At 39.7% G+C, this 144,179-nt stretch overlaps 5 protein-coding genes across 5 annotated transcripts; 4 read left to right on the top strand and 1 right to left on the bottom strand.

The window, feature by feature from the left end:
• Positions 1-52,650: 52,650 nt before the first annotated feature.
• Positions 52,651-57,599, top strand: LOC134853081 (large ribosomal subunit protein mL37-like). Its single transcript, XM_063869015.1, has 2 exons — positions 52,651-53,256; positions 56,936-57,599. Exons 1-2 carry the CDS (start codon positions 52,679-52,681, stop codon positions 57,585-57,587), a joined length of 1,230 nt encoding a protein of 409 aa, XP_063725085.1. The 5' UTR covers positions 52,651-52,678; the 3' UTR covers positions 57,588-57,599.
• A 2,204-nt stretch (positions 57,600-59,803) lies between these two features.
• LOC134853429 (gametogenetin-binding protein 2-like) lies at positions 59,804-62,151 on the top strand. The gene has a single exon (XM_063869426.1). It carries the CDS (start codon positions 59,869-59,871, stop codon positions 62,149-62,151), a length of 2,283 nt encoding a protein of 760 aa, XP_063725496.1. The 5' UTR covers positions 59,804-59,868.
• A 5,870-nt stretch (positions 62,152-68,021) lies between these two features.
• LOC134853424 (dipeptidyl peptidase 9-like) lies at positions 68,022-99,866 on the top strand. Its single transcript, XM_063869422.1, has 19 exons — positions 68,022-69,558; positions 77,016-77,269; positions 78,103-78,310; positions 80,589-80,794; positions 81,548-81,812; positions 82,127-82,378; positions 85,775-85,907; positions 87,322-87,482; positions 87,895-88,041; positions 88,600-88,676; positions 88,984-89,294; positions 90,291-90,492; positions 92,394-92,536; positions 92,829-93,057; positions 93,493-93,696; positions 96,173-96,353; positions 97,305-97,482; positions 98,338-98,441; positions 99,389-99,866. The coding sequence occupies exons 1-19, from the start codon at positions 69,472-69,474 to the stop codon at positions 99,761-99,763; spliced, it is 3,717 nt and encodes a 1,238-aa protein (XP_063725492.1). The 5' UTR covers positions 68,022-69,471; the 3' UTR covers positions 99,764-99,866.
• Positions 99,867-102,222: 2,356 nt separating this feature from the next.
• Positions 102,223-103,478, top strand: LOC134853041 (U6 snRNA phosphodiesterase 1-like). Its single transcript, XM_063868968.1, has one exon. The coding sequence runs from the start codon at positions 102,250-102,252 to the stop codon at positions 103,411-103,413; it is 1,164 nt and encodes a 387-aa protein (XP_063725038.1). The 5' UTR covers positions 102,223-102,249; the 3' UTR covers positions 103,414-103,478.
• Positions 103,479-112,298: 8,820 nt separating this feature from the next.
• LOC134853430 (perivitellin-2 67 kDa subunit-like) lies at positions 112,299-113,939 on the bottom strand. Its single transcript, XM_063869428.1, has one exon. The coding sequence runs from the start codon at positions 113,937-113,939 to the stop codon at positions 112,299-112,301; it is 1,641 nt and encodes a 546-aa protein (XP_063725498.1).
• Between the last annotated feature and the right edge of the window lie 30,240 nt (positions 113,940-144,179).

The raw sequence follows: 144,179 nt of genomic DNA on the forward strand, positions 1-144,179 counted from the left end.
CGGACTGCCCGAGCTAGACCTACTAAAATCCTCAGGGCAGTCACTTTTCCCAAAAACGTATTATGTTACAATCCACACCAAAGAATCACGCTCTTTTTAATTTAGACTTAGTGTCGCGAATATCCGAGTTCGGACCTGTTTTGTTTTGGTCTGGTTCTTATTGAAAGGCAAGTTACCAGTGCAGTCACTGATACCTAACCTGTGTGCTAATAACCTAATACCTCTCACTTTTTAGTCTTTCTTTCGTCTACCTAAGTCCTTTAATAAAATAATACCCCTCCGGATTGGCACAAATAGGACCCTTCCGGACTGGCAGAATGTAGACCCCTCCGGATTGGGACCCCTCTGAGTTAGTTAATATAAGACCCCTTCGGATTTGGACCCCTCCGAATTAGCAACTATAAGACCCCTCCGGATTCGGACCCCTCCTAACTTGAAAAATCTTTGACCCCTCCGGATTGGGAGCCCTCCGGTTTTGTAAAAGTAGCTTTTCGGAGTTTACCTTCTTTCAACCTATACCCCTCCGGATACGTTCTCCGATGCAATTTTGCTCTTTCAATTAACTAGGAAGGGTATGTGCTACTTTCCTAGACCCTTCCGGATTGAAGTTAAGCCTCTTATTTGACAATTCACACTAACGGTGAAGGGTCTTATCGCTCGCCTAACTTCGGCTCGATTAAGGTTTTGCTGTGCCTTTAGCCTTCCCTTTTCGTCTAGAACAGCCTAAAGTTACTTTATTCAACCGCTATCACCTTTTAGTAGGGGTATAAGGGCTTTTCTAAAAGAAATTTATAAAACGTGAAGGGTCTACCCTTCCTAATTGGTGAATTTGCTAAAAATAATCTCAAAAAATTTTCACGCTTAATTTTCCGAAAAACTTTGTCCCTATCAGTAAGCTCCTCAGCTAATTTCTGAGCTATTGGTACCAAGATAAACTCGATATGCCCAGTAGTTCCAAAGTTATTAACCAAAACGTCTTTCTTCTAAACTCAAAAATTTTCTCTCTTATAGGTTCCGCCTAACTTTTTCCGCAAATCCGGTCCTTTCGTCCTAAAAATTATTGACCCGAGCTCAGAAGGCCTATACTCTTCTAGTTCAATGCAAAAGACCCGATCTAAAACGCTTTTGTAGAAGAAATTTGCGAAAAACTATGCTACCTGTACCCCTCCGGATTGATGAATCCACCAAATCAAACACGTTAAGTTCGATTTCTCTGCAAGCCGGAAGGCTTTCGGGTAGCGGGTTTTAAAACTTGTAGATTCACTAGTGGACGTTGTCCGAACAACTATTTTTACTGTCGTAACTCAAAAATTTCGAAAAATTTTTTAAATTTATAGTGTTTCGTTTTCTCAAAAATCACGAAATTTCGGTTTTCGGTACCAAAATAGTTCCAACCACTTTCGAACTTAACTTAACCGGTTCTATCTATTGTGGTAGTGCAGTTACGATGTAGCACACTAACTTAGCGCTTTTTTCCGTTTCAAAAAAATATCGATATCTCAAAAATCGCGACTTGTGGGGGATCAGAATATCGCTCTTTTGACCCTAAAAACCGGTATGTTTTCGTTGTTTTTGACTGAAAAACGATATAAGACTATTAATATAGGCTATATAATTAATAATATTAGTAATACTATACCCCTCGGGGTTTGTTTAATATCCGAATTAAGGTGCTTAACTCGGATATTCGCAGTTCGGTGAAGGGTCACTACAGTGCAGCACTGTCGAGCCCCCCACAGAATACTATCTTAATTTTTGTACCAAAAGGGATACAAAACTTGTTAACGATACCCAACAGTCGATTGTTGTTGTCGTTGAGCCTCTTCTTGTTGCTCCTTGTACTGCTTGCCGGATCAGTCTTCTCCCAAGACCCTTCCGAATTGAGCGCAAATCAGCTGACCCTTCCGGATTGAGCGCAACTTATCATTAACGTGCTTAAATGCTCAAATTACCCTACAGTACAAGCCTCACAAACGGGCTACAAAACTGATCGTAACGATCCTGACTGATATAAATGCCTGTAACAACAATATATCTATCAACAACAAACGGGGGGTTCGGATCACATCTTGTATGGGGGGATGATTTCTACTGATTTTTTAAACTTTTTTACTGTTTTTGGTTTTTTCGGTTTTTTTTAAGTTTTTTGTTTTTCTTGGGTACTATACTACGTTTTGTTTCGTTTTATATATATCTTTAAGTGTTTTTGGTCACAAACCTCTCATGGAACGAGGGAATGGCCGATCCCCCCACCCTTCCTGATTCGTGAATTTTCGGTCTTAACTAAGTTAAAAAGCTATTCACGGTAATCCGGAAGGCTTCCGCGTTCCAAACTACCCTTCCGCCCCGGCGGTTTAGGCCTATTAAGGGCGTTAATGTGAGCATCCGCTCGGCGCGGAGTGCTCGTTAACGGTTCTGCCGGTCATGATGTTAAAAAAGAATAACACCCAGGAGCGCCATAAAAACATCTATGTAACATTCGCCCGGAAGATACATATCGACGGAAAACAAAACTAAGTCATAAGACGACTGGCTAACGTCTAAACAGAGCTTTGCATGCTTTTCACCGTCTCTACCAAGACAGTACTTTTCGGTGGTCTTTTCCAACATCGGGTCGACAAAAAACGTTACTGCTTTCGGCTTCGGTCAAAACACCCAAATTAACTAGATTACATGCAGAAATAGTGAGCTCATGGCTGGGTCTCAGTATCCCCAGACCACGAGGTCACTCCTAAAAACAGGGCTACTACTATTTATTATATTACTATTGTTTTTGTTCAGTGGATAAAAATCATCATCTCCATCGAAGATGGATCAACTCTTTCCCCCAACTCCTAGCTTCTCATCCTTATCAAAATGAATCTAGATGTTAATTAAATTCAAATCAGGACATGACAAGAAGCTAAAAGTCTATATAACAGGCTAAAAGTTTCAGTCCCGAAACCCTTCCGGATTCTTGAATCCACTGAATCAAGCTCGCTAATCTTGACTTCTTCTTAATCCGGAAGGCTGTCCTCCACCCTTCACCGTTGTCTGCAATGGCCTTGCAATTATTGTAGCGACACAATAGTTGCAACTCGGAGTGTTCACTGCTATTCCTGCAATCTGCTATTGTTTTTTCTCACAATTTTTGTACTTATCGTCCGCGCAACTAATGTTGTTGTGTTGTCTTCTAGCTTTTTCTGCCAAAATGGCCGCTTCTGACGTTTCTCAGAAATATGACGTCATAATTCGAATTTTTAGAATTTTAATATTGTAACATTCGTCTACTGTAGTCACACATAAGGCTTAAGAAAAATAGGCCCTATAACCATTGGCTCAAGAGTCAGGGACACTATCTCTTGTGTTTTTCTACCTCAAATCAGTCGGAGCCAATTCGGTTCGCTTGTGACATGAGACTACGACCCGTTACAGCTTAAGGGCTACTACCAAAATATCCCCCCACTCTAGAAATAAGAACCTCCCCATACTTAGGTCTCTAGATACCCAAAATACATGAACGCCGTTAAAAACCGGGTCAGAACAATCCGTTGATTTACTTTTTATCAGACAGTGGAACTTTGATCCATTTCAGATGGATCAACCTAGAACTCGGCTTTACCTCAACATAACAATCATAAAACACACTCTAGAAATTTAAATTGAGTACTCACATTGTAGCACGCTCAAGAACTGGGAATAATTAAGTCGGTAATCAACTCGAGAATTAAATAATGTAACTAAATGAGTTTAATGTTTATCAGTTTCAATAACTGGACCAAGTTTGAACTCTAGAGTATAGTTTCTCGTGAAGCATTGGGACACTCAAGCTGTCCACCTTTCCATCGAAGGTTCACTCTAGTCCAGTTTGAATAATAATCCAGTCGAGCAATAATAGTCCAGTTCTCGGGAATACGCTTCCTTCTGTTTCAGATAGGACAGCTCTACTCTAGTAGTTTTATTGTGACGGAAATTGCGAATGGCAATTTCCTACTGCTTTATCTGACATTTTTCCCGCGATTGTTACTCGATCGTTCTGATTTCTCTTTTTCGGTTTTCAGTTATCGCGAGAAAATCGAACATGACAGGCTCCATTCGAATTTTTGAAAAATCAAATTTCACTCCAAAATTAAGCGTTCTTGTTTTTCTCAAGGTCAAACTTCCAAATATGACCGACTGGCACATACTCCCCGGACTCAAGATCGATGTCCTCATCGCGTGCTGTCGTCTGCCAGTGAGTCCCAGAAAACCGAGTGTTGCTCAAGATACAGTGCCAGTGGTCATTTACAGAAGTTTGCAGCAGACTTAAGCTTATCTACACCCCAAAATTCACGGCCATGTAGAGTTTTCCCACTATCGCTAAACAGCAATCAAAATCTGCACACACCTGCACCCTTGAATTCTCGCTTTTCAAGCCAATTATTTAAAATTTCTTTTGTCCCATTCAATCAGGAAATTGTCAGGCAGCATTTTGATTTTTATAGTAAATATAGCATATTAATAACAATATCTGATTCGTTAAAATTTCTTTTTCGTGAGCCCAGGTTTCATCCGGATTCACACTCAAGCCCCCCTTCCCTCTCAAGACTCAAGATCTCTTCGAACCATCCGCTCATTTCGCATTCTTCGCCTTGGAGGTGCCGTACCCTGAGGTACTAGATACGGCAAACTGTTTCAACAGTTCTTCTTCATCATCGGAGCTAATCACGATCTCCTCCCAAGCCTTCAGCTGTTCATAGGATCGCATCCATTCCCTTTGCTCCTGCAACCTCTTTGCCTGGTTGGGTAGTGCCTTCACCCTAGATTCCCGGTTCAAACAAAAGGAGTTGTGCAGGCTCTGGCTCACGTTCTTCGCCAAGTCCTCCTCTAGTATCGATTCCCTAGCTTTGGTATTGTCTCTAGACATTTTACCCACTCTTTTCCATCCTGTCGTGATCGCATTTCGATGGGTTAACAGGGGTCTCTTGAAAGCTTCTGGCCCAATCTCGGCCTGGAACTCTCGATACTCCTTTTGATGATTTCTCATGTGATCTTTCGTTGTCATGTATAACCAAGACGTCAGTGTCGCTCGAAACCATGGAACGTACCTCAAGCGGATCCATACGTGTCTGACTTCCATTGGTATGGCGAATACTTTGCATGCAGTCTCAAACAACTCGAGTCTCCTGCTGTAGTCTATCGCATATATTGACTCAGCCGTTGGCGTCTTCGCTTCCCGATACTTCGTTATATTCCCTTCTATCCATCTCAGAGCCAGCATCGTACTCACTACTAAAAGCGTCACCTTCTGCCGGTGATCCGGTAATCCGATCGACCGAATTTCTTCCACATCCCACACCAGGCAGAGGTTCTTGTGATCTGGATACCACACCGTTTGTGCCAAACAGTGGCATGGGCATTCTCCATGGGTGATCTCAATGCTCCTGAGGTTACGCTCCCCCGAAGCTTCCAAGAGAGGCTCAAACTCCATCATTTTCTCATGCATCGTGTCGTTCTCTCCCATGTTTGGAGCACCCCCCACAGGTTTTCCGATCACGTTTTGTCTCTCGTGATCGCTTGTGTTCTCACTTTCCAATTTCAAAAGCTCTTCTCCCCAGATTTCACTCAAGTCATCTCTCAACTCTTTCGGTACTGTCCCTCTGATTTTCCTCAACAACTTGTGCGAGTGATGCGACACCCGAGCCAACCTCACGCACTTGGGCACTGAGAAGGCCTTGTCCACCAATATTCTCTGGCTGGATGCTTCCACCATCGCCATGTGCAGTGGGTAGTGGCTTCCGCACAAATTGGCCATCATTGACCCTATCAGGGATTTTGCGTTCAATGGCAGGCCATAAGCTTCGCTCATGGGAAACCCCATTTCCGCCTCGAGACCAACCTTCCAGCTCCGGATATGTTTTTGAGTCACCTGCAACACCCCATGCTCAACGCAGTCACTAAATGGTGTTCAGACTCTAGCCTCTCCAGTGACTGCAGACTACACATTCTCGAGAAGAATCCGAGAGCTGTCGCTATGTTCACCGTAGTTCTCACGTAACACTCCGCCACTATCTGTACTTCACTTTTCTCCCTTTCCGTGATGTCTTCAAACCAAGTAACCAGATCTTCTTTTTGAAAGGACAGTATCCTGACACATGATCGTCCATCGCAGGTGTGCTCTCCACTCCCACACGTAGAATCCAGACAGCTACCCGGCTCCATCTTCTTTGCTGACTCGAGATTGTTCGTCTTTTCGCCTGACTCCTTCATCTGAGGTGAGATCAGTTTGTGCACCACACTCAACTTTGCCAAATCTTCATCTTCCGTTGGTGCTAACCTCACCCGCTCGGTGGTCTCCTCGATCAGACTCACGTGGGGATGTGGGCACCAGGAGGGTCTTAGTAACTTCCATACCACTCCCAAGTTCGTGATCAACAAGCCATTGCCATCACCCATGTTCACTTCAACTCTCTTGTTCGAGCGCGGTATGCTCACCACCTCCGGTGTTTTCTCAAGAATCAGGCCCAGGCTCGGCCTCTCTTTCTCCACCGCGTCTATTTCCACAATTTTTTCTGGCCAAAACTTCAGCAGCTCCGCTACCTCGTGGTTCCTGTGAGCGCCTCCAGTTTCTGAGACTAAGAAGGGGTTGTAGGCTATCCCCATCACTCCCGACACGTATTGGTATTCCCCCTTCTCACTGAGTCTTGAGTACTGCTCTGGCGAGGCCAGGTTACGGTGAACATCATGTTCTTCTTCGAACTTCTTATTGTAAAACCTCCGTACCTCGTCCAGCTTTCTGTGGTTCTCTAGGGATAGTCTGGAACCATCTTCCTTTTCTATTCCAGTACTCTGATATACGTTTAAGATGATCGTTGAGACTCTCTTTTCCACGGTTCTACTTCCGCTTGCTTTTTGGTAGCACGCCAAGATGGTGCTATCAGACATCATTGACATTATCCATCTCAAGAAACATGTGGCATCCTTCCTCCTAGCCAGGCTCAAGCCTGAATTATCCCTGTCCACGTGCTTCATCAGTGCTTGATACACTTCTAGCTTCTTGCTTCCCAACTTCAACCTGTCATACGAGGTCAGTGTCTCCAACTCTATTCCCACCAGACTCCAGGTGAACATCAATTTTCCTGCGGTTCTAACGAAGGGATTCGCCATCAATGGCGGTGCTGATGAGGGTGTCCTCATTGCCTCTTCAAAATGATCCTTCAATAAGTTCTGCCAGGACCTCTTCATCTGGTTCGCCAATTCTATCTTGTTAACCTCAGCCTTTTGCTGGGTGGCCCAATTGCGTCGTTTGCGAGCTACTCCACTGTCCAACTTCTTCAAGCAGTCTTCCATTTCCTTCAATGTCTCGAGGGCCACCCACCATGGCCGGGAGGTGTTCCTCGTCTTGCTCCTCTCCAGTGGATCACTCGTCACTTGCTTCCCCGGGGCCTGGTGTCCCTTCGAGACCCATTCCTTGCCGACATCCACTTCCCATGTCTGTCCGTCCGTTGAACCTCTCTTCACGTTTATCTTCTGGGGCTTGAAGTCTTCCTCCGATGTCGAACTGGTGGAAGCCTCTATTTCCCTCTCTACTTCGAGTGGTCTTCTGAGCTCCGTGTTGCTCGTGTATGCCGCCGTCTTGCATCGCGCCAAAACCATGGGCGCCGTCTCTCTCAAGTTTCCTTCCGAGACAGCATCCACTGAAGGACTACTCAATCCCTCTACTTCTCTCTTCCTCTTGCGAGTCTTCACATCTCTGCTTGAGGGTGTTGTGGTCATCATCACTGATTCGACCTCTCTGTCTACCTCCAACCCTTCCAACTCTTGCCTCCCCCCTGCTCGAGCCTTAAGGATATTAGTACTTTTAATCATATTACTAGTCCCAACCTTATCCCCTTTTATATCATCAACTATTTTATCTACAGTTTTTTGTTTCAGAGTAGAGCTGTCTTCACATTTTTCTTCTCTAGTCTTTGATCGTGAATTCCTCAGCTCTATCAGCTTGTTCAGCAGCTCCTTTCTCGCCTTCTCATCCAGGCCCGTCCCAATCAGAAGCGGTTCTCCAAACTTCACGACTGTGTCCCACAGTTCATCCTTGAATTTGTCCAGCGTCGTCTCGCTGCCCACTTCTTGATTGAATTCCTTCAAGAAATTTTGCCAAGCGTCGTCCTCCAGAGTCCCCAGGAACATGTCCTTATTTCCTTCGAATGTATTCTTTTCCCTTTCCTCCGAACTCAAGAGTATCATCCCCATATTGGAGGTCTCGCTCGCCAATGGCAATTCCAGATTCTTCCGGGGAGACGGGGTCAGAGGTGGAGTGGCAGTATCTGACCAATTCTCCTCACTCAAGTCTTTCAACAGCTCTTGAGTGGTGAGCTCCTCCCCTGATGGTCTTGGTTCAGGCGTATTCACCACTTCCATGTCCTCGCCGGCTTCGCTGAGAGTTTCATCCATACTCTCTTCTTCTGACTCAGCTCTTCTTCTCTCGAGAATTCTTTTGAACCGGTCTTCCACGGGTCCACTCCTCTTGTCTCCAGGTGTATCTACTGACAGTGGTGATGGTGTCGCCGGGTCCAATCTCTTGTACTCCATCAGGGCCACATACAGTTGACCTGCTGCATCCAGTTCTTTTCCCTCCTGTCTCATTTCCACCTGTTCTAAGCCATAGGGTGCCCTATACTTTCGTGTCGCGAATTTCATGTCGTCCACCAATGCAACATGCCCCTCCATCATGATCATCCTACCGTCATCCCATATTGGTAGCATGTTCTCAAGTCCCTCCTGCTCAAGAGCTCTCAAGACCTTTCGCACCTCATATTCGGGGGGCTGCGAGCCTCTCATCTTTTTTGCTTGCGTCGTCCACGAATTTACCTTCGCCTCGCTAGTGTGGAAATAAACCGCCGCCGTATAGCCGACGAACAGGGGGTCCCAGCCATCAGTGAAGTCTTTCTGCATTTCCTCCGTTGTCATCCTCGCAATTATGGATGGAACTACTAAGGGACTGTTCATTCCCAAGGTCATCCTCCTGACTATCGGGAACTCAGGCATGGTGGCTGGCAGTATTTCTTTCTCCATTATGGCCTCCAGCTCCCTCTTAAACAGTGCAAAGCTGTCCTTCCAAGCAGGAATCCTCAAGATCTCCCGTCCGTCTGCTGTCAGTGGGTTCAAGTTCCAGAACTTGGGATATGTCTCGATGGGGCCCTCACGTTTGCCTCCCATTCTACATTGCAGCTGTCCCCTGAAGTTGTACACTATCAACTCGGCATCTTTCACTTTTCCAAAGAGTACCGTATTGCTCATTTGTGCCCTGAGCACCTCCTGCTGACACCAATTGAGCGCCGTCCCATCCAGTACGCTGATAAGACTCAAGTGCGTTACAGAGTAACGATACGTTGTCACCAGGGGATCTGGAAATGCGTACGTCACTGCTGGACCGTAAATGCAGGTTACCACCTCCTCTAGACCCCGGATTATCCCCATCGGGTCCGACCTCATTGCCAGGCACAGGTCCGTCAACAGAGGCATACCTCCATTCATCTTCTTCCACTCTTCTCTCGATTTTGGGTTCTTCTCTTCACCCGTCATGTGCCGATTCTGCACCATGAGGTATTGCACTAAAAGCGTCTTCAACCCCGCGGCACACTTGTAGGAATAGGTGTCGATACTCGAGTGTACCTTCCCCATTGACAGGGGCTCCCCATACTTCATCAATCGATGAAATGACACCAGTTCCCCATGGGTTAAGAGCACTAGTGCCAGATACCCATCAACCCGAAGTGTCTCCACTCCTCGACTAAACATGTATGCTGGGTCCATGTTGAACAAGTATCTGGGGTAGACCAGATATAAAGCCAAGAGCAGGCTGATGGGCATGCCCAGTATCTCCTGCACGAAGGCTCCAAAGATAGTCGCTTTGGTGCCGAACATTCCCGCCATGAATTCTTTCCCCCAGCAAGGACTCAAGAACTTAAGAATCTCATGATCCCTTCTAGTCCTCAGCTCACCGTCTGCGTGCTCTCTCCAGAACCCTCCAATCGTCACTTCATTGGCTGCCGAGACAAATCTAGCCACCGTCATCTCTCTTCTTCGGCCAGCTCCAGTTGTTTCTCCAGAAAACTCCAGACTTGTTTCACGAGGGGTGGTGCTTCCTCCCTCGTCTTATTCGTGGCGTTCTCCAGCCTTGGTGTCAAAAATGGCCACCAGCCATTCTCTTGCGTCAGACGATATGCCATCGACTCTAATTTTTTCTCCGTGTCGGCCACATTTTTTCTCTCGTTGCTCGGACCTCTAGACTTGCCGGTGGAACCTGTGATCTTCACCTCCATGCTCCGAAACCACAAGCTGGCCGTCAATTGGTTTATCGCCAGGTGATCATCCCCGATGACTGGGCTGAACTTGAGTTGCCTGGCAAAGTTCGATATTTCTAGCAAGAGCACCTCGTCCAATACGATCAGGATGTCGGCTAATCCATAAAAGCCCCTCAGTGCATGAGATATGTCCGCCCATGCCGCTGCCAATTCTGACTTGCGGAGCCTCAGGTTCGATGGCTCCAATTCCCGATTGGGGGCTGCCATTAGAATTCGCCATTCGTTTCCCTCTGCTATCAGGATCAAGACCGCGTACACGAATTGTAGGGCGGGTGGCATATTCGCGTATCCAGGGGATGTAGTGAACACCACCTTCGTCTTGGAGCCGAATCTCGAGACAACATTCTCTTGCACCTCATTCATCGCCGCAAACAACGTCTGAATGGCTTCCCATATCTTCCTCGGTGTTGGTTCATTGCCCTTCAGCTGCTCAAGAAGTCCCGCCGCGTGCAGATGATCATTCATTCCTGCAAAACAATAGCAGCCCAGGCTCACAGGGCATCTCCGACTTTATTGCCACCACTAGAGTTAACATCTGGTTTAGTTCGGCTCCTGGCAAAAAGTATACCAGAGTCTCCGGCCAAAACAGCTTAGGAGACGTTCCTTCGAAGTCTGATCCCGCCACAATGACTACCCTTGCAGCAGCTGGATCTGCTCTATCGTAAACTGCCAAAGTCTTGGCCAGCTGGGTGCTCCCACAGGGCTTCCCGTACCTGGGATCTTCCGCCAATTTCGAGCCTTCGTACGCGGCATCTGGCAATTCCATTTCCCCCGGATTCAGCAGCTTGTCCACCACCCTCAATTGTGCCGGGGTCCCCAATCTGATCCTGGCGATGCTCGTTCGGTGTTTGGGGGGTTCTGCTATGAGTCCAGGACTCCCCAGCAGCTTGAGAGGTCTATAGTTGATGGGTCCCCAGATCGCTTTCGTGGGAATTCCGGTCAGGTCCGCGGTCTCCATCAGTTTTGCTCTCGAGAAGTGCGTCTCATGAGCCTTCAACCAGTCCACGCAATGGTGTCTGCTCAAGTCTTCGTGCGACACTCGTTCAATACCCAGAGTCTCCGCCAATTCTCGCCTGCATTCCAAACCTTCTAGGTCCAGCCCTTTCACCTTCTCTGGATATCTCAAGCGAGCGGTCTCCATAGGCCTCTCCACCCGCTTGCTCTCTGCCACTACCACTGAGGATATTGCCGAACCTGGAGGCGTTGATGACGTCACCTCCTCAGACTCCATTGGCGTGGCACTCGGCAATCTGGCCTGGTTGCTCCTTGAGCTGTCTCTAGTGTCGACCCTCGGTCCCAAACGACTAGACAAGGCCCTCGAGGCAAGGAATGGTGGGTTCGGAGGTGGCCCCAATGTGAATTGGGCCGTCTCTAGCAGATCCGCCTCTAGCGCATTTATGTGTCCTTGAAAGACGTCATTCAGCCACTCTGGTCCCCTCGGTCTGTCGAAGTGGATTCCATCGCTGGAGGTGTCTTCAGGGAATCCCGCTTGCTCCATGCGCTCCGCCACGTCCAACAATCTGATGGGGAGCACACTCTTCCGGTGGATTTCTCGGATCACCCCGTTTAGGTTCCGCACCTTCTCGTTCATTTCCAAGGCGTGCTGATCGAACTTCATGTTATAAGGGACAGTACATACTGTCAACAGGATGGGATCCATCTGGATCCTCAGTTCCTCAAGAAGGCAGCTCATCTTGTCGTGCAGCCTCGTTACTTTCCTCACTTCTCCCCCTGATACATCATTCGTTCCGATCATCAGGGTCACCGTCTATACTTTTGTCATTCCTAGCATCTCAAGCGTTGCCAATATCTGTGGCGTGGCAGCTCCAGCGAAACTCAAGATTCCTGTCTGCCAGTGCGATTGGATCCGGGTCAACACCCGCACTAGGCTGTCCCCTATAATCAGGTGGACCGCGCCTTCTGGCACACGGGGTGGCGCAAGATATTCCACCCAGGCTGCATCATGAAAGCAATCCCTCCTGGCCTTCTGTTCCGCATTCCAATCCAGCCGATTGTGCCTGTGGTACCTTTTTTCGGTGTTCTTCTTATAAATCGAGATCATGACGCTCCTGACCGGCTGTTCCCTCCACGTTGGAGGAAGCTCCGCCCTTGCCGAACTTTCACGACTTCTCTGCCGCAATCTCTCGCTCAGCTCCTTCAGACGCGATGAGCAGCCGCTCACCTGACTGCCGCTCGAGGTCGAGGTTGGGGTATATCCCGGCAGTACCACATCCATCAGCGGGCGTATGGGTTGCGTTTCTAAGCTACGCAAGGAGGACGTTGCTTCATTCGGTATCCAGACTTCCAACCCTTCACTCATGTGTTCTCGAGCCTCGCGGTCAAGGTTGAACCGTCCTTTTGCCCTGGGGGCTTCATCCACTTCCATGCGTGATTCTGGCCTCGAGCTGGTAACCACTCGCTCCTTTGGCCTGGCTCCCTTCTGTGCATCAAGTTCACGTTGTCGTTGTTCTATTCTCTCCATCTCCCATTTCAGTTGCTTACAATTTGCGGCATTCTCCCGCACCCTTAATTCCTGCTGATGTTCAGCCCGCAGCATCTCAAGCAACCTCAGAGTCTGATCTCGTTCGTTGACCGCCTGGTCCCTTTCCAGCTGAGCCTTTTCCCGATCCAGCTTTGCCTGATCCAGAGCGAGGTTGGCCTTGTTCCTTTCCCTCTGCGTCTTCTCGAGCTCTTTCTTTAGAACACCAAGATCCGGATATGCCTCAGTCGTCTGTTGCGCTCGCGTCTTCGATGGCACCTTACTCGAGCTCTGGCCTGTCGATCCTGCTGATGGCCTAGTTGGTAGTGGGAATTCTCCTGCGCCATATTCGGTATTGTTACTCAGGCCAGGATTCCTTGCCAAGTCAAAGCCCCTTACTCCTCCATCCACATTCCAAGACAACCATCTGGTCTGTTCCTGATTTGATATTCCCGCGGTGGTGTAGCCGACCATCAAGACAGCCTCCGTCGCAGACTTCCTGCACTCACCCTGTTCTTCCAACTGGAGGATGGCATTCAGCATTACCGCCATTCTCTCGTCTATCTGGGTATAATCCAGGTCCCTCAGGCGTCTGTACAGCTCATCGAGAGTAGGCTTCTTCAGGGCCGCGCGCATGGATTTCCAGAACCTGTCTGCCATTCTCTGTGACTTCGGGATGTATTCAAGTATTAACCAGCTCAAGAGTTACCTTACCGACTCAAGAATTACCCAACTCAAGAATTCTCTAGAAATGTTCCCTTGCAAATACTTGCTGCAGGTGTCGATTATCGCGAGTTAATCAAGATTTCCCTTTCTGTCTCTCGCTTGAGTATAGTTGGATTTTCAACTTTGTTTATCAAACTTGATCTGAAAACAGAAACCATATTAAGACTTAATATGTCATGTTCCTAACCTAGAAACCCCCCTTTTACCAGTATGGTTAAAATCTTATCATTTTCATTCCATTTAAAACAATTCAATTGGAATTTCCTTAAAAGCATGCAGATTCATTTTATGTTTTAGCACCGTTAATCCTTCTAAAATTCAGTTGTCAAGCCAATCGCGTCTTAAGATCCCTTTACCTGTGCCGTACCCCAGTACCCAACTCGAGACCCCCGTGTACCCAACTCAGGCGATGCTCAAGTAGTATTTCTTGTGAAGATACACCATTATCTCAGTTTCCGCGAAGACTACGTGTAGGATAGCGTACAATTCCCTTGGGCTCAATTTGCCCCTGTTTGGGTCATATACCGGCATTGAGACCTCCGTTATCCCTCTTTCAATCATGAAGTCTCGTAGTCTTGTTAGTGCCAACATCACGTGTTCGGGATCAATTGTGTTCCTGTCATTGACCCTCGTCACTAGGAAGCACAGGTATTTGCCCGGGACTTGTGCTACTGATGGTGGAAGCGCTGCCATCCCTCCCAGTCCTGGTCTCTGTCTGAACAGAAACTCCACGTTCTGGTACTCTCTTTTGAAGTCGGCTTCCAGTCTTGATCTGAAACTCATGTCCGCCGTGATGCAGATCGCGCTAGTCCTGTTTGACAGGATGAAGTCGCTATCCGTTATCATGATGTTTTCCGAGTACTCATTGGGTATTTCAAACTTCGTTTTGAAATTCCGACCTATGGTAGGCTCTGGCTCTTCCTCTTCCAGTTTCAATTCGCTTGTTTCTCTCACTTCCTTGAGCTTCTTTATCATCAAATTTTCGGTGTGGGTAAGTCCTACCCCCACTCCCCGGACAAAAAAATTTATCGACGTCCCCGTCGATGTTGACGGGTCTGAATTGTCCGGAGGAATGTCCAGTGACCTGTCTGTTGCCGTCCATCCGAAAAGAGGGTCCTCTGTCTTCATATAATTTGTCGATGACACGTCGACTTGTTGAATGCTTTGTCCTTCGTGGCTCTCGTCTTTGACATCGCGCATCCACTCTAGTATCCTCAAGTTCGTGTTCTCCCTCCTCTCTATCTCACTCTGTTCGAGATCTGTCTCTAATTCTGATGTCGAGTAGTCTTCCTGCGGATAGTGTCCACCATCGTCAATGACTTGCCATTCCTCTTCGGCTTCCAGTTCGCCTGCACTCAGTAGTTCCTCGCCCAATTTGTCTGGCTGTATCTTATCGATCAGGAAGTCATCCCCGTATCTGTTGTACCTCATGCCGGTCCGTTTACGATTGCCGGTCCTGGTTCCCGGTGGCATTGGTCGATCTGGCTCCATCCACTTCGGTACCTCGTCTTGCTCCGGGTCATTCTAGTCTTCGTCTACAAACGATCCTGCATCAGACTCCACCTCTATCTTTTCATTGTCGTCCAAACTCAAGTTCTCATTACCATCATTTTTCTCTCTGGTGCCTTTTTCATTCACTTCACACGCTGGCTCTACCACCAGGTACTCGAGACCCTCCATGTCCTTAGTTATGCACCAGTCCTCCGGGGACGGGACGTGAGGCTTCAGATTTTCATAATGTGCTGCTCGCCCAGTACTCAAGCGGTAGAACCGTCCTTGTTGATGCACTTCCGTTATCATGAATGGTCCCCTCCACTTCTTGAGTAGTTTCTTTGTTCCCTTGGGCGGTATGACATTTTGGAAGACCCACACGTATTGGCCCACTTCATATGGCTTTGCTTGTAATATTTTTTCGTCATATTTTCTGCGTTGTCTCATTTGCGCTTGCGCCGTGTTCCTCCTGCATAGCTCGTTTAGCTCCTGTTGTTTTTTGATCGCTTCTTTCACGTATGCCTGAGGCGACGTCCTTTTCCCCTCGTATTCCGGGTAAAAGAATGTCAGAGGCATTGCTCTCTCCCTGCCCGTCAACATCATGAAAGGACTGATGCCCGTCGTCGAGTGCTGTGTACTGTTGTAGGCCCCTACTACCTGTGGCAGGTATTTATCCCAGTCCGTCATGTATCTTGAGCAGTACACCCTTAACATGTTGACCAGTGTCCTGTTCTGTCTCTCTACCAACCCATTGGTCTGTGGATGGTAGGTCGTCGAGTGTGCTTGAGCAATGTGCGATCTCCTCATCAATTCTTTTGTCAAGTCCCCCACAAAAGCTTTGCCGTTGTCCGACTGGAAAGTCATTGGACAACCATACCGCGATATCCAATGCGTTATTAGATGATCACATGTCTCCTCGGCCGAGGCTGTCTGGCACGGGACCGCTTCCGCCAACTTTGTGAAGTGATCTATTATAACCAGTATCTGGTTATATCCTGACTCCGTCATGCAGATTTTTTTGATGGTCTATCTGCACCACTTCATTGAACTCTGAGCTCTCGACGGACTTGAGCGGAAACTTCATCTTCCTTGGGTCTTTTACCTGGAGGCATGCCAAGCAGGCATTCACCCATCTCTCGCAAGCTTTTCTCATTCCTGGCCAATCAAACCTGTGAAGTATCCTTTGTTGTACTTTATCTATCCCCTGGTGCCCCATCTGGTCGTGCGATCTGAAAAGCACCTCCGTTTGATACAATTGTGGCAGTATGATGAGGTTGTGTTTGTGTAATATCTTCTCCTCATCTTTCCTCTTGCATGCTACCACCCCATCAGCTGTGTGGTAGAGTAAGTCTTTCTTCTCCTTGTAGAACTGGCTCAAGATCTTGTAGCTGTCTTCCTCGAGTTCCCCCTTCTCCTTGACCCCCGACTGGATCCATTTGGAGAGATCACTTGTCATTTTGTCATTCTTTTGGGCTCTTATTAGGTCTGACAGCCTATATCTTGCCTTGACATGCTCCTTTAGCGCCATGATCTGTCCATGCATCTCACCAGGGTTGTGGATGTCATCACTCAGCTTCACGCATATCATCCTTTTGACGATTTTCATATCATCTTCTGGCACCAGATTCGTTCTGACGTTTGAGTTGCATGATAATTCCCTGAATGGCTTCCTTGAAACCGCAATTTTCTCAAGTTCTTCACCACCTCGTATCTCCTGTACGTCCAGATTGTACGTTCCTGAAGATGGATCCGTCTGTAACTCCCTGTCGTGGTGCCTTGTCTTCTCTTCCGCCAATATCATGCACAGACTGTCTTGGTTTTCGCTGCTCTCATCCGAGTCTTCATCCCATTCTTCACGCTCCCCGGACAATTTTCCTTCTCCGGTTTCTTCTTCCGTGAACATGGAACACTCCCCGGACTGTTGACCTAGTCCCAGGTGTTCAGTATTTTCTTAGAACGTCACTTTCTTTTTCCTAACCTTGGTCTGCTCCAGAATGTTTTCGGGGATTTTGTCAACTAGTGACCGCACGACATCTTTGCTGTCAGTGACGCTTCCTCTTGAGGAGTCAGTATTGTTCACTGTTTCTTTTCTCCGAAGTATAGTGACTTCCGGTTCCTCTTGACCCTTCTCTTGGATCACGGGCTTCTCATCTGATAGTTTCTCGAGCAACCTCATTAAGTCATCATCTATCTGTGCAGTTCCTGCTTCTACCTGGTTAAGATCATAGCCTTTTGCCTTGAGCGTCTCCCTCACGATCTTCGACTTTAGTATTATTTCTATCGGAATCCTTCTGCTCTTCTTCAAGATGGTCGTTTCTGGAGGTTTTTTAGGTAATTCAGGATGATCTTCCATCGGTTTGCCTGATTTGTCCAGCCATCTCGTGAGTGGAAGACTGTCGTACGTTTCCTTGTCCATGAAGGAGAAGCCATCTTTGATTTCAGGTCTGTCTGCCTCTCTTTGCTCTTGTCTCTCATAGAACTCCGTCTTATTACTCAAGCTGTCGGCATTCTGATGTTTATCTCGTGTTCTATGCTCAATTATCATGTTGTATCCGTCCAGGCGAACTATCCACCTCCCAATGTAACTTTGGTCCATTGAGTACGTTTTCAGCCAGCTCAGTGCTCGATTGTCGACTCGCAACTTGAATGGCTCACTGCCCAGGTATGCCCTGTATTTCTCGACAAAGGTAACCACCGCGAACATCTCTGCTTTCGGTGCTCCGTACTTCATTTCCGTGTCACTCAGGACTTTGCTCCCGTACGCTATTGGTCTCAAGACTGTCTTCCCATTCCATTCTTGTTCTTGATGGAGAATTCGAGAAATCGCGACTACCGACGCATCCGTGTCCAGCACGTACATCCCTTTCTCAGTCGGCATACCCAGTCGGCATACATAGCTCTTTCTTTATTCTCTGGAATGACTCTTCTGCTGCGTTGTTCCACGTGAACTTCTTGCCCTTGTGTCTCATTAATTGTTGCATCGGGTATACCTTGTCCGCATAGCCTTTGATGAACTCTCTATAATAGTTAGCGAAACCCAGGAAGCTCATCAACTGGTGTTCTGTCTTCGGTGATTTCCAGGTTAGGACTGTTTCCACGGCGTTTGGATCAGGTCTGATGCCGTGCTTGTCTACCATCCTGCCCAAGTATTTTATTGAGTCCTTGAGTATCTCGCACTTTGATGGTTTACACTCTAGCCCCGACGTTTTCATGCATGCGAACACTTCGTCAAGTCTCTCAATGTGGTCTTCCAATGTGGGCGTCGCTATTACCACGTCATCCACTTAGCACATTACCAGATTGCCATACTTCTTCGTCACGCCTATAAGCGCGTGTGCCATCAACCGCTGAAACGTGGCTGTGGCATTGCAAAGTCCAAACGGCATCCGTTTCCATTGAAACAGACCCAACTCACAGGCGAACCCTGTCTTGTCCCTGTCCTGCTTCCTTAGTGGTACCTGCCAAAGCCAAAAGGCCGAGCCTAAATCAAGAGTCGTAAAAAATTTTGCATCACCTAACTTCGAGAGGCTCTCATCAATCCTAGGTATGGGATAAGCATCCTTCACCGTGACGAAGTTCAGGTATCGAAAGTCACAACAAAACCTCAACTGGTCGCCTTTCTTTTTGGCCATCACTACTCCACACGCCCACGGTGACTTGGATGGTTCTATCATGTCATACTCTAGTAACGTCTCGATTTCTTTTCTACACGCCTCCGATTTGTGTGGGGTCATGCGCCTCGCCCCCTCCCTGTGCGGTACCGCGTTCTCCTCAAGTTCTATTTCATGCTCAACGAAATTACAACACCCGATATCCGCTTTATGCCTCGAAAAAACTTCTTCGTTCCGCTCTAGTACGTCCTTGATGGCTTCGAGCTGTTCATCTTTCAGTTTGCCCCTCAAATGTTCAATCTCCGGCAGAACCGGTTTATCAGTTTGCATTTCATCTAGTGTGGGCCGCTCTGGAAAATTCGAACAGCTCGACAGCCCATCGTCCGTCTCTGACTTAAGTGATTTAACAAGACCTGAAGAATCTTTTACTTTCTGCAATCGTCTCAAGATACAAATTTTGTCCCTATGATTGGGACAATCAACAACTTCATTTTGTTTTGAGTTCTCAGTTGTTTCATATTGGGTTTTAACCGGTAAAGCATATCCCAGTTTCGTCCCTCTCTGTATCGTGATCGGTATATCAAGAGTATTCAACAAGACACTGACGCAGAGGCCGCTCTTCGTTATCGAGAAGGATCTTCCTAAAACAGCAGCACTTTGACTAATAGGATTCGGAACTATACACACTTACTTGTTGTCACTTAGTTCATTGTAATTTTTCATCCTCAAGCCTACGATTGCCGCTTCATTCGCCTTTAGCCTCACCCTCCTACTCAAGAATACCGGTACTTTGGTTTCATTTGCCATTATTAAATTTGCCGGTTTGATTGCGTAGCTCCTATCCGGGTTCCGTATCCTGAACATTGCGTTATTTAGATCAATCGTTACGTCGAAATTCCTGATGAAGTCTCTGCCCAAAATGAATTGGTCAGATTCATCTAGGTTTTCTACCACGAGAAAGCTCATCCACAGGTTACGTTCCCCCAAATTGAGGGCTATTATCGGCGTCCTGTCCAGCACGCGAAGGGCCCCTTTGTTTGCAGCTGACAGCCGTATTCTCGAGTCTATCAAATCACCTTTGTCAAAGCCCATTCGTTCCCAAGTTTCGATTGGTATGACGCTCAAGACTGCTCCCGTATCAAGTAATCCACGTAACTGAGTCTTTTTGCCACTTATGTCTAGCACGTGCCCTGTCACATCTGCCTCCGTCCCGATGTGCATCGCATCTTCTTCAAGCATGGCGCAGTGTCCAATCGATCTCACTTTCAACTCTTCTTTCCCTAGGTAGATTTGCCCAATTAGGTCTTCGTCACATGTTATCATTGTCTTGGTATAGATGTTGATTCCATCTATATTTAGCATCACCTCGTGTGGACCATAAGCTTCAGTATACCTGTTATCAACACGTACCGACTTGCTGCCCCCTCTCGTGAGTAGTGCTCTCAACGCTCTAGAAGTCGTTTTTGGGCTTATACAACTCAAGTAATCTGCGTACACGTCAATGTGCATTATTGTCTGGTCGCTCGGTTCGCTCAAGTTTCTGGTTACCTCGTGGCCGCCCACTGTGATTATCGACATTATTCTAGCCCTGATTTTCGATATGCCGAATGGCTTTCCCGTCACCATTTTTACAGTGTTTCAATTCCCGGTCTTTGTCGAGCCCGGTACAGCTTCTGGTGTTATTTTTGATCCAGCTAATGCTTTGTTGAAATTCTGTCTTTCGATCTCCAGCTTTAGTCGTTGCTCTATTTCTTTCGCAGCCAGATCCTGTTTCACTTTGGTAATTGCTTCCGTCGCCGCTTTCTCATAATTTATCTCTAGAGAGTTCCCGGCTGCGGATTCTATCGCACCATTAACATGTGTTACAGCTCTCACTGTTTTCGTCGGCAATTCCATGCTTGGTGCTCCTATGTTCCTGGATTCAAAATCGTTTTGTCTATTCCGCTGATTCTGCACCGCCGCTAATGCCAACTTATGTTTGGGGTGACTCTGGTCCTTGACCGCTTCCCAGAACAAGGGACAATCCATTCTGAAGTGCCCTTCTTGGTTACAGAAGAAGCATCTCGCGCCTATCTTGATGATTAAGCCACTATAGTACTCGTGTTCCTCCATCTGGCTCATGTCCTCCTCATCCGGTGCGTATCCTAGACTCTTCATGCCTTGTTTGTATGTTGTGCAGTCAGCCACGTGGTGATCCGCCGACCCGCAGTTCGCGCATGATCTGCGCTTGTCCATGTCATCTCTAGGCTTGTACCATGACGACCTCTGAGGTTGGCTTCCCCCTTGCGTGTTTCTGTTTTCTGAATATGAGTATTTCTTGGGCTTCATCAGCATGTATTCCCTTGATTTCTGTCTCATTTCTTCTGGGGTCGGTGCGCTGTCTTTCGACAATGTATAGTATGTTGCTAACATTGTTCTTAAGTCATCACTTTTTACCCCATCGATGAACTTTGAGGCAATGCTAAAGTTTCTTCTGTTTGTCGACTCCTCTGGGTCACTCCTTCTTCTCAAGCTCTCAAGTTCATCTAGGAACCGATCAATTGACTCATCGTCCCCCTGCCTTCTCTTTTCAAATCGCATCATCGCTTGGTGACCCTTCATGCCTGACCCGAATCGATTCAGCAATATTTCGAAGATTTTGTCAGCGGTATCGCGTTCTTCTTCTTTCTTTGCAACCACGCATTTTAATGCCGTGCCTTCCAAGTTGCTGAGTATGGCTGTGCATGCTTGTCTTTCATCATTTAAGTTATCTTGCTCTAGGTGTAATCTCATCACTTCCACCCAAGTGTCAATGCATCCATCGGAGTCGTCTTTGAATTCTTTTGGCTTCTTGAAAATTTTTCTTGATTTTCCGTCTCTCCTATCGCTCGAGTCAGTGTTCCTCGTGGCGAAGGCCTCTAGAGTCCTGTTCATCATCTCCCAAGTGCTTGCCCACGTCATGGCATCCGGACCTGCGTTGCTGTTAGCTGTTGAGTCCCCCGGACCACTCATTGTGTTTGATGTTCCATTTTTCATGATTGTTTTTGCAGCCGTTGGTGCTGTGCTTACCGCATCCCGGTTTAAAGGCAACGGTGTCGATTGTGGTTCCTTTGTGGTTCTACAAAGTCCACTCTGGTGCCTTGCGTGCGATCCGCTGCCGGTCTTTCTTGTGAGGTAGAATTTCTCAAGATTGCATCCAATTTTGCCTGTATTGCACACGAACTTTCGGCCTGATTCCTGTTCATTGTGTCTATTCTCTTTTTCAGGCTACCTAATTGGCTGTTGACATCATCATATCGGTTTTTCAACTGTTGCATATCTTTTTTCATGTTCTTGTCTCGTTCTTCATTGGTGGCATCTACCTTGTCCGACATCTGCTGGAGTCTCTCGTCTGTCGCCTTAGCCAGGTTAAAATAACTATCCAGATACTCGTGTTTGTTGTATTTCAACTCTTTCCTTATTAAGTCTCTATGTTCCTCACTGTACTTTAGTTTCTTGTCGATCTGATTTAGTTTTGTCATCAGGTCGCCAAGCTCAAGAGTAGCTGTTTCATGATCAGCCGTTGTCTTGTTTTCGGCTGTCGCTTCTGTTCTGGCTTGTTCTTCCTTTAGGTCGGCTTCTGTCGCCTTCGTGCTCACTGTCCCAAATGTTCGTGCTCTTTCAGTTTTTGATTCTTCGGCCGTGTTGTCTTTCGATTTCATTCCGACCATCATCGCCAACTTTTCTGAAAAAGATGTCTTCTTTACTTGAGAGTCGTTATTCACCGTATCTCGGGTTTTGCCTGTTGTGTCTTCCAACGCGTCTATCGGCGAAAACTCCACGGTTTTTGAATTTTGATCTTCCATATGGGGCATCGGTGTGGATTCCGTTGTCTTCTTCTCCACTTCATCTACGCTCTGGTCTGGTGTCTCTAGATCGATTTCAATTGTGGGCTCCACCTGTTTGTCTTTAGCACCTTCTCGCGTCTTGTTCTCGGTACTACTCCTCGTGCTGACCATGCTAACTGAAAAGTTATCCTTTGTTTTGCTTGGGCCCATTGATGTCGTTCCGCGAAGCGACGAGTTATATTTCGTGTTTGATCCACTTGACCTTTTTTCGAGCACCGGTACCCTACTCCGTCTCATTATTTCTATTTACAATTGCTCTTATTTACAATATTATTATATACACAATTCTATTCTAAGAATAAAATCTATTATGAAAAAATTTTTTAAAAGGAAATATACAACGTGATAAGAAACCTTGTCCCCAGTTCTCTTTCAAAACCTTTCGAGAAATTTTTTTTATTTGTGGTCTCAACCGTACCGGGTTCCGACTAGTATTGTTCTGTTTTATTTCTGTCTCAAAACACTTATTGTATTTTTACTTCAATTTTTATACCGTCCCAAGACTTCCAGTTACCGTCCCTACTCTTCTTTGTACCGTCCCAGGCTTCTTTCTACTGTCACAAGACTGTTCGGTACTGTCCCAGTACTTTCCGTCAGTGTCCCAAGACCCCTGTCCTGAGAGTACTATCCCAGGACCACTGTCCCAAGACTGTCCCAAGAGTACTGCCCCAAGGTTAGAGTCCCAAGACTACTGTCCCAAGACTAGTGTCCCAAGGCTAGTGTACCAAGACTAGTGTCCCAAGACCACTGTCCCAAGACTACTGTCCCAAGGCTAGTGTCCCAAGACTACTGTCCCGAGGCTAGTGTCCCAAGACTACTGTCCCAAGGCTAGTGTCCCAAGGCTAGTGTCCCAAGACCACTGTCCCAAGACCACTGTCCCAAGACCACTGTCCCAAGACCCCTGTCCCAAGACCACTGTCCCAAGACCACTGTCCCAAGACCACTGTCCCAAGACCCCTGTCCCAAGACCCCTGTCCCAAGACCACTGTCCCAAGACCACTGTTCCAAGACCACTGTCCCAAGACCACTGTCCCAAGACCACTGTCCCAAGGCTAGTGTCCCAAGACCACTGTCCCAAGACCACTGTCCCAAGACCACTGTCCCAAGACCACTGTCCCAAGACCACTGTCCCAAGACCACTGTCCTAAGACCGTACTGTCCCAAGACTGTACTGTTCAAGGCTGTACTGTCCCAAGACTGTACCAAGACTGCTCTGGTCCAAGACCGTCCCAGGACTGCTCTGTCCCAAGACTGTCCCCAGACTGCACTGTCCCAAGACTTCTTTGGCGCTGTCCCAAGTCTTCTTTGGCACTGTCCCAAGACTTCTCCGGTACTGTCCCAAGACTGTTAACAAGTGTCTAAGCGGTGGGACCTCTTTCTTCTTCGTTATGGGGACTTCTTGATTCACTGTACCTTGTACCACCACTCAAGCTTTCCCAAAAACCCTCTCTTAAAGGCCAAATGCTGACCCCCTTTTTTCTTTTTTCTTTTTAGTTACCTCTTTTTCAATGTTCCAAGCAACTTGAAACCAAAACCTGTGCGCAGGTATCTTGTGATCACCTGTTCGTGTAAAAACTAAACACAAATCCTCACCAAAATGTAACAAAAAATCCAAGCTAGAAAAAGTAATAAAAACAGAGAGATGAACCCACCTAAACTTCAAAGGTGACAAATGTCTACCTTTTGTCGAAAAAAAAAATGTCTGGTACCTAATTGCCACGCGTTTTCCTCCCCCCAACTAATTATCTTATTGGGTTTCACCAGAATTGTCTATGTCCGTTCCCCCCTACCAATCCGACCAGGGTACCTTCCTTATCTCGAGTTTAAATTTCGATATCCACCTATTATTACCAACGCGTGTTAATGACTAATGTAACTAAATCAACGATGTCGATTAATTAGTTACTCTAATTTTCCCCCTTTTTACAATTTGCAACCGCCAACCTCTAACCTAACCAGCCCCCCTTCTAACCTCCCCCCTTTTTAGCCCCCCTTCTTAAGCCTAAAATTACCTTAAGCGCCGGGTGCTAAACCTCTCAAGAGAAAACCGTAGACCTGTCTCCAGGCCTGCTTAAGTAAAAACGTTCCTCAAAACCGGGGGATTTCGCTTATCCAATTTTACACTTATCTCCTATAATGTAATGTGGATTTTAACGATACCCGTTCTGCCTAACTTGAGAACTCGAGAACTGCCAAATCCTTCTTGGCTACTTTCCCACTCGACTGGTCACCTCTTCCAGTCCAGTCTCCTATTGGTTCAGCTCAAGTGCTCCTGAACCACTTTCGCACTCGGCTGGTCACCTCTTCCAGTCAAGTCTCCTATTGGTTCAGCTCAAGTGCTCCTGAACCACTTTCCCACTCGGCTGGTCACCTCTTCCAGTCAAGTCTCCTTGTTGTCCAGCTAAGTTCCAAGCTATCTGAAAACCCTTGACAACGCCCCACACTCGGGCACTTTATTGAGGTTACTGGGTTGAATTGCTAGGTTGATCGAAACGATCAAACTTGTAAAACAGTATGGGTATACTATTTAATTAATATAAAGGTTTGATCCAACTAATCTGGTGTCAAAGTCACTGTCTTTTTTCGTTTTATGGTTTTTGTTCCTTTTTCTATTCTTTTCTGGTTTTTGTTTCGCTTTTTGTCTTTTTGCTCGTGTTTTTGTCCCCCTAGTTGCCCCCCTTTACTCGGTTAGCTAAGCCTCGTTCGGAGAGCGTACCAGGAAGTTTTCTCGAGTTTTCTTAAAAAGCTATCACGGTACAACCGGAAGGTTTGCACGTTCCTGCCGAACCGTACCACCGGTACTCTAGAATGGGCTTGCAGCCCGAAGCTGTCTCAAGTGGAGCCCAGGAGCGCCATAAAAACACTATGTAACATTCGTCTACTGTAGTCACACATGAGGCTTAAGAAAAATAGGCCCTATATCCATTGGCTCAAGAGTCAGGGACACTATCTCTTGTGTTTTTCTACCTCAAATCAGTCGGAGCCAATTCGGTTCGCTTGTGACATGAGACTACGACCCGTTACAGCTTAAAGGCTACTACCAAAATATCCCCCCACTCTAGAAAAAAGAACGTCCCCATACTTAGGTCTCTAGATACCCAAAATACATGAACGCCGTTAAAAACCGGGTCAGAACAATCCGTTGAGTTACTTTTTATCAGACAGTGGAACTTTGATCCATTTCAGATGGATCAACCTAAAACTCGCCTTAACTCAACATAACGATCATAAAACACACTCTAGAAATTTAAATTGAGTACTCACATCGTAGCACGCTCAAGAACTGGGAGTAATTAAGTCGGTAATCAACTCGAGAATTAAATAATGTAACTAAATGAGTTTAATGTTTATCAGTTCCAAGAACAGGACCAAATTTGAACTCTAGTGTATAGTTTCTCGTGAACCATTGGGACACTCAAGCTGTCCACCTTCCCATCGAAGGTTCACTCTAGTCCAGTTTGAATCATAATCCAGTCGAGCAATAATAGTCCAGTTCTCGGGAATACGCTTCCTTCTGTTTCAGATAGGACAGCTCTACTCTAGTTTTATTGTGACGGAAATTGCGAATGGCAATTTCCTTCTTCTTTATCTGGCAACTTTCCCGCGATTGTTACTCGATCGTTCTGATTTCTTTTTTTCGGTTTTCAGTTATCGCGAGAAAATCGAACATGACAGGCTCCATTCGAATTTTTGAAAAATCAAATTTCACCCCAAAATTAAGCGTTCTTGTTTTTCTCAAGATCAAACTTCCAAATATGATCGACTGGCACAAATACCAGAATATTCTAGCCCTCACCGTTTGGCCAATTGTTCCAATAACGTTCTTAATTCTTATTAATCACCAATCCGGAAGGCTCGCTGCTAAAATTTCGAATTCTGCAGAGATTGCATTTTTCACATTCTGGTCGAATGTCACACGAGTAGAGCCGTCTTGTCCTGAAATAGGAGGAGAGATAATCACGAGAAGAGAGAACAACAATTCGAACCGAACCAGAGTGAACCTTCAACGGAAAGGTGAACAGCTTGAGTGTCCCAATGGTTCAGACAAAAACTCCAATTCTAGAGTCAAAACTTATTTATGTTATCAAAACTGATCAGTATTGAACTTATCTAGTTATCTTATTTAATTCTCGAGTTGCTTATCAATTTAATTACTACTTGTGCTCGAGTTCATCAACATGTGAGTCCCTAATTTAGTTTTCTCCAGTGTGTTTTATGATTGTTTGTGGAGATAAGGCGAGTTTTAGGTTGATCCATCTGAAATGGATCGAAGTTCCACTGTAACATCCGCCCGGAAGATACATATCGACGGATAACAAAACTAAGTCTTAAGACGACTGGCTAGCGTCTAAACAGAGCTTTGCATGTTTTTCACCGTCTCTACCAAGCCAGTACTTTTCGGTGGTCTTTCTTACATCAGGCTGACAAAAACGTTACTGTTCTCCGGCTTCGACCAGAACGCTCAAATTAACTGAATTACATGCAAAAATAGTGAGCTCATGGCTGGGTCTCAGTATCCCCAGACCACGAGGTCACTCCTAAAAACAGGGCTACTACTTATTATATTACTATTGTTTTTGTTCAGCAGATAAAAATCATCATCTCCATCGAAGATGGATCAACCCTTTCCCCCCTACTTCTAGCTCCTCATTCTTGTCAAAACGAATTAAGATCTTAATTAAATTCAAGTCAGGACATGACGGATGCTAAAATTCAATATAAGTTCATAAAAGTCCACGTCCCGAGACCCTTCCGGATTCTTGAATCCGGTGAATCAAGCTTCTTAATATCCAGTTCACAATAACTCGGAAGGCTGGGTTTTACCCTTCACCGTTGCTCGCAACGGCCTTGCAACTATTGTAACAGCACAATAGTTGCAACTCGGAACGTCCTCTGCTGTTCGGCAGTTCGTTGTAGTTTTTTAGTCTCGATTTCGTACTGTTCGTAATCGCAGATAAAAGTTGTTCTGTTTTTTCTTGCTCTTTCAGCTAAAAATGGCCGTTTCTGACGTTTCTCAGAAATATGACGTCATAATTCGAATTTTTAAAAATTAGAATTCCAGAATCTTCTAGCCTTCACCGTTTGGCTAATCGTTCAAACAACGTCCTTATCCGTTCTAAATCACCAATTCGGAAGGCTTGCTGCTAAAATACCGAATTCCGCAGAGACTGCATTTTGGCCATTCTGGTCGAATGTCACATACTCCCCGGACAGTCCGGTCAATGTCCTCATTGAATCGCGCAATGTTCCAAATGGTTACAGTGTCATCGAACAGAATTTACAAAATGCACGAAATTACTTTTACCTACGTCACATCGACTCACTGTAGAATATAAATGGCATCATACTACATCACTATAGCCTTCAAATTCTTTCATTAATCTGCACATTGAGGATATGACTTAAGATAAAACATATTTTCTGACTTCCAGTGTCAATATCCCGATTGAAACTTTTTCTCCTAGATTTAAAAGGTGTTGGCTTGCAGGACAGTCCTGCCAACCAACAAGCTAAAATTATCCTACTATGCTCCTTCCCTTCGGAAATCTTGCTTGTTTATTGTCCTGAATATTAAAACTAAGGAACTTTGTGGTTAGAAAGAACAATGCAACAACCTCCCTCCTCAAGAAGTTACTCAAGAAGTTACTCTGGTCACCACAAAGTGATCAGTCTTCCTAAGTGATTAAAAACAATCATGCAGGCTGGAATATTTAAATATACTCTTCCCTCAAGCCTTTCTAAATAAATAATAAGTGAGTGTCTCTAAAGCCACTTCAACTAAAACCAAAATGCAAATTTATAAATGCAACAATTTCCAAACTCAACTTAAATGTTTTAGTTTTCAATTACAACTTGGTTGCTTGGTTTCTCACTTGAGTTTTTCACACACATAAAACAATTCTGAGTTTTAACTTTTCTTCATTATCCCTTTGTTCTCTTCTTTTTTCATCGTTTAGAAGTTCTAAAACTTCTAAATTCTTCTAATTTTCTTTCTTGTTGCCTCTTGTTTTCTCGACCATTCATCAATGCTCCATTTCCTCCTCCTGTGACGCTGACTCTGCACTCTCGGTCTCCGTGTCTTGCAGCACGTCATTGACTATCCTGATGCTGTTGGAAGCCGTCCTCCAACACTTCTGCACTTCCACCCTCTGTTTACAGCAAGGTAGGGGATCCACGTTTGATTCTCTGTTTCTACAGAAGCTGTTGTGGAGACACAACGCCACGTTTCTTTCCAAATCTTCTTTCAGCATCTCTGCCTTCTCATTTCCACTACGCTCGCTCGTCCTGGAAATTCTTTTCACAGCGGTGGTCACTGCATTCCGATGGGTCACGAAAGCTCGCTTGAAAGCTCCTGCCCCAATGTCCAGCTGATATTCACTGTACACTCTGCCATGTTTCGACATATGCTTTTTCGCATACTCGTACAACCATGCAGTCATGTTAGCTCTGAACCATGGCATCAATCGTTTTCTTGCCCATATCTTCTTCACTTCCATCGGAATGTTTAGAACTTTGCACATTGTCTCAAAAAGATCTAAATCTTTTAGACAATCTAATTTCTGCAATTGTTCTCTCGTCGGTGCCTCCTGTCTATTATTTTCTCTCACATGAGCTTCCAGCCATCGTATCGCCATCATAACTCCCACTATCACTATTGTTATGGGCTGTGATGAATCTGGTAAACCCATGGAGAGCAGCTCTCCAGAGTCCCAGATCAACACCAGATTACTACGCTTGGGATACCACCAGGTCTGCAGCAAGCAGTGGCAAGGAAACTCATCATGCGTCAACATGATGCTCCTCCAATTACGTTTTCCCGAAGCTTCCAGCAATGGTTCCACTTCCATCATCACTCGGTGGATTTCATCATTCTCATCTACTGCATTGTAATCTGTGACAGTTGATCCTCTCTGTTTCTGTTTTTCAAAGTCACTGAAGTTCCCGCTCACATATCCCATGAATTTCTTTCCTAGTATTGACTCCAACTCTTCTTTGGTTCTTTCTGGAACTGCTGAGAAAATCTTACACAGTAACTCGTAAGACTTTTCAGACATTCTTGCCAACCTCACGCACTTCGGCACTGAAAAAGCTTGATCCACGATCGTTCTTGTGCTCTTCACGTCCACAGCCACGAAATGTACAGGGTATCTGCTCTTGCACATTGGAGCCAACGTTGAACCCACCAAATATCGTGCTCCTGATGGTCTACAATAAGTTTCGCTGTGTCTGATGTTCATCTCCGTTTCGATTGCTTCCCTCCATTTTCCTATATACTTCTGCTCAGTCTGCAGAACTCCTGGGAATACCTCTACGCTGATGGCTGTGACCATCTCATGTTTCTGTTCTAGATTCAATAGTGACTCTAAAGAACCAAACATGCTGTAGAATCCTAGTGCTGTCACTAGATTCACATCGGTTCCTCCATGGCAATCTGCTATCAGTTCCGTTTCCGTTCTTGCTTTCATCACTACATTTCCAAACAATACCGTCAACTGCTTGTGTTGTTTCTCCAGGGTTTTCACACAGTCTAGACTTCCACAAACGTGACCCTCTAGTCCACAGACTTCCGCCAGACAGCTACCAGGTTTGACCCAGTCTTCTGGTCCCCAGCCAGGCAACTCCACTCTATCTTCTCCGTTGCTCTTAGAGGCTGTTATCATCACATTATATATGATGTTGAGGTCACGCAGGTTACAGTCCACATTCAGTTCCCTCTGTACGTCCTGTGTCGCCCGTAATATTAAGTCAGCGTTGGGACTAGGACACCACGATGGCTTCATCAATTCCCACACTGCCATCAAGCTCGTTCTCAGTAATTCATCTGAGAACCCCAACCCAAATTCCACTCTCTTGTCGGATTTTGGCACTGAAGGTGCAGTCACCTCTTCTTCCAAGACCAATCCCAATTTGGCCTGTGGATTGTTAACGCTCTTAGTCGTCACAATTCTGGACGTCCAGAATCTTAGTAACACCGCCTGCTCATAATCAAAGAAGCAATCACGTATGTCTTCACTCAGGAAAGGATTGTATGCTATCCCTATAATCCCGGACACATAGCTATAGGACTTCTTCTTGATCGGTCCACAGTATTCACTGGATTTTGGCAATGCTCCCATAGATTCTTTAGTGAGCCTCAACTCCTTGTTTGAGAATCTCCTGATCTCGTCTATCTTTTTCATGGGTTCCAGTTCTTCAGGTTCTTTCATGTTCACCCTCATCGGTTTACTTTGCTGCATATCCAGCATTGCTAGTAAGAACATGGCTTTCGTTCGCTCATCGCCTTCCTTCAACATTTTAACACAAGTGCTTAATGCAGGTACTGAAATCTGCTCTATCAGGAATCGAATGAAACAGAGAGCGTCTCTCCGCTTTGCACACGCTACTGCTGCTCCCTCCTGGACTATCAGATCCCTCAGATTCGTCATAAGGAAAACTTTTTCCTCCTTTGATCTCTTCCTTTCTCCCGAATCATATTCTTCGCTAGTCAGTCCCATCATGCACCAGGCGAGCCTGAGTTGTAATTCTGTCCTTACGTAAGGTACTGCCACGAGAGCATGTATTCTTGGCGTAGTCCTCATTTCCTCTTCGAAATACCTCAATACTACTGCTTTCCATGGAAGGCTCACCAACTGCTCGATCGTCTCCGCCTGTACGTCAGACGACGCCAAAGTTCCGTACGCCTTCTGCTTGAGGGTGGTGCCTTGCAACATTGTTTCCAGATAACCCTCCATGGCTTTTTCCTCTTCCAGGGCCATTACATGCCCTCTAGCCGAGTTTCGGTATTCCAACATCTCCATGTATCCACCGGTGGGTTCATCTATCGACACTGTCTCAGACACTGTCAGTCTGTTGTATTCCACTGGTGTTAGTTGTCCTGCAACACTTCCCTTTCCATGATTCATTGGAGATGGCTTGAAGTCCCTCATTTTACTCTCTCCACATTGACTGAGTATTTCCATTTCTAAAGTCGCTCCAGTCAGAGTGCGGTCACTCCTTTTGGATTTATAACCGGTTGACTTTAACCCCGCCATGAGAATGGGTGGCACCATCGCTATATCAGTTAATATTCTATCTGTGCCAGACAATTGGTAATCACCTTGCCCCAAATCCATGACTTCCTCAACTCGTTTTCTTTTCGCTGAGTTACCAGCTTTCATCGATATTTCCGAATCCACTTTCGTCTTTCCAATCCTCCTCGGCATCACTCTGCTGCCTAACTTCATTTTCATCGCATTGATTTTATCAATCACCATTTTCGATCGCATCGTTCCTCTCCTGGTCCTTGACAGGTACACCACCTCTCCTTCATTGTCCTGCGGTGTCATCTTGATGGGAGAATTCGCTTCACTCTCATCAGTGGCTGAGTCGATCAATAACTCACTCAGTCTCCCTTCACACTCATCAAGCTTGTCAAGTACTTCTCTCACCAAGGGTTGATTGAGACCTGTTTTGAGAATGGACTGGGTCCCATAGCTCTGAATCACAGTCCAGACTTCTTCCATGAACGCCACTCTGTCCAGCTTACATCCCGTCCTACTCTCGTGGTCTCGGTGATGTACTTCCCATTCTTCTTCGGGTAGCGTTCCCAAGAAAGGTACTCTGGCTGAGGCCTCTATTCTTCTCCTCCGAGGTGATTCCATGAGGATTCTCTGATCGTTATTTCTTGTATTGCCAGGAGAGCTGCTCTCCGGCAAATTCCGTTTCATCTCCTCAAAGGCTGACGGAGGTTCCAGTGTCGAGATGCCTTCATCCGCTGGCTCAGTCGTTTCCAACGTGTCTGCATTATTCTCAAGATCACTGAAGATATTGAAATCCAGGCTGGATGTTCCTCCTGTCGATGCCCTGTCGTCCTCCCCACCAGCTTGATCTTGTTGCATGGGTTCTTCCGTCTGACGGTTTCCACCCTGTCCGTCATCTCCTTCTGACTTGTCCCCATTCGAGTTCGATGGTCCTTGTTTGTCATCATCAGCTTCTTCCTGGAATCTCGGTATGAGCAATGTACCGGCTGATTTATCTTCCTCTTCTCCATGGACCACTTTAGTTTCTTCGCAGCCGAAGGGTGCTAGGAAAATTCTCGTCTGCAATATTCCCGCAACTTTCATCTCTTTTCTCACACTAGTCAGGATTACTGAGGCTTCAGGCAATTCAGTCCTGCCTCTCATCCTCATTGGAGCTGAGCCTAGTCGTCTCCATTCCTCATCAAATCCTTCAGGCTTGGGAGTAGCGGCGCTGCTTATTCGCCTTCTCGTCGCTTGATCCGTGTACGCAAATCGTGTGTACTGTAACACGGCGGCATTTCTCCCCACGAAGTATGGATCCATCGTCGCCGAGAAATTCCCTACTCTCCTTTCATTGGTTTCGAATGCTCTCAACCTAGGAGTTTGTACTACGGAGACTGCTCCGAGCAACATCCTTCTTATCAGAGGGAATTCGGGGATTGCTTCGGGTAGCTTCTTGTAATCGCCCCAGTCCTTCGTCTCTTCTCTCACCTTGTGATACGCTGCTGTGAGACGAGGCACTCTGGTCATTTCGCCATTCGTTTTGTCATAGGGCCTCAGATTCCAAAGCTTTGGAAACACCTCGATGTGCCCTCTTTCTACTTCTCCCATGCGGTCACAGAAGTGATCGTCAAAATTGATGACTGTCATCTCTGGCTCCGATATTTTCGCAAATAACAGATCTTCACTCATGAGCTCTCGCAATGCGTGCTGCTCACACCAGTTCAGTGTACTACCGTCCACTGCCGATATGAGGTTCAGGTGCAACACCGACCTCCTATATGCTTCCACTTTAACGTCAGGGAACGCAAAGGTGACTGCTGGTCCATAGATCACTGTCACGAACTCCGTGACTCCTCTGATCAGCGCCAAGGGATCGATTCTCATAGCTAAGCTCAAATCTGTTAACAGCGGCATGCCTCCAACATGTCGTCTAACATCTTCCTCTCTTTCAATTGTCTCGTCTTCTCCGGTTCCAAAGCGATTTTGCTGCAAGAGATACTGGATAAGAGTGTGTCTCAGGTCTCTTATTTTGTTCCACGAGTCTGTGGATTTCTTCATATCCAGATTCCTCACTCTCTCTTTCATCTGCTCTGGACAACGTGCCAGTTTCATCAGCCCTCCCAAGTTTCCGTGGGTTATTGCGATCAACGTCAAAAGTCCATCTAGTCACAGGTTCTGTATTCCATCCGTAAGCAGTATCACCGGTCCTTTCACGAAATTCTCCGCTCCAAATGTTACAAACAGGGCTATTAATTCCACTATCGATACTTTCACTACCGCTTGGAGGAATTCCTTTATCAAGTAGTGCGAGACTTTCGGGTAGACTTTTGCCAAGAAGGACGCGGTCCATCCGGCTCCCAACCCTTCTAGCATGCTGTCTGTCCTTTCAAATCCCTCTTGTCCTTTCACTTCCTGGGTCCAGAAGGTTTCCAGAGTAATCTGACACATTCTGTTCACGAACTCAGCTGTCTTTTCTCCGGCATTTTCCGCCAGGTTCACCTCCTTCAACAAGTAGGCGTATATCTTAGTGATCATTACTGGGCCTTGCTGAAAAGCATCTGCACCCAATGCCGCTACTCTCGGATTCAGGTGTAGCCACTGGTTTGCTTCCGGCTTGGTTCTCAGCACCATCGCTTCCAGATGAGCTCTCGTCTCCAGTGAATTCTTTCTTCTCGTGTCTTCACTCGCCACTTCCATTGCTCGGAACCACAAGTCGTTGGACATTGCCGTAATCACTCGATGGTCGTCATCTATTCCTGGTTTCAGTTTGAGTTGCCGACTGAAGTTGGACAGTTCCAACCCCAGCACTTCGTCCAACACCAACATGTGTAGCGCGTGGTCCTTGAACCCTCTCATCGCGTTTGAGATATCTGACCATACTGCAGGCAGTTCAGCCTTAAGTGGCCTCAGGTTCTCCATTTCTATCATGCGATTCGGGGCTGATATGATCACATCATATTTTCCCTCCGAAAGTAAGGCTACCATTGCATACACAAATTTCAGTCCATCCGGGAGATATGCATATCCCGGAGACAACGCAAATACTACTCTCAACGCCACTTTGTTGAATGTTCCCTCCTTTGTCGCGTCTACCACTTCACCCATTGACTCCAGGATGTCTTTTATCGCGGGCCATACTGCGTTTTCTGCTGTTGCAGGATCTCTGAGCCTGCTCAGAAAACCTCTACTGTGTAGATGGTCATTGATGCCAGCAAACACAATCGTTATCGGGTTCATCTCTGTCTGCCTCTGTACCCCTATAGCCAATGACACTGATTGCAATAGGTCTAGGTCAACTGCGGCCAGCATTATGACGTCCGGCCAAAACAAAGACTTAGAGGTGTACACGAACTCTGAATTCGCTACTACCATGATCTTGGCCTTTCTCATTTCTGCTTTGTCGTAGGCGGCGAAGATGCTCTCATCTTTCTTTATTGCTGTCAATCCGCCATATCTCTGGGCATCACCATCTTGGTTCACTTGTTTTGGGTATACTCTCTCCTTCACATGACTAGGTGGTGTCGTCAGTTGCTTGAATATCTTCACGTGTTGTCCAATTGGCGCTCTCGCCGTCAGGAATCTTCCTGGCCTTTCCTCACGATTCCTCTCCTCATGGTTCAATCTGACATCCTGCAACGGTCTTGCATTCACAGGTCCCATTGTGTTATTGGAGGGCAGTCCTTCCAAGTCAGCAAATCTTAAGGCTGTCGTGGAGCTGAAATTTATGCTAGCGGCTATCAACCAGTCTACGCCGGTTATTGAGTATAATCTGCTGACGGATAGCGTCGCTCCATTTAGCATCCTCCTTGCATCTTCGATGAAGCTTACTTTCTGCAGGTCCAGCTTCATCAGTTCTTCTTTGTATATGTGCCAGGGAGACGGCATGGGTCTAGACCATAACAATGAGCCTCTGTTCGGTCTCTCTTCTCGACTGCTACTCGTTGTCTCCGATCTAGTGTCTGATCTGGACGTGCCTGCTACTCCTTCGTTTGGTTGGTTGACGGGTCCTATCCTTCTCCTAGGATGAATTGTCCTCCTCGTCGGTGCTTCTCCCAACCGATCCTGCACGTCAGTTCTTCGACCTGATTCGCTGGAGCTTTGTTGCCGGTAATTTATTGCGGCTGCTGGGACTGTACCCAAACGCGTTTCCAGGTTAGGAGGCACAAAGGTAGTGATCACCGTATCATTCACCGTTCCCTCTTCCTTCAGTACTCCTGTGTCAGAGAGTTCTGCTTCTAACTCGTCCAACCGTTCTTGGAAGACTCGATTCAACCAAGCTTGTCCCTCGATGGTGTCAAAGTGGATGCCATCCGAAGTCAGTCTGGCTTGCTCCATGGCTCTCAATTCGTGTTCAATGTCCATAAGGATCATTCTTCCGGCATTTCGATTTGCTAGGTTTCTTATGATGTTGTTCCATCTCATGACTCCCTCGTTGTGCCTTCTTCCTGATGCTGTCAGGTTTCTTGCGTTCATTGGCACCGTGCAAACGGTCAGTACCGCGCAACTGAACTTCTGCCAGAGAGTGGTGAACAAACACACCATCATTGATTCCCACTGTGCTTCCTGCTCGTCTGATCCTCTGGAGATATCATTCGTCCCAACTAATATCATCACACTGGGTATCCTCCCGGGATTCATCAGCTCCACCATCCGGTATAATTGGGCAATTGTCGCGCCTCCAAAGGCCATCACCGTGGTGACCCATGAGGTCCTCAAATTCGTTAGCACTCGGACTAAGCTGTCTCCCAATATCAGGTGAGATGTCCCGAGTGGTGGTTGCTGCAGGTTCACAGCCGGGCTCCAGGTAGCTCGATTGAAGCAGGCTCTCGGATCTGTCTCCGGAACTCCCGTGAAATTATACTTTAATTGATTATTCTTCTGCACGTCCATTACACGAGACACTTTCTTCGCTGGCATCTTCCTTACTTTTCTCTCTGTGATCTTCGAACTCCCCCTGAGTGGCGTCACGTCACTTATCCCTTGTCTGATTATTGTCTGGGAGAGTTGTACTCTGCCCGTATCGTCAATCGTTCCATAGGGTGCAGTCACCCCGGAACCTGGTGCATTCTTGTTAGCGACCAATCGTCCAGCGGTCTCTATCAGTTTTCTCACTGTCTGTTCTACGACGGGATCACCCAAGGTGTCACTAGGATCCGGGATTGTTACTCGGTTCGTCTCTGCTGGAAGCCGTGTCTCCGTTGTTTGACTCATTTCTCGAGGTGTCAAGAGCTCCATCGGGGACTGCCCACGAGGAATATCCCTTGCAGGTATCACTTTCTCAATGGACGTCGTCAATGCCACCTGCTCCGATCGCTCTTTGTATTCCTGCCTTAAGCGTTCGATCTCTTGACCCTGCTTTTTGTTGCAGTCTTCAAACAACTTTCTCCACATGTCCCGGTCTTCCTCCATCGCCAGCATGGTCTTCGTCATATCGTCTAACTCCTTCTTCGTACTTCTCAACTGATCGTTCATCTCGTCCAGATCTTGTATGGTTTGGTTCGTCTGAACCTTCTGTGTTACTCTCGCCCCTTTTGGTGGCACAGCTACTCTCAGTGGTGAACCAGACGAGGTCGCCTCACTGTTCATCTCCTGATGCATTCTCGTCAGCCCAGGTTTGGGCTTGGAGGGCATTGGCATCTCACCTGGTTGGTAAGTCCTAGAACTTCCCAACCCAGGCTCATTCGCCAAGTCACTCCCTGAGAGAGCCCCGTTTCTCCACCTCATCACTCTCATGTTCGGGCGGTCTAGTACTCCTCTTTCTCCATATGCTGCCATCAACAGGACTTCCGTGGGGCGGTCCCCACGGTTGTCGTGCCCCAAGATGTTAATCAGGGCGGTCAGCAACATGACCACCTCTGGGTCCTCCAGAGCGAAGTCTCGTTCGATCAGCCGACGATAGATCGCATCTACCATCGGTCCTACATATGCCTCTGCCAGGTCCATCAATTCATCCAGGTTGAAATTATCCATACTGTTCTTCTCCAAATTTAATTTGATTTCGATTTCAAGTTTTGACTCAAGTGAGCAATTAAATGATCAATCAGGATCTAGAAAAGAAATCACGAATGTCACACTTGTCAATTTCACCTTAACATACATCGTTAAAATCTGCTTAAAGACAGTTCAGATAAAAAGATATTTATCCTAAAATTTATTAAAATCAATTGGTTTCTAAAATTTTGGAATTCGACCTAAGATTGGACAATCCAAACTTTGGATCTATTCCCAAGATCGTCATCTAGTTGTTCATGGTCACTAACCCCTACTTACCCATGATCTTAATAACCTAACACATAACATAACCTAACATAACACACATATCACATATTACATGCAACTTGGTCCTTTGGCCTAACACCCTCTCGCACATCATTCAGCCTATACTTAAGTAATATTTCTTATGTAGATATACTTGTATGTTCGTATCAGAGAATATCACGTGTACAAGCGCGTACAATTCCCGAGGATGCAGTCTTCCTCTATTTGGATCGTACACTGGAAGCGAAAGCTCCTTCACGTCCATTTCCACAAGGAAGTCCCTCAGCCTCGTCAAAGACAAGACTAGATTTTTTGGGTCCACGTGTTGCTTCTCTGTCGCCCTCGTTACCAGGAAGCATAAGTACTTTCCCGGTATTTGCGACACCGCCGGGGGTAAGGCTGCTACGCCCCCTATCCCTGGTCTTTGCTTCCAAAGGAATTCCACGTTTTTATATTCCCTCTTAAAATCTGCCGCTAGCGCCGTCCTAAAACTCATGTCTGCGGTGATAGCTACCGCACATGTTCTGTTTGTGAGTATGAAATCACTGTCTGTTAGTATTATGTTACTAGAATATTCATTTGGTAAATTAAAATATGACTCAACTACCCTGCCCATGTCAGGTTTCTTAGGTTCTTCACCTGTTTCTGCTTCTAAGTTTCCTGTTTCTCTTGCTATTCTCAATTTTTTTATTATCAAGTTTTCAGTGTGGGTAAGTCCTACCCCCACTCCCCGGACAAAAATATCCATCGGCGTCCCCGTCGATCGCATACCGGGTATTAAGTCAAGATTAGAAGCTGGAATGAGAAGTTGTCCTTCCTGGGCAGCCCAGGAAGGATCATCTCGTTCGGTCTTAATGTATTTCGCGCTTTCGCGATCTACGTCTTGAATCGTAACGCTGGTCTTTTCAGGGTCTGATGTCATTTCGTTCAGCCACTCTAAGACACGCAGGTTCGTCAGGTCTTGTTCATTTGACTGCTGTTGCTCATCGTCGAACTCCACCTCGGGTTTCGACCAGTCGTCAACCCACTCATCGTTGTGATCATCGACTATGTCAATGTCCTGTGACACTGTTATTTCCTCTAAACCCACTACTTCCTCCACTATTTTCTTTAGATCTATCCTATCCACTACAAAGTCATCACCGTAAGGATTGTATTTCTTTCTTAGTCTCGTCCCGTCTTTCTGACGAGTCTGCATCGTGAACGGAAGATCTGGTTCCATGTTCTTGGGAACCTCTGTCTGTTCGGAATCCTGCCAATCTTCCTCTGCGTAGGGCAAGGTTTCATCGTCCGCTTCGATCTGTTCGTTTGGATCCAGGTCCAATGGTGTATCCGTACCTTCCTCTACGACTTCGTTTCCATCGTTCTTCTCCCTGGTGCCTTTTTCATTGACCTCACAAGCAGGATCCATCATTAGATAATCCCCTTCTTCCATGTCTGCAGGTATACACCAGTCTTCTGTCGATGGATTGTGTGGCTTGATGTTCTCGTAGTGGGCGGCTCGGCCAGTACTCAGTCTATAAAAGCGTCCCTCTTGGTGCACCTCTGTAATCATGAAGGGTCCCCTCCACTTCTTCAGAAGCTTTTTTGTCCCTTTCGGTGGTATAACGTTCTGAAATACCCATACGTAGTCTCCCACCGAGTAAGCCTTTGCACCAGCTGCTTTCTTGTCGAATCTTTTCCTCTGCCTTGCCTGTGCCTGCTGAGTGTTTCGTCTACACAAGTCGTTCAACTCCTGTTGGCGTCTGATCACGTCCCTCACGTAGACCTGTGGGGATGTTTTCTTTCCCTCATACTCTGGGTAGAAGAATGTCAAGGGTAAAGACTTCTCGTGTCCCGTCAGCATCATGTGTGGACTGACTCCAGTGGTGGAGTGTTGCGTGCTATTATAAGCTCCCATCACCTGTGGAAGGTATCTGTCCCAATCGGTCATGTACCTGGAACAATATACTCTCAGCATCGACACTAACGTCCTATTCTGTCTTTCCACTAAGCCATTCGTCTGAGGGTGGTATGTCGTGGAGTGAGCCTGAGCGACTTGTGACCGTCTCATAAGCTCTTTCGTAAGCTCGCCTACGAAAGCCGTTCCATTGTCCGATTGAAACGTCATTGGACATCCGTGTCTTGCTATCCACGTATTGATCAGGTGGTCGCATGTCTCTTCCGCCGAGGCAGTTATGCAGGGCACGGCCTCTGCATACTTCGTGAAGTGATCTATCATGACCAAGACTTGGTTGTAACCGCTGTCTGTCATGCATATCTTCTGGTGATCTATCTGCACCACCTCGTTGAATTCAGACGACTCAATTGATTGTAAAGGAAATCGCAACTTCCTAGGATCCTTGACCTGTTGGCATGACAGACATGCTGTCACCCATTTCTCGCATGCCTTTTTCATCCCAGGCCACTCAAAGCGCTTCAGGATCCTCTGATACACTTTGTCGATCCCTTGATGGCCCATCTGATCATGCGACCTGAATAATAGTTCTGTCTGATAGAGTTGCGGCAACACTATCGCGTTATATTTGTATAAGACCTTGTCTTCTTCTCTTCTCCTTCAAGCCACGATCCCGTCCTTGTTCAGATATAATCTCCCCTCCTTCTGCATGAAGTATTGTCTCAGGATCCTATAGCTGTCTTCTTCCAGGTCACCTTTGTCAGGTGCACCGTTTTCTATCCACCTTTTTAGGTTGCTTGTCATGCGATCATTTCTCTGCGCCCTTAGAAGGTCCGAGAGTCTGTATCTCGCCTTCAAGTACGTCTTCATGACTCTCATCTGACTGTTCAGCTCGTTGGGCTGATGTGTGTCTTCTTCCATCTTAACGCACCAAATCTTCGCCAACGGTTGTGTTTCTTGTTGAAACGGCTGAAGATCAGTCCTGACTACCTCTTTCTGCGGCAACAGGCTTATCGAACGTTTCGATACCGCTATCGTTTCTAAGTCATCCGCTGCGTTGTCAAAGACTCTTTCGCTTGATATTAGGTAGCGATCACTGTCAGGATCCTGGTACACCTCTCTGTCCAGGTTTCTCGCCCCAGTTTCCACTAGTAGCGTGTGTATCGCCAGTTCTGACAGTTCTGATCCCGAGGTCGAATCCCTGTCTGAATAGGTGTTCATTCTCGAGCTTTCTGTCTTATCATCCGTCGAAGGTGTTGTGCTGGAGTCTGTACGCTCCTTCAGATCATGTCCGTATTTCCTTCGCATCCATCTGAACTCCCCGTACAAAACTTTGTTCTCTAGGTCCTGTTTCTCATCAGGAATTTTCTCGTCTATCTCGGACTCCCCGGACAAATTCACTTGTCCCGGGTGTTGATCTTGTGATTGCTGGTTTTTCTCCTCATCCTTCTCCCCGGACAAATAGTCTTGCAGCCGATTTTGTTCTACCTCTTCACCCTCTTTTTCCCGGTCTACAAAGGTGACGGTTTTCTTTCGCTTGCTGCTCCCCTGTTCTTTCCGTCCGTAAGAAGTACTGGTTAAAATCTTTTGGGGTATTGAGGATACTAGTTGCTGAACTATTGTCCTACAATCCCTCTTGTTCTCTTCGTGCTGTTGTCTGGACGGCATGATCTTCACTTTCTTACTGACTGTTAGCGATGCCACTGCTGCTGTCCACTCGGGGTCATCTCTGGTCACTTCTCTTTCTAACAATCCACCCAGCATCCGCATTACTTGTGGAGTGACTTGCACCGTTTTATCCAATAATGAGAGGCTGTTTATATTCATGCGAGAGAGTTCTTGCTGGACCAGGTTCGAGCGCAGCAACAAACCTAAGGGGACTGGATCCTCCTTGGACAGGATCTTTATCTCAGCTGCTTTCTCTACAGGTAACTCAGGATGCCCTGGAATTGGATGTCCAGACTTATCCAACCATCTCGTTAAGGGAAGCGCTTCATAAGTTTCTTTGTCCAGAAACGAGAATCCCTCCTTTACTTCCGCCTGATTGGCCTGCTTCTGCTCCAATCTTTCATAGAACTCAGTTTTCTTGCTGAGACTGTCAGCATTCTGATGTTTATCACGCATCCTATGTTCGATTATCATATGGTAGCCGTCCAATCTGACTATCCATCTACCAATATAACTCTGATCCATCGAGTAGGTCTTCAACCAGGATAACGCTCTGTTGTCCACGCGTAACTTGAAGGGAGCGCTCCCCAAGTATGCACGGTACTTTTCCACGAAGGTGACTACTGCAAACATTTCTGCTTTCGGTGCGCCATATTTCATCTCTGTGTCACTCAAGACCTTGCTGCCGTATGCAATGGGACGGAGGACTGTTCTTCCGTTCCATTCTTGCTCTTGATGCAATATTCCTGAGATGGCCACCACCGATGCGTCTGTGTCAAGAACATACATGCCCTTTTCTGTAGGCATGCCTAGCACTGGCGCTTCGCACAGTTCCCGCTTTATGTTCTCGAAAGCAACTTGTGCTTCATCGTTCCATTCGAACTTCTTCCCTTTGTTGCGCATCAGCTTCTGCATCGGATACACTTTGTCCGCATATCCCTTAATGAATTCTCGGTAGTAATTGGCAAACCCTAGGAAGCTCATGAGCTGTGTGTCCGTTCTAGGAGTTTTCCATGTCAGCACAGCCTCTACTGCTTCTGGATCTGGCCTCACACCATGCCGGTCCACCATTCTTCCCAGGTACTTGATCGAATCCCTAAGGATTTCACATTTCGATGGTTTGCATTTCAAGCCTGCTCTTTTCATACATCCGAAGACCTCATCGAGTCGATCAATGTGATCCTCCAGGGTTGGTGTCGCTATGACTACGTCGTCCACGTAGCACATCAAGAGATTCCCGTACTTTTTGGTCACTCCTGTCAAAGCCTGAGCCATCAGCCTTTGAAAGGTTGCTGTTGCATTGCACAAGCCGAAGGGCATCCTCTTCCACTGGTACAACCCCAATTCGCACGCGAATCCTGTTTTCTCCCTGTCCTTCTTTCGCAGAGGAACCTGCCAGAAGGCAGAACCCAAGTCCAATGTGGTGAAGAACTTTGCATCACCAAGTTTGGATAGGCTCTCGTCTATTCGCGGTATCGGGTACGCATCTTTAATCGTTACCGCGTTCAAGTAACGAAAGTCGCAACAAAATCTAAGCTGCCCCCCTTTCTTTTTCGCCATTACTACTCCGCAAGCCCATGGTGATTTCGAGGGTTCTATCATGTCGTATTCAAGCAACATTTCTATTTCCGCTCGGCACGCTTCCGATTTATGTGGCGTCATTCGCCTTGCGCCTTCCCTATGGGGAACGGCACCCTCTTCTAGTTCGATTTCGTGTTCGACGAAATTACAGCAACCGATGTCCGCCTTATGTTTTGAAAATACTTCGGCGTTCCGATCTAGGAGGTCCCGCAATTTTTCAAAATCTCCCTCACCTATTTTTCCTTTTAAATGTTCTATTTCTGGCAAAACCGGTTTGTCAGAATCTAGTTCATATGACGAGGGGCGTTCCGGAAAATTCGAGCAGCTTGATAAGCCGTCGTCCGTTTCGGATTTCATTGAAAACAATTTACGAATAGATTTTAATTCATCAATCCTCTTTAAAATTTTATCTTTATTGGCATGATAAGGACAGTCTTTCACACTATATTTCTTCAAGTTTTGTGTCTCTTCATAGTCGGTCCTCATCGGCAATGCGTAACCAAGCTTCTTTCCACGCTGGATTGAAACCGTGGTGTCCAGTGTGTTCAACAACACACTGACACACAGTCCGTTTCGCGTTACCGAGAAGCTCCGGCCTAAAATCACCGAACTCTGACTATTTGGATTCGGTACTAAGCAAACATGTTTGCTATCACTTAACGAATTTAAATTTCTCATTCTAAAAATTGCTACTACAGCTTGTCCTGGTTGTAACTTTACTTTTCTATCCAAAAAAACTGGTACCTTATTTTCATCTGTTATTATCCTATTAATTGGTCTCTTAACATACTTTCGGTCCGGGTTTCTAATCCGTATTAGACCGTTGTTTAGGTCAATCATCACGTCAAAGTTCCTGACAAAATCTCTGCCCAAGATGAATTGGTCGGCGTCGTCCAGATTCTCTACCACCAGGAAGCTCATCCAAAGGTTCCGTCCTCCCATGTGAAGGACCGTCACCGGTGTTCTTCCGGCTACGTAGATAGCTCCTCGATTTGCAGCGGCTAGTCGGAGATTCGTAGGAATCAGATCTTCCCGCGTGAAGCCCATTCTCTCCCAGGTTTTTATCGGCATCACGCTCACCACCGCGCCTGTGTCCAGAAGCCCTGTGACTCCGATTTTTGTTCCGTTGGTGTCAAGCAGGTGTGCTGTCACATCTGCTTCATATCCAATATGTACCGCGTCTTGTTCCATCATGGCGTCATGGCCTATCCTGCGGACTTTGAGTTCCTCTTCACCCAAATAGATCTGCCCCATTTGGTCATCATCTGTTGTTATGTAAGTCCTGGTGTAGATGCTGATTCCATCCACGTTCAGCATTATTTGATACGGCCCATAGACCTCCAAGTAGCGTCCATGAAGTTTCTTCATGCGAGGGCCACCCGTCGTTAGTAGTGCTCGCACAGCTCTCGACTCAGTGCGTGGCTCCACCTGCCTCAGATAATCTGCATATGTGTCCAAATGCATTAAAGTGAACTCTGATGGTTCACTCAAATTTCTTATTACCTGGTGTCCAGCCACTGAGATTATCGACTGTATCTTCTTTCCTTGCGGCGCCATGCCGAACCTCTTACCGGAGATCACTTTAAGTTTCATATCTAAACTGCTTGGTGTTTTCGTCTCCTCGAACTCCGTTGCTTCGAAGGTATTCAGTTGCTCCTGATGCTTTTCATTTTCCAGTTCAAGTTTCACTTTTTGTTCGATTTCTTTCGTCACCAGTTCCTGTTGTACTCTATTTAGAGCATCCTTTGCGGCTGCCTTGTAATTGATCTTGAAGTCATCGGCCGCAGTTGCTGGTTCCGGTTCACATGCTTCTCCTGTTACCGCTTGCATTTTCTTTGCCGCCAGCTCTTGAGGTTTGTCCTTCCTGCGTGCCTCTGCTTCGTTTAAAAGTCGAGCCTTGCTCGCTTTCACTCCTGATAAAGCTTCTTCATGCCTTGGATGCTTGATGTCTGCCACTGCATCCCAGAATTGTGGACAGTCTGATTTAAAATGACCTTCCAAGTTGCAAAAGAAACACCTCGGGCCGAATTTTGCAATTACTCCTCTCATGAAATCCTCATGTTCCAACTCTGACGCATCTTCGTCCTCGAGGCTAAAGCCTATTGCTTTCATGCCTTGTTTATAAGCTGGGCATGCTGACACATGATGGTCTGTTGAACTACAATTAGCACAAGAGCGTCTCTTGTCCATATCGTCCCTCGGTTTGTACCAATTGTTCCCTTGGTTCGCTGGTCCGTTGTTAAAATTGCCATAATTGTTCTTGTAATATCCAGATCTCGAAGGAGGTTTCAGCAATAGATACTCTTTCGATTTGAGTCTCAACTCCTCCGGTGTTGGCGCATTAGTTGATAGTGGTGTGTAATGCGTTGCTAGCATCGTACGAAGTTCATCGTTTTTCACACCATCGATGAATTTTGAGGCTACGACCAGGTTCATCCTTCGATTTGACTCATCCGGTTGGCTGCGTCTTCTCAGCATTTCCAAATCATCGAGAAACTTGTCTATAGTTTCATCTTCCCGCTGCCTCCGTTTCTCGAAGCGCATCATCGCCTGGTGCCCCTGCACCCCTGATCCGAAACGGTTCAATAAGATTTCGAAGATTTTTTCAGCAGTGTCACGTTGATACTGTTTCTTGGCCATGACACAGTTCAGGGCTGTCCCTTCTAAGTTGCTGGTGAGCGCGCTGCATTCCTGTCTCTCAGACAAGTCTTCTTCCTCGAAATGCAGCTTCATTACCTCTATCCAGGTATCAATACAGCCATCAGATTCGTCTTTGTAGCATCTTGGTTTCTTAAAGACTCTTCTGGACTTTTCACTGCGTTCATTGGTTCTAGATAACCTCGTCAGGAATGTCTCCAAAGACCTGTTCAGGGGTTCAAATGCTGTGGCCATTGCCGTAGCATCCCTTGAGTGTCCCGCCTGAGTGTCCTCACACCTTGTCGAAGGCTCTGTGTGCGGTACATCCCTACAATCCGAATCACCATGAGCGTTTCCCGCTTGGCCCATGTGACTCCTCCTCGGGCTTGTATGCCCCATGTTGCCAGAATCGCTTCTCCCGGTCGCATGTGTGCTTTGCGTTGGTCGTTCGTTCGAGGTTTGTCTGTTCCCCGTTGAACTTGCTCTACTGTTCGGGCCCCATGCTGTATTACCTCTTGTGGCATAGCCTGATGAACTGCCCCTGCCTCTAGTGGATCCATTTGTCTTCCTCCTTTGATGTTCATTGAAGTTCACCCTCGGTTCCCTGCTGGGACCTCCCGAGTTCGGCTCTCCTTCTTTTGGTCCACTCTTGCTGCTTAGTAGCCCGTCCAACCTATCCATGATAGCCTGCGTTCGCCTCTCCATCATCGCGTCTATCTTTGTGTCAAGAGACCCAAGAGACTGCTCTTGCTGAATTCTTAACTTCTCCATGTCGGCTCTTAAGCGTAACTCCCTCTGTTCCGCCTCTCTTGTCATTCGCGACAAGTTCCTCGTCATATGTTCGTCTGTTCTTTCTTTCAAGCGTTTTTCGCTTCTGTCAACTTCTTGTCTGTTGCGGTTTATTTCTTCCCGCAGACTTTCTCTTTCAATGTGAACTGCTCTTTCCAGTTCACTCATCCTTATCGACATCTGTTCATTTTGTTCTCCTAAACTGCCCACTATGTTGTTTAAGGCTTCCTCTAGTGCCGCCCCGTTATCCATGAGTGGCGTCACATGTGGTGGTGTAACTCTGTCGGTCCCAGGTAGCTTCGTGCTGGTAGAGATCCGGGCCTTGACTCTCTGTCTTGACGTTTTATCATTATCTATTTCAGGATCCGCTAACGCGTTGCCTAGCCCTCCGGTTCTACTCTCTCCAGTTTGTGGCTCTGAACTTGTCCTAATCGCGAAGTCTTTTGACTGGCCTGGTGTGTTTGCCTCTTTGCTTATCGTCGTCACTACACCAAATTTATCCATAGTTCTAGTCTCTCTTCCGACGTGTGTCACACTCTCATGGATCGAACTATTGAGGCTGACTTGAGATCCAAAGTCCCCTTGCTCCTCTTCATCCTCTTCCTCCTGGGACTCCCCATCGTTTCCTGCTCCTCCTCCCATGCTGAATGGAAAGATATTTCCGAAGGTGTTCTTCATTCTTTCTGAGAATGATGATGACGTTGTTTGTTTCCCCATTCCGCCTGCCATCATAGTGTTGTCTGTCGGAGATCTTCTAGTCGCCGTTACTTCAGTTGAGATGTCGGACAGTTCCGACATCTCCTCGCGATCCAATGTCCCGGTGGAAGTGGCGAAATCATGGCCTTGTTCTACCGGAGTAGACTCACTCGCCAGCCTTCTGCCTCTCCCTTCCAGTCCATTTACTCCCTGGTTGTCGTTCATGGTATGGTCCGTATTGACCTCCACTTCTAACAGTTCTCTTCGCTCTTCTGAGGTCTTTTGACTTCTCGTTTCAACCATTCTGCCTGAAACCGTCCCCTCTTTATCGGACCGGGTTCGCTTGATCCAATCCACAAAAGGATCGGTCATCGTTCTTCTTTGCTTTTCAGGTATGAATTTCCTAGAGCTATTACCTCGTTTTGGTATCCTTGACTTGTCTAAACTCATTCTTTATTTGTCACTTTCCTATGCCTACTCTTGACTCAATTGCTAGAGACCTTATAGTTTTATTAACAATAATAATGACACAACACAATAAATTTCACCAGATTCTATTAAATAGTGACCACGAATCCCTGTATGTTGTCAGAGTACAGTTTGTATAAAATTTATTCACAATGGCCGATTATCGGTCCAAAGATCTGGAAATTAGCACAATATGATGTTATCAGTCAATTTAAAAGATAGTGTACTCACTACCCAATCAAGCACAGTTTAGGTTGATTTAAAATCAAAAAACAAAAAAAATATATATTGACACAATATGAATGTATATATAAAAAAAACGTATGTGTCTTGTACTCTTAATTGGTCGCAGTACAATAGTCGAACCTGTCTTTTAAAGAAAAAGCTTTCCCTGCTTGGTGCTGCACCAAACAGACAAAACTTTGAAGGCAGTTATTTTCTCAAGTGGGCGTCTATTGCACCCACCGAGTATTGTGTTACCTATCTGCCTTCGGACTGCCCGAGCTAGACCTACTAAAGTCCTCAGGGCAGTCACTTTTCCCAAAAACGTATTATGTCCAATCCACACCAATGAACCACGTTCTCTTTAATTTAGACTTAGTGTCGCGAATATCCGAGTTTGGACTTGTTTTGTATTAGTCTTGTTCTTATCGAAAGGCAAGTTACCAGCGCAGTCACTGATACCTAGCCTGTGTATTAATAACTTAATACTTCTCACTTTTTAGTCTTTCTTTCGTTCACCTAAGTCCTTAATAAAATAATACCCCTCCGGATTGGCACAAATAGGACCCTTCCGGATTTGTCAGAATCTAGACCCCTCCGGAATTGGATCCCTCTTGAAAAAACTTCGACCCCTCCGGATTGGGAGCCCTCCGATTTTGTAAAAGTAGCTTTTAGGAGATTTCCTTTTTTCAACCTATACCCCTCCGAATACGTTCTCCGATGCAATTATGCTGTTTTAATTAACTGGGAAGGGTATAGGGTCCTTTCCTAGACCCCTCCGGATTGAAGTTAAGCCTCTTATTTGACAATTCACACTAACGGTGAAGGGTCTTGTCACTGGCCTAACTTTGGCTCGGTTAAGCTTTTGCGGTGACTTTAGCCCTCCCTCTACGTCTAGAATGGCCTAAAGTTACTTTACTCAACCGCTATTACCTTTTGGTAAGGGTATCAGGGCTTTTCAGAAAAATTTGTAAAACGTGAAGGGTGTACCCCTCCGGATTTGTGTAATTTGCTAAAAACAATCTCAAAAAATTTTCTCTCTCGCTTTTCCAAAAAATTTCTGATCCTATTAGTAAGCTCAGCTAATTTCTGATCTATTGGTACCAAGATCAACTCGATATGCTCTGTAGTTCCAAAGTTATTAACCAAAACGTCTTTTTTCCAAATTCAAAAAATTTTCTCTCTTATAGGTTCCGCCTAACTTTTTCCGCAAATCTGGTCCTTTCGACCTAAAAATTATTGATCCGAGCTCAGAAGGCCTATACTCTTCTAGTTCAATGCAAAAGACCCGATCTAAAACGCTATTGTAGAAAAATTTTGCGAAAAACTATGCTACTTGGACCCCTCCGGATTGATGAATCCACTAAATCAAACACGTTATGTTCGATTTCTCTGCAACCCGGAAGGCTTTCGGGTAGCGGATTTTAAGACTTGTAGATTCACTAGTGGACGTTGTCCGAACAACTATTTTTACTGTCCTACCTCAAAAATTTCAAAAAATTTTCTAAATTTTTAGTGTTTCTTACTATCAAAAATTGGGAAAATTTGGTTTTTGGTACCAAACTAGTTCCAACCACTTCCGAACTAAAGTTAACCGGTTCTACTTGTTACAGTAGTGCAGTTACGATGTAACACACTAACTTAGCGCTTTTTTCCGTTTCAAAAAATATCGATATCTCAAAAATCGCGACTTGTGGGGGGATCAAAATATCGCAATTTTGACCCTAAAAACCGGTCAGTTCTCGTTGTTTTTGTCTGAAAATCGATATAAGACTATTAATATAGGCTATATAAGTAATAATATTAGGAATACTATACCCCTCCGGGTTTGTTTAATCTCCGAATTAAGGTGCTTAACTCGGATATTCGCAGTTCGGTGAAGGGTCACTACAGTGCAGCACTGTCGAGCCCCCCACAGATTGCTATCCTACTTTTTGTACCAAAAGGGATACAAAACTTGTTAACGATACCCAACAGTCGATTGTAGTTGTCGTTGAGCCTCTTCCTGTTGTTCCCTGTACTGCTTGCCGGATCGGTCTTCACCCCGGACCCTTCCGAATTGAGCGCAAATCAGCTGACCCTTCCGGATTGGGCGCAATTTATCATTAACGTGCTTAAATGCTCAAATAACCCTACAGTACAAGCCCCACAAACGGGCTACAAAAATGATCTTAACGATCCTGACTGATATAAATGCCTGTAACAACAATATATCTATCAACAACAAACGGGGGGGTTGAATCACATCTTGTCTGGGGGGATGATTTCTACTGATTTTTTACTTTTTTACTGTTTTTGGTTTTTTCGGTTATTTTTTATGTTTTTTGTTTTTCTTGGATACTATACTATTTTTTGTTTGGTTTTGCTTATATCTTTAAGTGTTTTTGGTCACAAACCACTCAGGGGATGAGGGGTTCGCGATTCCCCCCACCCTTCCTGGTTCGTGAATTTTCGGTCTTAACTAGGTTAAAAAACTATTCACGGCAATCCGGAAGGCTTCCGCGTTCCGAACTACCCTTCCGCCCCGGCGGTTTAGGCCTAATAAGGGCGTTAATGTGAGCATCCGCTCGGCGCGGAATGCTCGTTAACGGTTCTGCCGGTCATGATGTTAAAAAAGAATAACACCCAGGAGCGCCATAAAAACATACATGTAACATTCGCCCGGAAGATACATATCGACGGATAACAAAACTAAGTCTTAAGACGACTGGCTAGCGTCTAAACAGAGCTTTGCATGTTTTTCACCGTCTCTACCAAGCCAGTACTTTTCGGTGGTCTTTCTTACATCAGGCTGACAAAAACGTTACTGTTCTCCGGCTTCGACCAGAACGCTCAAATTAACTGAATTACATGCAAAAATAGTGAGCTCATGGCTGGGTCTCAGTATCCCCAGACCACGAGGTCACTCCTAAAAACAGGGCTACTACTTATTATATTACTATTGTTTTTGTTCAGCAGATAAAAATCATCATCTCCATCGAAGATGGATCAACCCTTTCCCCCCTACTTCTAGCTCCTCATTCTTGTCAAAACGAATTAAGATCTTAATTAAATTCAAGTCAGGACATGACGGATGCTAAAATTCAATATAAGTTCATAAAAGTCCACGTCCCGAGACCCTTCCGGATTCTTGAATCCGGTGAATCAAGCTTCTTAATATCCAGTTCACAATAACTCGGAAGGCTGGGTTTTACCCTTCACCGTTGCTCGCAACGGCCTTGCAACTATTGTAACAGCACAATAGTTGCAACTCGGAACGTCCTCTGCTGTTCGGCAGTTCGTTGTAGTTTTTTAGTCTCGATTTCGTACTGTTCGTAATCGCAGATAAAAGTTGTTCTGTTTTTTCTTGCTCTTTCAGCTAAAAATGGCCGTTTCTGACGTTTCTCAGAAATATGACGTCATAATTCGAATTTTTAAAAATTAGAATTCCAGAATCTTCTAGCCTTCACCGTTTGGCTAATCGTTCAAACAACGTCCTTATCCGTTCTAAATCACCAATTCGGAAGGCTTGCTGCTAAAATACCGAATTCCGCAGAGACTGCATTTTGGCCATTCTGGTCGAATGTCACACACTGTCCAATAAAAAGTAACTTAACGGATTGTTCCGACCCTGTTTTTAACGGCGTTCGTGTATTTTGGGTATCTTGAGACCTAAGTATGGGGACGTTCTTATTTTCTAGAGTGGGGGGATATTTTGGTAGTAGCCTTTAAGCTGTAACGGGTTCTAGTCTCATGTCGCAAGCGAACCGAATTGGCTCCGACCGTTCTTGAGGTAGAAAAACACAAGAGATAGTGTCCCTGACTCTTGAGCCAATGGTTATAGGGCCTATTTTTCTTAAGCCTCATATGTGACCGAAGTAGGCGACTGTTACAACTGTTTCCATATTGTATCAGAAAAAGTAATTAAAATTTTTCTTAGGATCAAATCATTGGATCTTCGCTCAATACCTGGATCGGCTATTTTAGAGGGGAAAATGATCATTGCCCACACTTAAGCACTGTTTTTGATGAACGCAACTCAGAAATCACTTGAACTTTCACAAATCACTAGAAATATGCAAGTGTTCCCCCAGTTTTGAAGTCTGTGGAGATATATCTCTATATTTTATTTACCGCCCAATATCTATAACTAGCGATTTATGAAAAATATTGGAACGTTTACTATCAACAAAACTAATCAAAGTCAAGGAAATCTACAACATTATGTAATTCTCCCAATTCGGATTTTGGAGAAATACTCAACTCATAATTTCTTACTATACTACATTTAATCATGTACGTTTTTCTATAATGCATAGGTATCAACCTTGTGCGGTTTTTGAAATTATAGGGTGTTTTTACTGGTTGAAATGATGAAGGACGAGTTGCTTAATGCAACGAGAAAAATTCGTCTGCTTTTCGGTTCATCGGCTTACTACATTTCAGGGTCATTTTAATGAGCTTTTATGATTGGCTTGATTCTCAACCCTCTGACTCATTTTTTCTTCAATTTAACTTGACTTTTCCATTTTTTTGGAAAATTCCAATGTTTCTTTTTGACTGGACGAGATGATGAAGGATTAGTGTAGTAACTTCGGATACCATCATAATTTCTTACCCCCAAATATTTGAGAAGAGTAAGAGAAAAAAATTGACGAGGGATTAAACCACATTACTTCAGCAATTTAATTGTCCTACAGATTTTTTTCTTGTATAAAGAGTCATTGTCTTCCGAATTCTAGTTTTCAATATTTCGGTTTTTGCTGTTTTTTTATTTTTTTTAGCCAAGTACTAAAACACAAAATTTGAGTTGATAAAAAAAGCTCCAAATTTGAGTTGGAATCAACTTAGATTTTTTTTAGTTAATATTACAGAGCCCGCCCATCCTTGTGTTTTTTAGGGCAATTCTTATTTCCTAATAGCATAAGATAAAAATCAAATACTTGTGATGCGTCTGAATGATCAATCCATTCTTGTTTAAGAAAAATGAAAAGCTTGCGGCGACTTGTAACTAATACGACTACAAGATATTCACAAAGAAATATGTGCTCTAATGCGCAACATGAAAATCCAATACTTAACTATGAGTTTTATCTACGTCTTGAAAAGCATAAAAATGAAGATGCACATCGAAGTTCGTCTGGAACCCCTATAGATCCACGCAGTGCATTGCAAAACGAATTGCACGAGCAGAACATTAAACGCTGGGTTTATGATGCCAATACCAAGATCTCAATTGGATGGAAGCAACTTGAGTGGATACTGAAAAGTCAAATAATGTGTGGTTCTTATTCGCCTGTTGTCAATAGAGTCTCTGAGGAGTTTCTTGGAGAAACTACAGGAAACAACATAAAAGAATTTTTAAGCGAGTGTTATGTTTTTGATTGTAAAGAATACGAGAGGAGCATAAAAGTGCCGGCCGATCCAGACGACAGGTGGAACCCGTACTCAAAAAAAATGTTTCTGGATTATCCTGGTGAACAAAGACTAACGCGAAATATGTTCACATCTGTGTTGAAAAATGCATTGAATCTTTCTCGCGTCATATCAGCTGAAGCTTCTTGGTTAGTTTTGTCGATATTTTAACATCCCCACTGTGGGCACATTTAAGATAATTGTAACCTAAAGTTATCAGAGGTCCACGAAGCAATTTAGATGAGACAGGATTTCCAACCTAATCGTATCTTTAAGAGGTCGTCATGAGTTTTTTTCCTGTTTTTCTTGGGTTTGCTGTTTGACTTTTGCTTTCTTTTTAATAGTAGTTAAATTTGGTAGTTAATTGGGTTTAAATTTTATCAAACTTGTGTTGAAGAAATTCAAAGAGCTTGGAAATCCGAAAGTTAAGATGTTTTCAAAAAAGAAGTCTCTGTTCAATGTTTTCGCTGACTCTTTTCCAACTGTTTGTTGGCCATGTTTAAATCGTATCCTGCTCTTGTTGATTTTGTTTCTTGACGTGGTTTTCTCAAATAAACAGTCACGCAGACAAACTTTTTAGTTTTATGTAATTGTGGTCTTACAAAAATTTCTCATTTTTTCAACAGTGGCTTCACATAGATTTTATGCCTGCTGACTTACAATACTTTGTTTCTGTGGAGTGCAGCCAGTATTTAGACAGCCGCGTATTCATACTGGTCAGTATTTAGACAAATACTGTATGAACCAATCAGAATCGAGAAAAAACATAAATAATCCAAAATAAATAATAATTATTTATAAATTTCTTCTCTGTCTCGATTCTGATTGGTTGAAACAGTATTTGTCTAAATACTGACCAGTATGAATACGCGGCTGTCTAAATACTGACATGTAACCGTTTCTGTGATGTCTCCAGTGGTGCTAAGCTAACCTCTGCCTACGTGTAAAAAATTCAAGTTCATCAGCCTCTCCTGTACGCTTAAACTAGAGGTAATTATCTAGACTGGGACAGCAGACGTCCTAGGCTCGAATCCGACCAGGACCTGTTTTTTTATAGCATGTATTGCTTCTCATAGAAATTAATTAACGGGTGTCTGTCTGTGGCGCAGTTGCCACATCACGGACTTTGCGTTTTAGCAATTTGTTTTGAGTTGCAAGTGTTCAATTTCTTTTTTTTTCGTTTTTTCCTCAAGCTTTATTCAGACTATATGGTTTCGGTTGATTACACTTGCGATAGCAAGTGTATTGCAAGCGGGTACTAGACTGTTTTTCCCCCAAAACAACTTTATTCATAAAATGGTTAAAATTAGAAATGAAAAATTTGGGTTCAGTTACGAATTTCTTTGTCTCTCCGGTACACATAGTCTGGAGGTAACGAATACGCCTTGGACGGAAAAGGGCCTAGGTTCGAATCCAGGCAAGACCTACTTTTTTCTCCGATTTTCAATTTCAAAAAGTTTGTCGGCCTATCGTTTGTCTGATTATTGTAAAACTATGCGTTTTGAGGGCTTGGCTTACAATTAGCAGATTTTTTGTGCTGTAAGAATTTTTTGTTATAGTTGCTAGTGTGTTTGATTTACTCCTGAGATTTCTATTTTTTTTACCTCAGTCTTGGTGTTTTTTTTCGATTAAAAGATCCTTTTGGCCTAAATGGGTTCGTCATATGTTTTTATCAGATTTAAGCCCAATCTTGCGTCCTTTGATGAAAGCCATATTTATCACGCTCTTCATCCAGAAATACGTAAAAGCAAAGGTTATCTTAGATTTTCAGTCGCTCGACATTTTTCATTTAATAATATTTTGTTTTTGACTCAATGGGAGTTTACTCAAGTTTTATCGTCCTTTTAGCCGTTCGATAATTGTTTCGGCATTTTTGTTTAACGTTGGCAATTTAATTGCTGGAAGTGTTGTTTTTTCGACTTATTGGCTTTCGTTTCGTATTTGATTTCTGTACTCGCTTTGCCTCTTTGTAGATTATTGTATAGACAGGGGGCAAATTATTTGCGTCTCAACGGGTGTTTACTTAATTTTTGTCGGCTTAGCTGCAGTTCGATAAATGTTTATCGACACTTATTAAGCACCGGAAATTATGTTGCTGTTTGTGTTTTTCTCAAATTGATAATCTTTGAGACAAGCTCTTTAATTTTTTGGCTGAGGTTTTTTGATGCTAGCTTCAATGCTGATTTTGCGTGGTGTCTATAGTGGTGCGAAGCTCCGCTTCGACTCTTTGTGTTTACTTTTCTTAAAGCGAATTAACTTTTTCAGTAGCCAGTAACGATTTCATTTCAAATTGTTTTTTTTTTCTTGGTCAAATTTTAGTGGTCCGAGTGTTATGTGCATCTGTTTCACTCAGAAAATGCTTATCCTTGGCTTAGACTTTGTAAATGTTAGTTTAAATAATCTGTTCTCGTCCATTGTTGCATTTTTCAAATCTTTTTGTTACGACCACGACATGGATGGAACTATGGCGTAGGGTCCGTTTTTTCCAAACAGCATATTGAAGACCTGCTGGTCGGCTCTTGGTGATCAAAAAGTTGTCAGTGTCAAGAAAAACTGGCCTGAATGTTGTCTCGCCATCTTAATCATTGTCTGAAAAACTGGGCGAAATTTGATGAGAGGTTCAGGTTGATTGCCCAACTTTAAATCTACTACATTATTGAAGTTATTTGAATAATGTTCTTCATTTTTTCCCTTGCGAGAGCAACAGAGCTGATATCGGGAGCAAGACTTGTTTCCCCGTTAACAGATTTCCTTATAAATTTCTAAGAACCTGACATTGTTACACTTGCGAGATCAAGTGCCTTGGATATCATGAAACCTCATTAACTTCCAATATCTTTGCATTTTTTCTGGCGGCGAAGAACGACCGTGCCTGGGAAGCCGAAGGGCTGGTGTTCGAGTTCTGCCAGACTCTTCATTAAGCGTCGATTAAAATTGATTGTTTTGTTTTATGAAAAAGCCTCAATTTTGCTCACGCTTTAATTTTTTTGCGGTTCGATTCGTTTTTAAGGTAGTTATTTTCCTTAGATAAGTTGAAGGCAAACTAAATTATCCAACAACGGAAGCGGAAAGTTTGACTTGTAATTTCGAAAGTGGATTTTCCACCTGAATAAAAGTTTTAACTATTGATCCAGTTATTTCAAATTTAGTGATTTTTATCAAAAAAGTGTCATAAGTTGATCTTGAAATTCAAAGAAATTAAGCCTAAATAATGTTCACTTTGAAGTTGGAAAAGTCGAGTGTTTTTTTTCTGTTTCCTTGTGTTCATTGACGTTTTTCCAGCTGTATGTTGGTTTATGTGTTTTATGAGAAAACATGAATAGCCAGACTGTCGTTTGTCAGTTTAATTTTTGTCGGCTTCTTCCAAAGCATAACTTGCTTGAAGGCTCAAGGGAGTTTGACTTTTTCAGTGTCGTATCTTAACTGGGCAAAGATGCGAGTAGTTTATGTATATTCCAGGCAACTATGTTTCTTGACCCGTTTTCCTCAAATGGAACATCTTTTGAGACCGAGTTTTGGAGATGCAGTTTTTTTTACCTAGTGGCTTCCGTCTCATTTTCTATCCACTAGATTGCAATGCTATGTGGGTGTGATATATCGCAAGTGTGTTGAATTTTTCCATAAATCTGTTTTCTTGGCAATACTTTTGGCCGCATCAACTGGCTATCCGTGTCCGTGATTCTCTCAATAGTTTTTTTTTCATATTTGAGTCATTCTTATGGAGGATAGTGACCGGATAGTGAGGACATTTTTGAAACTAAAAAATGGTGTTAACTCATATTTTTACAAGTTAATTATTTTTAAAGGATGGATCTCTGTTTATTTTAGTCGGACGTTCACTTCGTTTGACTCACCAATTCAAACTATGTACGATAGAGGAAATATGAATTCGATTCTTCTACGACAAGATAACTGTCTAAATTTCATGTCCTCGAAATGTCTTCCTCTAATCAGCAACAAAGAGGAAGTGAAATCAACAGAAAATTACAAATTTGATGATTTCTATCCTCTAAACCCGCTTTTGGATTTCAAATTTACTGATTTGTACAACGATTACGAGTCGTTCGGCGTCGCAAGCAAAGAGTCGAAAGATGAATTCTTCCCTCATACTAGCTTTTTACCGGCAGTCACAGCAAAAAGCGACAGAATGCAGTACGCGGTTTGTTTTATCGCTTTTTCAAACGCTCTAACGAAAGCCAGACATCTGTATGGTTCAGAAGAGTTAGATTTGGAAACGCCTATTGTGGCACAGTGTGTTGGTAGTACAGGGTTTGATCTTCATTTTGCGACTTGTCAATTAAACACTACCCGATTTGGAGATGACGAAGGCGTGAAAAATATGATTTGGGTTCAGCCTAATATTTCTTTTTACAAATCGGTGAGAAGGGAGTTTGATTTGCTCGTTGATGGCTATAACGCATCGGCTGGTTTGACGTTAATGGCACATGTTATGAATGGCTTAGTTAATGATGTAAATTGACATTTTGAGTTATTTGTGTTTTGTGTGTGAAAAAAAAACAGGTTTGGGAAGGGTTAGAGGCTGTATTTTTGAGAGGAAGTCCACTGGGCGAAAAGCTTTTACCCAATTAGATAAGTCTCATTTGCTTGAGAAAGTCATATTGAAAATTTGATGTGTCTTATTGTGACACAAAGCATAGCTACGATTGTTGTTTTTACTTGAAACACTTAACGAGAGCATTTCTGACTGTTTCTTGAATTAAAAATTGCTAAGTGAAACGTTTAAATGGATTTTATCCGGGAAGATTTTCCCTTGGAAAGGTTAAGTAAACAATTTTAGATGAACTGAATTATCGTGGACAATTTGCTAAAAGTATTCCCAATACAGTAGAGTGTCGTGGATGGGTTACGGTTCATTTTCCCCTCTGTTCTGGCTGCCAATCTTTTTCAAAGGGTCGGGTCTTAAAATGCCAGACCAAAATTAAAAATTTTTTCAAGACGCTTTTTGCACCAATATTATACTAATTTTCCTTGATACTTTCGTCGTGTTTAGAAAATTGCCATGCAGGTCACTTCATCAAATAAGTTTGAAAAGCTAGAAAGTTAACCCAATTATGCAATGGAGTTTTAGAAGACTCAAAATCGAAACGAACTAAAGCAGAGAAATTGTTCCGAAAGAAAGAGTTTTCTAAACACTTGATGATCAACTTGCATTGTAATCTTGGTGGTTAAAATTCGACTTCTTAATGTGCATTTGATCGGACATGAAGCCGAATTCAAATACTCTTAATTTTTCAGCATCAAGATTGCTTTTCGTTTTCGATCAGTAATTGTTTTCGTTTTACTGAATCTTAATTAAAGAAAGAAGAGAGAGAGAGAGAGAGAGAGAGAGAGAGAGAGGGGAGAGAGATAGATAGATATACTATTTATCCAAGAATATAATTCCTAGAATTTGACTGGTTAACTTATACTTGCGTGTCTTGTACTCGGGAACGACTTTTTTTTCTCGTAAACAATTATTCTTACAAATCTTTAAGAAATTGAACTAGCGCTTTTATTGAACTTGATCAACTTCCAGGTTCCTTCTCACTTGGCCTAAAGGTAACTGCACCCTAAGGTCTGGGGTTTGAGTCTTGTGCGGACCTGGTTTTTCAGTATGTATGAAATTAAAAGAAAAATTTTCCTGCAAAGTTTGAAGTTTCAGACTTGCGTTTGTGCGTTTTAAATTTCTCGGCTCAGTTGCCACATACTGAAATTTTCTTGTGCTGCAAGCTAGTGTCCTTGTAGTTGCAATTGTTAGTACGAATCTTCTTTTTAACTAATCTAACTCGCAAATAAAAGCGTTCATCAAAGTTTTTTTTAATTTGGTTGTGGTTGCTTTTTTTTTTTTACTATAACCACAATCTGTAGAATTGCAATTTCGTAGCATCTGTTCTCTGCTTTACTTTTGGCTAGTATTTGTGATTTATTAGGTGTCCGTTGCTGAGTGGTTGGTGCTCGAGACTCATAATGTCTTGATCGCAGATCGAATTCGACACGTATCCGAGCTTTTACTAACTTGAAGTTTATTTATACTTTTTTCTATTGCACTTTATAGAGCTGCTTTTTTCGTGTTCTAGATAGTGTTTGCGAAGCTCAGCTTGGCCTCTGTGTAAGTTTTTTTCCGTTGCTAATTTAATGTTCAAATGTCTTGCTTGTTATGTCTTGATATGAAAAATGTCTTGATATGAAAATTTTCAACTTATTTTTTTTTTCAGCGTTTTTCTTTTTTGACATGATTTGATGTCAAAGAGTCGATGAACGTAGTGAAGACTCTTGTATAGCTTTTTGTGATTTTTGCTGGATTTTTGTGTTGTATAGCAGATCCGCTTCGCCTCCGTGTAATATGTGTTTACAAAGAAAAAAGGAACAAATATTTTGGGTGCTAAGATATAGTACGCATTAATTGGCGTTTCCCGCTAATCAAGTAGCTGCGGCAGTTAACAAACAAAGTTTGTAAGATAAAAATTGTGACGTTGCGACCGAATGAACAAATCAACTAATAGAAAAGAGTTGGGTAAATTTTGAGATAGAAATAGAGTAAATTAAGAGGCAGAACAAAATAAAAAGGCGGAAAAAAGAGTTAAAAGTTCATTATATATTAATTTGCAGTCAGAATGCATAAAACAAGGCAAATTTATGGTTTAAAGATTCTCGGCTTGAATTTTTTTTCTTTATGGGGGGTTTAATTTCAGATTTTAACTGTCGGAATTTATTCACATTAAATTGGCAAACAGAAGACCACAACAGAAAGGGAGCTTAAAATGCTGACAAATGGTGCTAACTTCACAATCGAACACATGTGCAAAGGAGAGACAGACTGCATCATACTCCCGAGTAAACAAACAAACAACAATACCTGCACCACTTCATGTACGGGAGAGCCACCTGGGAATATCTCAGATTCACATGTGTATATTCCAGTAGGGGATGATTACCATCTGGTTCTGAGACATAACCCGAATACCCGAAAACAAAAGCCATTATCGGTACCAACAAAATCTCACCCTCATACGAAGAACGCTGCGAAATGGTCAGGTCACCAAAATAGTACAGGTACAATATCCTCGTGTATTATTCAGCCGACAAAAATACCAGAGAAATTGATAACAGATATGGAATGCGAAGATAGGAAAAAGTTCGCAATTTTGACCTCTGATCAGTTCCAAAGGTGTCTGTACTTGAATACGAAGGATATTCTATCTATTGGAGGTCAAGATATTTATTGCGTTGGATGTCGCACAGGTGTCGAGGCATTACTCGATAACTTCAAACAGTCTTCGCTTTCGAATCTCGAAAGATTCGAATCAATTGGCTGCTCCAAGTTCAAAATGCTGCTTAACTATTGTGATTTGACCTCAGATGTTATGTTTTATCACATAGGCATAGCGAAAGCTAGAGTGAAAGAGATAATTGACAGTTTGCCCAAGAAAAAACACAGGTGTGTATATCATTCGTCTGGATATGATTTGGCGAGTAACCGGGAGTCGCCGATTCAGTGGAACGTCCTATGGGAAAACACGACGCCTGAATGCAGGAAAGAGATACTTCGCATATCTGAATCGGAACTGAAGCAAAGTCAAGAAATGTATATAAAGAAACACAAGTTCTGCGATGACTGTCAATACCATCTATCAAATGCGTTCAGGTTACTATTCGAGCGGGAGAATGGAAACAAACTTGAAGACTTCAACGCCGAAACATACCAGTACCTGTCTATCGAATCCTGCACGACATCAGGAGAGCGGTTTGTGTGTGTATCCCCAGAAACAGGAGTTCTCGCCGAAATGATGGAGCGACTCAAAAATCAACTCAACACGAGTAACCCGAATGAAGAACGTCACGCGAGGACTCTAGACGTCGCCCAGAAAGAAGCCGTTCTGTGCATTGCTATGTTTCTCTACAAAAGAGTTCAAACTGTAGTTATGAAGTTCTCAGGTTTTGTAGCTTGTGTGGAATTGTTGCCGCACATGATTTGGTCGACCTTCAGAACCCAACTTGAGCGAGAAGTGGAAGATATTGAAGGTCAAATGCAGATTGAGAGAACGTTGAAAGAGTTGGCCCAATTGGATGCAAAACAAGCAGCACAGAAGGAACGAAAGCGTGAAAAGAAACGAAACCGGAAGATAAAGCTGAAACAATTGTATGAACAGAACTCAGATGTCACTAATGAAGACTGTGCTGTTGAAGGGTGTCAAAATTGCGAATCTGAAAATAGTTTACTAAAAGAGCAGCAAGAAAAACATCAGCTGAAAAAACGAAGGGACAGTCTGTCCCCACCGGGTTCCCAAAATTTGTCAGATGGGGGTTACTCGACAAGTGAAAGTGGAAACAGCCCAAGATATGATGACAATAGGACCTTGGTCGGGAACTTCAATCGGCGGAAAGGCGACAAAATTAACACGAGTAGCAGCGGTATTTCGTGTTCGAGTAGTCCCGAGTCTTCGAATTCACCGAACTCGACTAACAGTTCGTCGCCGACAAGAGTAAACCTGACAAAGTGTCGTGGAAAAAGTGAGAAAAATATGAAACAGAAGTTGTGCAGAAATGACTCTTTGGAAAGTATGTGCAAGAAATCAACAGAAATATTCAAATCATCTCCTGAAACATCAAAACACTGCGTGGAGGAAACATTATGTTCCATAACTGATTCGGCAAGTATGGCAAAATCGATGCAAAACTTATCAACGAAAACGGTGAAAGAGCTTTCAATAATCGTGAATGATAATCAGAAAGATAATCGATGTTCAGATTCAGAAACAAAGGACAAGAAAATATCTCGCAAAACGGAGAAAGTGATTTCGTTGCTCGAATATGACAGCAAGTTGACCTCTATTTCTAACAAGTCGGTCGAAAAGAAAAATGCGAAGAACAAGAATAAACCGACTAAGAAGGATTCGAAAGATGACGAGCAACAAATACCCCAAAATGAAATCGACGAGTTCAAACTGAAACACACGGATTACATGAAGCAGCGACAGAACATTCGGGAAAAAATCCGAGCGGAATTTGAATGCAAACTGAAAACGAACGGATTGGTGTTGTAGCGCTGGAAAAAACAACAACAAACGTGGAAAAGCAGCACAAAATATAATCAATTTTGTTATCATTCTCCAACTGTAGGAAACTATTCTAATTTTGGGCCCTGAACTTTCCCCTGGAATGCATGAAACGATTTTGAAATTTAATTTGGGAACCCATGTCGCAATTTAGACATAGAAGCATCTGAAATCGCTTCTTAATGAGCATCCAATTCGTTGCTAAGTGCTTACCAACTGTCGTCAAAAATGCAGCAAAACTTTATATTGTTCCGTTAAAGTTCTAGTTTTGTTATTAAAGGCTTCAGAATTAAGTAGTACCCTAATTTGTAATTAGCGAAAACCCCAACGCAAACTGAAACAAACGTGTATACCACCAATTACCGTTCCTTGAAAAATAATTTATATTTGATAATAATAGCGAAAATGTAAACTATAGGCGTACTTTGTAGATAACAACTGTAAAATCTCGGCGTAACTGTTTGAGAATAACAAGTTAGCTTACAAGATCAAAGCTCAAGTTATCTTCAAATCGATTGAATGAGTTTTTGATGGTTAATTTTATCGAAAACTCATCAGTCGGAAATGATGCGCTGAAATTGACCTATTTTTAGATATTAGCGAAAAAAAAACAATTATGAATGGTTAATTTAACTTTGTTTTAACTTTTTTGTTCCTTGAGAAATCAGAATGAAAATCGGGCGCTTGGTAACATTGGTAGGTTTTTGCGGCAAATATCCTCTGAAGTTTGAAATCTTGTACTGTTACTACTTTTTCGTACTTATTTGATTGATACTTATTTATCAATGTATGATTGAACCATCTTGTGGGGTTTTTAAGAACTTTTTATTTAGGATACGAATTGACTTTTATTTAAATTCAGCGAATAATGGCTTTCAAATGTCGCATTAACTTTTGCAATTTAACTGTTCAAGTTAGCTGATATATAATGGAAGGTTCCTGTGAAATGTTCGCGACCGGTTTATTCTCAGTTTCAATTGCTGGACCTGCGTGCATAAAATATGGATAAATGAAATGCTTGTAAAACTAATCTAAAAAAATGAAAGAAAAATGTTTAAAAATTTTAATTTAAAAAAATAATAATAATAAATTAATATTTTTCTTTATTAAATGAAACAGAGTCAATTAAAACTCTCACCAATTAAAATTCTCGCCAAGCACAGAAAGCAACTCAAGTTGAACAAAAGAAAGAAAACATAATTTGTTTTAAAAATTGGTCGGATTTTTCTGTGCTTCTTGCACCGCAACCGGCATGGTTCATTTGCAAATCGCATGCTGTGATAGCTCAATTTGGTGTACATGAAATATATGATCACACCTTGGAATTTTGAAAAATCTTTGTCGTCTTAAATTGTTGTAGTCTTTTTTATTAGAACGCATTGAGATTCGTTTGATTGACGTAGGTCAGACTCTTATATAGGTCGTGATTATTTTTTTTCCTTTTTTTTCAGAAAAAGCCTCAAAATTCGTTCAGGCTCAAAGTTTTGCGGTTTGACTTTTGATTTGTTTTTAAGTTTAGTTCCTTTCCTTTGTAATTTTCACTGCCGAACAGCAAAAGTATAAAGGTCACGAAAAATTTGATCGACTTCCAGCTTAGAAAATGGAATTTAATTTTTGGATTTCCCAGCCAAATAGATAATTTACTTATTGATCGAGTCATATTGTATTAGTTTTATCAAAAAGTGTCAATCATAAATTGTTTTATAAATTCAAAGAGCCATAAGGCCATTTTTCTTTGAAATTCGAAAGTCGAGGTTTTTTCAAAAAAAATTATGTCAGTATTATTTTTTGTTTACTTGCGTACATGACTCTTTTCCAACTGTCTGTTGGCTATGCTTTTTTCCTAAAACTTGTAGCTATCAAATATGCTAACCTGCCATAATTTATGTTGAACGAATGCCAGAATGGTTAAGAGGTTTTCTAGAGATGTATAATAGATCTTAACTCGTAACCTATGCGATAAGCAAGGGTATCGTAGCGGGATTGTGGAGTTTTATCCATTTGCTTTTCAGTTAACTTAATTAAATTGTTGAGTTCCAGCAAAGAATTCTGGCCGTTTGACGCAAGTAACATTCTTGCTTGGGCTGACAAAGGCCAATGGTTCGAACTATGCTTTTTGAAATTTTCTGCTTTGAAAACATCAATATTCGGACTATCGTGTCTGGTTATTTTGATTGGCTAAATTAGACAGCTAGTGCTCGGAAACCATGTTTTGAAATGCCTTGAAAAAATTGTTTGTTTTTTGTAAACTTTTATATAGTCGATTTGTAAGATTTTTGCGAGTAATTAGGAGACATGAATGAGTAGAGTTTCATGTATTTGTTTATCGTAATTACTTTTTGTTTTGGTCATAGACTCTGAAAAATTCTCGTCTGAAATAAAAAAAGATTTTGGCTGAGTTTGTCAAATAACCATTTATAACTGATTTGATGAGTGAATCGTGGCTAGTAACAAAAATAGTATAGAAAACTATGGCATTTTTGCAAAGTATTTTTTTTGCGTTTTTAAATTGTGTATTGTGGTTTTATTTAATCGCAGTTTGGGCTAATTTCTCGTTTTTCCGGATTTTCAAAGAATAGTCTTGAGATGCAAATTTTCTTTGATCGGTTTTATCTCTCAAACAAATATTAGCAGCAATCTTCTATTTTACCGTGTTTTTTTTTCAAATATGACTAAATTTTGTATAAATTTTAGAAACATTTGTGTTCGTGTAATTAGCTATACTATGCCATCTTTTTTCAACTAATTAGGCTAGCTCTCTAAAGTCTCAAGGTGAGAACAAAAGATATCAGATTTATATTGTTCCTGTTTATATAGTTCCTTGTCATGTAGAATTTAATCTTACTTTTGCAAGCAGCTTCCGCTGCTCTGGTTATGCTAATTGTTCCGACCACCATAGCTAGGTAGAAACTTTTGGTTATTTTGGTTGTTGCGACTACCAAAGCTGGATAGAAGTTTTGCGTTTCGGTTTTTCTTTCGATATAAAATCAGGTAACACGAATCAATATCAGAAAGGAATCGAGCTCAATTTAAAATTGCCGAACTTTCTTTGTTTCAAAATCCCAGCGAAAAGAAGTTTGCTAATGCTTTCAATTCTGCTTTTTTCTTGCCCCGACTTTCGAAGAAGCGTAATATCTATGCTTGGGATGGGTTTTTATTCAATCAATTTTCGGCTTTTTAACTCAACATTTTGACACATTTTTTGCCATCTAAAAACATTGTTGTTTTGAGGCTCAATTTTAAAAATTTATTCCACCTGTGGTTGTTTTAGTGAAGTTATGGGGCTTTGAAAACGCTAATTTGGCCAATTCGGGATAATTAACGCGCGACATTTTACGCTCTTATAACACGCGTAAGCGGCGTATGAATGTGTTTCAAATTGAATTGAGGCAGGTTAATTTGTTTTAACCTTAGGACACAAGAAGCTATGTTCATTTTTTGTAGTTAACGTTAACGTGCGACGGGATAATTGAAAGAATAAATGGAAACCATTTTTTCCAATTATTTTGTCAATTTTTCAGCCAAAAAACTTTTTAATTGGCCTAAACTACTCTAACAACATTGAACGCTTTGCCCTGATATACGAACAGTCTTGCTCACTTTCAACACTGAATTTGCATATAATCAAGCGCTAAATTACATCAGATTTTGAGGATATTAATACAAGCTCAGGTAATTTTTACATACCACCTTAAAACTGATGTTCTGAGCTCAAGTGATTTCTCTTTTGGTCATATGCCGTAACGTTAGGGTGCTTGAAAATTGCCAATTGGGGATAATTACTGAGGTATTTTTACCAGCTTAGTTATTACGCGCAGTCGAAATAATCCGGCTTTTTTTCGAAATTGTGCCGACCTAAGAACTCAAAACATGGTATTGAGTTTTAATTTATCGTCGCAACATGGCTTTAAAAGATCAGAATTCTTTGTTCTGATTTGTTTCAAGATTGATTATATCGTGAGAAGAGATTATTTGTTTGAAGAATGACTTAGGGCTTATAAATCTAGGATTTGTAGTTATTCGGTAACACAGCGCAATCATGTTTCGTTTTATGAAGGGCGAGCTGCGGGATACATAATATAGTGACCTCTTAGATTATCCGCATTATAAACGTTTTAAGGTGTTAAATTTACCATCTGCTTGAGTTCAAAAATCAAAATTTTGAAATCAAAATTTTTGGGGCTGTCATTTGGTTTCAAATATTCAATTCCAGCTGATGTCGACTACAAATATAATCATCCAATTTTGTTTGAAAATATGATATAACTTCAGCGTCTGAAAAAATATGCCCCATGTTTCTGACAAGTTTCTAATCATTGAGGTTTTATTACTGCAATAAATTGGCATTTTTATTGACACCGCGCCATCTAGGGTACATTAAAAGCAAAGCAAATTCTGTTTTTTTTGTCCTTAGTTTTTCAAAGCACTTTAATCTTTATTTGTTTTCAGTCTGCAGTTTGCAATTGAAACATGTAAATTTTATTGCTTCAGGGTAAATTGAGCCCTTTTTTGTAATCGAAAAGGGAAGTGCGTTGATGTATGCATTACATGTAAGATTTTTCATTTCCTCCTGTGTTAAGAGAATAACACCATTAATATAATTCAACCTCGAGGCGATGTTTCTGAGCTATTCAGTCCCAGAAGAGTTAGAGGCATTTCATTTTTATTTGCGTCATTTAGAAATTTTCTGGGGGCTTGTCACAAAATTAGGGTGAAAATTTCTGGTAATTGTTCAAAAAAATTAAAAAGAAAAAAAATAAATAGAATTTTCAAAATTACAATAGATTCAACACTAAAATTGTGCAATCAATTTTTTTGTTCCGGTGGCCGCGGTTTTTTTTCACTTTTCTGTTGTGTATATTAATTTTACTTCACTTTTCCAGGATGTTAATTTGATCTAATGTTTTTTGTTCCTGTACCGAATTGAACGCTTTGATGTTTTTCTCTCAGATCGTATTTGTTGTTTTTGTCTTAATTATCAATTTACGGCCATTATTTCTCAAGTTTCCTTATGATTTAAATGGATATTCAATTGGTTTTGAATAGGTGGAGTTTTAAAAATCAGTGTTTCAAAGCAAATTAGCTTTTTCATTGTGGAAAAAAGAATCAATTTGTTAATAGCGAGTTGACCTCTTATCAAGTTAAATTTGAATTATAGGCTGACATCAGTGGGTCTAGGAAAACAGGCCGACGGGACTTCAAGCCAAAGGAACTTCAGTTCGAAATTTGAACTTTACAAGCCCGTTGATTTTCAAAAATTTAGGCAAGTTTATGAAAACTCCAATAACTAGTGAAGAAAGATTATGAAATTCAGAAATTCTTCAATAAAATTTTCAAATTAATCATATTTCACAACTTAATAAGAAAATATTCGGCTAGAAGTCCCTAGTCTTACGATTCGGCTTGAAGTCCCGTCGGCTTGATGTCCGGTACCCGACAACAGTACGTCCTGTATCTTGTCAGGAAAGAATGAAACGTGACCAAGTTCGATTTTAAAGGTCGTTTCTATTTTTGTACCCTTTTTTCTACTCCAAATTCGCCTCAAAAAACATCCGATTGACCGCTTGGAAAATTTAACATGACAACACTGCCTTAAATAGATGAAAAGGCTGTCAAATAAATAAATGGGTTGTTTTTGGTGGTCGCTGAGGCGTCGTGTTAAACAGTTATTTGAGATAAAATGCCAGAAATCCTGGACTTACTGGAGCTGTTTTTACGTGTAAACAACATGATAATAAATACAAATATTAAGATTTTAAAAAATCTTTTTTATCATTAAACGGTTGTTTAAACGGTCTATTACAAAAAAATATATATTTTGACTCAGAAATCAATAAATATTGAATTTGGGCAGAGAATTTTGTGTAATTAAACTTGAACTAAATTTCTGATTGAATGGCATTGGCTGCCTAATTTTTCGTTCTGCTTTTTGAATTACTTTATTCTGTTGAACCAACTTGTCGCGAAAAGGTCAAGTTCATAGTTCTTCTTTCAGATAGCTGTATATGTCCTGTAGATTAGCCCCTCCCTACAAGTTGATTTGTTACACCGAATGAAGTGCTCGACAACATTGACGAAATTAAAACAGTTGCCATTACGTTATAGCCTTATTTCATCATCATTTCATATTTCTTTTTACTCTTGTAGTTTAGGTTGTCTTAGATGGCATTACAAGTATCAGTTTAAAAACAACCACATAAACTTCGCCGAATTTCGTGACAATGCTTTACTGAAAAATGGAATAAACGTTGATTGATATCATTTGGTCAAAGTATTGCACTCGGTTCTATTGGCGTAAGACTTGCAATAAATTTTAAACAGCTCCCTGAAATGCTGTGAATTAAGATTTCACGCTTGAAAAATTTCTTTACAGGTCAAGTAACAGGGATGGAATTTATCCTGTAATTTGATACGACTAAAGCTGCCATCAGAAATTGCTACCATTGTTGTATTATCTACATTCAATTCAGCCACCAGAATTGGTGTGAAACTCAATAGACTATTATTGGTTACTTGTTCCTTCATTTAATATTGTAGCAGTATAGCTTATCTTTTTTCTCTGATTCGTTTTCTTCTTTCTCTCTTGTTGTCAATAATATCTCGAGATATCTTTCAAAGGTGCTAGATTGTCCTAATAATAAGACCCTTTTCCATTATTTTAGTTACTCTGCTTCCAAACGATTTCTTTTTGCAATCAAATTGAACCGAATACATCAAGGAAGTTGAACTTTTGTTACATGATTTGATATCTTTTTGATGCAATTATATTCACTGTTGATTTTTTCAGTTTCTAATTACGAAGACCTATAAATACTCATATTCTACTTTTATTTCCTCTAAATCATCTAAACATTATTAAAAAGCGACCTTTTGCCTCTTTGCAAGTGTCATTTTGTTTCTTATAAATCAACAAAATGCAAAGATAAGGACGACCAATGCAAAAGGTTATGCTATGAATTAACAAACCAAGTAGAAGGCGAACTTATTTAAATTCTTTGAATTGGTAATTTAAAGTTTACTTGGTAACAGGCCTGAAACTTGTATAGATTGCTGTTAAATTGCAAAGGTGCTTCTCGTACTTGGTCATAATTCCTAGTACCACTGATAAGTTATCAATCTACTGATTCGAGTCGACTGAATTTACGGTTGGTTAGCTTCTGAAATAGATTTATCTTCTCGCGCTATTCTGGCTAGTTATAGCTGGTTACTAACCTTACTTATCCTTGTCTTTCAATTTGATCTGGTTACTCTAACCCTGGAAAGGATATCTGGATTTTGGAACTGTTCTTCAGTTCTGTTCAAGTAGCCATGCATTCTGGGGGTCCCTCGATGACCAACTCTGCCGGTCTACCCCCTCAACCGCCAGTTGACAACACAAAAGCCAGAAAAACCAAGGTAACTACGTTATTTTTTTCAAAACAAATTTTTTTCGCACAAGTTGGAGGTCAAAGGATTCAGAGTAATGAACATAGTGAAGACTCTTATATAGGTCTTTTTTAAGGAAAAGCCTTAAAAGTATCTAATACTTACAGATGTGCATTCATACCTATTGATGCATTTATGAATGCACTTAGGTGTATATGCACTTTTTGGGTTCAATTGAAATTCATCTGCAGAAGTGACGTAAATAGCACTCTCCAAAGACGAACATAGGAGTGGCGCGAAAAAAAAAACGTGAACGATTTCTAGTTTCGAAAGTGGAATTTATTTTTCAGATTTCCAGCGGAATAAAAACGTCAATTATTGATCCAGTTTTCTCTAGTTGGTGTGACGTTATCAAAAAAGCGCTCATCATAAATTGTTCTAGAAATTCAAAGAGCTTAAAGGGTATCTATTTTTTTCTTTGAATATCGAAAGTTGAGATATGTTCAAGAAAGTCAGTGTTTTTCATATGTTTACTTGCGTTCATTATTCTTTTCCAATCTTCGATTGGCTATGTTTACTAATTGTTCCGCTCATTGAAAACGGGAAGGAACGTTGTTTCTGTTTTTTTTTGTTCTACACGCAAATCAGCTACCACAAATAATGATCAGAGAGAGTTGAGTGGTATATCATATTGAAGCTTTTTCAATCATATCAATTGAAGGTATATCATTTAAAGATCATGATTTCAAAATACATTCAAAACATTTTCATATTGTCGAGAATAACTGGTTTGTTTTTGATTTTTAGTTTGGTTTTGAGCGAAAAACGCGATCGAGTAACGTTCGTTATATGGAATTTTTTTTTTAAATAGTTAAGGCTCACAAAACTTGATTTTAATATCAAGAAGTTTAGATTTGTATTTTTTCAGCGCTTATTTGGCGATAAAGATTTGCAAAAAATTAAAACTTTTGTACAAAAAAAAAATTAATTTTGTTTTCATCTTTTTTTGATATTATTTTTTTGAAAACAAATTAGTCGATCATGCCTTCTTCACTAGCTCTCTACGCGATTGGTTAGTTATCGGATCAACCCATCCTTTAAAAACGAAACCAATTTGAAAAAAAATATTGATTTTTTTTATGAATATGGTCGGAACATTATGTGCTACTTGCACAGCAACCGGTCATTTTTGTTTTCTTTTTTTTTCTATGTAAAATCAGTTTCCACAAATATGCATAGCAACGGGCTATCCTTGTTTTGTTTTTTCTTTTCGAAGCAAAAACAGGTCCCGCAAATGTTCATCTGAATGGGTCAAGTGATAGATCATATTAAAGCTCTTTCAGTCGTGATCTGAGCGACATCAAAAAGTGTTCGGAAACATTTTCTCAGTATCGAGAAAAACAATTTTGAAATTTCTGGTTTTCGGTTTGATGTCAACCTTAAGGTTAGCGTGCAAGCTTATGATAGCTTATTTGTGCTGAGTGTAAACGTGAATTGTTTTCTTATTTGAGTAAACTAGTTTTTAGAGTTTTTAGCGGCAATTTGGGAATCAAAACTTTTAAATTTCCAAAAATGGTTTCTAATTTTTTTAAAAACTTTTTCGTTTTGCTAATCAATAAAAAAAAAATTTTCCGTCTGGCTTTTTTTACTATGACTTTCGATTATGACTAAGTTATTTGGTTTATTCCGATTCTTTTTATCACACCACGCAGAAAAATTGACACTTGTGAACATGTCAAAAATCACAAGTTTTATAAATTTTTTGTTTTCCTAGTCATTTCTCTACAAAAACGTTTTCCAATTGGCCTATTTTACTATGACTGTCGAACACGCCTATATTCTGTTTTTTTTTTGTTCAGTTGTTTTCATCTACCGCGCAGAAAAAACGACATTAATATGAAAAATCTCTGCTACCCTCGCAGCAACCGAATATCCTGGTTGTTCCGACCATTTGAAAAACGTGGAGGAACTTTGAATTCGGGTTTGTTTCTTTTTCGTTTTCCACGAAAAATCAGGGACTACAAATAATCTTTGGCCTGGGTTGTGTGATATGTCATATCAAAGCCCCTTCAATCGTTATTCAATCGAATTGGAAAATTTTTCAAAAATTTTCCTTATTTCGAAAAAAAAAACGTTTGAAATTTTCAATTTTCTGTATTATTTCGAGCAAAGCGCAGCGAGCTGGCTTAAGACTGCTCATAAGCTGATATATGCCTAATTTGAGACGTTGTAACTCAATTTTAAGCAAGTAAAAATAGTTCTTGGATTTTTTTTAGCTTTATTTTGGGAACCAAAAACTTCGAAAAACTCAATTATTGTTTTTGTTTCTTAGTCATTTTTGTGCAATGTTTTTTTTTGTTCAGATGTTTCGATCTAACACGCCTAAAAATCGACACTTCAATGAACATTCTCTGCTACTTTCCTACCTTTTGAAAAATGGGAATTAACTTTGTATTCGGGTTCGTTTTTTTTCTTCACGCTAAATCAGGTGCTACAAATAATCATCGGACTGAATTGAGTGAGTGATATATTATTTTAAAGCCCCATCAATTGTGATTTGATCGAAAAATATTCCTGGTTTCGAGAAAAACCGGTTTGAAATTTTTGATTTTTCGTCTTAGTTCGTTTTGAAGAAAAACAATTTGGAAAAAAAATTTTGTTCTACTTTTTTTTTCCCAGTTTTTTTTCTTCGAAAACCTTCCTCAATTGGCCTATTTTATGATGGTTTTCAAACACGCCTACGTACTATTTCGGTCAGATGTTTTTATCCTCCACGCAGAAAAAGTGACATTAGTGTGAACATTCTGTGCTACTTGCACAGCAGCCGGCTATCCCTATTTTTTTTTATTTCCCACGTAAAATCACGTCCCCCAAATTTTCATCGGGCTGGATCGAGTGATATATCCTTTTAAAGCTCTTTCAATTGTGATTCGAGCGACATCGAGATGTTTCCGAAAAATTTTTCTCAGTATCGAGAAAGATAGTTTTGAAAATTTCGATTTTTGGTCTTAAGTCAACCTTATAAGGATAGCGGGCAGGCTTGAATAGCTTGTTTGTGCTAAGTTGAAACGTGAATTCTTTGTTTTAATTTAGTAAAGTTTATTTTTGGAGTTTTTAAGCGCCAATTTGGGAATCAAAAAATTTTAATTTCCAAAAACTTTCCAATTTTTTTTTAATTTTTCGTTTTGCTAATCATAAAAAAACTTTTTCCGTCTGGCCTATTTTACTATGACCTTCGATTATGCCTAAGTTTTTTGGTTTTTTCCGATTTTTTTATCACACCCTGCAGAAAAGTTGACACTAATGTGAACAATCTGTGCTACTTGCACAGCAACCGGCCATCCTTCTTTTCGTTTTTTTTTTGTTTTCCACGCAAAATCAGGTTTCCACAAATATTCATGTGAATGAGTCGAGTGATAAATCATGGTAAAGCTGTTTCAGTCGTGAGTCGTTCGATAACAAAAAATTTTCGAAAACTTTTTTCAGTATCGAGAAAAACAATTTTGAAGTTTTTGGTTTTGTCTAATGTCAACCTTTTAAGGTTAGTGGGCAGGCTTTAATAGCTTACTTATGCTGAGTTCAAACTTGAGTTCTTTGTTTTATTTGAGTAAAGTCAACTTTAACTGTTTATGGCGGCAGTTTTGGAATCAAAAATTTCATATTTCAAAAAGTTTCGACAAGTTTCTTTGAATTTTTTTTTCTTTTTGTTTTCCTCTTCATTTTTCTTCAAAAACTGCTTTCCAATTAGCCTATTTTACTGTAACCATCGAACACGCCTACGTTCTGTTTTTTCGTTCAGATATTTAATTTTACCACGCAGAAAAAATGACATAGTGTGAACGTTCTGTGCTACTTGCACAGCAACCGGCTGTCCTTGTTTTCTTTTTTTTTGTTTTCCACGCAAAATCAGGTTTCCACAAATATTCATGTGAATGAGTCGAGTGATAAATCATGGCAAAGCTGTTTCAGTCGTGAGTCGTTCGATAACAAAAAATTTTCGAAAAATTTTTTCAGTATCGAGAAAAACAATTTTGAAGTTTTTGGTTTTGTCTAATGTCAACCTTTTAAGGTTAGTGGGCAGGCTTTAATAGCTTACTTATGCTGAGTTCAAACTTGAGTTCTTTGTTTTATTTGAGTAAAGTCAAATTTAACTGTTTATGGCGGCAGTTTTGGAATCAAAAGTTTCATATTTCAAAAAGTTTCGACAAGTTTGTTTGAATTTTTTTTTTCTTTTTGTTTTCCTCTTCATTTTTCTTCAAAAACTGCTTTCCAATTAGCCTATTTTACTGTAACTATCGAACACGCCTACGTTCTGTTTTTTCGTTCAGATATTTAATTTTACCACGCAGAAAAAATGACATAGTGTGAACGTTCTGTGCTACTTGCACAGCAACCGGCTGTCCTTGTTTTCTTTTTTTTGTTTTCCACGCAAAATCAGGTTCTGCAAATATTCATCTGAATGGATTGAGTGATATATGGTATCAAAGTATTTTCAGTCGTGATTCGAGCAAAATCAAAAAGTTGTGGAAAAAATTTCTCAATTTTGAGAAAATTAGTTTCGAAATTTTTGATTGATCGTCTGTCAACCTTAAAGGTTAGCGGGCAGGCTTTAATAGCTGATTTATGCTGAGTTTGAACGTGAATTCTTTGTTTTAATTGTGTAAATTCTGTTTTAGCGGCAACTTGGGAATCAAAATTTTCAAAATTCAATAATTTCGACAAGTTTTTTCAAAGTTTTTATTAATTTTTTTAAAGTTTTTCGAGTCATTTTTTCACATTTTCCAAATGGCCTTTTTGACAATGACTGTCAAACACGTCTACGTTCTGTTTTTCGTTCAGATATCTCTATCTACCACGCAGAAAAACGACACTAATATGAACATTCTCGGTTACTTGCACAGCAACCGGCTTTCCTATTTGTTCCGACCATTTGAAAAATGTGGAGGAACTTTGTATTCGGGTTTGTTTCTTTTTCGTTTTCCACGAAAAATCAGGGACTACAAATAGTCTTTGGACTGGATTGAGTGATATATGATATTCAAGCCCTTTCAATAGCTATCCGCATGACATAAACAACATTTTCGGTCCAATATCAAGCTTATAAGATTAGCGTGCAGGCTTACAGTAGCTTAATAATTCTGCTTTTAAGCCGTAAAATCTTGGTTTTACTTGAGTAAATTTATGAGTTTACTTTTTTGTTCAGATTTTTTCATCACAACAAGCAGAAAAAACTACACTAATTTGGAAAAAAAACTATTTAGAGTTTTTGAAGACTATGGTCGGAACATTCTGTTCTAATTGCACAGTCACCGGTCATCCTTATTTAAAATAGATTTTTTTTCAAGAATATTTAACGCATCGACAAAAATAAAAGCAACACTCGCATAGCTATGGTAAAACTGTTGTCTTAGCCAGAAAAGCTGTGACAATGAACCCGAACAAATTTAGGTGGCCGAAATTTAAAACTTAAAACTGAAAACTTTCCGTAAAAAAATAATCTACAACTTGGATGCTGATATATTCTGGGCTGTTCATTAAATTTTTCTTAAAAGCCAGTAGTGAAATTTAATCAGTCACCATTTTTTTCATATATAAATTGTTTATAGAGGAAAAAATCTTTTTCTTGAGCTTTATATTCTTACAAGACGCTTACTTCACGACACCGCTGATTAAAATATGTTGGCTATGTTCAGATTTCTCAGATTACGAGATTTTTTAACCTTTTTGTCTCCTAGAGTTCATTGTCACTTTTTCAGCCTTCTGTTGGCTCAGTGTTGTTTGATTTCATTCAGTTCGTGATATTCAAAGAATTTTAAGCTGACTTGTTTCACATGGCACACGAAGTTTAAAAAAAGATGAAAGTCGCTTTTTACCCTTTATTGCGACTTCCTTTTGTTTTCTGTTATTTTTCCGAATTGTTGCTTAATTCAGCTTCAAAAATTAATAAGGGGCACGTAGGTGGCCTGTAAATCGGAAGAATGGGCAGGTTTTTATTTGCAATTGTTTTTCCAAAAATAGTTTTTAATTTTCAGATTTTTCCAAAACTGTAATTAACCGCAAAGAATTGAAGCTAAATCAGTTTTCCATTTCTAATTGTTTCCACTTTTAATTGCTTTTCCCGAAAAGGTAAATAAGGGCAGATAAATATCAATCATGATCAGATGTTGAATTCTCTTTTTTTCTAAAAAGGGCCAGTAATTCTTATTTACGTTTATATACCCAAAAATAGCTATTTGCGGATAAAAATGATTGATATGGAAATAAATTTATTTTCATTCTGCGTTTCCCAACTTTTTCGGGCTTGATCAGACAGTTCTATTCAACTTCATGTTTCAGTCAAATTTTAGTTCAACATGCTGCTTATGCTGCTGGCATTTAGTCGTGCTTGTTTTTTAAAATCAAATCCAGTTCAAACAATTTAATGTGCATATTTGGTGTGCAAAAAAAAAACGTTTATGCTTGGTCAACCAGGATTAGTTGTTTGAGTTGTTGCAATACCTTTATTTGCTTAAAAACTTGTTTCGTTTCAAAACTGAGATTTTCAAACAGTTGATATATGAACGTTTATGTAATTTGTTTTCTGTTGTTAAGAGTCGATGAACGTAGTTCAGACCTTATGTAGGTCGCGATGATTTTTTTCCTGGAAAAGTCTTAAAATTTGTTCACGCTCAGTTATGATTTATCGCTGATTCTTTGATTTTTGACTTTGATTTTTTGAAATTAGGTTTGTTGCTTTTTGAGGAAGGCAAACTACTATCGAACCGCAAATGTGCAAAGGTCACTAAAAACGTGATCGACTTCTAGTTTCATAAGTTGAATTTAATTTTCAGATTTGCCACCAGAATAAATTTTCAAACTATTGATCCAGTTTTTCAATCAAATTTTGGACCACCCTATCAAAAAAAGTTCAGTTATAATTTTTTCTTAAAATTTTGAGAGCTTTTAGGCCATATATTTTCGGAACAATAAGGATATAATATATTTAGATGCGGGGTTTTTTATTTTGATCATTTTTAAAACTACTGTTTTAACATGTCGAAAGAAAGAGTTTTTCACGCTTAAGCGAAGACCTGCTCCCATAATTTGAATCTTAAAGTCAGATAATCGACGAAAGAAATCGAATCCTAAATCAACATGTAACGGACTTGAATATGATATGATACCACGCTTAATACCCTAAGAGCGTTCTTTGAAGCACCTATAATCTGAATTAGAACCGATTCTGATCCATAGGTCTTTCCAACCGTGTATGGTCGTAACAAACGCTATTGCACAGTTTTAACCTCATTTTCGTATCAAAATAACTATTCTAAATTTAAAAAAATTTCTATTGTTTCGAGTGGTGGTTAGTTAGCAATTTTAAATATCCTGTCGAAATGTGGTATGCGCCTAATGTATATTAACTATAAAATTAGTTGGTGATTTAGTATGAACTTTGATAAATTTATTCTTCTGCTTCTTATTTCAATGCTTAAACATGTGTTTAGTACACTTGGAGTCAGTTGAACCAGTTCGTGCGTGACAACCACAACAACTACGCCAGTGTCAACCTCAGAGTTCCCTCATCTCTCACTCTGACAGACACAACCCCCTCCCCGCCCTCTCTTTCCCTACGCAGACTGCAGCCACTTAGTACACTCAAGGGGGCTGTCAAAGGGGCAGGGGGTAATTTGACTGGGAATAGTGGGAGTGGTAAACAGGAAAGGGGAATGGGCGATGGAAACAACAACGAGTCAACCAGGTAAATATTGAGCTGATAAGAAAGATATTCTGTTTGCTAAATTTTGTCTCTTGAGTTTTGCACCTGCCTCATATTTTTCATTTAAAATGTCTTTCACGTAATTTCAAGGCTGCATGCGTGATATAATTTTGTAAGGTACGAAAAAAGAATGTGTTCAGAATCTTTTGTTTGTTCACGCTGCCAAAATCTGTAAATGCGATAAGGAGAAAAATAATTGTAGAAATGGAAAGAAATTTGTTTCTAATGGAGCGGAAACGTTTAAATCAAAACGGATCATGGCTGATAACAAGTAATTGAGGTGTTGGTATAAGTATATGAAAGTTGGGTCCTTGGAAAAATCAAGAATGAAATATTGGTCCAGTCATTTCATTAAAAGTTTGAAATGCAAGCAAAAAACTTCAAGTTTGTTCAGAAGATGAGGGCCAATGAAAATTTCCTAGATTCTTGTTTGTCTCAATTTTTTGCTGTTATATGGCCCAAATTTAGGAAGCTTGCTCTCAAACTATTTCACAAAGAAAAGTGATTTTAAAAATTTGAGGCTTTAACAACATTTTCTCATCTATATTTCAGGGACCAAACTGTCATAATTGTACGTAAGTATTTACAGCCTTGCGGTTTGAAGTAGAGATTGTATATAATGCCAATAATGTTTTAAAGATAATTATATCAACTTTTGGCCCAAATATCAATGAAAAGGATAGTGGCCGTTTAAAATGAAAGTTCTGTCTAGTCTCTTTTTTGGCCGAGGATATAGAAAAGGAACCATATATTAAATCATTTAGTTTATGACCATACTTTCTTTGATCAATCACGTTTCTGAAATTTGTTCACAGGTCTAAAGAAGGAGCATCCGGGGGTTCCATACCAATGTCTACTTCAGCCCCCACCCCAACCACCCCCTCCAACAGGGCCTTCCACTTCAACCTGGATGAGCACTCGAGGGGAGGGGAGGAGGGATGGAATCCTATTCTGGGCACATACCTCACAGCCACAGGCGAACACTGCTACGATCACAGCAGGACCAATCCAGACCTCATTAAGGTATATTATTCATTGTAGTCGAAGATTTAATTCAAGATTAGTACTGGAATCTAGTACTGGCATCTGTCTTTCAGTCGTCATGCTGGTTCCCCGACACAGACAATTATCCACGTTCGTTGCTTGAGGGCAAATAATATATCTGTATAAAAAATTTAAGAAGAATTGTGGATATTGAAATCAGCGGCGTCTTGAAGCAATTGGCAAGCAGTATAAAATTCAAGAGCAAGACTTTTTCTCTTTAAACAACTTTTATTTGTAAGAAAATGGTGACTGATTGAACTTCTTTACTGGCTTTTAAGAAAAATTCAATGAACAACCCAGATATCAGCATCCGAGTTGTAGATCATTTTTTGTGGCAAGTTTTCAGTTTGAAGTTTTTAGTTTCGGCCACCTAAATTTGTTCGGATTAATTGGCAGCTTTTCTGGCGAAGATAACAGTTTTACCGATAGATATGCCAGCTTTGTTTTTCTCTTTGTCTATGCGTACAATATTCCTGAAAAGTCCAATTTTAAACAAGGATAGCCGGTTACTGTGCAAGTAGCACAGAATATTCCGATCATAGTCTTTAAAAACTACCTAAGTTTTTTTCCAAATTCGTGTAGGTTTTTCTGACGTAACACTATAATTTAGGCATATTCGACAGTCATAGTAATATAGGCAATTTTACAAAAATTGTTGTACAACCTTGACTAGAAAAACAAAAAAATCAATATTGTTTTGAACGTGTTTGATTCCCAAAAAGGCGCTAAAAAACTCTAAAAACTAATTTTACTTGCCTAAAACTAAGATTTCAGATCCTAAATTAAACATACATAAGCAGTTGTAAGCCTGTTCTCTCGCTTTTTTCCTCAAAATTGAGTTAAAAACGAAAACTTTTAAACCAGATGTTCTCGATACTGAAAAAAATTTTGAAATTTTTTTAAATTTCGTTTAAATTACGATTAAAAGAACTTCAATTTGGTATATCACTCGACCCATTCCAATAATTATTTGTGTTACCTGATTTTGCGTAGAAAATAAAAAAGTAAAAAAGCCTAACAACCATATTTTGCCTCACAGTTATTACTAAGCGTTATTTTGATGCCATATTTTAAAAAGAAAATTCTAGTGATAGCCTGACGAAAATGATTATACATGTGATTAGCAAACGTTATCAATTGGGAATATAGAGTTTTTTCACGTTAATCATTTGTCCAACAGAATCACTGAATTATTTGATGACTTGATATATGCTTTTTGAAATGAAGTTTGTAGGTTTTTCTTTAAAAATTGTGACATCCGGTTTTAGGGCGATTTTTTGTTGTGTCTTTTCTGCCTGCTCTCATCGCAAGAAAGAGCAATGTACCAATTTTTTTTATCAAGTTTTTACATTTACCCTGATCAAATCAGATGAAATCTTTTTTCATCTGATTGCAAATTTAAAAAAAAAAGATTTTTCCTGTTTTCTTACAAATAATTGATTCGCCTAGTTTGTTTATTACCTCTGCGATATGCATGGGTGTTGCAATCGGGCACTAGACTCTTATCAGCGCACCGTGTGTCTGCTCACGAACTGTCGGCTTTTTTGCAGCTTTGAAAATTATGTTTTGATGCTTATGTATCATTCAATTGTCTTTTTGGCATATAAAAGGATTTTTTTTCCAGACTAAGTCAAGACAAATGTGGGAAATACGAAATCAAGACAAATGTTTATGGTAGATATGTTTTTTTAAAAGGATTTCCTTCTTCGGCTTTCATTTTTTCTCGGCTATTTTGTCATGCTATGTATGTGTTGTGTCCCAGGTAGTGCGAGCTACGCTTCATTTCTGTATGCAAAATTTCTATTTTTGAAAGAGGTGGTTGTTCAGTTCCATCTGAAAGTAATGATAGTCGTTCCTTTTTCTATCTCAAGTCGTGCAAGGCTCTGCTTTGCCTCTGTGTCAAATGTGCGTTTATGAACCTTATGTGTGTTAGAGAAGGACTGGATTGTGCTTCCTCTTGGAGTACTTTGAAGTTTTTGAAAGTCACAGTAAAAATATTATTTTTGCTATGTTTTCTTAATCATTAGTGATGCGAAGCTGCTCCTCGCCTCTGTGAAAAAGTGTCAATCATAGAATATTCTATGATTCTAAGTAATTGAACATGATAGATAAATTTTGTTCAAAACGCAGTCAATCTTTTTTTTACCGCCGGTTTCCTTGGGTTAACTGACAAGTTACCAACTGTCTTTTGACCATGTATTATATCATAGTTATCTCTCCCAATGATTAGCTTCATCCAATAAGTTTTTCTCTCTAGCACTACGAGAGCGATGAGCGTCTGTACTACCTGGGCTACAACAGGGAAGACAGTAGTAGGGAGCAGACAGTGCAGTTTATTGATCTGCCCAGCAGTCGCACAATAGAAGACTGGTCCACCCTCCACTCTCCCCCCTGTCAACAGCCCAAGTGTCTCCTCCTGCCATGGATGGACGGAACTGCCACTTCCACTGCATCTAATGCACAGTTAGTTTTTTATTTCGCCTGCGATTAGTTTAATTTATTTTCGCAATAATAATAAATGACAACCCAAAATCAGAAATCAAAGTTTTTAGATATTTTTCAAAGAAGAAATTATTTATTACAGGGGCGGATCTAGGATTTTCTCGAGGGGGGTGCTGATTTTCAAACAATTTCGAAAATTTTGTCGACCTTTTTTCTAGGTCGACCAAATTGCTTTTCCGAGCTCTCCCAAAGCACTAAAAAGACCTTGTTTTGACAAATTTTTCTGCACCACTGGCAACAAAAAAAAACAGGCGAAAAAAGTCATTTTTAGGTACTTTTTGGAAAATGTTGACCAAAAAATAAACGTTTTTTCGGCGAGCCTTTCTCCCTCAAAATTATTAATTATTGGCGCCTTTAGAAAAATTTTTGGGTACTTCAGCCGAAATGAATAATTCAAATTAGCACAAAGGGGGACTCTTTGGGTATGCTGGGGGTCGAAGCTCTGGGGGAGGGGGAGGGGGGTTGCGTCCGCCCATGATTAATTATCACTGAAAAGTTTTTTAACTGACCTTTTTTTTATCCGCTGTGACATAGTAGCAAAGAGTTTTCAATCTTGAAGTGAAATTTTAAATAGCATTTTGATCTCCAAAATTGGGCGCCGTGTGACGTTTTGTTAAAAATGTGGTCAGGTTATCAAAAACAACATTTTTTGAATCATTTTGCTATTTACCTAATTTTGCAACCTACTGTCAAATATTAATAATATTATTTAAGCTGCAACAGTCGCTCATCACCCAAGTCACGTGGGTTCAGTGGGGTAAACAACAATAACAACAACAGGAACAATTCTAACAACAGTTGCGCAAACAGCACTACTAGTAGTAACAAGTACAGTGGCGCATCGTCGGGTGGGGGGAGTCAGCAGCAGTTGCCGAGGGAAGAGCAGTTGTTGCGGGAGAGGAAAAGACTGCCTTCGATGGGCATTAGTCACTTCCACACTGATCCAAAGTGTGAAACTATCGTTTTCATCAATGCAAAGGTTAGCAAAAGTTAGCTTATTGACATAAATATGAAGAATAGCTTTCATTGATTAAGGCTAAAAAGCAATCGAAAGTATATAATTCTTACTAGCGCAAAAATGACTTTGTAATCTTTGGGAAAGCAGAATTGCTTCGGGTGACATAAAGCATTTCGATCATATTTTATCATCATTGGAAAACAATCATTTCTGCTTCAATAAATTCAAAATTTTAAAATATGCTTTTCATTTCTGACCATTCAACAAAAAATCAGCTTTGTCAAAAAATCAAGTGTTTTCTACTCAATGCATTTTGTTATAATTTTTCCTTGCAGGCTCTCTACTACTGCAAACCAAGAGTGCGCGAAGGTCTCAGTCCCACCCTCAACTCATTCACCCGCTCCGCTTCTTCCCCCCACTCCCCTTCCTCCTCCTACTCCCCCTCTCACCCCAGCGTGTGTCCCTCCAACCCAGACCTGATCGCATTCATATGCCACAAGGATATCTACGTGTTGAACACAAAGTGTCAAGGACAGGCTGTGGAGACAAGGCTGACGTTCACGTACAAGCCGCCTGAGACACCAAAGGTTAGACTATTTTTGGATTTTTTGAACTCATAAATACTACGAAATTCTGTGTTAATGACCGAAATGGGTAGTGAGCTAATTAAGTCGAGTATGTTTTTTTTTGTTTTAATTGTTCAGAAAGTTCTTGAAATTTGTTCACATCGAAAAATTTGTTATCCGATTTTTTTTTCAAGTTCGCGCTCTACTTAATTTTTAAAATGGAAGGAAAGTTTTCCTGTTGGATGTTGTGTATGTGAAAAAAAAACATTTTCAGCTGTCTGAGAAAAACTTCCATTGGAAATCTGCGCGTTTTTGCTGTGGAAACAAGCTTTTTCATGCTTATTATTTTGTGAAATAAAGCTTTTTTGACGCCTGTTATCTTAAATGATAAATTTTATCATGTTTCAGTGTGAATTTTTGTTACAATGGCATGACGAATTAACACTATGGCTTAAGTTGTGCCTTTTCTTTCCGTTACGTTTTGACTATTTCAAAGAAAGCTCGTGGGAGTTGGTCAAGCGTGATATCATGTTAAAGGCCTTTTGATCTGGTTTCAAATTGCAAAATTAAGTCGAAAGTGTCCCGGTGTCGAGAAAAATGTGTCTGTATTTTTTCAGAACAAATTTACGAAATTTCTGATACTCAACTTAAATCTGATGAAACACAAGTGATGCTATAATATTAACAATATTTTAAAAATACTTATTTGTTCAGGAAAAAGTCAAAAATTTGTTCACACTCAGTTTTGATTTTTTTTGCTTTTTGATTTGTGATTTCTTTTTAAATTCAATGATTTTCCATTTTTAAAAGGAAGGTTAACTTCACTATCGAACAGCAAAAGTGTAAAGGTCATGAAAAACGTGATCGATTTCTAATTTCGAAAATGGAAATTAATTATCAGATTTCCCAGCGAAATGAAAGTTTTGCCTATCGATCCAGGTTTCTCAAATTGGGCTATTTTTAACAAGAAAGTGTCCATCATAAATTGTTCTACAAATCCAAAGAGCTTCAACGCCATCTATTTATTTCTTCGAAATTCAAAAGTTGAAGGTTTTTGGAAAAACAAGTCAGTATTATTTCAGTTTCCTTGCGTTGATTACCGTTTTCCAACTGTCAGTTGGCTATGTTTTAGGTTTTTGAACCTATTACCTGTTTCACTTCTTTAAACATTTTTCAATTGCCCCGTTTTTAGAAAATCCTTATTGTTATATTTGTTTTCTCGCATCTTTGTCGTCAGAGCGTTTCGTGTTTCATGCTCAGCATCCAGCTATCTTGTTTATAAAAACGAGCTTGCGAGCGGAATATGTTCGTACGAACCTTCTTTTTTCTAAAATAACTCGCAAAAAAGTATTCATTAAAAGTGTTCACTTATTTGTTGGCACTTTTGCTATAATCACGATCTGCAGCATTGGAAAATTCGTGGCTTTATTTGTGGCTAGTGTTTTTGATTTATGAAGTGTCCGTGGCTGAATGGTTAGTGCGTGAGACTCAGAGTGTTTTGGTCTCCATTTGGTTAGTTACCAAGCAATACATTAAAAGATGCGGCAGTCATTAGATCTGCAATATTTTGACGACCAAATAATTTAGTGGCCTGATTATCTTGTTTCAAGAACATCGAATCTATTTGTACTCCAGCAAACGAGTTCACTTTCTTTCTACTCTGAGGGTATTAATACATTCGATTGTAATTTTTCCGATTTTTAAAGAAAGTAACGGATTATTCGATCAACTCAGAAAGCATTCCTAACTCGATTGATCCAAGTTATTTGGCCTTTACACGAGCGGAGCGTAGTGTGATAGTACGATGATCCTTTTTTGCAACCCAAGTCGCAAATAAAACTGCTACTTTTGGAGGTAATTTTGAATCTGTAGGCTGTATTAACCTAATAGTGCTGTGGGATTTGACATTTGTTTAGTAATAAAATAACACAGTTGATGCTTTTTTAATCTATCTATTGATTCGAAAAAAAACTATTTGTTGCATACATTAGTATATTAAAGCCCATTTTTATCCAACTCAATTTTTTTCAACTCGATTCTCTAGCGAGATTTTTGAAATGCATAAGTTATACGCAATTTGGTTTATTACATTCTAATTTATTACATGCAAAGTTAGTGTTGTTGCCTTCAGCTTATTACAATCCAAATTGTTACTTGCCAAGTTTGAGTTATTGTGCGTTTTAAAGCGCCTGCATTTTTGCCTGAATCTATTTAATTGCTCAGATTTTTTTTTTATCTCAAATGCTTTTGGTCAAAGTGTGTTGTGAATACACATGCTGACACGCTGAACTAATATTTTTTGTTCACGAAGTGAAACTTACCATAGCATTCTATTTATTTGATTAAACAAGTTGAGCTTGGAAACCTTTCGAGACAATTTTTGTCGAGTTATAAGTGGAGCTTGTATTGCGAGGTTTCATTTCGAGATTTTGAACAGTTTGAGTTATTTCCGATTTGCTGCCTCTTTAATTGTCGACGATCAGGGTTCAGACACTCATTGGGGTCTTGCATTTTTTGGTAAAAATTCTGAACATTTTAATCACTATTTCCGATTCGTGTACTTATTTCATATTTTAAATTAGAAGAGTCCATGAACTCTGGCAAAGTACTTTCGCAGTTTTGTGTGACTCCTAATGTGAATGTTTTGCCCATATCAGTGTGTCGCTTACTGTTGACGAACCATTTTTTTACCCAGAACGCATATAATAATTTCATTTTTGGAGGGATGCAATGATTTCATTATGTTCTGCCTAGTATTGCTGTAAATCGCGCTGAATGTTTTCAAAGATTCACACTCAAATTTGATTTTTGCCGTTTGATTTTTGATTTTTTTTCTAAGGCTCAAATTTATTTGCGAAAAGGAAGGAAAATGTCGCTCTCCATTTAATAAGTTCAAATGGCGCGAAAAAACTTGAATGAATTTTTGTTTCGAAATTGATTTTAATATTGAACTTTCTTTGCGGAGTTTTTAAAACATACCGATTGATCCATTTTTCTCTAATTGGGTTAGTTTTCTTAAATAAAAAGTGGTTAACATAAAATATTCTTGAAATAGAAAAGAATTAACGTGATATAACAATGCAGTTCCCTTTTTCTTAAAAGTTGCACACCTTTCTTTTGCCTGTATCTTACTTGGCTTAGGTATTTTCTGATTATGAACTTTTTGCTATTTTTTCACTTGTGTTTGCGAAGTGTTGCTTGATCTTTCGTCATTAAATTAATTTTGGTTTCAACCAGCTGGAACAAAAAAGAAATTCAAAGGTTACTATACGGGATCAATTGCCCAACTACTTAATGGTTTTTGCTCATATTACATAATGCTTGATCTTTAGAAAAAACTGTTAATTTTGAATTGCTCAACTGCTTTTCTACTCACATTACAAAATGCCTGATGTTAAAAAAACCGTTATTTTTCAGGTGTTCACTTTTCTACATGGGGGATGGGGCAGCAGTGGCAGTAACAGCAACAGTAATGCTGCCACTCCTCTAAGTGCGTCATCAGGCAGTGGTGGAGACAGATGGAAGGCAGATGGAAAAGGAGGAGCATCCGGTAGTTATCTAGTGCTTTGTTACAGTTATTAGTGCTTAATGTAGTTGACTTTTCTTCTTACGTCAAATTTGCTCGCCAAAACATGTAGTTGACCTGTCACCTTACGTCAAAACATGGCTCCAAGAGTCAACTTTCTTAGTTCTGGTTTGTTTTGAGCGTGTCTATATCAAAGAGATGACAAATGTTTTATCACAGTGACTTTTGATTTACAAAGATTGGGAAAATGTAGTTGCTTGTGCAACACTTAGTTTCAAAGTTTCGTCGCTTGAATGGTCTGATTTTGATTAGAAACACTTTAAACTGATTTACGATTTGTAAACTGATGGTCCGTATGGAGTAACTTATTTCAAACGTATTCAAATTATTCAACATTTTTTTTTGTTTATAAGGTTCTCAAAGAAAAAATATTTTGGGAGTCGATTGATTAATGGAGACAAGCTTGCTAGTAGTATTGAACGCGTAGGGTACCATGTACAATGATTTTCTTTTCTGGTTTAGTTTCTCTGCACCGAATGCCATATGTGACCAAAATGTGCCATAGTTGAAAACCTCATTCATATTTTAACTTCAATCTGTGTACTAGAGAGAAAATTTAAGATGAATTTTTAAATACGAGAAAACGACCTAAAATTTTTGATTTAAAATCAAAAATATTTTTAAAACCATTTGTAGTTTTCAACTTTTCGTAAGAAAAAGCAGATCAAACAGTTCCGAAAGGAACAAATGGCGAAATTGTTTGCGAAAGGAACAAATGGCTCAAAAATTAAGCTTAAAAAATTCTTAGTGACCAAAGTATTCTTTGTTTCGTCAATTTGTAATGAATACGAGCTCGGTGAAATTTTGAATAGCAATTCCCATGGGTTCCTTCTGTTTTACCTAAATTATTTGAAATTTTCCTCGCGTTTCAAATTTCATCTTATTTCTCTCGTTAACTTAAATACACCTCAGTGTAATCTTTATTTATCATTAGATTTTTAAATCCTTGTAAATGCTGACTAGAAGTGAGAAATTTGATACAAGTTAATAAATTGCATTCGTTTCGAAGGAAAAAGAAACAAAATGATGAAAGAATTAAAATGAAACGAAACATCAAGACCCACTTAGCAAATTATAGCCTCTACAAAATGCAAATTATCAGCGTGAAAATACTGTCACTAGTTTTTCTTGCATTTTTTGTTTTATTAGGCTGGAGGGGCTATAACTAAAACAAAAAGAAAATGCTAATCAGGATATTGCAATAGGGCAGGAAATAGTTAACAAGGTACAAAGTTCGTATATGCTTAACTGTTCAATTCTCTCTTTATAAGGGGGGGGGGGGGAGGATTCGTTACAAGGTACCATTTGGGGGAGAGTTAACAAGATCCGCCAATCATTCTAAAATATTTATTTAACTTAGTTTGTTTTTGCTTCCCAGGTGGTTCTTCCTGTTCGGGCACAGTGAGTGCGGGTGTTCCTTGTTTCGTGTCGATGGAAGAGTTCAACAGATACGATGGGTTCTGGTGGCAGCCAACCAGTCAATGCTACACAGAGCAGGATGGGTCCATCTGTGAATTGTACAGGATCATGTATGAGGAGGTTTGTATCTAATGGGACTTGTCAAAAAGTTTCCTTTAATCAGTAGAGTCGTCTTTTTCTAACTGAGTAATACTGATAATAATAATAAATTGTTATTGACTGACAATAGCCTTCCTAAACCAGTTTTTGCTCAGATTGCGTTTGAATCCCGTTGACTTTAAGAAAGAAAGAAAGAAACAATCTTGTTCTCGAAGTTTCTCTTTTTTTAGACTTATTTAACGTAATTGTTAGAGCTTTTTTTTTGTTTTTCGCTTTTGCTTGCAAAGTACAGCTTCGCTTCTGAAGCGAAAAGTTATGTTAGTTATATAAGCCCACAACAGTTTTCTTCGGCTCTTGAAGTAATTTACCTATTTTCTATTCTGACCAATCATTTTTCTATAACTGCAAATTGTCTATGTTTTTGCAATTGCAGGTGGACGAGTCAATGGTGGACGTGATCAAGATCCAGAACCCACTGAACAACAGGTGTGAGAAATACAGGTACCCCAAGGCAGGAACCCGCAACGCCACCTCCGCCCTCAGACTCCTCACTCTCTCACTCAACCACACTAGCGGACAGGTAAATAAATAGAAGGAAAAAAACGAACAAGACGGTTTTTATTCTTCAGACGCATTCAAAAATGATAGTAAAACAAATTCTATCCCGCATGTTGTTTTTTTTTGCTGAAAGACTTCTTAGTTCTTTGTGAGTGTTGGGGAAAAAAACAATTTACGAAATAATTGGAGTTTCTCGGAGTCAATCGAAACTTCGGCTATTCTCCGAGATTCCAAGTGCTTCATATTAGTGAAGGCAGACCTTGGAAGATAGTAGTTGGTGCCTGGATTGATGTGCGTGAATCAAGGTCAAAACAGTTCTGGTGTAAGAAGTAGTTGTGATAGGGAGTGAGGTCTGTATTTAGACTGTATTCATACTCGTCAGTAAGCAGACAATTACCATATTAACCAATCAGAATCGAGATGAGAAAGCAAACATCAGAAATAAATAATTATTCATTTCTTTCTTGTCTCGATTCTGATTGGTTAATACAGTATTTGACTAAATACTGCCGAGTCTGAATACGCGGTTGTCTAAATACTGCTACGTAACCTTATGATAGATAGTGATGATCTGTTTCAGGTGGTGTTGTTGAGCGACTGTGGTCTGGGAGAGAACCAAATAGAAGCATGCGTGCCACTAGCAGAGTACCTCACAAGGTTAACTAATGTTGAGCTATGTAACCATTTGAATATTCAAAAAATATTAAGTTACAGAATTGAATTAGTCTAAGAATTCATTTTACCTAATTTTTTCATTTCCGTTTTATTCAGCTATAATGCTGAAATGAGCCATTTGTAATTAGGTTCAATAGTAAATATATGATGAACTGATGTGTTTTTTTTTATCTTGAACCGGCACGGAACTTTTTGAGTTTTTTGCAGAATATTTGATTGTTGCGATTTTTTTTAAATAAAAATTAAAAATAAATAAAAAATTGTGAACAATATTTCACCTTTTGTCCAGGTGTGGCTGGTGTAGTTCTGGAGACTACTTCTGGTCGCAGTGGCTGTCACGTGACCAGAAGAGACTCTTCATAGTTCTCACTTCAGTCAGTGCATTTAATACATCCTCGTCCGCAGACTCCTTGAATCTATTCAACGCACAAGGTACCCAGGGAGGAATGGGGTTAGAAAAGGAGTACAGTGGTAGTACTAGTAAACAACAGGCAGTAAATAACAACAACAATAACAACAATGTGAGTGGCGGTTGTGGTGGAACTAGGAAAATCAGCGATGGCCTGGAGTTCCTCGATTGTACATTTAATCCTCAAAAAGGTCAGTTCAAAAATAGTTTATATGAAATAAACGGAAAAAAATCTCTCTATTTTTTTTTCGTCTCTTTCTCGAAAAGTTAATTTAGTTGAAAAACGTTGAAGGTCATTGTTTCGCGATTACTTCTTTAAAGTTTTATGCGGAATTTTTTTTTTAATGACAGGATCTCACCATGTGATTGAAACTCATCTCTTATTCATTGGTTTAATCTTTTAATTAAGAGTCGTTGAACGTACTTAGCCCTTGAATTTGTGAAGCCGTTGAAGCCCTTCCGTAGAGTCGTTGAAGCCCTTGCCTCTGAGGTTAATTGTATTCTTCCGTCCAAAGTTGAACCCTCAGAAAAATCTTTCTCCAGAATTGCCCGCTGTAAGCTTTCCTAACGACGATCCGGCTATAGCCGCCTTTTAAACACTAACCTATCCCGACAAGATAGCTCCCCTTCCCCTTTATGCTCAACGTGCTCCCTCGCACCACAAACTACATGCCATTTTTTCAACTGTCCCCAAAACCCCCTCCATACTTACCCCTGCAGGCCTGTGGCTTCTGCCTGTGGATGCTGCTAAGTTTCTAGACCTGTAGATGGACGAGCCCAACTCGACCTCGGGCTAAAGCAACAACAAAAATATTATAGACTTCGAGTGTTAAAAGTATATTTTAATTCTCAGTTTACCCAGCGAATTGAATTTTTTTAAATTCAGTTTTGTCAGATCTAACATTATCAAAAAAAAGTGTCAATCAAAATTGGTTTCCGAAATTAAAAGAGCCTTAAGGGCATTTTTTTCTTGAAATTTCGAACGTTGAATTTTTTCAAAAAACACGTCATTTTGTTATCTGTTTACTTGCGTTCATTGACTCTTTTCCAACTGTCTGTTGGCTCTGTTTATAAGTTTAGAGCAATTGTTTGAACGCAATTTCCTACAGTTCCTGAACAGTAAAATTCATTCTGCCCGCCAAAAATAACAGTAATTTCAAACAACGAAAAGTTTAATCTGTTTTTAGAGACTCCATCTGACCAGTCAATATCTCCTGATTTACACACTGTGCTATCCAGATTGAACAACAAACCAGTTCTAGTCCAGAAGATCTACGAGGAGACTAGTAACTACTGGATTAATGCGCACGATATAATGCATGTGGTCCAATCGGAGTCCAATGATGATGTGATCACCTTCATATTTGCCAGTCAGCAGACCAAGTTCAGGTGAGTCAAAATTAGCGGGTGTGGCGACTTGCATGCGCAATTAAAATATTTGATCACTTTGATGCGGCATGCATCAGTTTCAAATTTAGTTGTAAATGTGAGAAAACAAACTCAGTTAGAATTGCGCTAATAGCCGCATGCTAAGCGGCACGCATGCCAGTAGACAGGTCCCCAAAAATTATACTACAAGTTCCAGCTTTGTTTACTTGTTCAAGCTGAACTGTTATATTACAATTTAGAACATCAAAAGTCATCTCGACTAGGCTTTCGACAATTTGATTTTAGAGAAAATCAAAGGGAGAAACTAGAAACGAGTCACTTTTATGTATTGATTCCAGCAAAGCGCTGTGAACGCTGTATTTTGGGTTTCAATATAGTGAATATACATGTATATCAAAACAAGCTGTAAAATCGTGCTTGATTCTGGGCTTTCTTTTTTCTAAATAAAAGCAAGGTCAAATAAGGTAACGTGTTTTATTTTGTTCTTAACACTTTTATTTTAATCCGCCCCGACCTCATTAACAAATTTTAACCCGATGAGAGAGCAGAGCGCCAGAATAATAAATAGCTATTCGATGAGAACATTATGCTGATTTTATTGTTTTTACAGTCTATATTGGTGTCAAAGGTAGACATTTTTAGGGCTGCTCGGCGTGGCCAAAAAGATGTCATAAAATAATAAGGAGAGGCGGTTGCTGTACCGACCATGTTCATCAAACTTTTTTTTTACTTTTCTTCGAATAAGAGTCGTATTTAAGAGTAATGAACGTACTGAAGACTCTTATATAGGTCTTGCTGATTTTTTCAGGAAAAGTCTTAAAATATTGATGCACTTAGGTATAATGCACTTTTTGAGTTCAATTGAAATTCTTCTGCTGAAAGTGACGTAAATAGCACTCTCCCAATACGAACGGGGAAATGGCGCAAAAAACGTGAACGATTTCTAGTTTCAAAAGTGGAATTTATTTTTAAGATTTCCCAGCGGAGTAAAAACTTTACCTATTGATCCAGTTTTCTCAAGATGAGTTCATGTTATCAAAAAAACGCCAATCATAAATTGTTCTAGAAATTCAAAGAGCTTAAAGGGCATGTAATTTTTTCTTCGAAATTCAACGTATTAATTTTTCGTGGTTAACGGAAGAATTTTTGCACAATTAAGCTATATCGTATATTGCAATGCTTATGAAAAATAAAGGGCATCTATTTTTTTTTAAGAAAGTCAGTATTTTTTATGTTAACGTGCGTTCATTACTCTTTTCCAATCTTCGATTGGCTTTGTTTATTGGGCGGTGTGATTCGAGACCTGTACGATCGCATAGAAAATTAGTAAATTAGGCATGATTGTCAACATTTGCCTAAAAAAATAAATATTGAACAAAAAGGAACAAAAAAATTTTAAAAAGTTTTCCTTATTTTTTGCACAATAATTTTGATATTTTTTGAACACCACGTGACCAAATAAGCACTAAATGAAACAATCAAAACAAGTTTTTTCTATAGTAAAGTCCTAAAAAATTAAATTTCCATTTAACGAGCGTTACTCGATCGCGTTACTCGCTCGAAATTTGACTGAGTCTCAAACATTTAAAATCCGTTTTTTTTTTCGATACTGGGACAATTTTTTGAGAATTTTATAATGTCGTTCGAGTCTTCACGACTGAAGGGCTTTAATATGAATTATCATTTGACCCATTCAGAAGATTATTTGCGTGGTACCTAATTTTGCAAGGAAAACAAAAAAAGGAATCTGAAACACAGTTACTCCCCATTTTCAATGGTCGGAACAATAACAAAGAGGTACCTTTTAAAAAGTTAAGGAACCAGAATTAAAGGATACTGTCGAATCCTCCGACACCCTCGTCACGCTTCTGTTTTTTGAACCCATTCTATTCCCTCTGTAGACACCTCTACTACATCCAGACTAGACTGGTGTCACACTCTTCTGCTGGACTGAATGGGGTGAGAATGTCTGGCTGTCATGAGGACGAATTGGAGGACTTATGTCTGGTCCATCCAGTCACCACTGGAGAGTGGGAGGTGCTAGGTGGGTTCCACTTTTAAGTGACAATAATTTGTTGAGTAATTGTTACAGGGGATAGGCCAAATCAGTTTTCCAAGCTTTTTTGCTATGTGAAAGCGGCGTCTTCCGCCTCAATTAAATGTATCACATGCCAGAGATTCCTCCAGAAAAAATGTCCTCCTAGTAATGTCATAAACTAGAAGCTAAATTATCGATTTTCCTAAATTATTACGCTGGTTTGCTCTTTTTACATAGAATAATCCTAAATTATTCCGCTGTTATAATATGTGCCTTTTACGAATTTTGTGCCTTTTAGGTAAAAATATGTGGGTGGATGAGAAACGAGGTCTAGTCTACTTTATGGGTCTGAAAGACACAGAAATAGAGTCGCATCTATACGTCACAAGTTACAAACACCCCAGACTGGGAATATTCAGACTCACAGAACTGGGTTACAGCCACTCTGTGCAGATGAATGCAAGTTGTACTGCATTTGTCGACTGGTTCAGTAGTCTGGACACTCCGCCCGCATTAGTGTACTGCAGGTAGCCGGATCGAATCTCGCTCCTTACTTTTGCTAAGTTTGGTTGCATATTTCTGCCAAGTTTGGTTGCTTCCGAGTTGTTGTTCCGACCATTTAAAATGGAGAGGAACTTTGTATTCGGGTGTTTTAATTTTTTTGGTTTTCCACACAAAAATGGGTCAGCTGGTATATCATTCAAAAGCCTTTTTAGTCGTGATTCGAATGACAGTTTTAAAAAAATCGAAAAAAAAACGCTTTCAATTTTTTGATTTTGGTCTAATTTCGAGCGATTTAAACAAGCGAGCAGGCTTAATATCGAAGGGAAATAGACCTGACCGCAATAAGTCCTTCGCGCATCAGAATAGTCCCCGTTTTTCTAGTATTTATTGCCAAAATCGAACATACAACCCAGTAAATAAAGCGAATTAGTCATTCACGAGCTTATACTTTTTGATAGGTTGAAACCACTCTCAATCAACACTACACATCAGAATGAAACAGAGACAGTTGTAGCAACTGTTGGCGATTCAGAGGATAGCGACAGTTCAATGGAGTTGGGGGAGGAAGAATCTTCTTCTTCTTCTTCTTCTTCTGCTGATGTTGTGACAAGTGTCAAGTGGTTTAAATTATTAGTGGCTGGAGTGGAAAGTGAAGCAAACAGGCATGTATTTATTGTGGCATAGATATTTTTTTTGATCAAATTGATTGAAATTACTGAATGGATGAATTGATTGAAATCACCAACATTGATTGGATAAAATGGTTGAATTGTCCAGAAAATGGTTTGAAAAAGTCTAACTTTCAATAAATTGATGCAACTTAGGGACCTGTCGTGTTTTGGCAGTAAATACAACTTTGGTTGCGTGTATTCAACTTCCGGTTATTTTGTTCGAAGTTTTGAAAGATAAGTTGTAAAAAATGGTCTGTATACTTGGGAAACTATGTATCATTTCGTTTTCTAATACCGAATTCTGATACGCCTTGTCACGAGGGATTATCCCACGAACCTAAATATCAGATAGTTACCCTTGCTATAAACAAGGGTGTTGCAACCGGGTACTAGACTTTTTTTCCCGTAAACAACTTTGTTCACAAGATTTCGCACTGGAAAATTGAACGTGTTTCAATTGCTTCATTGTAAATTCGAAATCAACCAGCTATCCAGGGCATCTGGCGTAGAGGTAACCCACATGCTTGAGACGAGAAAGGCTTGTGGTTTGAATCCGGTCGGGACCTTTTTTGACAACCTTAAATTTTCCGCTTTTTTGGACTATCCTCAGTCTGTTTAAGAGTAATTAACGTAGTGAGTACTCTTATATAGGTCTTGTTGATTTTTTTTGTTTTTTTTTCAGAAAAGTCCTAAAATTTGTTCACGCTCAATTTTGATTTTTCGCGGTTTCACTTGTGACGTTCAGTGCAATTCTATTGTTAAAAGGAAGGCAACTTCTACTATCGAACAGCAAAATTGTAAAGTTTACGCAAAACGTGATCGACTTCAAATTTCAAAAATAGAAATTAATTATCAGATTTCCCATCGAAATGAAAAATTTACACATTGATCCAGTTTTCCCCAAATTGGTGAATTTTAAAAAAGTTTCCATCATAAAATGTTCTACAAATCTAAAGAGCTTTGAGCCCATCTAATTTAATTCTTCGAAAATCAAAAGTTAAGATTTTTCAAAAATAAACAAACCTGTTTTTTTTTTTCAGTTTACTTGCGTTCATAACTCTTTTCCAATTGTCAATTGGCTATGTTTATTTTTGTCCGCTTAGATTCCGTAGCACGGACTCGTTATGAAGGTTTAGCTTTCTTCTAGTTTTCAGAATGTCATTCATAAAGCCCTCTTGGTAGAGGTAGAGTTACGTGATTTTTTACGGAATTTTTCTTACTTTTTTGAAAATAAGCAGGAACATTTTTGTTTCTACTTTTTGCTTGTCGGTTAACATGCGGCGATTTTTCTCCTTTGGTGTTTGAGAGTCATGAACGTAGTGAATACTCTTTTATATGTGTTGGTGATTTTTTTTGTTTTTCAGGAAAAAGTTTTTAAGTTTGTTCACGCAAAAATTATATTTTTCGCTTGACTTACGATTTTTTACGCTTTCTTTAAGTTCATATCGCTTTCTTTGTTAAAAGGAAGTTAAAATAAAAGTGTTAAGGTCACGAAAGATTTGATCTTTTTTTTTTAGTTTCGAAAGCGGATTTAAATTTTCAGATTTCGCAATGAATTTTTTAGCGGAATGAAAGTTATACTATTGTGATCCAGTTTTCTCAATTTGATTTGATTTTATCAAAAAATTTTGAGGATAAATGTGGTTTGAAATTCAAATAGTATTCTCAAAAGACTCAAATTCTACAGGTCGGCGCTTCGATTCCGCCTTTTGGCTAAAGTGTTTTTTTTTCTAAATCCTATTTTTATACCTTTTCCTCATTTTATTTTTTAATCCTTTTTAGAGCTACTGTTTACTGTTTTCTCGCTTATTTTTGTGAAGCGCAACAGTTCGGTTTCCGCAATGGTTCGATTTTTGCAGGAGTCTGCGTTCCGCTGTTCGATTGCGGCACAAAGCAAAGATTTTCTTGCGATAAAATCGGTTTTCATTAAATAGAAAGTGTTGTGATTTATTCCTGGTATTTAAAAATTTTTAAGATAGGATTTTTTGTTACTTTTTCTTTTCTTGCTTAAAAATTTCATTTGGCCTTAATTTTTCCAGTTTATTGGCTTTGTAACCTATGTTTGTGTCGCTTGAAGTGAAAAATAGTTTTTCATCTATTTGAGTTACTGATGAGGGCGCAAAAATTAACAGTTTCATAACTTTCAAAATTCTCATGCCCACTATTTTGTTTTCGACTCAACCGGTGTTCAATCAATTTTTCTCGGCTAAGTTGCTACTCGATTGTGTTTCGGCTCGTGGTTTTCTCAAATTGAACAGCATTCCCGATTAAATCTTGAAGTTTTTTTGGTGGTGGTTGTTTTCGACTTAGTGGCTATCTTCTGTTTTTCTGTCTGCTAGCTTGCAAGTTCTTTTTTGTGTGGTATCTCAAAAGATGCGAATCTCCGTTTTGCTTCCGTGTTATCATTGTTATTATTATTATTATTATTATTATTATTATTATGATTATTATTATCCCTTGATTGCAGATTCCAGCTGATGGATCCGCAGTACCCTCCCATAGTGCACACTCCGGAACACTTTTCCTTCCAGACCTCCTCCTCGTCCTCCCCCCACCAGTGCACCCTCCACGGACTACTCTACAAACCCAACTCATTCCAACAGGGCATCAAGTACCCATGTCTACTCTACGTATATGCTGGGCCACAGGTGTGTTATTCAAATTATCTCAAGAATTTGAGGTATCCTAAAAACCAACTGAAGAGCATTGCCAGTTTTGGACCTCAACTGGAGCTCGAGCAGGGATCCAGCTATAGTTATAACTAGTTGCTTAGTTGGATTAATTTGACTAAAGTTTTTGCAAGTTGCTTTGGATATTAAGTAAGAACCACATGCAAACAGATCTGTCCTGTTATTTCTCTGATGGTGCAATTCAGACCCCAACAACCAGCAAAAAACTCATTTCAGTATTTTCAAGCAGTGGCTATCCAGGAAAAATATGGACTCGTAATTCTGCCACTGCTATCCATATTTTTTTTTAAATTGAGGAATGTTTTTCCTCCAATTTTTGCTTTTTTGAGATCTTTGGCTTTCTTGAAGATTGAAAGAATACTGAAGGACTAAGAATATACTGAAAGGGAGCTGACATTTCATAGAAAATGGAAGAAAATTGTTCGAAAAGTAACCAAAGTTTCGATTTTGCAAACCAGAAAATTTTTTGAGACTAGGATACAGAATTTGATCGCAACGGACACTTATTAAACGGGCACAAAAACTAGAACTTCAAACCATTAGACTACAAGCAATAGTTAAAACACTATTGAAGTGTTAAACTTGAATTAAAATCAGACGCATTTCGAGGCAGACCTCATCAGTACAATTCTATCTGAAATTAAAAACATCGTACTTTGTGAGTTTTGTTAACAATAGCATGTTGTGTAAGAAAAGAAAGGATTGATGATTCTGCTCAAATGGCAAGGCTTTATAGATTGTATTGGTAATGTTTGTTAATGGTGATTATTTAAAGATTTTATTAGTGGTTTTAATTATTGATTTTTTTAACGATTGTATTAGTGATGAACATAAACGATAATTAATAATTGATGATAGTTAATAAATATTAATTAATATTGAGTGTAGTGTGCTGTTTGTATGTTTTAGGTGCAGATAGTGAAGAATGAGTTCAAAGGTCAGCAGTTCCTCCGACTTCACTCTCTCCTCTCCATTGGGTTCACAGTGGTGGTGGTGGATGGCAGGGGCAGCGCCAACCGGGGACTCCTTTTCGAGGCTCACATCACACACCAGCTGGGCTCAGTTGAGGTCCACGACCAGCTGGAAGGTACCACTGGGAGTGCGGTCTGTATTTAGACAACCGCGTATTCAGACACCAATCAGATTAACCAATCAGAATTAACCAATCAGAATTAACCAATCAGAATTAACCAATCAGAATTAACCAATCAGATAACCGCGTATTAACCAATCAGAATCGAGACAAGGAAGAAATTTATTTGAAATCTTCCTTTGTCTCTTTTCTGATTGGTTAATACTGTGTCTGAATACGCGGTTGTTTAAATACTACTACGTAACCATACCACTGAATACTTTACGATATCTCAAACTGGATCTTAGCGACTTTTTAAATTTAAAATGTGATGTTTTTGGTTTTGATAAAGGGGTACGCTGGACAATATCTCCATCAGCATTATCATAGTTGCCACTGTTATTATGATCATATATGTCACTAATAGGTCTGACCTTGAGACAAGACCGACCATAAAGAAATGATAGATTTGACTGGCAGCAATACTTATTTTCATAAGTATAAATTATTAAAACGGTTGCGTTTTTTGCATGTACAACAGCGACATTTCGCACATTTTTACCCTGCCTAAATTATCGCTAAAATTTAAACTAGCTAAACGTTACGCTATGTTGTTTTCAATTTAAAAAAAAACGTGAATTATCAACAATTGAACACTTGCACCAATCTCGAACTGTCTATTGGCTATTTTTGTTGTTTTAGCTTTGTGATTGTAGATCTTTATTTTAGAGTGATTGCATCTCTGTCGGAACCGTAGTTTAGTGGGTACATCAGTACCGGGTCAGTTCTTGAGAAAATTCTAAATGGTCGCCACACTTAATAGCATTAACTGCGCGGAATAACCCATAACTATTTTGTTTTCCTTTCTAGGTCTGAACTACATAGCGGGTAAAAGTGGGTGCATTGATCTGAACAAAGTGGCAGTGCATGGCTGGTCGTATGGAGGATACATCTCACTGCTCGCACTAGCTCAGGTCAGTTATTTTTATTAACCAAGTTATTAACCCACTTTTCATATTAGTTTTATTCCTGGGGGAGTAGGAGTGTCACCCATGTTGCGTTGCCATAGCCTTTCCCATTTTGAGCTCAGGTCAGAAGGCTTTGCTGACAGCATCATGTTAAACTGATAACGTAATTTTATTTATTGAAGTTGATAAGGGTGTGAGTTTTCGCTTATTTAGGTAGTTTTTTTAAAGAAAAATCTCGTTTTCGATTTGGCAGTTTGAATTTTGATTGTATATGATTACTTCTTTTTTTCCAATCTAGGTGGTCCTAACTTTCTGTTAAATTATTCTGATCCTAATTCTGATCTTATACTACAAACTGTATAAGTAATGAAGAATCAAACCGCCAAATCAAAAAATTCGATCTGAAAAAATGTCGAAGTACAGTATGTGTGTATAGGTCAAATTCTATGAGGTGATTTACTAGCATTTATCTGCGTTTTATTAAAGCACTGTGGATTCTGCCCGTTGTTTACTAGTAAAACATGTGTAAATTATGGTCAGTTTGAGTGATAAAGTGACCGAATTGTCATTTTGGTCGCCATTGAAGCGGGTTCGATCTGACGCTGTCGCGAGATGCTAAGCCAACTATTTGTGAAAGTAGCGTAATCCAAGTAGCAGTGGTTTAATGATTAATCGAATTGACTCTTGATCGGAAGATCCTTCTTTTGAATCTCGTAGTCTCCAAAAGTCTTCGTAAATTGAAATTGCTGTTATTGCCTGGTAATTTTTCGTATAAACACTATCAAACATTTGTATATTTTATCACCGAAAACGTAGCTTGGAGTTTTTTTATGAAAGATTTTCACACGTGGAAGTTTTTTGCGCGTGAAAATTTTTTGATTAAAAATTTTTTTCATCAAAGAAATTTTGAAGCCAGTGCATACGGATTGAGTCAGTGTGTGATTTTGTTTTAGAACCCGTGCAAGTTCATGTGTGCAGCGGCCGCAGCTCCTGTGGTCAACTGGAGAGAATATGACACAGGGTACACTGAACGATACTTGGGTCTTCCGGATGAAAATGCCAGTGCATACGGCACCAGTTCCGTCTTAAATTACATCCAGCATTTCCCGAGTGAAGCGAACAGATTGTTGATCATTCATGGAGCTATAGATGAAAACGTGCATTACAGACATACGGCTATGTTAATTAACTCGCTAGTTATGAATTGTAAGCCGTTTGTGCAGATTACGTACCCGCAAGAGAGACATGGATTGAGACACACTGAGGCAAGCGAACATTTCGAAACGTCTCTGCTTCATTTTTTCAACTCGAATGCAAACGCAAATTGAAGATCGAACGAAAAATAAATTAAAAACTACGTTTAAAACGCTAACTTTTGATAACCTCGCTCCCTTTTAAACCGCATAAACCTGTTTTTTTTTTTACTTTTTCTTGTGAAAGATCAAACAGTAAGTTGTTTGACTCAGAATAAAAATCATCTTAAATTTCCAAGAAACAGTTTCCGTTAAATATTAATGTTAAGGGATAGAGGTTCTTTAAAGCTCAGAATAGCTTTCTAAACTTGCAAACACTTTGTTAAAGCTTAATTAATGGTAAAATATTTATATTTGATAAAATATAATTTTGTAATTTGCTAGATTTCTGTCTGATGAAATTTTAAGCAATATCATAATCTCTACCAGCGGTAATTGCGTAGATTTAATAATGACGAGCAATATTTCTGTCGTGTCTCTTCATCAAAGAAATATTAAAAAATAATAAAAATTAACTGTTTCTTGAGGAAACAAAGGGTTCTTTTCCACTTCTCTCACATTTTAATTTTTCCAAGTTTCTCTTAAGTGTTATTTTTGCTAATTGTTTGATGTTACGATGTAAAGTTAAAGACAAATTCTATTCACAACAGTTTATTTATTTACGTTGCAAATTTCATCGCATAATCGCAAATTTAATTAAGTTTTTCAAAATTGAATTACAAATCTTGGGAGAGAAGAATTTATAGATCAATTGAGCCCCCCCCCCCCCAAACAAACAGAGTAAAACGCTACAGCAGACATTACAAACGCAAGCAGATAGTTTTTCTGTTCTTAGCACGACGCAATCAATTAGCCTACTGAAATTTATTCTATATCAGTGTCGAGAAAAATTTTAGAACAAGAAAACTCGAAGTTTTTTATTTGCGAATCTTTGCTTGGGCGATCATTGCCTCGAGAAAAGCAAGTTACCAGCCTTGGTGTTCACACTAGCGATCAGCTTAGAGTATTATTACGAACCTTCTTTTTTCTAATCTAACTCGCAAATAAAAATATTCGTTAAAAGTGTTCACTTGTTTGGAAATTTCACTGTAGCATGGACAATTGCATAGCATCTTTTCTATGGTTTATTTGTGACTAGTGTTTGGGACCAATTAAACTTACGTGACTGATTGGTTAGTGTGTGTGACTCTTAATCACAATGTCGTAGGTTCACATCTCAGACTTAGCCTTCTTTTTGCTAATTCGAGGCATATTTCTCTTTTTTTTCTCCTTTCACTTAATAAAGCTGCTTTTTTTGTCGTTTTCTTGCTAGTGGTTGCAAAGCGCAGCGTCGGCTCTGTGTTATGCTCGTGATTAGCCAGCGCTATCATTTTGGAATATAGGCATTGGCTCCTTTTGTTTTCCCCATATTTTTTATAAATAATTTTTTGTTCATATTCTCCGATTGTTACAAAAATTGGCATGTGCATTAATTAGGCTATGGTAAATATGTTTGGTCTTCATGCTTAAACTTATAAAAGCCCTTGTTACCTAATAAAATTGAGGCTTATGTGTAATGAGGGGGAAGTTACAAGAGCCTAAGCTTTTCTTTGACCAATTTGTTCTGCAGACAACTTGTCCAACAAATTAACTGAATCGTTTTTTTTTCAAATCCGCATCAATTCAAATACCTAATCGACTTACACTTGCGATCAGCTGAGTTTCATATTACGAACCGTCTTTTTTCCAAGCTAATTTGAAAATATAAAAGTGTTCATTTATTTGTAAATTTCACGAACATTGGAAATTGCATAGCATCTTTTCTTTGCTTTATTTGTGGCTAGTGTTTGGTGCCTACTAAGCTTCAGTGGCTGAATGTTTAGTGTGTGATACTCTTAGTCTCGCAAGTTCGAATTTCAGAGTTAGCCGAATTTTTTCGGAGATTTGGTATTGTGAATTTTGGTTTTTCGCATTCGTTGGAGAATCTGACTCATGATTTCATAACTTTCAAACTATTTTCAAGTGGTTATATACATTCCTCGAGTACCCATTGAGCTACCTGCACCCCCCTCCCTCCCCGAGCCAGAATGGTGATGGGGGATACTCAATTGATCCGAATTAATTTGTTTTTTTTTTGTACGGTTAAAAAAATGATGAATGTGTTTTTTGGTCGTTCACGGTACCAGTTTTCCGTGATCTAGAAAAATAATGACAGGAGAAATATTGTTTTGCAGTTCAACAAAGCTTTTGTTATTTTTGAAGGAATGCGAGTAGTGTTAGCCAGACAGAAAACATTAGCTTGGGCTTATATTTAGATGCAAAAGAGCATCATAATAATTTTTGTCACGCTGTTCCATAAATTATTTTCAAGAAAAATCCTGCGGATGTAAGCTGACGGGGGCTATCTATGTATTTTTTCTTAGTTCAGTGGTTCTTCAAAGACCATCAGCAGTCTGTATGGTTCCTCGTATATCAAAAAATGATAGGGTCCGCGTTCACTGTTTGATGAGTTTTTATTTACTTGAAGTGTGAAGAACTTTCAATTTGCAAGTTTTTCAGATGGTGCAATGGTATGAAAGGTGATGAGTTTACAGTTACTGCAAAGTTACGGCCCAGAAGATAACGACGAAACCGAAAGTGAATCTTCTCCAAATGACGATAGTCAGCCTGATTGTGAAAGATATTGCAACGGCAATACTTTTCATAAAGCGGAAAGCAATACAAGAAATCTAGAAAAGCTATCTGAAAATGAATTGAGCCAAAAAACAAGCAATGGATGTAAAGAGGAACCGATAACTGCAATACCGATAACTGCCATTAGGAAAAATAGTTCCTATCAAATTGAAAGCGTCCCGTTTGATCGCGGAGATTTGGATTTTTTGAATGATTATCAAAATTTAATGGATAATTATTCTTCTATAGAAACACAAAGCTACTGCCAGAAATATGAGTTTAATCTAGCACGCGAACCTGACTTCAAACAAAATCAAGAACTGGAACGCTTCAAGGAACGGGAAATTAATTCCGAAATTGCGCGTGAACAGAATAAAAATGGTAAACTAAAACGTGAACTTAATCCGAATAGTAGTTGTGAACTTAATAACAGCGAAACAAGAAAGGTCAAAAGAGTTCGTACTTTCGAACACGAAGTTGGAAATTGGAGTTCTTTTTTCTACGTTCCATATCCGAATTCGACCGATTTGCTGAAAATTCTACAACCGCATTTGTCCAAGTTCGAATCTGAGGGGTTCTTTCTATGCAAAGATTTCCATATAAGCTTATCCAGAACTTTAGTCTTGAAGCATTTCATGATAGACTCCGTGTTTTTGTCTATGAAACCATTGTTGTTTAAACTTAACTCCGCGCAATGTTTGTTGGAAGGAGTTAAACCCTTTCAAAATGACGAAAAAACAACCAGTTTTATTTCATTGACTGTAGCTACAGGATCAAATTTACTCAACCAAATCATTGATATTATCAACAAAAAAGTTTGCGATGTGTACAAATTTCCTCATTTTTACGAAAATCGTGATTTGCATATGAGTTTGTTCTGGAAAAATGGACCAATAGACGAAGTTGCGTTCCAATTAGCCAGAGATCTGGATCAAATTTTGGACCAATATACAGCGGAGCAAGGCACAATGTACTTCAGTGCAGTGTACGATGACGTTTTGACTTTTGAAATTGAAGAAGTCATTTTTAAATCAGGATGCAAAACTATGTTACTACCACTGAACTGTATATAAACTTGATTGTCTCAGTATTTTAAGTTGCAAGTAGAATTCAAAAGTTTCAATATTTACCGTTTTGCATACCGCTAGATCAGGGTTTTCAACACTTTTACTGAATATCTATTTTTCAGAGTTAAAAAATTATATTAATCAAAAGTCAAAAAATTTGCATTTTTTTGAACTTTTGTGTTGCTTAGACTAGAGTATTGTTAATTGCCATACTTCTCTTGTTTTCTCCCGGTCATTTCTTTGTTTTGACCAACATATTTGTGTTCTAATACAATTCATTGGATTCTGAAAAAACGTTGTTCATGATAATATAATATCAAAATGAGCGTTTTTTTTTCATCAGTGGAACTAGTTGAAAAGTTGAGTGGAACTAGAAGATAGGTTGTTGTGCTAACATAACAGATACTTCTATGAAAAGAATTCGGCGCAGTATTTATTACAATAAACTACTTTCTTTGTCCTAAACTTAGAGTACTTAAACCCCTAAATTTACCTCTATACACAATTACTCACAAAATTTAAGGAAGGACAGCTGCTAAAAAATTCGCTTTATAGGTCGTTTTTTTTTAAATTTCTGTAACATCACCGGTGGACTGATTTTTCAAAATTTTGGACCCTCGTGTATTAAGATAGGTTATACCCTATCCGATCTACACCCTATGTACTAACATAGGGAATAGATTTCCCAATGTATTAAGATATGTTAAAGGTTTCAGATAGTAAGTTTCGAGAATGGTAAGTTTGCTGTATGGCACCCGATATCGCCGATACAGCAATGTTTAAGATTTTAAATGGTTTCCTAATCAAAAAACATTAAGTCGTTAGCCCAAACGCAGTGTTAAAATGTTTTTTGAAAAAAAGAATAATTACAGAAAAAATGCATTAGTTTACAGCATCGTATATAATTTTACTACATAATCTCTTGCAAACTTAGTTGTTTAGTATGTATTCCATCACATTCAACTTCCCGTTTATGGAAAAATAGCTCAGTTCTTTTTTAGTTTGTTCATAAGTTGCAACTGCATGGTTAATCGTTTTAAATCCTCTATTAGTTGACTTCAATTTCACCTCATCTAGTACTTCTCAATACTTTGCCATCGGTCCATCTCCAGCGTCTTCTAATCCGCGTAATAATCAGTTGACTTGTGTAGACAGATATTTTCTGAATTCGGTAGTGTGCAGCCGAGCTTCAACATTTCTTTCCCTTTGTCATGATAAACTTCAATCATTTTTTGCATAGCTTCAAGGGTAGAAACAACATCTTTGTTATTGTACCACTGTAGAAAATCGCGAAATGTTGTCATTTGTTCCTGTTCTCATATAGATTTCAAGTAATTGTAGTTTTCCAGTCCCATATGTTTAAGGAAAAGCAGAAAGTCAGAACTTAGTTCCATTGCAAAGTTTGGTTTTTCAGTTATGATTTGTTAAGAAAAGTCTGCCATAAAAGTTTTCAGATAATATCCAATAGATTAGCTCTTATTTCAATCACCAAAATTTTCGTTTAACTACACCAATAAATTCCATTTCTACCATGTACTTATCTATTCCATTTCGAGTGCTTTAAATGGTTTCAGTTCTCTCACACTTAACCTGTTTTTTGAAACTTTACAAAAATCAAGATTAAGAAGAGACTTTACGAATATTTTGCTAGTATTTGATTCTAATTGGTAGAAAAACCGTAGTTCTGATGGCAACATTCAAAGTAGTTTCTCAATTAGAGAATTTTTACCTGCTAATCGTAAACTTGCCAAAAAACAAGGTAAAGTTCAAACGTTTTAGGTTTAACACTAATTTTACCTCTACAAGCAAATTGATGCTATTTTCCACCTAAATTCCCTAGTGATGCCTTAACGTTCATGCAAATGTGAAATCAATGGCGAAACACTATATGAAGCAGAAAGCAGGAATTAACTTAGAAAATAAGGCTTCTTCGCAAAATTCATGATAAATTATGTTGTAGAAGCAAAAGAGATCATGAACAATTATGAAGAGTTTTTTGCCGAAATGTAGCCTATGCTTATGTTCAGTTTTTGCCAAGATCGCTTCAGTACTAGTACAGTTTGATCAGCAGAAAATCTGTGGAGTTTGAGAAAAAAAAGTGATTTTTCACCACATATAATTGATTTTTGTCAATTAACAGATGTAGTTTTCGAAATTTTTCTCTAAAGTTTCCTCCACTTTGTTCCATTTTTAAATAGCACGATAATTGTGATAAATTCTTGGATAAAATATGAGGTTGTGTCAATATAGTAAGACTTTTGAATTTTTCCAGAATTTGCATTGATTTTAATCCTTGACAAAAAACGAGGAAGTATCGAATCATGAACTTTTTTTATGAAATTTCAATTGCGCTTGCTATTAATGATCAATGGAAATTTCTTTGTTAACTAAGCTTGCCTTTACTTTGACAAAGAAAAACCTGCGAAGAAAACATGAGTGGAAAAAACTGGATATATGCCGAGTCTAATATGAAACACTTACGTACTTGTTCAAAAAATATGGTAATTTTCACGATTCTTCCGATAAATCGAATTTTTCCGCATGGGTTTAGCTGGTCTGAGCGTTGTTTTTAGTTTTCTCAGCACTATAAATCATGCATCTTAGCTTAAAATAGATCCAATTTTGTCTTATTTTTTTGAGGAAAAATGAAGAAAAAAACGCAGAATTTTAATCAAAGTTTTGTTTCATTGTCCTAACTTGATACCAATTAATCAATAATTTGGTGTTTCAGTCTGTTCACATAAAATAAATTTGTTTTTTTTTGTGATTAGATGAAGAATGAATACAAAAATTAATCAAAAACTCGAGATTTCTCAAAATTTTTCCGAAAAATTGAGCTTTTTCCCAAAAATTTTTGCACAAAACACTTACCATCTGAAACTTAACATCCGAAACTAATTATAAGACGTTGAGAAATCTATTCCCTATACTAATACATTCGATTTATATCATTCGCGTTTCGAATCTTAAAAAGTGCTGTATCGGCAAAATCTGATGCCTCCAGCCTATCTTAATACATGAGAATCTACACCCCACCCCCACCCGATTTTGCCCCTAGATATACTCCTGCTTATTTACCTAATGCTTTGAATCTAAAAAGTTTCGATGTTTTTTGAGATTGATTTTGTGATTGTCTGGACTTTTTTGTTACTTAGAACAAAATTAATCATCAACGTTTTTTTGATTGTAATAATTCTCGTTTTTTTCTAGTTCTTTCTTCATCAGTAACTTCGTTGAAAGCCCTCTTTCTTTGCTAAGTCCTCGACGTCAACCTGTTTAAATCCTTTACTCGTTGTTTAAATGATTCTAGTCTTTAACTTGCTTTTCATGTGTGTAAAGTATTCTTTTATTTCAAAAAGCCAAGATGATATATGTTTTTTGAACTCATTTTTTAAAAATGCATTTAAATTTTCTGACGTTTTTTTTTTCATCTTGACTTCTTTCAAAAATAATTCAAAAACTGAAAAACTTTTTTTTTACTACTGGGTGTTAATTGAATGTTTTGAAACTGAATGTGGACTTAGTGTTTTTACAAAAGTTGAATCAAGTAAAAGTTAATTGTGTTGAAACTGGTCTGCTCTATTTGCGTTTGAAAGTGTGTCCAATCGATTTTTGTTCCGAGCATTTGAAAAATGACGAGGAATTTTGTATTGGATGTGTTTTAATTTTTTCTCTTTTATTTTCCATGCAAATTCAGGCAAATAGTCATCGGAATGGAATGAGTGATTTTCATATTCAAGCACTTTCAGTCGTGACTCGAACTACATATCAAAATGCTGCAAATTTACTCTCATTGTCGAGAAAGGCGTTTAAATTTTTTTATTTTTGTTCTAATTTTTTAAAGAAACCTAGCGAACAGGCTTGCTTAGCTTAATTCAATGCGCTTACAGTTTTTTTCTATTTCTGCCTAACATTAGTTTTACCCAAGTTTTGTTTTTCTAGTCATTAGGAAACTTATTTGAAAAACTTTTCTTAATGAATTTTTTACAGATTATGGTCGGAATATTGTGTGCTACTTGCTTAATACTCGGCTATCCTTATTTTTCCCAAATTTTCTGATGTTTTCATGGGATCGGGTAAGGATGAAAAGTCAGGCTTAGGAACTTACTGATTTTTATCAAAGATTTCTATTATCACTCGTGAATTTGATTGATTGCGAATATGGTATCTACTTCAAAAACCGTTATGAGTAGTCGAATCAGAACTAAATTGGCTCGAATATGATAGGAGTAGTTTGTATTGAGCCCTAATACTGCTATTCGGCGCAGTGCTCTAAAAGTCACCCCACACATAGTTCATAGTGAAAGTAAATAGTTAAATTTTTTCTTTTGATTTCTGTTTCTCGGACAGAAAGAAAGAAAGAAAGAAAGAATTTATTTCTTCAGACAATTAAATGCAAAAAATACAGAAAATGAAGAAACACAATTTTAATAGTCATCATTGAATTTATCTGACATTTTGTATAACATATCTGAAGAGGATAGACCAAGGGCCCGCTTGACGTCTACCCTGGTAGTAGTAAGACACGAAAAGTATAATAACTATAAATAAAAAGTATTTAAATAAAAAAAAAATGAAAATTTTTTCAATTAGTTTTTTTTCCACTCCTTTCGATAACATTTTTTTCGAGAATTTATTTAGAGGATCCGGATCATGATTGCATCTTAGCTTAGTGAGCATCAGTTAAAACCAAGGATCGTAATGAAAATTTTTTTTTTTTCAAGTAATTTTGGAAATTTCATTTTTTTTCAAAAAAAAAATGCGATTATCTCGAAAACCACAAGGATTTGGAGCTTCATATTTTCAGCATGGATTCGCAGCCCATAATTGAAGTCTGATACAGGTTAACCAAAGGGTAAAATTTTTGGTAAATAAAAATATGGTACTATTGATTAGACATTAAGATTATTTATCGAAAATAAAATTTGATAACTCATTATTTCCTAAAATGTATAAATACTTTAATTTGTGAGCTGCCGTAAGCACCTGGCTTGCATTTAGAGACTGCGAATTAATTGGCATAATTCCGTTTTCCTGAAAAATATTGAAAAGTTTGGTTCCCCGTTTAGTTAAAGAGTGGTTTTCTATTTGGGTTTTTGGCTTACATATTTTCAGTAAGTTTTTTTCCGATCGTCTGGTTCTTTCAATAGAATTATCAAAAGTAAGAAGCGAGTTCAGATAATTTTCTGAATGCAGGTTCGATAGTGACCTTAATAGAAACTTGAAACACTCATAAATATACAATTCATGAACTAAGTATTTTGTGCTTAACAAATATATCTGACACGCTTTCGCAATTGTTTCGATAAGAAATGAGTCGGATAAGTTTTTTCTGTAATTCAAAAAGCGGAAGTAATGCATTGTAGCTTGTGCAACCGTATACTAAAATTCCATACTGAATGATAGACCTAATGTTTGATTCATAATACCTAAACATAACAGAGCTCGGCACGTAATGCCTTGTTTTAGCAATTATTCCACATTGTTTTCGTAATTTTTTTCTGGCAAAATCAATATGATTAGAAAATCCTAGTTTGAAATCAATGTTAATACCTAGGTATTTCCAATATATTTCTGACGATAAGTTTTTGCCATCATATAATATTGTTTCATTAGAAGCGCTTTTCCTAGTGAAATTTATTTGAACTGTTTTTTTTTTCATAATAAGTGAGAGCCTATTAGCGGCAAGCCATTTCGCAACTGCATTAAAGTCATCACTCAGTTTTTTGAGTGATCGATCTATTGCTACTAAAGTGGTATCATCGGCAAACAAGTATACTTCCGAGTTATTGACAACGTTTGGTAGATCATTGACATATAAAAGAAAGAGAAGTGGACCTAAAATGGATCCTTGTGGAACACCGCTGTTAATTGTTAGAAAATTTGATCGCACACCAGATATCTCTACACATTGCTTACGATTTGACAAATAGCTCACTATCCATTGTATACATTTACCTACAATACCATAATATGGCAATTTTTTACTTAAGATATCATGATTTAGGGTATCAAAGGCCTTCTTTAAATCAAGGAATATTGATGGAATGAAATTCTTATTTGAAAGGCGCAATTTTTTGGTAACCTCGGCGATGGCATCAATGGTGTTGTGTTTGATTCTGTATCCAAACTGTTTACAGTATATCAAGTTAAATTGCTCTAAATAATTATATATTCGGTTGAACATCACACGTTCGAAAATTTTACCTGACGTCAAAAGCAAAGCAATTGGCCTGTAATTGTTTAATTCTTATTTGGATCCATCCTTGTGAAATGGCAGTGTTTTTGCTTGGGATAACTCGGTGGGAAAGACTGCTTGCCTATTGGAAGCATTGATCAGTATTGTTAAGCTTGGTATAATTGCATACGCACATGCTTTCAGAATATTATTACTAACATCATCTAGCCCTACGGAGGCTTTTGATTTTAAATCGGTTAGAATTGAGGCAATTTCGTTTTCATTAACTGGTTTTAGGTATTTTGATACAATTGGCTCCTTAATTCTAATTTCTAATTCAGGAGTTGATAACTGTTTCACCAATTTATCTGCAATTTGTCCAAAAAAGTTGTTGAAGTCGTTTGCAATTGTCTGTGGATCTGTATGCCTATCGCCACTTTCACTAAAAATATCACTGACATCTCTATTACTTCCATTCGATCCTTTTAACTTACTTAAAAATTTATGTATTTGTCTGGAGTCGCCAATACATGTTTGAAATTTCTTCATATAAAATTTTTTCTTAGAGCTTCTGATTTCTGATCTAACTCTGTCATTTAATTCCTTATACCGCAGCTTAATCAAGTGATTATATTTACTTTGCACCAATAAATGATGCTGCTTATTTCTTTTCGTGATGAGGTTTTTAATTTTATTTGATATCCACGGAGGACACTTGGTGGTTTTATTAACTTTTTTGATCATTGGGGCAAATTAGTCTAAAACTTCAATAAGCGTTTTGTGAAACCTTGAAAAAGTTTTATTTACATTTTCAATTTCCTTAAATTGTTCATTTCATGCAATAATACGAAGTTGAAATTTTGAACCTTCTCCGCACTCTTTAGAAAAGACGTATCTCTTACCAGGATTGCTTCATTATCATTATCTGAACTGTCTTTATTGAATTTCATTATAACCGGATAATGATCTGCAAAATTTTGATGAGTTAACTCACTCACAATTGAATCACTATCATTTGTAATAAAATGATCTAAAAATGTTTCTGAATTTTCTTCAACCCTTGTGGGTGAAAAACTAAAGACTGAATCCGTTTGATTATATTGCATCGATGTATTTTCATCAATGGAACAATCCAAAACTTTAGTTATTTTAACTTCTTTTAGTGCTTGAAACAAGATTCCTCCTCCTCTTGTTGGCCTGGGCTTGAATACAACCTTGTATCCACTTAACTTATATAGTTTTTCATCATCCTCTTTATCTAGCCATGTTTCAGTGACAGCTACTATATTAGGCGGTGACTCCAGACTATACTAGCGCTTCTAATTCTTCGCTGTGTTTTTCTAACGATCTAGCATTTATAAGTAGCACACTAATTGGCATTGTATCAATTTAAGCACATGCTTTTTTCAATTTTGGTTGTTAGTTAGTTACAAAGCATTGCTCTAGATCAGCTAATTGATATTTCATTTTCAACCCTCCCTCAAACAATCCCTTGATGGTCTGCACCCTTGAATCTCCAGTTAGTTTGTAGTTTATTGTTCCCTCTCTTGTCCATACATTTTCAATTCTCGTATCTGTCTTCATCATATTAAAAAACTTCACTCTTGCCAGCGTTAGATCCTCAAAAACCTGTTCATTTTTCAGTTCATCGATGTCTTTGAATTTCGTCTTATTTCTTAAAAGATCTATTCCTGAGCTCCTATTAGCGAATCGGGCAATAATAGGTCTCGGTCCTTGTGATCGGGTGGGAAGGCGATGGGCGATTGAGATATTGCTTTTTTCCAGGTTACTGCCCACTTTATTTGCAATATCGATCACCTTTACTGTAGTGGCGTCACTTGATTCCCAATTTTGGCGATTGTCGTTTGTGGCGTTTTCTGGAATTCTCATTATCCGGACGTTTTCTCTTTTTATATATGTTTCAATCACTTCTGATTCGGACAAAGCTTTGAAGGTCATTTCTCGACTTTGCCACGCCATCTGTCTTTTCACTTCGTTTTTTACTTCCAGTTTTGCTTCTCCTATGGCTTTGTTTAGCATCTCCTCGAATGTCGTTTTCAAACTTTCTTTCATTTTTTGAACAATTTCGGGAATTATTGCTTTCATCTTTTCTTCAATGGTGTCTGAGATGGTCCTTGAAAAATCTCCTCCTTCAATAATAGAGTCGAGTGGACTTAGATCGATTTTTTGTCGCTTTTCTCCTTTTCTGACTAGTGTGAATGGCGTCTGATCCTTGTATCTCAATACTGGAATTGTTTGCTCCTCGGTCGTCATTGTTTGATCCTCCGCGTTGTTCTCAGTTTGCGTCTCCGCCACAATATTTGTCTGCATTTCGCTCTCCTGCATTTGGTTTTCCATCATCTATCGTCTCTGAAACTATTTAATAAGTTTATCACAACAATTAGGCTAAAAGATTTGAATTTTTGAGCAGATACATATTTTGCTGTGAGCGCAAAACGCTAGATTCACTTTTTCTGGTTGAGGATCTTAAAAACAGACCTTCAGGTCTCATAAAGACCTACCAATTTATTGTAAGTCAAGAATTTAGCTTGTTTTTATTTTAATATAAAATACCCCTAGATTAGACTGGAAACAATTTATTATTTTTATTTACTTCAACTCTACGAGAGTGTCAGTGACAATAACTTTTTACCCATATCCCATCCCAATTGCAACCCCCCCCAACCAGATCTCCAGCCTGCTGATTAAGCGACTAAGGATACGCATCAATGAGTCCCCATTGTAAATGGCAACCAGCATTTTGAGAATCGTCCAAATAAGCAGGAGTCCATTCATTGGGCAAGGCGCAGTTTTCTTTGTCACTGTGAACTCCGCCACATTGCTCAGTTAAAACTCCATTATTCATGCAAAACTTCACATTTTTGAACCAAAATGGCGCTTCTTGTTCATTGACTTTCATCATCCACTGTAAATTGCAACCGCCAGTGAACGAGCTTGTAGCATCTAAGTACTCACTGGTATACGAATTGATTGGTGCGCAACTCACAAACTGCCGAATCGAATTTCCACATTGCCTATAATCCCCGGTTGTTTCGGAGCGGAAACAGATTTGAGCATTTAAGAACCACGAATCAGTAAAAGCTGGAGCAAAAACAGACCAACTCATTTGACAGGAAAGCGTGTTACTATTCGAGTAGTCATAGTAAACTTTAGTGTATTGGTTAGTAAACGCGCAGAAGGGACCAGATGATTCTTGACATTTAGTCATTGAAACGGTGCCGTCTCGTGGTTTAAAACAAACTTGAGTTTGGTTCCACCAATCTGGCTTGTCCAGATGATAACTCACCGAATTTCCAAACTCCGTCACTTTTTCGTGATCTGGAATCAGAGCGCTTTGCAATTCAATTCCTGTTTGAATTAAGGTATATAAAGTTGTGATATCTGCAAAAGTGTACTTGATTGAAGCTCGCTCTAACAAATCAGCCAGCTCCACAAGATAAGCCTTATCCAGATGTGCTTGAACAGCCAGCATCATTGATTTTTGTTTTTTCGAATCATTGATCATTTTGTAGACTGGAACTATTTGTCCAGCAAAAAGCCAGGGATTATTGGCTACTGAAGATTCCCAATAAGGTATGTCTTCAGTCTGAAGCAGGGAAGTTTCGCCGCCTCTATAAATGACATCCATAGTAGTATGGTCTGTGAATTTTTTATCAACAGCGCTAACGGACCCACTATATCCGGCTTTAGCCTTCAGAAAGCCCAGAAACGAAGCTTTGGCTTGATATTTCATATTTTGGACAGTGCTTGTCGAGTAATAATTGCTGGTTGTTTTGTAATAAATACTAATATAACCACCAAACTCGCCTTTGAACAAAAAATGAGTCCCAAAATAGCCAATGAAACTGAAATAGGCTTCTGGAGATGCTTCAAAATCTTCGGGCAGTAAGTCGACTACATGTTTAGCTGCAGTTGACAGTCCCAAAACTTCAGCCGGAGCAAAAGCCGCCTGGCAAGTTGAAACGAAAGACGTCACTTCTGTGATCTGTAACGACTCTTCTAGTAAAACTTTTAACATTGTTCTGAAAGTGTAACTGGCAGAAAAACTCCCAAGCATCTTGACTTTGACACCCAACCCTGCTCGAGATGAGAAGCGAGCTTTGATGTCCAGTCGGCTTTGGTACAAATAAGTCTCCGTATTTAGCCAACTTCCAGGGATACTTGCAATTCCTAAAATTTGGTCTGGCATTTGGAATGTTTCGTTGTTGTACGGATTTCTCCACACTTTTCCTTCATTGCATGTGTATTGAATTACGCGTCCAGCGAAACCATCTGGCTCTGCGAAGTCCAGAGGTTCCAAGTCCAGTCGGGATATATCGACGCCGAAAGCCATTCGATTGATGCCAGTCGGAATATTCGTGCACTCCTCTGTTATAACATCATCAGGTCCAATTAACAAAAAAATTACAAGATTGAACCAAATCATTTTGCTTGAATTGTTCCGCTAGGAGAATTATTTTTTTAGAGATTTTGTTTTTTGAATTAATTAAAATTAGTTGTAATTGAGGCGTTCTTGTTAAAAAAAAGTAACGTTTGTTTTTGAATTCATAAACAATAGGCAATCGTGAAACCCTTTCTGAGCATTTTCACTAGGTCTTGATGAACACTGAAATCTTATCGTTTCCTTTGTTTCTAGTTTTTGGTCTCATATTGATTGAAATTCAAAGAATCAAAGTGTTTGTAACATGTTGAAGACTTATTTGCCGAAAAAACTCAGATAAGTGGGAGGATCCAGGACAGTTGTTTTTTATTTATATTTTTGTTGATAGTGTTATTGTTATTCAGTGGCGCGCGGAAAGTTTTTCGTTTTTTTTTTGGGGGGGTTTCGAAAAATTGACGACCTTCTTTTTTTGGTGAGCCAAATTGATTTGATTCGAAGATCCTTAAAACATATCAAGCAATATTTGCTTGAATTTCTACTTAAACGTTTAAAAAATGTTTATCATACAGTTTCCATATATGAAAAATGTTTATCCTAGAGTTTTCTTACAATTTTCCGAATCTATAAAACTGTAGGAAACTGTAGGATAAGCATTTTTTCATATATGAAAATTGTTGGATAAGCATTTTTGGTCAACCCGGGAGGTTAAAAACGATGAAACAGGTCAAAAAATTGCCTTTTTTGTCGGTGCTAGACCTAAAGATTAGTATAGGTGGCGCCAAAGGCGCCTTTTGGAAAGATTAAGGTTTAGTTAGCATGAAATTGCTCCCGTAAATTAATACAAACGGGCGGTTCTTTGGAAAAACTGGGCAACCAGATGTGAGGTGCGAGGGTGGATGCCATCGCCTCTCGATTCCTGCCGTCGGTACGCTACTGTTATTACTTATGATTTTGCGAATCATATGAACAATGATACAATTGATGGCAGCGCTTTTATTTTATTTTGGATGCAATAATTCAGGGGCGGATTTAGGGGGGGGGGGGGGCGGACGCCCCCCCCCCTCAGGGATTCGACCCCCTGCCGACCCAAAGGGTCCCCCCTTTGATACTTTTTCAGAAATCCATTTTTGCCCGACCGACCCTAAAATTTTTCTAAAGGCGCCTTTGGCGCCAATATATAGTAACTTTGAGGGGGAGCGCGCGCCAAAAAAAACGCGATTTTTTTTGTCAAAATTTTTCAAAAAGTGCCCAAAAACGGCTTTTTTGACTGTTTTTTCAAAAATTTGCCTGCGGCGCAGAAAATTTTGCCAAAATAGGGGCAAAACACTGCTTTGGGAGAGCTCGAAAAATCAATTTGGTCGATCTAAAAAAAAAAAGGTCGTCAAAATTTTCGAATTTTTTTGAAAATCCGCCCCCCCCCTCGAGAAAATCCTAGATCCGCCCCTGCAATAATTGTATTTCATAAATTTTTGTAAAAAAAGGTTTTCTACCAAAAAAAAAACATTTCAATCTAATTGTATTTCATCAATTTTTGTAAAAAAAAAAAGGTTTAGTACCAAAAAAAATTCAATCTAAAGCAAAAAATTAGGTGTTCCCATACCGGGTAGTTGTTTTTGGAATCCTCATCAAAACTAGAAAGGTTTACTGTGGTGCCACATTTGTATTTGTACGTAGAGCTACTTTCTACATAGTTACTTCCCGTGAAAGGTCGCAACAGTAAAAATGACAGATACTGCTTACTAGTAAGAACCCAAATATAAATTTAAAAACCCTAATATAAATTTCTATTTTGTATTGGTTAATCAGTACGAGACCATAATGTGCCTTTTGCGATTTCTAAGTGGTTTCCGCAGCTGACCGAAAGTCGCCTTTTTGTGTAATCCGCAACAGGGTTATCTTGATTTGATTATTTTTTAAGTGTAGAATTCAGAGACAAATGGCTAAAACGTTGTATTGCTGTAACTCGATCAACAAGCAGTACAGTTGCGGCTTTTTCGTAACCCGCTAATCTAAGTGGACTTCGCACACTAAGCAGAATCTGCAAATTTCAAGAGCAATCAGCAATTTGCGGAATCCTTTACAATAAAGTTAGGTGTATAAATGGCTCATGACTTTTGAATTTGAGTCAAAGAAGCCGTTCTAGCCTCGCAAAAGTTGCCAAAAGACTTGTGATTCAATTCGAGACCTTTAGTATCAATTGCTGTTCCAGCAGTACATTTCAATCAGTTCAATCTCGATTGAGACCAAAGAAGCAACTATGCCAAACAGGAATAACTTCAGATTAGAAGGCGATCTGAGAAAAAACTTGGGAAAAATTTTATGTTTTCGACATATTTGTTAACAAATTTCACTTCATTCAATTTTTATTCTCTGTTTTGAATCAGTGGAAGAAAATAAGATTGTGTCAGATTATGAGATTGCTTAAATTACTTTTGAAACGTATTTAGAGCCGATAACTTAGATACTAAGTAGAAATAACGAACGAGGTGTCATCTCCACTGACTAGAAGGTACTTGAGCGTATGATAGTTGATCTCAAATAGAGGCAGTACAGCAGTGCCGAAGTACATCAGTGCCGAAAATATAATTTCATTCAACTGTGCCGAAAGTTAATTGGAATAATGTTTTTACCGATCCCAAATGATGGCATCCTTCATGATAGAGGGACCGAATGTTGGAAATTTAGTTTCAGTTTTTCCAGACAATCAGAATTAAATAATCAAAAATCTCAAGAAATCTCAAAGTAAGCAAATAAATTCGGGCCATTAAACTTATTAATGACCGTTTAACAAATAAGCAGATTGCAGATACATGGGTTTTCAAGTATTGCCAGATTACAGAAACCTTGAAAAAAAACATTAATCACAAGACCGATATAAGAAAATTTGAAAACAAAAAAATCAATTTCTAAAATCTGCACGAACTGTGTATGGTTTGTTCAATTGTCTGCTAGTTCTTACCTCGGCTCATTGCAGAACCCATTCAACGAATAAAAAATCTCTATGGATTCTGATTGGTTGTAAGGTTTTCCATCTTTCGGTCCCTCCATCATGAGAATAGGACCAATCCCAAATCACGGACAAGTAGTTAGTATCAACTGGACGGAAGTTGAAGAAACAAAACTGACCTTTTTAACGGTGCTTAGCAAATTAGACGATCAGACAGTAACTGAATTTTGACAATAACTTGCGTGCAATTTTTGTGAAAATTTGTTTACAGACATAAATTAACCTTTAGCTGAGCGAACACTGGTTGTCAAACCACAAATCTGGTAGCTAATATAACAGTTATAAAATTTCAGCACTTCAAAAAATGTGCTATACCTTTTTGATACAATGATTTTATTTATTTTACAAAAAACATTTTGATCAGTACTTTGATAATAAACTCTTTGAGTTTGTGTAACCCTTTTCTAAACAAAAGCCTATTCTGGCCCTGCTTTTTTAGTCTAACTTTGCGAAAAATGCTCAAAAAGTTATCGTCTAAATTCAATTATTTTACGGTCCTTTAATATGCTCTTCGTCTCAATTTCTAGGCCCCTTTTTAACTAATACCGCCTATTAAACAAACAAAAATTCCCCCAAGCGCGGCGTCATCAGTTTTTACGACCAAATAACCAATCACCAATTTGTCAAATTTTGTTCTCGTTTTCGCTCTCGAACAAAAAGTAATCACGCAACTGTTAAGACAATTCACAAAGAAAACTCAACAGTTTAAAATAACATCAATTTTTGGCACTGTTGATCACATTTTCAGTTTCGGCATTGTTGTACTTTGGCACTGTTGAACGCCCCCCCCCCCCCCTCAAATGATATATTAGTTTATTATCGTCTTTCGGTTTTGTTTTGAAAGTTGATAATTAAAAAGAGTAATTAGTTTTGCAGAGCTTCTCAGGCTATCTTCCAAATGTCTCACAGACCCATGTTTCGAGGGAAGCTGCTAGAAACAACCGATCTACTTAACAATCTCCACCTCCCCTTTCAATAAAGGGAGAGAGAGAGAGATTGTTAAGTAGATTACTTGAAGCTGATTTTTGACCAATCAGAATGCAGCAAAATTCGAATTTTCATACAACCCTCATACAGTGCGAATTTACTGTTTTTATTTACAGGGACGGAGGTTCTTTAGTAGATACAATAGGGGGGATTGTTAAGTAAATCCGAAACAACTTCTCTCAGACTTGAAACGGCGATTATTGTACTTTTTAAAATTCACCAGTTTCGAATAAGTGTAGAAAAAAAACTATTTATAGTTATAATTTAGCAGACCATCCAAATTGAGACCAAACAATTCTTGAGTTCACAACCCAATATTTAATAGAAGTCCCACTACCACTGAGTTTCTGCCTTGCAATGCCCAGTCTGTCTCGAGTTTTGGGGGTGGCTTCGATGGCGGACGGTTTTACAATCAGGAGGTGTTGGGAAACGTTTTTTGAGTCAAAACTAAAACGATGTGCCTGTAGTTCGCTATTTGTATCAAGACAAATTATTCTACTCCACTATGCCAACCCACTAAGTACAAGTCAGAACATTAAGTTCAGGTGAACATGAATAATCTTTAGTGAGAACATGAAAACTTTATATTTTCAGCTAACTCCTCCTGTGCTGTTTTTTTTTTTTCATTTTTTGTTCTGACCATTTGAAAAATGCTGAAGACTTTGTATGAACAATTCAGCTAAGATCTCTGAACAGTATTCCATACTAGACGTGGTCAAATTTTGTCGAAAACCTTCTCAATAAATTTCATCTACTGCACAATAACGCATATACACCACTGCATGTGTTAATGTGGCTGCGGATGATGTGCATAAAAATGTACGATGCTTCAAATAATTTAACAGATTTTTTAAAGTGTCAAGCTCGTGCTCTTTTTTTTTGCTGACGTCATATTTTGCACACAGTCATGTTTTTTCTCAATAACAGAATCGCAGGGTCGGTGGCTCCTAAAATGTTCCGAACGTATGCTGATCAAAATTTCACCAAATCCCTTGGGCATAGGGAAACTAGTTGCGTCAAATCGCAATTCCTCAGGCGCTGCTTTAACTGCATGAAGAAGCAAATCACGAATCATGAGATTTGCTGTACTGTTGATTACCCTGAAAACGGAATCAACGAGTTCTGAAGCCTGATTTCCAGTTGACCACGTGCATGTATGTCTTTTATTTGAGTGGTGAATTTCAGCGGTAATTTTATTAGATTCAAAGTGTCACGTGGGACTGCTGCGTGGGAGTTTTTTGTAAAACATTAAGCTTGTTCTAATTGGGGATAACCGTTTGTATTTTGGAAGGTTGCTTGAGGGCTGGATAAATTTCCGGCGAGTGTAAGCAATTTTTTAACGAATAGTTGTTTGTTTGATTTTTTCACCTCTCACTTATTGTTTGACTGTAACTGTTTTCGTAAACAACGTAAAATTTCAGTTAGTACTTCTCTGGTTGAGCAGTTTGTTGTTTCGCTGATTTTCACCCCTCCCTAATTTGAGATGTCTGTTTTACTCACCTCACGGTTCACCTGCCTCTTTAATAGTGTTCAGCGACTCGTCTGGTATGTCGAAGCCTTTCAGCAGTCCTGAAAAAATCTATGTTTGCTGAAAATGAAATTTTCAAATTAATTATCAAGCTGGTGCAAGAGTCTGATTGACAGAACTTCCAAATCGCAAATCAATACTCTCTGAGCTTTTTTTCGTTCTATTACATTCTTTGCCTTGTCATTCAAAAATAATCAAACAATTTCAATGCATTAGAATAAAAATCTAAATTTACTAGGTTCCACCTCTTATTGTTTCTCGAGTGACTATCAAATGAGCATGGGAGTAGCGCGGAAGGTCAGAGATGCAAACCAATAATACAAACAGAGTTTCAAGCCACAGAAACACAGCAAGTCGGAGTGTCAGTTTGAAAAGATAGACCACAGCAGAATAAATCAGTCCTCGGTCTTGTTACGATAAGTCGATTTCTGTGACAACCGTCATATCACAATTCAGTATGAAGAAGCAGCTCAAAAAATGTGAGCTCAAATCACTGAGCAGTAAAAAAAACAATCGAATCTGCCTTCAAAATGAAAAAAAATCAAACCAGTCAAGTTTACAAAGACAGTTATCAAAAATCAAAGTAGAGGATTTGTACAGTAGAGAGGTGTCTTAGGAGAAAACGCTAAAAAAATTGGCAAAAGCAAAATAGTTTTGGCAAAAAACAGCTGACTTTTCAACCAGGCGCACCCCCGCAAAATCAACGGGGTAACGAGAACATCAATACGCAGTCATGCAACAGTATGAGCAATTTCAGACAAAGAATCAAAATCAACTTTCAGCAAAAATGCAGCAGTTTCTAACCGCAACCACAACAGTATTTAAAAAACCTGATATAAGTTGATAATCAACCTCCTAACTGACTTTCAGTACGAATGATTCGATCACCAGCAAAATTTTGCGAAGTTTATGATTTCATCCACACAGCAAGCCAATGCTGGTGGATACAGTGAGGGCAAGGATAGGGTCAGTCGTTTACTTTTCAAAATGAGCTAAAACAGTAACATTTTCACCGAGCCAGCCTCACAAATTATCAAAATCACCTAACTCATTAACTAAACAAACAGATCAAACAGATGAGATAATCAAATTTACGCAACTCTTTCTGCAGAAGGAACAGTATTGACGTATACTAAGTCAAACACTCAACCAACAAGCTCTGATTGATACAAGTGCATTGGCATATCACCTTTCAAATTGAAATTTCAACAATTTGAGAGACAAAGAGTTTCTATTTCACCCTCTTCAAGTAAAAGAATCAAAAATAAAGATATTAGGAATGGGAGGACGACAACTTTATTTGAAATAATTATTAGATTGGCAGAACACAAATTGTAAAATCTTTTCTTTTTCTATAACAAGCCATCTGTGTTATGCTCGGAAATCCTTTCTAAAAAACACAATATCCATACCTGTCCTGTTCACAGCATAACTTATTACATTCCTACCTGGTTATAACGTTGCAAGTCAACAAAATCAAATCTGCAAATGAGGCGAGACAATTCAATCGACTTAACATTCTTCCATTGATTCTAACGAAAAGTCAAAATGTAGCTCCTTATAAAATAATCTTTGTACCTCACCAGTTACGGGAAACAGGTCAAAATATGAATAAAACTACTGGAATACTAATAAACTTTCGAGAATTCAAAAAAATTGCGAACTCGCATTCACTTCCTCAACCAGCGAAGTTTTCTGGAATCGTTATGTGCTACTGGTTGAAGACTATGCAAGTTTGGCAGCAAAGGTGAAAAGAAAACCTATGCACCCTTGTCCTTTGCTTCAAGACTCTTCAACACAGCGCAAATGAAATTGTCTAACTACTATATAGATTTTTAGTGTAGTATTTTTCTCCTTGTCCTCTCTCTCACTTAGTCTGAGATCATATAAAAATATTAATGAAAAAACTTGCCATTAGGAATCGATTTACATTAAAATAAATGAACGTAACTCAAAGTGACTTCAATTAATTCTGAACATTTTAAGACCAGCTTGAAAAAAATTTACTTTATGTGCTCTTTTTCTATGGTATCTAGCAAAAAAATCGCCCCTACCCGCATCTTAAACATCAACTGTTATCACTAAACACATCAGCGTTTTTCACAAAAGTTTCCGTTTTGGAAAATGTATTAGTTTTTGCTATTTCAAGTGTTTTTAGTTGCTTAAACTTCGAATTTTGCTGCATTCTGAATGTCTGTAAAATCTATTAATTATGTCCATATATTATGTCCATTTTGCCCATTTTTCAAAGTTGAAGGGGATCGTCAAGAAATAATGAAAAGATTAGAATTGAGTTTGTTCTGGATGTTTATATTTTTCAGGTTAATTAAGGGTTAATCAATCGATTGTATCATTAGATTGTCGAAACATTTTGTGTCATCTAAAAAAAATCCAGAGCTAAAATTTAAAGCGCTATATCACCCGATTAGTTTTATCTAAATCATTTGGCTAAATTTAATAAATAACCAAATGACGTAAGCTTTTTTCTTTTATCAGCACGTAGCAAAAACGGCAAGATAATCCAAATCAGAAGTCTTGTTGAAATTGAGTTGAAGCGCACAAACAATCCAATTCTACAATTTTTTATGTAAATTGAATCGAACCTATAATTTTCTGTACTTACTTTGAGCTTGCAGGAAGATTTTTTGAGAATAGTAATTGAGCTGATTAATTGTTTATCATTTTTATCGTTATCTGAGTCAAATGCAATTTTTCCGAGCCAAAACAAACTTAACTTTGATTTGGAGTTTCCTGGAATGGATAATTGAGAAACAAAGTAACAAGACAGCGAAAAAATTAAATGCACACTCTATCGTGCTGATTCGAGGTGAAACGCGTTCACCAAAACGGACGACACATAAATTGACGAAGCTTTGAAAACTCAAATGTGAAAGTTCGGGTTTTACCATACTTGATTCCGAGAGCTATTTTTTTCAAGACGTTGCCGAAATGATAATTCCACAATTTTTTGTCAGAGCTGCATGCCCAAGCATTACAGCAAATGAACATCCGGTTCTTGCTAACTTTTTTTGAAACCTGATTTTTAGTCACGAAACCTGACTTTGAAAATTTAACAAAAAATAGAAAACGATACAGGATATGTGAAGATTCAAGCACAAACTGAACAAAGTCCAAATCATGATTACGAAGACGGTCACAAAAAGAAGTATGTCAAGCAATTTACAATACAAGCAAGTATGTCAAGCAAAGAAGTATGACTTCACAATTGCCTGCCGACTTCACAATTGTCCAACTGATGGACGTGGACGTACAGAAAAGACCAGAACGTCAGAATAAATCAAAACAACTTTTTTGGCCTTCCAAAATCAAAATATTCAACGCGAAGCTGAAACACTTACAGTCATTCGTTATTTTTGAACAATCACTTCAAGTTCCTTATGTTTTATTGAGTTTGAAAAGCGAGAAATAATGGTCAGATTGTCATAATTTGTTCCCATTTGGAACAACAATCCATAACGCACCATACTCTTCGTCAATCGGATATTTTCCAAGTCCAAGTATCCATGAACAAGAACCGTAAAAAAACTTCTTTTCTTTGTTTTCGACAAAAAGCAGTAGAAGCATTAACGGCAGAATGTGACTTCGCTAAAACAGTGCACATTGCGATGCTGGCAAAAATTCAAAGTATTAAAAAACAGTCTATTTTCCTTGTACCAAAAATACAGAAGCTACCCTGATTAGAAGACATTAGCACAGATACTCAGGGTTCAATCATTCTCTCTTTTACTGAGTCCCCTCTAGAGCCGTGTGTACACCAAATAGTCCTAGCACCGTTGATCTACAGCATAAATCAGATCATGAAGCAACAATCGACCCCACAAATTTGTAACAGATCCATTGCCAAGAAAATGTCACAGAGAACCGGACTGTTTTACATTTACTTACCAAAGCTTCTTGATGATATCCAAACTGAAAACAGTGAACAGATACTTTTCCAGAAGTCACTGCGAGAATGCGACTCTAAGTAACTCTCGGAGAAACAGAAAATTTCCGGTGACAGCACCATTTATTGCTCCAGTAACAGTACCTGCACCAGTACCAGCTGTTCTCGCGCCATCTTACAGTATCGTCAACCGACCATCGGCCGGACCCAAATATAGAGACACTAACTCTTTCTGAACCACGATAGAGCGAAAGCCTTACTCACCATTAGACAACTGATTGGCCAGAGGAAGAAGCAGTAGAGATTAATGATGGCTATAGACACAATTTGGATAAACTCAGCAAAAAAGAACCGCTGCAAATTAAACGAAAAGCAGCTGCTGAAGCCATAGATCAAAGTCACGGCCAAATAACAGAAGCACAGACGATATTCGCTTTCACCCCTAATCACGAGGTGAAAAAAATCGCAAAAATATAACCCTTGGGCTATAGATGGACAACAAATATGATCGTATTTTTGTCATCAGAACAATGCTCTCACTTTCCTAAATTTCACAACATATTGTGTTTGAGTGACTTTCAAACGAGCATGGGAGTAGCGCTGAAGGTGAGAGATGCATGCCCATAAAAACAAATAAATTTCAACCACAGAAACACAGCAAGTGGGAGTGTCAGTATCAGTGAGTATACCACAGCAGAATAAATTTATCTTCAGTCCTATTTCGAAAATTTGATTATTGTGGGAAACATCTTAATTCAAATGATCGCGCAGCTTCATTCGCATTTTGAAGCAAATCACTTTACGTGAGACTTGCTGAATTGATAATTACTTGAAAACGGACAATTCAGTACAGTATGGAGAAGCAGCTCAACAAATTGAGATCTCAAACACTAAGAAGTCATTAAAGAAACAATTGGATATACCTTCAGAGTAAAAAAAAACGCAAATCCAACCTGTCAACTTAGTTTTTATCGAAAAAATCAAAATAGAGGATTGGTATAGCAAAGAGGTGTTAGAGTAGGAAAACGCCAAAGAAAACGCCAAAGAGTAGGAAAACGACAAAGTGACTTGCGTTTGGAATAACAGCTAAGTTCTCAGCCAGACGGACCCTACAAAAACAACAGAGGTACCAACAACATCAGTACGCAATCATAAACCAATCTAAGCAATTTCAGACAAAGATTCAAAATCAAGGTTTAAAAAGAGCAGCAAATTGCAAACTACCAGAAACCACAACAGTTCATAGCAAACCCGATACGAATTGATAAACAACCTTCTAACGGACTTTCCGTACCAATAATTAGATCAGAAGCAAAATTTTGCGACGTTTTTGTTTTCAAAATCATTCGAATCATTAACTAAACAAACAGTTCAAACAGATGAGACAATCAAATTTCTGCAATTTTTTCTGCGGAAGGAACAGTTTTGGTGTACACTAAATTATGGCTTCCATCAACAATTCAATAAAAATCTGATTGATACAAACGCATGCGCACATTTTATTTGAAAAAAAAAACATGTTTTTGAGCATTTGAGATAAAAAGTTTCCATTTCACCCATTTCAAATAAAAGAACCGAAGTTGAAGTTATCAGGATTGGCATAAGGACATTTTTGACAAAAGAATCTGTTTTTACACTAATTTTCAAGGTTGTCGGACCTAAGATTTGTAGAATTTTTCTTGTTCTACACACAGCCAACTCAATTAATCTCGGTTATCTAAAAAAAGCACAGTATCCATATCTGTCCATAAAAAATTTAATACTTTTTGCGCTGGACATAACGCTGCAAGTCAAAAAAATTGAACATCCAAATGAAACGAGACGAATCAATTGACTTTGAATTTTTCATTGATTCTAACGGAACGTCAAAATATAGCTCCAGATCAGGCAACCCTCGTGGACAGCCAAATGCGGAATGAAGGTCAAGACTTGAACAAATTTACTGGAATACCAATAAAAAAATCTCGAGAGTTCAAAAAATTGCATTCGTTTCAGCGATCAGCAAAATGATGAAAACAATTATTTGTATGTCAACGCATTTATTATGACTGATCATCAAACAAACTTGCCTTTTTAGAGTGAAATGGAAAAGTTTTCCTTTTCGACTCAAACCGAAGCATTAAAAATATACCTGATTGAGCCAAAAAAAAGCTGTTTTTGCAAAATTGAGTCAACCAAACGTCAATGAAGTGGGCTTATTAAAACATTTTGTGACCAGCAAAAGCCTCGGCAAGTGAAAAAACAATCTGAATACGATGAAATTTTGTTTAGAACTTAAGAAAAAAATTAATGTATCTGTTTCTCAATGGTGTCTAGCAAAAAAAAACACCCCTTCCCGCATCTAAAACATCAACTGTTCTCACTAAACACATCAGCATTTTTCGCAAAAGTTTCAGTTTTTGAAAATGTATTAGTTGTTGCTATTTCAAGTGATTCTAGCTGCTTAAAATTTGAAATTTGCTGCATTCTGAATGCCTGTAAAATCTATTTATAATGTCCACAGATTATGTCCAATTTTGCCGTTTTTCAAAGGTGATGTGGATTGTCAAGAATAATGAGAAGTTTATAAGTGAACTTGTGCTGTATGATTATAACTTTTAGGTTATTTAAGGGTTAATCAATTGATTGTATCATCAAATTGTCACAAATTTTGTATCATCTGAAGAAAAATTCCAGCGCTAAAATTTAAAGCGCTATGTTGACCGCGATTATTTTTAGGTGAATCATTTGGCTAATTTTAATAACTTTTTTCTTTTATCAGCGCGTAGCAAAAACGGCAAGATAAACCAAATCAGAAGTCATTTTGAAATTGAGTTGAAGCGCGCAAACAATCCAATTCCACAATTTTTTCTGTAAATCGAAACGAACTTATGGTTTTCTGTACTTACTTTGAGCTTGTGGGAAATTTTTTTTGAAAATAGTGATTGAGCTGATTTTGCGTCGTTCATCATTTTTTATCGTTATCTGAATCAAATGCGATTTTTCCGAGCCAAAGCAAATTCACCTTTGATCTGGAATTTTTCGCGTCGTGTCTTAGGCTTCATTATAGTTACCGAACATATTCCGAGAAGGGCAAATTAAGCATCAGAACATTGTTAAGATAGGAAACCGATCCATCGGCTTTACTCTTAATGTAGCTAACGGAACTCATCCCGGTAGTAGAAATACAAAGTAACAAGACAGCGAAAAAAAACAAATGCGTACTCTATTGTGCTGATTTTGAGGTGAAACGCGTTCACCAAAACGGACGACACATCAACTGAAAAAGCTTTGAAAACTCAAATGTGAAAGTTTGGGTTTTACCATACTTGCTTCCGAGAGCTAATGATTCAAGACGATGCCGAAATGATAATTCCACAAACTTTTGTCAGACCTGCATGCCCGAGTATTACAGCAAATGAACATCTGGATCTTGCTAACTTCAAAAACTGATTTCTAGTCATGAAACGCTGACTTTGAAAAATTAACAAAAAAAAGAAAACTGTTTAGGGTATGAGAAGATTCAAGCACAAAATGAACAAAGTCAGAATCACGATTACGAAGACGGACGGACCCAGATATAGAGACCCTAGCCCTTTCTGAACCACGATAGAGCGAAAGCCTTACTCACCATTAGACAACTGATTGGCCAAAGGAAGAAGCAGTAGAGAATAATGATGGCTATGGACACAATTTGGATAAACTCAGCAAAAAATAACCACTGCAAACTAAACGAAAAACAGTAGCTGAAGACATAGATCAAGTTCACGACCACCTAACAGAATCACAGACGATGTTCTCTTTCACGTTTTATCACCAGGTGAAAGAAAAATATAACCCTTGGGCTATAGATGGACAACAAAATTAACCGTATTCTTTGCATCAGAACAAGGCTCTCACTTTCCTAAGTTTCACAACATATTGTGTGTGAGTGACTTTCAAATGAGCATAGGAAAAGCGCTGAAGGTGAAAGAGGCATGCCCATAAAAACAAATAAAAATTCAACCACAGAAACACAGCAAGTGGGAGTGTCAGTATCAGTGAGTATACCACAGCAGAATAAATTTATCTTCAGTCTAAATACGAAAATTCGATAATTGTGGCAACCATCCTATTTCAATTGGTTGCGCAGTTTCATTCGCATGTTGAAGCAAATCACTATTCGTGAGACTTACTGAACTGATACTTACCTTGAAGACTTACTTGTAGGACAGTATGGAGAAGCAGCTCAACAAAATTGAGATCTCAAATTACTGAGCAGTCATTAAAGAAACAATCGGATCTACCTTCAGAGTAAAAAAATGCAAATCCAACCTGTCAACTTAGTCGTTATCGAAAAAATCAAAACAGAGGATTGGTATAGCAAAGAGGTATTAGAGTAGGAAAACGCCAAAGAAAATGGCAAAGTGATTTGAATTTGGAATAACAGCTAAGTTGTCAGCCAGATGGACCCCCACAAAATCAACAGAGATACCAACAACACCAGTACGCAGTCATAAACCAATCTGAGCATTTGAGATAAAAAGTTTCCATTTCACCCATTTCAAATAAATGAATCGAAATTGAAGTTAACAGGAATGGCAGAAGGACAACTATTGACAAAATTCGATTATTGTTGACAATATTATTGACAAAATTCGATTTTAAGAATCTGTTTTTACGGTAGTTTTCTAGATTGTCAGACCTTAGATTTGTAGAGTTTTTTCTTGTTCTACACACAGCCAACTCAATTATTTTATCCATATCTGTCCATATATAATTTTTACTTTTTGCGCTGGACATAACGCTGCAAGTCGAAAAAATTGAACATCCAAATGAAACGAGACAAATCACTTGACTTAGAATTTTTCATTGTTTCTAACGGAACGTCAAAATATAGCTCCGCATAAGACAACTCTCGTGGACAGCCAATTGTGGAATGCAGCTCATGTCTTGAATAAATTTAATGGAATACTAAAAAATCCTGCAGTTTAAAAAATTGCATTCATTTCCTCAATCAGCAAAATGATGAAAACAATTTTTTGTATGTCACCGCATTTATTATGACTGATCATCACACAATTTTGCCTTTTCCAAGTAAAACTGAAAAATTTTCCTTTTCGACTCAAACCGAAGCATTAATCTATACCTAATTGAGCCAAAAAAAAGCTGCTATTGCAAAATTGAGTCCACCAAACGTCAATGAAGTGGGATATTATACAGTTTTGTGACAAACAAAAGCCTCGGCAAGTGAAACATCAATCTGAATACGATGAAACTTTGTTTAGAACCAAAATAAAGCAAGGAACATAACACTTCGTTTGCTGAATCCAGTTTTTACAATGCGTAAAAGTTTTTTGACGCAAGCTACTATGGAACCGGTTTTGTGCTTCTGGTAAAAAACTATGTAAAACTGACCCCCAAGATGAAAACAAATTGTATGCACGTTATGTTTTCAAGAAGATACTGACATTATGAATCCACAAATTTTTGTCATACTCACGATCACAAGCAGTGAAGCAATTCAACTAGATCCGGATCCTGCTAACTTCACTCAAGACCTAAAATTGAGCCACGAAACACTGAATTTGAAAATTGAACTCGAAGAAGATAATGATTTAGAAGATTTGATGATTTGAAATGAGCAAAATCTAAATCCCAAAAACTAAAACAGCCAAAAGAAAAATTATGCCAAGCAATTTAATTAGCTGAGAACGGATGACGAGAGAGCGATCGGTTGTTAGCAATGTGAACAATGTTTCTCGAAAAACAAAGATCCAAAATTTCTCATGTGGGTACCAAGAACATACAGAAGCAAGAGAATCACAGTAGAACTGGAAAATCTATTTGCAAATGTATGATGAATAAGAAAAACTTCATAAGATAAAACAGTCACATAATTCCTATGAAGAAAACCACAGCGAATTACCAATCGAAAAACGTCACGAGATCTTAAAATCCAGCTGTAATTTGGATGAAAAAAAACTGCCGCACAAGAGCATGTAAATAAAAGCTGCGCCCGTCATTTTATCTCGAAGAAAATGCCAGAGGGCGGCAAAAATGCCAAAAAAAATGGAAGTTTGATCGAAAACAATTTTTCAAACAAAGAACAAGAGCCAATTTTATTTTCTATTAAGTAGATGTTTCTCCCTTTTGGTCTTTCAAATCTATCTAGAACAATCAATACTGAATCTTTTTTCTTAGAAAAACAACGTGATAGTTTCCAGAATTACCAAAATTTGGACAAAATACGTGGCATCAATAAAATACGTGGCTCAAAAAGTTCAATACAACAGTGCTTAATGAATGCGCCGAAACAATTCTAGGCCTCTCACATAAGCGTCAATTACCTATCCAAGTAATCAGAGCCAGACAAAACACAGAAACCCATTTGATTCTTACAAGTTTGCAATATCAATTGATTGAAAACTTTTTGGTCGAGCACCGACTATATTTTGAGCAACTAAAGTGGTCATTGCGTAGCCCTAGAGATACAATTAAGCGGGCACGCTAGGTGTTTATTTTGTCTGGGCAAGTCTCAGGAAATCAACGAAAAACATTTCCAACTGAAATTTATTACAAATCAGTTCCGAATAAATCAAATTGGTTTAGGAGTGTTTGGCGCTTGAATCAGTTGTTTTGACCTACATCGAATCATCAGAGTAGCTCAAACCAAAGTAAAAATCAATTGCCTTCGAGGATTAGAGTGCGTGGTGCTTCGCAGGACCGAGTCAATATTTGCACCGCTTGCATCAAATCACATCTTAACTCTTGAAGAACTAAAACAAAAAAAACATTCTCATAACGATTAAAAAACGATGCAAAAGTTAGTTAAATGAGCTTTCGGCACAGTCCTAGAACATGCTTCAGGACTATTTGAGGATAAACAAATCAATTTAGGCCAATTGAAATCGACAATTTTTTTGATATGTTTTTTTTTTAAGAAAATTGCGATTAATGTCTAGTGAACGATGTAAAGTTTTTTAGTCTACCTTTATATCCTCGTCCCACTTCAAACAAATATATTTTTATCCGACGTTTGGATAATCACAAACCATCAAACAATATCCCCACTACCACAAAAAGCCCAATCGCAAATTAGAATTCCCACAAATGACTATATGAACAAACACGCAAAATTTTTGTCAAAAAGGTGGATCTCCACCTCGACAAAACACAAGTTCAAAATTTTCTTTCCAGATCTAAGGTCTAAACTCCCTTTGGAAAGACAATATAAGTCACTTGAAAGCATAACATTTGTTTCAATTTGATATATCTGTGCGCGTCAATCTCCAAGATTATATAAAAAACGGTTTTTAAACAATTTAATTAATGAGTATTTTCTCGGCAAAATAACTCCGGAAATATAACGGAAATTTGAAAATATAACGATAATTTTAACAAACTTTATCATCGGTAACATCGGCCACAAAAACTGCATAAATCAAAGCAAGCTGCAAAAATGGCCAGTATTTGTCCTTGAGACAAATTGCTCTTTTTAAAGGTCAGCCTTAATCAAGGCTGAACCAAATTAGAGCGAAAAGACGGTTAAAATCGGTTTTGGGGGGACCGAACCTGGTTACGGGGCATCCCATCAGGTTCGGTGCACATTCGAGTTCTAGAAAGGAAATGACCTAGTCGGGATTCGAACCGGCGCCGAACCCGCCGGGACGCACCATGTATACGCTTGGCTACTGTCCCTGTATGCATTTACCTTTATATGCATTTATACTTTCGCACATTTACGTTTATATGCATTTGTACTATTGTTTTATATTTGCGCTGCAACATCCTCCGCCCCTAAAGACGGAAGAACAGGTGCGAGTTTTACGGTCGGTCGGATCAGTTCGCTCGTAACGGTCTTTATGTCGGCGGATCGGGCGCATCCGTCTTTGCCGTAGTGTAGTTTAGCAATACGGGCGAGTGGGTAATGCCCACGTGGGCTGTCGGGTTCGACTACCCAAACCAAGTCGCCGGTTTTCAGTGTGACATCCGAATCATTATGCCACTTTGCTCTCTTGTTGAGAGATGGTACATATTCACGCAGCCAGCGTGACCAAACTGCGTTAGCGTACGATTGTGCTCTGGCGTAACGCTTTTTATGATCAAAGTTATCTTCGAAACTTAACGACGGGAAGCTAGCTGCGCTGTGACCGAGAATGAAGTGATTCGGGGTGAGTGCCTCTAGGTCGTGCGGATCGGAACTGACCGGAGTGATCGGTCTTGCGTTAAGTAATTGTTCAACTAGGCAGAGCGTTGTTCCTAGAACTTCCTCAGTTAATCTCCTGTTGCCTAATATGTCGTACAACACTCGCTTAACACTTCTCACTAGCCGCTCCCAGGCGCCACCGTGATGAGGGGCACTGGGCGGGTTAAACTTCCACTTAATGCCTTTGTGGACGAAAACGGCCGGGGCGACTTTGTTCCAATTTTGGACACAGGATAGGAGCTCCTTTTGAGCACCAACAAAATTCGTGCCATTGTCAGAAAGAATGGTTTTGGGGGTACCTCGCCTTGCAATAAATCGCTCTACGCCCATGACGCAGGAACTAGTATCGAGAGATGGAACCAACTCGATGTGAACTGCTCGAGTCGTGAGGCAGGTAAATAGGAAACCCCATCTCTTTTCGGTACTTCGGCGTATCGGCACTTGAAACGGGCCAAAGTAATCAACACCTGTGTTGGAGAAGGGAGGCTTCTTGTAACCCAGTCTTTCAATCGGTAGGTCAGACATAATGGGCACAACTGTTTTTGCTTTGCGCTTACGGCATGTTATGCAAGTATTTTCGATGTTCCCAAGTAACCAGCGCAACTTCAGAACAATGTATTTCAACTGAACTACAGCACGCATGTAATCCAACCCCTGATGTGCATGTTGAAAGTGCATATGCCTAATCAACATATGAGCAACTCGGTGTCGACCATCCAGTATTATTGGATGTTTGCTATCAAAGTCGGTATCAACAAGACGGCTGATACGTCCAGTTGAACGCAGGATGCCAGCTGGGCCGATGAACGGAGAATATTTAGCAATCCGACTTTTCTTTGTTATCAGTTTATCGGACTGAAGTATTTTCACTTCGGCAGGAAATGATTCGGACTGAGCGAGATAAATGAGCTTCTGCTCGGCAATATCTAACTCGGACGGGTCGGTTATTTCAAGCGTTTTTGTACGGAAGTGTTTATGCGATGGTAGCACACGAAGCATAAACGCTAAAACACGTTTGTACTTTACAATTGAGCTGAATTTATCCCAATTTTTAAACAGACGGATCGACGGCGCTTTCTCAGATGAAGCATCAACAACAAACGTAGATGCAGTCTCAAGGCATGTATCAATGTCACAGAGTGGGCCTTTTAATTGGATCTTTTTGATGACGTCAGTGTTCGGCTTGAATGGCCAATCACATGTCCTCAATATACTAGGGCCTCTAACCCAGCTGCTATCCTTGAGGGCTTCCGAAGAAATCCCTCGTGTGCCCGTATCAGCTGGGTTATCACCACTGAGTACATGATTCCATTGATCAATGGTGGTGGACTCCAAGATTTCACCAGTGCGGTTTCCAACAAACACAGGAAGTTTGTTGCACGAGTTAAGCCACTGGAGAACGGTGGTAGAATCAGTCCACATGAATACCTTGCTTACTTTGAAAGTAAGCGCTTTCAAAATCTCTTCTTTGAGTCGAGTCGCAAGCAGAGCAGCCTGAAGCTCTAACTTGGGAATGGAGAGCATCTTCATAGGCGCTACACGGGCTTTCCCAAATACAAAAGCTAACTCGGTCTTTTGCGATTTAGCAAGTCGGGCTCGGAGAAACGATACGGCGCAAAAAACGTCCTGCGAACTATCACCGAACGTGTGAAGTTCACAGCGGTCGAACGGTTCGGTAAAGTAGCTACGAGGTATCGTCAGAGTACCTAATAGTGGAAGTCTTGAGTGCCAATCTAGAAATTGTTGTTTAATTTCCTCTGGGAGATCATCATCCCACTTTTGACCACTGATTCTCCATATGTCTTTTAGTAAAAGGCGCGCTTTCACAGTATATGGAGCTACCAGTCCTATTGGATCAAAAACTGAGGAAACAAAACTCAACACGGTGCGTTGAGTAATTGCTTTATCTAGTGGTCGATCAACACCTCTACTTACTACTAGGGTATCTTTTACATGATCCCACCTGAGACCAAGAACATGCGACGATTGGTCTGGACTCTTACAAATATCCTTAACTGACGGGTTGGACTCACGGTTGTCCGGATTAAGAGCGGTTGTAACTTCGGGTACATTGCTAACAAACTTTGTCAGGTTAAACCCACCTAATTTGAGCATTGCGACTAAGTCTTTACTTAGGCTAAGAGCGTCAGCGGTATTTTCGAACGAGTCAAGATAGTCGTCCATGTAAAACTTCTGGACAACGGCTGAAGCGGCTTCGGGGTATTCAGCTTGATTATCAGAAGCAGTTTTTTGTAGCGCGAAATTCGCACAAGTTGGCGAATCACGAGCGCCAAAAATATGACGGGTGTATTGGTGAACCACCACACTTGAAGTGGGGTCCTCCCGCCACAAAAAACGGAGAGACGGTTGATCTCGCACAAGTACTCCAACTTGTAAGAACATACCTTCTATGTCCGCTGAGACGGCGTACTTGTGTTGACGGAACCTCAACAGTACAAAAATAAGATTTTGAAGGAGATCCGGGCCAACCAAGAGAGATCTATTTAAGGAAGTGCCATGAAATTTGGATGCTCCATTGAGCACACGGCGCACCTTGCCGGGTTTGTTCGGGTTCAAAACCGGATGGTGTGGAAGATACCACTCACGTTCGGCTCGTGAGCTGGGATCGTGCGGGTTGACGGTTATGACATATCCTTTACTTATATCTTCTCTGATTGTTTCGGTATACTTCTCGCGAAGTAACGGATCTTTATCTAATCTTTTCTCTAACGACTTTAATTGGGCTAATGAAGAAAAATAATTGTTAGGCAAGCTAACATCATTATCACTCCACAGCATCGGTACAGTGTAACGCACACCATCGTGAACGGTTTCAGTTTTTAGGATCGACAAAGCACGCTTGTCTGCGGCGGAACGGGCATCTACTTGCTTGAACGCACCATACGACTCTAACTCATACCAAGTTTTGATTTGGTCGGTCAGAGAAGTATCGTCCGTAACGCAGTTGAAGGAAGAAGAATTTAAGGACGAACGATCAGGAGACGGACCACTAATGACCCAACCTATCGGAAGTCGGACGGCGCACGGTGAGTCAAGTTCATCTCCGAAGACATGTTCGAGGGGTCTTATCGCATGATAGAAGTCCTGTCCTATAACGATCTCAATCTCTTTGTAATTATACGCAGTCGTCTTTAACGGGGCTAGTTGCGGGTATTTCACCTGCAATTCGGAAACGTTTATAACATCGGGTCCTATATACATGTTGTGCTTAACGAAAGCGACAAACGAAAACGAAAATTCACTTTCATTGGGCTTTGCGGAAACTTTCAAGTGAACTCGTTGAGTTTTAGATACCTTGGCTGAGTTAAAACCATCGGTCGTAACATTTACGGGCGTGCCAACTAATTTCAGACGTTCAACGAGTGCCGCGGAAACCCAAGAATGAGTGGAACCGGTGTCACAAAGTGCAAGTGCATTCGAATTTTCCGAACCAGAGGACACATCTACCAACGCAACGGGAAGAATACCTTTTGCAGTTCCCTCACAAGGTTTAACACAAGCTGCGTTGTTTGCAGAAGTAGTGTTTGTATTAGTTTGAGTCGATGGTGATCGGTCGGCCTCTTTGGGCGGGAAAACTTTCTCGGCTCCATGAAGAAGCACATTGTGAGTGCTCTCACAGTCCTGTTTTGGGCATTTTCTTGCCTTTTGGCACTTTCGGAAGGTATGGTTGCCTTGTAAACAAGAAAAACAGAGCTTTTGTTCTGCTACATATTTAGCCCTTTGTGTTGCGTTTTTCTCTTTGAACACGGAACAGTTCCAGAGTGCATGCTGCCCTTTGCATAGCGAGCATGGAGGAAACCTTGTCTTTTCTCTACTTTTCTCATCCTTAGAACTTACCTTAGTGTTACCTGCTAGCACTTTTGTAACTACTTTTTGCTTAACTGGCTGCTCGACTTTGACTAAAGATTTCAATCGCTCATGGCCTTCTGCCTTATTCTTAAGCCAATCGTTGAAGTCTAGCAATGTTAATCGCTGCCAATGTTGTCTAACAGTATGCATGGACCATGCCTCTTTTAGATTTGGAGGAAGCTTACTGACGGCTTGACTTAATAGGTTCACACTTTTCAAGTCGTCATTGAACGACAAAGACCTAAAAACAGCTACGAGCCCAGAAATCACCGCAGAAAAACTTATAACATGGTCAGAGTTGTGCATCTTCAATGCGGGAAAATTCTTCAACTTATCCAAATGTGCACCAACTACAACATGAGGTTGCCCAAACTTTCTCTGGAGAGTTGCTAGAGCATCCTTATACAACACTCCACTGTAGCCGTATTCCGCAATTGCACTCTTGGCTTTGTCTTTAACGTGTGTTTTCAGATATTTGAGTTTTTCATCATCAGTTAGCATAGCCGAATCAACTGTTGCTTGGAACTGCCCGAACCATTCATACCAGTTAAGTGGTTCTCCATCAAACACTTCCAAGTTCAACTCCGGTAGACGGTCTTTGCGGCTATGCAGAATGATATCTGCTAACTCTCTCGCCGAGATGGGTTGTTCGCTATTAGGCACGTAAGACGGGCCCGTAGTGGGCGCAGGATATGTAGGTGGATAACCTTGATGCGCTGTTTCAACAACTGGATGAGTTTGCGGCTGGGTGTAATACACATTCCCAAAACTTGTATAAGGAACTACGGTGTTTGGTGGAACAACAGGAGTTGTCACTGAGAAAACGTTTGAGGGCGGTGCACAGTATTGAGGAAGTGGCATCGTTTGCGCAGTCGCGGCAGGTCTCCACAAACTGCTATACGGGTTATAGTGTTCACTTGAGAAACTTGTTGGGTTGTTTGGAACATTTATAGGTTGATGGGATGGCGCTGCAGGCGCCTGATACCCAGTTGAAACGGGGCCGGAATGTGGCTGACTGACCGGAAGCAAAGAGGGAATAGGAACGGTTGACGGGACAAATGGTTGAATAATCGGAAGCGAAATGGGAATCGGAACGGTTAATGGAGGAACAAAAGGTTGACTCGCCGGAAGCGAAACTGGATTAGTAACGGTCGACACAGAAGGCGGTGCCACATTAATGGTGGGATTACCAAAGGGCATTGAAGCGGGAATGCTACCACTTGCTTGTGGTATCAGATTGTGATTTTGCGAAACTTCAGCATGAGGTGTTGAAGCTAAGTGTGGAGTAACAAAGTTTGAGCTGGAGGCAACGAACTGTGGTAAACTAGATGGGTTCTCGATTGAGTGCAATGACAGACGCGATTGGACCAAACTTGATCTCTGAGCCTGAATTCGATTCCTATTGTGGCCTCCCGGTTCACTGTATGTGGTTTGACCAGCGTTGACGACGGCACCCCCGCTGACGACGGCACCAACCCCTTGCAAAACATCAGTAGCAATCAAAGTGGACCTCTCGACTACTGGATGACTTTGCTCTGAGCTTGCAACAACTTCGGCCTGCTCTTGCTCAGTGACAATGTTTTCTACCCATTGTTCAGTACGTTGTGGGTCAACATGTGTTACGCTAGCATTTCCTATCTTCTCACTTGCTGCAGAAAGCTCTTCTTCCAACTCGAATTCCTTTAACTCAATTTCAGCCAGTTTCTTGCGGTGTACCTCAGCTAGTTCTTCCAACTCTAAATTACCTTGCTGTTCTTTTATTTTATTTTGCTGCGCTTTCAACTTCAAGGACACCTTTGCTTGTCTCTCAAGTTCCTCCTGCTGCTTCTTCAAAACCAACAAATCTCGCCTCTTCTCAGTTGATGTTTTTTGACTGCGCGACGGTATAGCGACTGGATTTATGCGAACCTTATTTATGATGTCGACTACTGTACCGCGACACCTTAGAGCGCGCATCTGCTTCATGTGAATCTTGTGGTTGTGTTGTTACGATCGTACTTAACGATTCTGCAACATTGTCAAGCTCTTTTTCCTCAGGTTCAACGTTTAAGCCAGCTTTATATGATGCAGCCTTCTGTAAAACTGTATCGTTTCTTGATGTAACCGTATGAAGCCACATATCCTGCGCTGGTATCAATTTATCAGGATCAGCACTTTTAGAAGCTAACTTAATCAATTCCTCATTTATTTCAACTGCAGTCTCTATCAGGCTCTTGCAATTCTGAATCTGAGTGTCGATCTTTGATGAGCGACTCTGACTTTCAATGTTCTCAATTATAATTTCATGGCACTTGTACAGTTCATTTTCAAGCTGGGTTCGCTTCGCAAATAACCTTTGAACCCTCTTCTGAAAGTTCTCATCCATGGCTCTAGGGTCGATACTTAACTCAAACTATACTTAACGGTTATCGGGCGTTTGCGGGGCGATTCGGAACGGTTTTCGGTGAGTAAAGTTACCAATGGGGCTGGGGATTAAGTAAGTCGGTTGATATCAAACAACACACACGGAGTAAACCTGAGGATGAATAAAACCAACTTAACTTACTTAATATCACCTCCCTGACCACTTAGGATGATGTTACGGCGTACGAAATTTGTTGAACGGTCGTACGACGGTGCGTCACTACTAATCGGCTAGTAGCTCGACGAATTACCAAGAGGTTTGGGAATTAAGCAAGTCGGTTGAAAACCAACAACACACGCGGAGCAAACCTGAGGATGAAAGACAACAACTTAACTTGCTTAATTTTACCGTCCCGGACCACTTAGTCAGTCGTTGCGAAACGAATGTTTTGAAAAGCGAACGGATGCAAACAGGTATCAAGTCGTTGTAAACCTTAAGTTTACCAATGGGGTTGGAGAATCAGGCAAATCGGTTAAGTTCCAACAACACACGCGGAAAAAACCTGAGGATGAAAAAACTCAACTTAAATTGCCTGATATTTCGCTACCAGACCACTTACCATAAGGTTGGTGTCATGTTACAGCACAGTTTCGCAGAATTATGGGGACGTTTCGACGATTTTTTTGGAAATTTTTACTTTTTTCCCAAAAATTTTTCGGAAAATTTTGGTCAGCAGGTTCGAGTCGTAAACCAATCCAAAAAACTAGTCTAGTACCCCTTGTCTTTGATCCGATTTCACGGATTAATATTCTGTTCACAAATATCCAAAAATTTTTGGTATCGAGAAAAAATTACCACTTGTAGCTTGCTTTGAGTTGGGATACACAATAACACATCGTACGTAATTTTATTGCAAAGAATGGTTTGTAAAGATTAGACTAGTCTTACAGTTTTTGACGGTTTTGGAGATTGGCGTCACCGGGAAAAACCAAAAACTTCGGGTGTCGAGAAAATTACAGCTCCACTTTGACCAAAAGTCAACAATCAGGACACCTGAACAGGGCTCTCTTCCACTAGTCAGTCTGCTTTTTCGTCCGTCTGCTATGTCGTCTGTCGGTCAACTGGGTACGCTATGCTTACTTTCGGCCAAACGTGCACTTTCGGCCAAATGCCCACTTTTGGCCAACTGCTATCTGATACTTTCGGCCAAACGCCCACTTTCGGCCAACTGGTATCTGATATTTTAGGCCAAACGCCCACTTTCGGCCAAACTGCTTTCTGATATTTTCGGCCAAAGGCCCACTTTCGGCCAACTGGTATCTGAGTCTGATATTTTAGGCCGAACGCCCACTTTCGGCAAAACGCTCACTTTCGGCCAAACGCCCACTTTCGGCCCTCTGTTAGCTGATATTTTCGTACAAATCGAGACAATTTTTTGCCGACTCTTCTGCCAACTGAACAACTTCAAACTCTATTTGCACTGGTGTCGGCGAAACTGTCGTGTCCCTTGTGGGGCGCCAAAATGTGCGCGTCAATCTCCAAGATTATATAAAAAACGGTTTTTAAACAATTTAATTAATGAGTATTTTCTCGGCAAAATAACTCCGGAAATATAACGGAAATTTGAAAATATAACGATAATTTTAACAAACTTTATCATCGGTAACATCGGCCACAAAAACTGCATAAATCAAAGCAAGCTGCAAAAATGGCCAGTATTTGTCCTTGAGACAAATTGCTCTTTTTAAAGGTCAGCCTTAATCAAGGCTGAACCAAATTAGAGCGAAAAGACGGTTAAAATCGGTTTTGGGGGGAACGAACCTGGTTACGGGGCATCCCATCAGGTTCGGTGCACATTCGAGTTCTAGAAAGGAAATGACCTAGTCGGGATTCGAACCGGCGCCGAACCCGCCGGGACGCACCATGTATACGCTTGGCTACTGTCCCTGTATGCATTTACATTTATATGCATTTATACTTTCGCACATTTACGTTTATATGCATTTGTACTATTGTTTTATATTTGCGCTGCAATAATATCAATCAATAAGCACGTGCTGTGAAACATAAAAGGGCTCATTAGATTAAAAACAAAAATGCGAACAAGTTAAACAAAACAAATCAACGTTAAATAAATTGAAAAAATTTTGAAACAACCGAAGCTACTGCGTCGTTTGATATGCATCATGTGAAAACGAGCACATCGAATCACAGCAGTAACATAGAGAAACGTTCTGCTTCAATTGAGAGAAACAATTTTGATGCGAATTCAAGAAAAAGACAGTAAATGAAATCAAAATATCATGAATTGCCGAACTTTTTAAAGAAGCGTTGTTGATTTTGGAACCCTATGAGACAGGTTTTCAGGTTTTGGAGTTTTATTATTTTTTCAATCGAATTTTCGAGAAATGTTTCAATTTAATTTTATTGCATCCATATTTACTAAAATGATAAAAATTTTTTTTACTGGTACTGTGATTTTCAAATTAAACTCTAAAAACTGCTCTCGCTGTGTTAATAGAGAAACAAGAACGAACCAAGTTGTTTCGAATCATTCAAAACTGTTCAAATACACCCATTGCGCATACAGTAAACCTAGCTACCTTTACGGACGCTCTATCCTAGTTCCAGAAGACGAAACGCATTAAGGCGATCCCGAAACCGCGAACTTTAATGCGGAAACAATTCAGACGCTATCTAAACAGCCTGAATTGAAATTAAACACGTGGTATTTGAATCACGGAAATTTAGCCGACGACTAAGGATAGGACTCCGGGACCTTAAAAGCATTCTGAAATTGGATCGAACATACGGTCTGAGCTTGAATACTGAAAACTGCGAACTTTCCGTCTTAGGATCGACCTCAAGTCTACAGTACAATTCAACTTAAGACCAGTTTTGTATTTTGTTTCCCAAAGTAAAAACAATAGTCAAATGGTAAATTAAAATAGTAGGATCTCTAATCGATGAATTTTGCCGTAAAGAAATGCTCGAATAAAAAATTAAGGAGCTTGAAAGAATCTCGGATGTCCTTGACAAGATAGATAGTCATTATAGCTTTTACCTTCTGAAAACTTTTTTAAGCACCTATATTTTCATACGTGCCTCTGTTTTGTGCACTTCTTGATGTTCTAGATTGCTACGACAGAATACAAAAAACTCATCAAGCAAGATTACTGTCTTGAAAGTGATTAATAACCAGTTTTTACCAGCGGTTCTCCCGGCAGCCAAAGGCTGTTTGGGTGTTTCTTCCGCTGGTCTACCAGTTTTTTCCACTTTCTTAATCTCAGAAGTAGGATCGAAAATTACCACAACTAAAGTTTATGGTTAGGAGCATGCGGATTCAACTTGTAATGATGCGCTGAAACCTTGGTTTGAACTCGAAAAAAAAACAAATGTTATCGGAAAACGGAATCCAAAAAAAGGAACGAGTCAATTTTCGAAGGCGAAAGTGCAGACTTGTTAAGACTCAAACAGACGGACATAAAAAGAGATGAACGTCAACCCACTGGTTGAACGTCATACCTTGGAAAAATTTAAAATCAGAGTCGCGATAGGAGATCAATTAGCTCTAAAATTTGCAAACAGCATAAATGCTTGAGCGGAAAAGACGTTTAATTAATGGTTGGCATGGTTGTTTTTGCCTCAAACGTGCTGGGAGATTCTTTAGGCCTTCATATCTGACTTTCCTAATGAAGCAGTGTTTATCTTTTTCTCGCATTCGTTCTAGATGAACGTTGAAACGTTGGTGTGAACTCGGCAAAATCAAATGGCGTCTGAAAACGGAATCCAAAAAAAAATGGAAAGAGTCAAAGTTCAACGGCGAAAGTGCAGACATGTTAAATCTCAAACAGACATAAAAAGGGATGAACTTCATCCCACTCGTTGAACGTCATCCCTTGGAAAAATCTAAAATCAGAGTCGCGATAGGAGTTCAATTGGCTCTAAAGTTTGTGATCAGCGTGAATGCGTGTGAGGAAAAGACGGTACATTGATGGCTGGCATGGTTTTTCTTGCCTCATAAGTGCCAGGAGAATCTTCAGGACTTCATATCTGACTGACCTTATAAAGCAGAGTTTTTCTTCTTCTCTCATTCGTTCTAGATGAAACGTTGAATCTTTGGTTTGAACTCAGAAAAAACCAAATGGCGTCGGAAAAGGAATCCAAAGAAAAGAAAGAGTCAAAGTTCAACGGCGAAAGTGCAGATGTTTTAAAACTCAACTAGACAGACGTAAGAAGGGATGAACTTCATCCCACTGGTTGAACGTCATCCCTTGGAAAAATATAAAATCAGAGTCGCGATAGGAGTTCAATTGGCTCTAAAATTTGTGAACAGCGTAAATGCGTGAGCGGAAAAGACGTTAAAATAAAGTTTGGCATGGTTTTTCTTGCCTCAAAAGGGCTGGGAGATTTTTTAAGGCCTTCATATCTGCCTGCCCTTAGAAAGCAGATTTTTTCTTTTCTCGCATTCGTTCTGGATGAAACGTTGAAATTTTGGTTTGAACTCGGAAAAAATCAAATGGCGTCGGAAAAGGAATCCAAAAAAGGAAAGTATCAATTTTGAACGGCGAAAGTGCAGACTTGTTAAAACTCAAACAGACGGACATAAAAAGAGATGCATGTCAACCCACTGGTTGAACGTCATCCCTTGGAAAATCTAAAATCAGAGTCGCGATAGGAGTTCCATTAGCTCTAAAATTTGCGAGCAACGTAAATGCGTGTGGGGAAAAGACGTTACAATGATGGTTGGCATAGTTTTTTTGCCTCAAAAGTGCGACGAGATTCTTACGGCCTTCATATCTGACTGCCGTTATAAAGCAGAGTTTATCTTCTTCTCGCATTGGATCTGTTTTAGAGCCACGACACCTCTAAAAGACCGATCAGGAGCGACCAGATGGTTTGACGCTCCTTATATATGCTGTCGGTAAGCAGCTTCTGTGGGACGTAACGTAGTAAACTCCCTATCCCGTATTAGAGCTAGTGTGGCGTCGGTTTGTAATTCTGTTACGGCTGCCGCTGAAGCAAAAATCAAAAAATTGATAAGTATAGTCTTTGTAGATGATCGATATCTTTTTCAACCGCTTGCTTCTGAGACTGAGGGCGCGGCCGGCACCAGCACGGAAATTTTTTTGAACAAGTTCTCTAAAGATCTAATCCTACATACGGATGAACCATAGTTAGGCAGTTTTCAAACTAGAGAACCTCTGGCAATACAGATTGCGAAATTCGCATGCCTACTCGGAACAATAAATGACAAAAAGAAAATTTTTACCGATTGTGAAGAAATATCTGTTTTTTTTTCATCGTGTCGGTTTAGTGTTGGTATTGATGACACCTGACTAAAACTACTCCTGGCTAAAACCTTGGTAACTAAGATACTTTCGGTCGTCGGACCTAACTGGCAACACTTATCAGCTACTCACAAAATTTTTTGCACATTTGGAAGGAAAAGCCAAAAGTCAACAAGCTCCAAGATTTCAGGAGCTGGGAACTAACACTAAAACTCCAAGTGCAAGTCTAATCATGGCTAAAAAACTCAAATAACTGACCTGCCAGGTTTTTTCTAAAAAAAAACCCGAAAGAAAAAGCTATTACAGAAAAAAAAAAAGGTGTTGAGAAAGTCTACCAGAAACTCTTTCAAAAAATCAAGAACAAATTATACAAAAAGGCACATCAACTGAGTTACAAGTTTTCGAGCTTTCTTGACTCAAAGTTACAGATGATTTGTCAAAGGCTGTTCTTTTCAGAAGCTGTTCTTTACAGAAAAAAACGAAATTGCAAAACCTTTTAGAGAATCAGACATGTTTTCAGAATGAAAACGCAAATCTTGTTCCGGCTCGTCACAATCAATGAATGCAAAAAATAATTACAAAACCATAACGCAAAAAAAATCCTTGGGACCGCCTGATACTCCAATATGGGCTCTGAAAGATGATTGCAATGAGATTCACATCACCTGAAAAAAAGAATGTATCCAGATTTAACCATTAGATTTAGTACGTCAGTTTATAAGGAAGACGATGCAGAAAATTCAGAAATATGCAGATCTTTTCCCATTACAGGAGCATTATAGAAAAAGTTCGAAGAAGTTTCATATAAACATAAAGCAGTATATACAGTCCATTAGCCTCTAAAGCAACATTTGTTTTCAGTTCGAACGTCTTATTCAAGAATTAGCGCTATCATAGATTGAACAGTAGTCTCTAGAAAAGCAATTGACAAAAACAAATTTGTTGATTGCTCTTCACTAGATCTATCAGAGCATTTGATGCTATTAGATTTCTACAAAAAATTGAAAAAGCGACTAGAGTGGCATGGGAAATCAATCATAACAATTTCAATGAAAATACAAATAAGTTGGGAAAAAAGTTAGTTGCAATTGCGC

This window comes from Symsagittifera roscoffensis, chromosome 8, assembly GCF_963678635.1.
Source record: "Symsagittifera roscoffensis chromosome 8, txSymRosc1.1, whole genome shotgun sequence".
NCBI lineage: Eukaryota > Metazoa > Xenacoelomorpha > Acoela > Convolutidae > Symsagittifera > Symsagittifera roscoffensis.

Coding starts and splice junctions, on each gene's coding strand:
- LOC134853424 (XM_063869422.1), top strand. CDS start 69,472: ATGCATTCTGGGGGTCCCTCGATGACCAACTCTGCCGGTCTACCCCCT. Junction 89,295..90,290: donor TACATTTAATCCTCAAAAAG/GTCAGTTCAAAA, acceptor ATCTGTTTTTAG/AGACTCCATCTGACCAGTCA. Junction 97,483..98,337: donor GGTCCACGACCAGCTGGAAG/GTACCACTGGGA, acceptor TTTCCTTTCTAG/GTCTGAACTACATAGCGGGT.
- LOC134853430 (XM_063869428.1), bottom strand. CDS start 113,939: ATGGCTTTCGGCGTCGATATATCCCGACTGGACTTGGAACCTCTGGAC.
- LOC134853429 (XM_063869426.1), top strand. CDS start 59,869: ATGCTGACAAATGGTGCTAACTTCACAATCGAACACATGTGCAAAGGA.
- LOC134853041 (XM_063868968.1), top strand. CDS start 102,250: ATGAGTTTACAGTTACTGCAAAGTTACGGCCCAGAAGATAACGACGAA.
- LOC134853081 (XM_063869015.1), top strand. CDS start 52,679: ATGAAAAGCTTGCGGCGACTTGTAACTAATACGACTACAAGATATTCA. Junction 53,257..56,935: donor ATATCAGCTGAAGCTTCTTG/GTTAGTTTTGTC, acceptor TGTTTATTTTAG/TCGGACGTTCACTTCGTTTG.